Source organism: Coregonus clupeaformis, chromosome 14 (assembly GCF_020615455.1).
Source record: "Coregonus clupeaformis isolate EN_2021a chromosome 14, ASM2061545v1, whole genome shotgun sequence".
Taxonomy (NCBI): domain Eukaryota; kingdom Metazoa; phylum Chordata; class Actinopteri; order Salmoniformes; family Salmonidae; genus Coregonus; species Coregonus clupeaformis.
This window is the reverse complement of record NC_059205.1, coordinates 10,284,477-10,428,655: the sequence shown is the minus strand read 5'-3', so window position 1 is coordinate 10,428,655 and position 144,179 is coordinate 10,284,477. Positions and strand designations below refer to the sequence as shown.

At 43.4% G+C, this 144,179-nt stretch overlaps 4 protein-coding genes and 1 long non-coding RNA gene across 9 annotated transcripts in view; 3 read left to right on the top strand and 2 right to left on the bottom strand.

The window, feature by feature from the left end:
- Positions 1-8,341, top strand: part of LOC121580715 (angiomotin-like 2a) — a 9,191-nt gene extending 850 nt beyond the window's left edge. Inside the window, exons 2-10 of one of the 2 annotated variants that reach the window (XM_041895712.2) lie at positions 39-859; positions 1,346-1,514; positions 3,585-3,729; positions 3,966-4,055; positions 5,195-5,663; positions 5,828-5,929; positions 6,095-6,252; positions 6,504-6,638; positions 6,986-8,341. In XM_041895712.2, the coding sequence (XP_041751646.1) occupies positions 102-859; positions 1,346-1,514; positions 3,585-3,729; positions 3,966-4,055; positions 5,195-5,663; positions 5,828-5,929; positions 6,095-6,252; positions 6,504-6,638; positions 6,986-7,077 (2,118 nt within the window). In that variant the 5' untranslated portion in view covers positions 39-101 and the 3' untranslated portion in view covers positions 7,078-8,341. Of the gene's footprint in view, positions 1-38; positions 860-1,345; positions 1,515-3,584; positions 3,730-3,965; positions 4,056-5,194; positions 5,664-5,805; positions 5,930-6,094; positions 6,253-6,503; positions 6,639-6,985 lie in introns of those variants that run through there. The other variant, XM_041895714.2, reaches the window with a different exon arrangement.
- Positions 8,342-43,316: 34,975 nt separating this feature from the next.
- Positions 43,317-77,474, bottom strand: myo7bb (myosin VIIBb). Its single transcript, XM_041895711.1, has 48 exons — positions 77,051-77,474; positions 76,554-76,590; positions 75,823-75,924; positions 74,902-75,054; positions 74,398-74,582; positions 74,089-74,210; positions 73,532-73,674; positions 72,880-72,993; positions 70,881-71,034; positions 70,587-70,663; positions 70,333-70,452; positions 69,877-70,019; positions 69,509-69,719; positions 69,287-69,422; positions 68,992-69,161; positions 68,419-68,562; positions 68,030-68,188; positions 67,798-67,890; positions 66,063-66,157; positions 63,876-63,960; positions 63,182-63,400; positions 62,819-63,028; positions 62,104-62,445; positions 61,333-61,482; positions 61,011-61,079; positions 60,564-60,688; positions 60,228-60,354; positions 59,960-60,079; positions 57,152-57,325; positions 55,768-55,995; positions 55,092-55,259; positions 54,766-54,883; positions 54,489-54,615; positions 53,951-54,123; positions 52,813-52,994; positions 52,316-52,425; positions 51,919-52,067; positions 51,273-51,426; positions 50,010-50,165; positions 49,551-49,656; positions 48,743-48,856; positions 48,511-48,622; positions 48,101-48,207; positions 47,677-47,862; positions 44,579-44,695; positions 44,397-44,480; positions 43,993-44,112; positions 43,317-43,769 (listed from the first exon to the last, which is right to left on the bottom strand). Exons 2-48 carry the CDS (start codon positions 76,569-76,571, stop codon positions 43,671-43,673), a joined length of 6,570 nt encoding a protein of 2,189 aa, XP_041751645.1. The 5' UTR covers positions 76,572-76,590; positions 77,051-77,474; the 3' UTR covers positions 43,317-43,670.
- Positions 77,475-89,358: 11,884 nt separating this feature from the next.
- Positions 89,359-97,844, bottom strand: LOC121580713. Of its 2 annotated transcripts, XR_006003130.2 has the most exons (6): positions 97,478-97,844; positions 97,000-97,130; positions 96,120-96,880; positions 95,845-95,972; positions 90,334-90,428; positions 89,359-89,418 (listed from the first exon to the last, which is right to left on the bottom strand). It is a non-coding gene; the product is annotated as an uncharacterized LOC121580713 (long non-coding RNA). The 2 variants fall into 2 exon arrangements; XR_006003129.2 differs by lacking the exons at positions 89,359-89,418; positions 90,334-90,428 and having other exon boundaries at positions 95,779-95,972.
- A 184-nt stretch (positions 97,845-98,028) lies between these two features.
- On the top strand, positions 98,029-102,794 carry LOC121580712 (nucleolin-like). The gene is made up of 14 exons (XM_041895710.2): positions 98,029-98,137; positions 98,520-98,583; positions 98,677-98,859; positions 99,082-99,144; positions 99,268-99,351; positions 99,440-99,563; positions 99,705-99,841; positions 99,944-100,070; positions 100,182-100,324; positions 100,530-100,659; positions 100,858-100,994; positions 101,115-101,241; positions 101,326-101,552; positions 102,441-102,794. The coding sequence occupies exons 3-14, from the start codon at positions 98,793-98,795 to the stop codon at positions 102,470-102,472; spliced, it is 1,398 nt and encodes a 465-aa protein (XP_041751644.1). The 5' UTR covers positions 98,029-98,137; positions 98,520-98,583; positions 98,677-98,792; the 3' UTR covers positions 102,473-102,794.
- Positions 102,795-111,631: 8,837 nt separating this feature from the next.
- Positions 111,632-142,183, top strand: LOC121580711 (polyamine-transporting ATPase 13A3-like). Of its 3 annotated transcripts, none has more exons than XM_041895709.2 (33): positions 111,632-111,965; positions 117,455-117,530; positions 118,256-118,432; positions 119,020-119,199; positions 119,471-119,541; positions 119,708-119,791; positions 120,271-120,340; positions 120,888-121,022; positions 121,480-121,552; positions 122,072-122,203; positions 122,434-122,601; positions 123,162-123,319; positions 123,690-123,878; positions 124,207-124,268; positions 125,011-125,161; positions 127,139-127,261; positions 127,371-127,388; positions 127,554-127,707; positions 127,880-128,000; positions 128,201-128,325; positions 128,658-128,824; positions 129,095-129,235; positions 129,565-129,644; positions 129,904-129,946; positions 130,520-130,629; positions 130,979-131,075; positions 131,289-131,361; positions 131,733-131,910; positions 132,380-132,561; positions 132,959-133,047; positions 133,175-133,255; positions 133,590-133,691; positions 141,461-142,183. In XM_041895709.2, the coding sequence occupies exons 2-33, from the start codon at positions 117,480-117,482 to the stop codon at positions 141,638-141,640; spliced, it is 3,765 nt and encodes a 1,254-aa protein (XP_041751643.2). In that variant the 5' UTR covers positions 111,632-111,965; positions 117,455-117,479; the 3' UTR covers positions 141,641-142,183. The 3 variants fall into 3 exon arrangements, with proteins under 3 accessions (XP_041751643.2, XP_045080602.1, XP_045080603.1); XM_045224667.1 differs by having other exon boundaries at positions 111,633-111,961; XM_045224668.1 differs by having other exon boundaries at positions 111,633-111,961; positions 117,395-117,530.
- The last annotated feature ends 1,996 nt before the right edge of the window (positions 142,184-144,179 follow it).

Genomic DNA, 144,179 nt, shown 5'->3' with positions numbered 1-144,179 from the left:
TGTATTCTTATTGATTCTCATTGTTTTTCAAATTCCAGGTTCACGGTCATCCATAAACACCTCGTCTTTACTGATCACTAGATCCGAACAACAGAACCAACATGGCATCCACAGAAGAGCCATCTGGCACGGTCCTGCACCGCCTCATCCAGGAACAACTACGCTACGGCAACCCCACAGACGCCCGCACCCTCCTGGCCATCCAGCAGCAGGCCCTGCGCGGAGGCAGCGGAGGGTTCCCTGGCGGAGGACCTGGGAGCGGAGCAGAAGAGGGCCCCGGTCGAAGCCCCCGCTCCTCCCTGGAGAGCCTCACCCAGGAGGACTCCTCATTCCTCCAGCTGTCCGCCCGTCAGGAGCCCCAGGGCCAGGAGCACCATGGAGACTACCAGCACTCGGAGAGCAGCTACCAGCTCTACCAGCTCCACGGCGAGGAGCTGCCCACCTACGAGCAGGCCAAGGCCCACTCCCAGTACCTGGCTCAGCATTGGTCGACCACCACGGGCCCCCACAAGCAGCTCCGCGAGGGGACACTCCTGCGCGATGGGGACTACCGTGCGGCGGAGGAGGAGCTGATTGAGTTGAAGCGAGGGCACGTGCGGTCGCTCAGCGAGCGTCTCCTGCAGCTGTCTCTGGAGAGAAATTGTGCCATGGCGAAGTCAGAGGCGGTGAAGAGCTCCTCACATAGTTACCCAGAGCTGGGTTACTACGCCCCCCCACAAGGCCTCCAGGACAAACGCAGCCCACACCCAGAATACTCATCGGTTACCATCATGACCCAAGGTTATATGCCCATCCACGCTCAAGAGCCCCAGTGTGTGTACAGGGACATGCCCCAGCCACTCCAGATCCACCAGCACAGGTACTAAGGCATTACAGCAATCGTGTGTGTGTGTTGCCCATACAGTGAGATCATGCAAAGGTGTACCAACGGTTTGATTGTCATTGCCCTTAATCAACAGCCATCACACATTTCATAGTGTGTTAATTTCTGTGGGCAAAGCTGTACGCATAATGGACTTCAAGCCATGTGTCATTGGCTATGTGTCATCGGTGCCTTGCATTCCAAACCTCCTAACAAACATTGTGAATCATTACATGCGCAGGTTGGAATTCCAATTGCCTTTCTGAGAACACTTTACAAGCCAACCGACCTAGGGTGGAGTTGATGTGTTCATTCTAATATAGGGTGGTTGTAATACCTGGGATGCCTAACAAATGTAGGTTGCTCACATGACCACGGTTCTATGAGCTAAGGGGCTAGGGTAGTCATACTCATTGAAAGACCGTAGTAGTTGTACATCTTTGGATATCTAGTGAGATCAACAACACACGTCCCTCCTCACAGGTATGCGGCCCCAGCCCAGCAGCAAGCGGAGGCCTGCTACGGCGTGTTCACTAGTCTGCCCCCTGGTGGCGTGGAGGAGCCCAGGCAGACGGAACTGCTGATGCTGGACAATGAGAGGCTGAGACAGGAGCTGGAGGGCCACCGAGAGAAGGCCTGCCGCATCCACAAGGTGAGAATCATTCTCCTTTTAGTCCCTCTCGACGATGGCGACACTACATTGGAATGGTTTGTGCTGCAGGAAGGACTGATGTTAGTTTTGGAGGACCGATTCATGAGATACAGGACAGGTGCATATCAGACTTTCTTTCACATTTTCCTTGGTCACCAATGCATGATGAACTTTGAGTTGCACACAACACGTGTAACTTCTCAAGTTTGCATGCCCACACTGAATAGCAAAGTACTGAAGTCCGCAACATGTGCCACTTAATGAAGGGAATTGAGGAAACACAAGCCAAATAGCAGATAGCTTGTGTACAGCTACCCCAGACACACTGTATATGGGTAATCATTACAACAGCTGCTACCATTGGCTGTAGATAGAGACCCCATAGAGCCCAGCGGCTGTTACTGTGTCCACACTTCCTGCATTGTTCTGCAGACGGAGGTCGTGTGTGTATGTGCTTGTGTCCTTCCAGAGAAGCCATATATTTTCGGTCCTACCCAGGGCATGTCAGACAGCAGTCGATGGGGTTGTGACCCCTGGCTCAGAGTGCCGAGACTGAGACATTCTGCTAGACGTGGCAGGTGGCAGGTCTACTGTGTGTTGAATTTGAAAGGACTCTATTGTACTTTCATCCCACTGCATTTTCACTTTTCATCCATCATCCTGTTGTTTTGTTTTTTTAAACTTTTTACTTTAATCCTCTTTTTACTTTCATCCTCTTTAAACCCCTGTTTGTGTTCATCTCTTTTGTAATGTTTATTTGATTGAGGCCCAGGGCCCCTTTTATTGGCCAGCTCATAAAATGTTCCTGACAGAAATATTTACTCCCCTTGACAGAACCCCATGCAAGTATGCTATTGTCTGCTATTATACATCAAGATGGTGGCAACAACACTAACTGATAAGACGTCACCCATTTCTCTTGGTAGATGCCATAGAGCTAGATGGAGGACTCTTCTTTAGAATGGTGGAAGCCCTCGATGGCAATGTCCATGCTAAAACGGGTTATGTCCATCTTTCTATCTCTATGGTAAATGCATAGACACTGCTGCTCTCCTGTGGAGTTACGTCACCCCGTCCCTCATGCTCCCTCAGCCTTAAAGAATGCTAATTAGTGGGGTTGGAAAGTTTCCCCGGACTGTTGGGCCACAGACCTGAGTAGACATGCCCGAGGGGCTGCTGTAATGGTGGGCGTCTCTACTTCTCCACTTCTTTGCCTGTTTCTGTTTCCACAGCACAGGCACAGGCATGCACACCTTTCCCACACTGGCAACCCGCCCAGACCTCTCTCTCTGTCTCTGTCTCTCTCTGTGTGAGTGAACTACCCACACCTGGAAAACAAGCGTGGCTGTTAGCTCCCAGGAATGCAGATATAAATCAGTCACACACACACAGGGAGTGGTGTTTGCTCAAATTCCTCTGTATTATACTTGTGTAGTGTATACTGTATATACACAGTATGTAGGCTATGTGCCCACATGTACGGAATGTGCTCCCAGGTATATTTATGAATGTGTATAGACATGTCTATGTGCTGTACTGTATGTATACAGTACTATGCCTGAACCAACCCCCCCGATCTCCAAAACATAAATACACTACCAGTCAAACACTTGGACACACCTACTCATTCAAGGGTTTTTCTTTATTTTTACTATTTTCTGCTTTGTAGAATAATAGGGAAGACACCAAAACTATGAAATAACACATATGGAATCATGTAGTAACCAAAAAAGTGTTAAACAAATATATTTTATATTTGAGATTCTTCAAATAGCCACCCTTTGCCTTGATGACAGCTTTGCACACTCTTGTCATTCTCTCAACCAGCTTCACCTGGAATGCTTTTCCAACAGTCTTGAAGGAGTTCCTACATATACTTAGCACTTTTTTGGTTACTACATGATTCCATATGTGTTATTTCATAGTTTATTCTACAACGTAGAAAATAGTAAAAATAAAGAAAAACCCTTGAATGAGTAGGTGTGTCCAAACTTTTGACTGGTAGTGTATATTAAACCAACAAACAAGATGGCTGACCAAAAATGTCCTTCCTTCTCTCTGTCCATTCAGTTGGAGCAGGAGGTCCAGAGGGTTTCGGAGGCCTATGAGACTCTGCTGCAGGGCAGCTGTAAGAGGGAGAGCCTGGAGCAGACCTTGAGGAGCAGACTGGTGGACAAGATCAGCAGGCTGCAGGACTTCAACAGAGACCTCCAAGGTAAGGACTACAAATACCACAAGCTCTCTGGTTTGTTAGACATTGACTGGCCAGGCTTGTTTGTATTTCGTTTATGCCCTGAAACTGGTCCAAAACCATTTTTGAGGATTATATTGGTTTATATTAGTGTGGGACTGGTGGCATGGAAACCTTTTCCCAAATCAGTTTTAGTGTAAGTGTATAGCAGTTAAGAAATGCTTCCAGTTTTCCTAAACTTTTAAATATTTGCATTACAGAAAGCCTGGCGAATGCCAGAACACACGCCGCCAAAGATGTGGAAGCTGCCGAACACAACCAGCACATCATGACCAAACTGCTCGAGCAAAGTAAGTGTCACCCATTCCGTCTCTCTCACACCACCCCGAGTCTTAGACCTTCAGCCATGTCACAGGATTGGAGCATAGCACTGAACCCTATACCCAAGCTACATCCTCTATGCAGGAATTTCCATTGCATAACCTCCGCTTATCTGGTGAGAACGCCTCAACAGTAAACACAGGTAGTCTAGCGGTTAGAGCGTTGGGCAGTAACTGAAAAGTCGCTAGTTCGAATCCCAGAGCAGACGAGTGAATTGGTTCATGTGCCTTTGAACAAGGCACTTAACCCTAATTGCTTCAGGGTCGCCGCTGATAATGGCTGACCCTAAACTTGACTCCCCTCTCTGAGGGTGTCTCGGGAGTTTGGATATGGAAAAAACACATTTCCATTTCACACATGCGTATACTACACACTTCTACATGTGTGAACTAGGGCAAATATAAGCACCCACCTAACCATTATAATTTATTGCTATAGGAAAGGGAACTACTAATGAGAAAATACCATTGAACTAACATCAGGTTCCTGGTGGTTGTTGATTTACGTTGTCTATTTAAGCAGTGGGCCTTTCCCAAGGCTTGATGAGAGATAGGGTTGGAGGAATGTTTCTTGTTAAGTGGGTCAAAGGGATGGGGGCGTGTACCTTCCTGTTCCTCCCCCTTGACATTCCACGAGTGCTTGGGCAAATGATGGCTGAATCCTGGGACGTATTAGCGGGGTTAGAGCGATGGTGGTGTGATGGCTTAAGACAGTCTAAGCTCTCATTTTCACCTTCGAAATAGCTCCATGTGGCCTTAGACTAAGACTGGTTTTCATGTCTCGTGTCCAGCGCAGTACACAACACTAGCTTTTCACTGATGTATCTCCTAAATGTATCCTATGTGTGAATGTTGTACAGTTTGTAGCTTTTTGGTTATACCATATCTAACCTTTTCCCCCTCTTCTCTTCCCCTCCCCTCTTCTACTTTCTCCTCCCCTCTTCTCCCCTCTTCTCTTCTCCCTTCTTCTCCTCCCTCTCCTCTTCTACTTTCTCCTCCCCTCTTCTCCCCTCTTCTCTTCTCCCTTCTTCTCCTCCCTCTCCTCTTCTACTTTCTTCTCTTCCCCTCCCCTCTTCCCCTCTTCTCTTCTCATTCTTTCCTCCCATCAGACGAGGAGCAGCAGTTTGAGCGTGAGCGCGCAGAGCGAGAACTCCAGCGGCTCCGTAACTCCGCCGAGGAGCAGGGCCTGAGGGTGGAGCAGCTGGAGGAGGCCCTGGAGGCCAAGCGGTGCAAGGGCCGGCAGCTGGAGGAGGAGCTGCGGCGGAAGCGGGCCTACGTGGAGAAGGTGGAGCGGCTGCAGAGCGCCCTGGCTCAGCTGCAGACCACCTGCGAGAAGCGCGAGGGCCTGGAGATGAGGTTGAGGACACGCCTGGAGCAGGAGCTGAAGAGCCTGAGGGCGCAGCAGAGGCAGTCTCACCCACCGGGCGTGACGGTGGGCTCGCTGCACGAGCGTCTGAGGGAGAGAGAGGAGCGTATCCTAGCCCTGGAGGCGGACATGGTGCGCTGGGAGCAGAAGTACTTGGAGGAGAGCACCATGAGGCAGTTTGCCATGGACGTGGCCGCCACCGCCGCTCAGAGGTGAGGGTCAGAGGTTAAACGTTAGGGGATAGATCGCTGAAGGGTTGTGTTCTGTATGCACATACAGAAGAAAACATTTTCAAAACATGTAGTCTAAATACGTTTTTATACTTTACATATTTCCTGCATCCATTTCCTAAAGGAATGTATTTTCTCCGTTCCAGAGACACAACCATCATCAACCATTCTCCCTGCCACTCTTCCAACAACAGCTTCAATGAGGACCTGCCTGTAGCTGACTACAGAAACCAGGAGATGGAAAACCGGTATGAAGATGACGCATTTAAAAAAAATCAATTATTCTTAATTTATAATATTGCTGTTATGACACTTTCTATGCATCTAAGTCTAATGTACTTTGTTGCATCAGATGGCAATGATCAGAGAGACACCATTTGTCTAATCTGACTCCATATTTATCTTGTCTATAGGATCCGTGCTCTCTATACCCAAATCCTGGCGAAGGATGCTGTCATTAATATCCTCCATCAGCATTTGCACCAGGAACAGATCAAGAAGGATGGCTCTTGTCTGCCCACCGCCACGTACACTCCTGTCAGCACGGCCAGCTACACCAGCATAGGCAAAGGTAAGGATGAGGGTCAGAGATGAAAAACCTCATAACACCTTGTTAACTATTACTCAAGGGGTACCTCAGGGCTCTGTTCAGGGGCCACTGTTGTTCTCTACATACATGCGACATAATCAAATATGAAGTAAGGAGTTATTGTCAAAGATAATTATAATGGACATTGAAGTGGATTGAGGGTAGAATGAGAGCACCTGTTTATCAATGAAATGCGTGCCAGTGGCTGATATCTTTCATGTTCTGTGTTGTAGGTAAGAGTCTGTCAGACGACCAGACTGCTCTCTCTCCTCTCCTGTGCTCCTCCGCAGCTCACCCCAGCCAGAGCTGTGGATCAGAGGATGGAGCTAAGGTCAAAGAGCCGGCCACTGGTTGTAAGCTCAGCATTGGTGAGTAGTCTATCACACACACACACATTCACCCTAACCGTTCTCTGTAACTGCATCACATGCTGTGCCAGGGCAGTCATTCATTTACCAAACATACCCCCATAGAACAAGCCAATCGGCGATGGCTCTGTAGGTCAGAGGTCATCAGTGGGCTGCCGGAATGTGCTATGTTGTCGCACTTAGCCCCGAGGATTGACTGCACTCATTTACCTGAATGGATCATCCCAATGTAGAAACGTCAGCATGTTTCTTTGGTTTCAGATGATGTACTTTAACTGTGGATAATTTTTCCACTGCTCCCACTCCTAACACATCCCTCTAATAATTTGCCCTCTTCTGTTTTCAAGACGACGCTGCTGCACAACATCATAACGCCTCCTTGAACCCATTAAGAGGCCCGGATGACTTGGAGGCAGAGGCAGTGGAAATCTTCATTTGAGGAAGTCAGACTTTTGATCCTTGACGAGATTCACTCAAAGGGTAGTGAACTCTCGGAAGCTGTGCAGAGCAATGGTCAGAGTTCCTCTGAAAAACGGACAGAAGACAAGAATGTTGAAGAATGAGAGGGGAATGTGTGGAAAAAGGACTTGTGTTTTCACATTTAGAGGGGAGCGGTGCTCTTTCTCTCTTAGCCAGGTGGCTGCAGGCTAGCCGTCTTGGTATATGAGACTGTGAAACTTTCGAGGTACTTGGGACAGTATTTCAGTTTTGTAACGGGAAACATACCACTGTACTGTCAGTGTATGTCAAAGTATTTATATTTGCTGTGTACAACGAGTTCAGGAACTTCATATTATTTTTAAAAATCTGATCCGTTTTTTCACGTTCCCAAATATTAACTTAAAGCTTCACGCTTTTCCAGATAAATTCTACAGACAAGGTTATCTTTGTGGACTTTTGACCGGCATTCCCTCCCCACGCAAAAATGTGCCCACAATCTGGCCACATTCCTGTGCCATGGAATTCTTCAGAGTTAGGAAAACAACTCTCCCATCTCCATAATTGAATAAAAATGCCAAGCAATCTTAATGTTCATATTTTCATTGGCCGTATTCCCTAAGCCCCAGTAGTCTTCTCTGCCACAGGAGGCTGGTGACACCTTGATTGGGGACTGGGTCGTGGTAATGACTGGAATGGAATGGTAACAAATACGTCAAACACATGGTTTCCACTAGTCTCCACAGGTTTAGATGTAGTCGTGATACAGTATGCAATATATAGTCTGGTTTTTCAATTCCGATTTCTAAACACGAGGTCGGAGAGACTATTCTCAACCGGGGAGGGTGAAGAGTTTCTTGTTTTATTGCTTTTCACCAACTGTTATTTTGTATTATTATTTTCCAAATATGTTTGTATTTCCTGATGTGGTGAATCCGCTGGTCAGATTCACCATATTGATTAAGCTGCAAACTACACCATTTGGTTTTCGTTTAATGTGAGCCTTTTTCCGAACTAACAGGTTAATATATTTTATACAGACGTTTCTATAATTATTTTAGATATGTATTGCTATGAACAGGATGCCAAAGATTATTTTTGTGTGTGTTGTAATTTATGTGCAGACAATCATGGTTATGTCCAGCTGTCCAACAGACAAGGCGTTGACCTCAAGCAAAGACATTTCTGTGAACTCCTAACAATATGAAGGTTGTGAATTTGAATTCAAACATTTCATAAAGCAATAAAATATAATATAATATATAGCTCCTGTTACATTGACATTTTTTCTCCTTTTGGTTGGAGTTCAAATTTTCAATTGAAAATGCGAACTATGTTGGCGGGTCTTTTGACAAACTTTTTCCTTCCCTCACTTTACCTCTTGTCTTCGCTTGACACGTTAATTCCTTCCAGAGAGGGAGAGAAACCAAGCAAGAGAGAGAGCATGAGGGCTCTCGTTAGTTAATGAATGCCAGCGATGCATTGTTTAGGCTCAGCATTCTCCAGTGGCCAGCTCTCATGTTCTCTCTGCACTTTTAAGAGCATGCTTGACATGGATATCATTCTTTAAAGGGACATGGAATCATATAAATAACAAAAAGGTTTAGCAACTGATCCTGGTTGAAGTTTCCACGCACAACAAAATACAGACTACACCTATAGTAACTCTGAGTGCTTTACCACCCCTGTGTGTGCCTCTACAGTGTGTACAGTTTTGAGTCGGGTCTGTTTATATAAATAAGGATATATGAGCCTTCTGTCATTCGATAGGAGGTTACATTTCATTATTCTCTGTTGGATGACATTCATATTCCAGTCACCCTGCTCAATGACCACGTTTACATGAGCACAGTATTCCGGATAGTAGCTCATAAGTATCCCTGTATCCACGTATAAACAGAATGTTCCTCATTTAAGTATATAGGTTAAATGGAATAGTAACTGAAATATGGACACTGACTACATGCCTATAACCTCTCACATGTAGCTTAATTTAATTTTAACTCCTGTAGAATTATGCATTTCTTGCAGTGAAATTATACAACAAATGTTAATTTTGTCTCGTGAACAGGAATGGAGAAATACGATTTATTTCATTCAGCATCTCTTGAGAAAATGCGAATGCGCGTGTAATGTGTTATCTTTGACACTGTTATATAAGCAGACAGTATTTAAACCACATAAAATATGCACCCAAGACAAACTGAAGTCTTATCAGAAACGTGTTCCGTTGTTTTCTCAGCTTTTCATTTCCTTAAAACCGGTCAAACTGATAACATTTGGATATTTTGCACAGGACCAATCTTTCCACTGTTTTGGAGTTATTGCGTTTTCTCCCCGGTCCCTAAACGAAACAGACAACTTTACCGGTGTCAACTAGATTACTAATACATTCATTCTATCGATGTAAGACTGGCGAGCACTACTTTATTTAGTCTTCTGGGACAACAAGTTATGACAGAAGAGAAGCTACATGTATCTATAACTATAGTTGACAAACAAATGGACTAACAAATGCCGGAAATTATAATATGGCCTACCAAATGTAGGAAATAATAAGCAGAAACTGTCTAAATTAGGGTTGAAAGTGGCCAATAGTAAATTATAGTAAATAAATTATATATAGCCAGGTGGTAAAAGCACATAGCTGTATTCATTTATATCCACTAGATGGCACTGTCCCTTTAAGAGAACCATAAATAATGTGTGCAAGCGGTTATGGGATTGCCCATGTGCAGTGTGTAAGAGTGAGAGCAAGCATTTACATTTACGTCATTTAGCAGACGCTCTTATCCAGAGCAACTTACAAATTGGTGCATTCACCTTATAGCCAGTGGGATAACCACTTTACAATATGTTTTTTTTTTTCTTTCTTTGGGGTGGGGTAAGGGGGGGTAGAAGGATTACTTCATCCTATCCCAGGTATTCCTTAAAGAGGTGGGGTTTCAAGTGTCTCCGGAAGGTGGTGAGTGACTCCACTGTCTTGGCGTCGTGAGGGAGCTTGTTCCACCATTGGGGTGCCAGAGCAGCGAACAGTTTTGACTGGGCTGAGCGGGAACTGTGCTTCCGCAGAGGTAGGGGGGCCAGCAGGCCAGAGGTGGATGAACGCAATGCCCTTGTTTGGGTGTAGGGACTGATCAGAGCCTGAAGGTACGGAGGTGCCGTTCCCCTCACAGCTCCGTAGGCAAGCACCATGGTCTTGTAGCAGATGCGAGCTTCAACTGGAAGCCAGTGGAGTGTGTGAAGGAGCGGGGTGACGTGAGAGAACTTGGGAAGGTTGAACACCAGACGGGCTGCGGCATTCTGGATGAGTTGTAGGGGTTTAATGGCACAGGCAGGGAGCCCAGCCAACAGCGAGTTGCAGTAATCCAGACGGGAGATGACAAGTGCCTGGATTAGGACCTGTGCCGCGTCCTGTGTAAGGCAGGGTCGTACTCTCCGAATGTTGTAGAGCATGAACCTACAGGATTGGGTCACCGCCTTGATGTTAGCGGAGAACGACAGGGTGTTGTCCAGGGTCACGCCAAGGCTCTTCGCACTCTGGGAGGAGGACACAACGGAGTTGTCAACCGTGATGGCGAGATCATGGAACAGGCAGTCCTTCCCCGGGAGGAAGAGCAGCTCCGTCTTGCCGAGGTTCAGCTTGAGGTGGTGATCCGTCATCCACACTGATATGTCTGCCAGACATGCAGAGATGCGATTTGCCACCTGGTTATCAGAAGGGGGAAAGGAGAAGATTAGTTGTGTGTCGTCTGCGTAGCAATGATAGGAGAGGTCATGTGAGGATATGACAGAGACAAGTGACTTGGTGTATAGCGAGAATAGGAGAGGTCCTAGAACTGAGCCCTGGGGCACACCAGTGGTGAGAGCACGTGGTGCGGAGACAGATTCTCGCCATGCCACTTGGTAGGAGCGACCGGTCAGGTAGGACGCAAACCAAGAGTGAGCCGCGCCGGAGATGCCCAACTCAGAGAGGGTGGAGAGGAGGATCTGATGGTTCACAGCATCAAAGGCAGCAGACAGGTCTAGAAGGACAAGAGCAGAGGAGAGAGAGTTAGCTTTAGCAGTGCGGAGAGCCTCCGTGACACAGAGAAGAGCAGTCTCAGTTGAATGACCAGTCTTGAAACCTGACTGGTTTGGATAAAGAAGGTCATTCTGAGAGAGATAGCAAGAGAGTTGGCTAAAGACGGCACGCTCAAGAGTTTTGGAGAGAAAATAAAGAAGGGATACTGGTCTGTAGTTGTTGACATCAGAGGGATCGAGTGTTGGTTTTTTGAGAAGGAGTGCAACTCTCGCTCTCTTGAAGACGGAAGGGACATAACCAGTGGTCAAGGATGAGTTGATGAGCAAGGTGAGGTAAGGGAGAAGGTCACCGGAGATGGTCTGGAGAAGAGAGAAGGGGATAGGGTCAAGCGGGCAGGTTGTTGGTTGGCCGGCTGTCACAAGTCGCAAGATTTCATCTGGAGAGAGAGGGGAAAAAGAAGTCAAAGCATCGGGTAGGGCAGTGTGAGCAGGACCAGCAGTGTCATTTGACTTAACAAACGAGGATCGGATGTCGTCAACCTTCTTTTCAAAATGGTTGACGAAGTAATCCACAGAGAGGGGGGAGGGGGAGGAGGATTCAGCAGGGAGGAGAAGGTGGCAAAGAGCTTCCTAGGGTTAGAGGCAGATGCTTGGAATTTAGAGTGGAATACCAGTGCTCTCAGAACCACGTTGTGGAGTTGATGATAACATTATTTGAAGCTGCTGTATGGGCGAGATGAGGATCTACTTTTCCATGTGGGGTTAGGGTATCACGTGAATGGTGTGTTTAAAGCAGAGCCACTACCGTTTATGCATTTCACTTTGTACTTATTGTACTCAGATTGTTTTTATGCACTTTACTAACAGATTTATTTCACTTGATTGTGATTTAGACTGAACTTTACTTTATGGAGACTTCACCTTGCAGTGATTTCCCTTCTACATTATCCTATATTAAATTTAAGCTTCGACAGAATAAACAACCCCAAATTAATTTGTGTCCTGTGCTGGGTTTACTTTCGCCAGGCTACACATTTTGGTACCAGGAGTGGAGTTCCGATAGCTTTGTTAGGGTAGTAAAGTGCATAATTACGGTAGTGGTGAAGAGTGGTACGGGACCAGAGAGATCTGACGAGGGACGGTGCCAGGGGATCTGAGAACGGGCAGTGAGGCCTGCCTGGGGTTGCTGTGGAAATTCTGTAACCAGACTGCCGGGATCCAGAGATGCTGGGTTTACTTTACAGGCTATATATAGTAGGCTAAATTATTATGGAATTATTATGGTGGATCGAACTGCGCAGGTAGCCTACTTTTTGAAGGGATTTGTTTGACAGTCAGATGAAAACATCATCACACAACACCCATGATATGCGAAACTGAGCCTGCGCAGACCGCAAAAACAGCAGTCAACGGGATAAAATGTTTACATGCCACAGTATCCCATCTTAGATCAGCATACCCAGGCATCTTTTCTGGGTTTCTCATATCCGGAATAAAACCTTTTTTGTGTTATTGTAAACGGGATATGATGTTTATATGAGTCAACTCAAAAACAGAATAGTTGGTAGAGCATGGCGTTTGCAACGCCAGGGTTGTGGGTTCGATTCCCACGGGGGGCCAGTTATGAAAAAATAAAAAATAATAATGTATGCACTCACTAACTGTAAGTCGCTCTGGATAAGAGCGTCTGCTAAATGACTAAAATGTAAAATGTAAAATGTATAAGGGGAAAAAAAACTTTCCACGCTAAACCTTCATACCATAACCGCTAACCGCTACCCTCAGCCTACATCGTTGTCAGCATATTAGCTAACATTAGTCAACATATCTACTAGAACTAACGTGTTAGTAAACCCACTACAATCATGCAATACAGTTTACAGCAAGCAGTTTAGCAGTTACACCGGTGGGCCCTAATAGCAATACATTTATAAAACCGAACGCTTACCTTGACTTGGAAGAGTTCCAACATTGGATAGCCTTAGCCAGCTAGCTAACATAAATAGCATCCTCTCTGTTTGAGCTGGGTGTTTGAGTAGGCTAAATTAGCTAGCTGCATTAGCGAGCTAAGTAAGTGGAAGTGAAAGTTAAAGAAAATACAACAAAATCTCTCTCTCTCTCTCTCTCTCTCTCTCTGAAATTAATTTGTTCAAAACTGTTCAACTACTGTCTTTCTCTCTCTTTAAGTCAACTACTAACCACATTGTATGCACTGCAGTGCTAGCTAGCTGTAGCTTATGCTTTCAGTACTATATTCATTCTCTGATCCTTTGATTGGGTGGACAACATGTCAGTTCATGCTACAAGAGCTCTGATAGGTTGGAGGACGTCCTCCGGAAGTCGTCATAATTACTGTGTAAATCTATGGAATGGGGTGAGAACCATGAGCCTCTGAGGTTTTTGTATTGAAGTCAGTGTACCCAGAGGAGGATGGAAAATAGCTGTTCTCCAGCTACACCATTTTTTTACATTTACATTTTTAGTCATTTAGCAGACGCTCTTATCCAGAGCGACTTACATTATCTTATTTTTAATATTTTTAATTTTTTTCATACTGGCCCCCCGTGGGAATCGAACCCACAACCCTGGCGTTGCAAACGCCATGCTCTACCAACATCCCTGCCGGCCATTCCCTCCCCTACCCTGGGCCAATTGTGCGCTGCCCCATGGGTATCCCGGTCGCGGCCGGCTACGACAGAGCCTGGATCGAACCAGGATCTCTAGTGGCACAGCTAGCACTGCGATGCAGTGCCTTAGACCACTGCGCCACCCACCATGGTGCTGCCCCAGAGAGGGCTGTTGAGGCTACTGTACACCTTCATTGCAAAACAGTGAGCTTTAATCAGTTATTTGGTGACGTGAATATATTTAGTAAAGTTTTATCTAAATGTTTCACTATTTTTATGAAATTCACTGAGTAGGATGGTCCTCCACTGGTCAACAGTGAAATGACTGTATGACTGTTATGAATGGCTATGAATTTATGTTGACCTCCATGTATCCTGAGCTGTTCATACTTCTATGAGTTCCAGTTTCATCTGATTCATAGGGATGAATAAGGAACACACTTATCAGTTGCGCAACCGACCCACAGATACAGAGCTGTCGACAGTAATCAAGTCAGAAGCAATTGTCCATGATGTTGATTTTTTTCACACAGGCAATGTTACTGTCACAGATAGAACAATGAGCCAGATATTTCACCGGATGTACTGTATAATGTGAAGCATCCGGTTGGCGTTTCCACTCACTACCAAATGATGGTGATGAGAGGAAGCCCAGTGGGCCAGCAGTGGGAGAAAATGGAGCGAGATGGATTTTGGCCGACATCCTGCACATTTTCTCGTCTATGAAACATTTGATCTCTCCATACAGTTTTCTGTTTCCAAAACTATAATCTGTAACAAACAAACAGAGTGGACTGCGTTTTGTAGACTTTACCCTTTGCCAAAGTTTTAAAAATTGCGTTGTTTAGAAGGAATTAATTGAGTTATTGCACACACGCACTTCACAGAGTAGGCCTTTCCTAATGGAAATATGCAAATAAATGCAAAAATGTGCTAATAGGGTCTCACTAGCTTGTGCTTGTTCTGCCAACTATGATTAATTTGCTCCCATTGGAAATGACAGGCTCTGGTCTATCTTGGGTTAGTTATAAAAAATATTTGGTACTGTGGGTTGGTTGATAGTTATATAGAGGTTGGATGTTTAAAGCACCTCAACAAGCATGGACTTGGCAAGGCCCTCCCTTATGTAAGCCCATGCAGGAAATGAGATGGCAAGATCGGTCTGATTAGATAGGAGCGGGAAAGCTTCTATGGGAGCACAGGAACTGGTGGTATGCGCACGGCTATCAATCTTACTTACGAACTGAGTGAGCTTTTCTTCCCCATTCCACTGACAGTAGTTTGAGGAGCCGCCAACATTCCTTCTGATTCTCTGAGAGGCAGTTGGCATGTTTCAACTAAGGTTCTCTTTCCTGGCTTTTACATGATGAAGAAAGATCGGAACGATGACGGGGTCATGGGGTGAAATTCCGCAATGGGGCTAGCATGTCAGGAGACGTCAGGGAAAATGTATTTTGACGTTTTGTTTTCTTCTTCTGTTGCTCAACGACTTGAAAGCTCTGCTTCGACCTCAGCCAATTGAAAGCGCTTCTTCGACCTCAGCCAATTGAAAGCTCTTCTTCGACCTCAGCCAAATGAAAGCTCTTCTTCAACCTAAGCCAATTGAAAGCTCTTCTTCAACCTCAGCCAATTGAAAGCTCTTCTTCAACCTCAGCCAAATGAAAGCTCTGCTTCGACCTCAGCCAATTGTCATTAGAGGATCACATCGGTTGTGTTAAACACGGAGATATAATATTTGTACACTTTCTGTTTTTGTAGCATTTGTTGCTTCTCGGGCCCTTTACTGTTTTACAACACATTCCTAATAGTTCAGAAGATGTTTTGTAGTTTGAGGGCTTAGAATACTGATGGGAAACACTAATATAAGAGCAGTGGATTGAGAGGGAAGAGTTTTGGAAGTCAAACCGAGCTGAGCCAAGCTGTGCTAGGCTGGCCGGGTTACGCATCCACCATAGTTGCTGGAACCATGCTAAAAAGGACAATGTGTAAAGAAAATACCCAAGCCAGCACAGTATGGTTTGGGTCGGCCCTATGGTGTGAATCAGGCACTAGATATTAGAGATCAGTCTTTACATTGAGCCAATCACCATGTGTTTCTGTTATGGGTCATTAGATGCACTAGGCCCTAAGGCAGGGTTTCCCAACTGGCGGTGGTTTTATTTGGCCCCTCAAGCTTTCTGAGCAACATTTTTTGAACAAATATAAAACCTTCTGAACATAGAAACTTGCTAAGATGGTCAAATGTAATACATCTTTAATACTGGTAATCATAATGTAATCAGTTGTCAGCTGTCAAATCATATGGCTGCGATTTGATAAATGTTTGTAATGCAATTTTATGGGGGGGGTACGCACATGTGGGCACGCAGACTCGAGAGCAACTGCGGCCCCTCATGATGAGTTCAGATTTCTTGTGGCCCCACCCCCATCAAAGTTGCCCCATCCCTGGTCTATCTTAATACTGTATATAAGGGAGATGGAGTTGACAGGTTATAATTGTAACCATGGTGAATTCAATATTGTTTGTAAATATATCAAAAGTAGAACACTTTTCAGACCATGAGTTTTCTTCCATGAGGGGAATATTTCCCCTTATAAAATTCCCCTAAATGTAATTTGTTTTGTCAAATAATGAAACAACTATAAAAATGAAATTTCCCTGCCAGACAAGGGTTGTCCCGACTTTCAAGAATCCCTGTATGACAAGAAGTGCTGTGAAAGTACAGTATAATCCTTGAAAGGGGAACGCGATCTAAGAGAGAAAAAAAAACATACTTAATTGTTCATTTATTTATATTTCAAATTATGTATATTTCAGCCTACTGCCTTTGTCAAGGGATGGGTTGGTTGGAATGCTGTGAAGCAATATCATTTCCAGTCATCTATGTTTTATGCATGCACAAACCAGTTGGAATGTGTCATATTTACATCTTCCAAACACAGATTGTGACCAATAAAGTCCACATGCAGCGCTCTAGTGGGGCTGGGTTTATAGTAGGTTGTTGTGGTACTTTCAGTGGTGAGATTGACTCACTCTCCCAAGGGCAGACATTTCCAGTATTGATTAATGGACATCTGGAACAACTTTCAGAGCCCAGGTCTGCTCCAGCTAATAGGGATTTCTAAAACACCCAAAGGAGAAATGGATTTGACGTCACCGCGCGCCATGTTTTTCTTGTTGTCGACCCAAAACATATTTTGGACCTTGGGTAATTCAGGTGTAATGTGTGATGGTGGCTTTAGAGACGCAGGGAAGTAACTCGCCCCACCTATTAGCCTACTAATGTCACGGATTCAGCCGAGGCTGCTCCTCCTCCTTGCTCGGGCAGGCTTCGGCGTTCGTCGTCCCCGGAGTACTAGCTGCTGCCGATCGATGTTTCGGTGTTTGTCTAGTTTAGTTTGTATTGTTTACACCTGTTCCCCATTATGTTTGATTGTATGCCCTATATTTACCCCTGTCTCTCATTTGGGATTTGTGTGTGATTGTTTCTTTGTTACATGTGTCGTTGGTGAGCGGGTTAGTTCCTCCCTGTGTGGAGGTATTCTGTGTCGTGTTCTTTACTTATTTAGTAAAGTACGTTTCTTAGAGTTCTGTGTCCTGCGCCTGACTTCTTCCACCGCATTTCACTGACACTCGTGACAGAATCACACACCACGACATGGAGTCAGCAGGACTGTGCCAACGGGATCACTGGAGGAGCGCGTTTTACAACAGGCGGCTATGATCCAGGATCTTGGCACCGCCATGGAAGGGGTGATGAACACCTTGAGGCGATGGGAAAGAGGAGGTTTGCCCACACCTCCTCCAACGATACCGCCACTATCAGCCATACCCATCGTTCCACCTCTGGAGTCCAGTGGGATTCGGCTCTCGCTCCCGAGGGCTTATGATGGCACCGCGGCCGGGTGTCAGGGTTTCCTGCTCCAAGTGGAACTCTACCTGGCAACCATCCACCCGGCGCCCTCGGGATACGAGAGCGTGTCCGCCCTCATCTCCTGTCTGTCCGGCAAGGCACTGGAGTGGGCCAACGCCGAGTGGGGGGGAATAGACGCCGCTACAGTAAACTATGCAGAGTTCACCCGCCGCTTCAGGGCGGTGTTCGATCATCCCCCAGAGGGCAAGGCGGCGGGTGAGCGTCTGTTCCACCTCAGACAGGGGAAGAGGAGTGCGCAGGAGTTCCGGACTCTGGCTGCCAATGCGGGATGGAATGAGAGGGCCCTCATCGACCACTACAGGTGCAGCCTAAGGGAGGACGTTCGTCGAGAGTTGGCCTGCAGAGACACCAACCTAAGTTTCGATCAGCTGGTGGACATGTCGATTCGCCTAGATACCCTGTTGGCTACCCGCGGACGTCTGGAGTTGGGGCCGTCCATTCCATCCCCCAGCACTTCCGAGCCGAGCCCTATGGAGCTCGGGGGTGCTGGTGCTAGGGAGACTGGAAGAGAGACCAGGAGAGAGGCCGTCCCCTGCACCAACTGTGGCCGCAGAGGACACACTGCGGTTCGGTGCTGGGGAGGGTCTTCTAGGAATCGAGGCAGTAGGCAACGCACTGATGAGTCATTCCAGGTGAGTAAGCACCCAACTCACCCAGAGCTCTCTGTTGTACATATGTGTATTAAAGTTGTGTTTCCTAAGGTTTCTTCTCACTCCCAGCATAAGGCGCTAGTAGATTCAGGCGCAGCTGGGAATTTTATCGATCGCCGGTTCACATATAAGTTAGGGATCCCTATTGTACCAGTCGATGTGCCCTTCCCCATCCATGCCCTAGATAGACGTCCTTTGGGGTCGGGATTGATTAGGGAGGTCACAGCGCCACTTAAGATGAAGACGCAGAAGGGCCATGAGGAGATTATACAGTTGTATTTGATTGACTCTCCTGCGTTTCCCGTGGTGTTGGGGCTTCCCTGGTTAACATCTCATGACCCCAACATTTCATGGCAACAGAGGGCTCTCAAGGGATGGTCTGATCAGTGTGTCGGGCGGTGTGTAGGTGTTTCCGTAGGGGAAACGACGGTGGAAAGTCCGAACCAAATGCCCACAATGCACATTCCTCCTGAGTATGCCGATTTGGCACTCGCCTTCTGTAAGAAGAAGGCGACTCAATTACCACCTCATCGACAGGGGGATTGTGCGATAGACCTCCAGGTAGGCGCTGCGCTTCCTCGTAGTCATGTGTATCCTCTGTCTCAGGAGGAGATGGCAGCTATGGAGACATACGTCACCGAATCTCTGAGACAGGGACAAACATACGGCCGTCCACTTCCCCTGCGTCCTCGAGTTTCTTTTTTGTGAAGAAGAAGGATGGGGGTTTACGCCCGTGTATTGATTACCGTGGTCTCAATCAGATTACAATTAAATACAGCTATCCTCTCCCTCTGATTGCTAGTATGACGGAGTCATTACACGGGGCGCGATTCTTCACAAAATTGGATCTCAGGAGCGCTTACAACCTGGTGCGCATTAGGGAAGGAGATGAGTGGAAGACAGCATTCAGTACCACCTCGGGTCACTATGAGTACCTCGTCATGCCATACGGTTTAATGAATGCTCCTTCAGTCTTCCAATCATTTGTGGACGAGATTCTCCGGGATTTGCATGGACAGGGTGTAGTGGTGTATATTGATGACATTCTAATATACTCCGCTACACGAACCGAGCATGTGTCCCTGGTACGTCGGGTGCTGGGTAGACTGTTGGAGCATGACCTGTATGTGAAGGCGGAGAAATGTCTGTTTTTCCAGGAGTCCATCTCCTTCCTGGGACATCGGTTGTCCGCGTCAGGGGTGGTGAAGGAGGTGCAGCGGTTTTTGGGTTTTGCCAATTACTACCGGAGGTTTATCCGGGGTTTTGGACAGGTAGCAGCTCCCATCACCTCCCTGCTAAAGGGGGGCCCTGTGCGTTTTCAGTGGTCGGCTGAGGCGGACAGGGCGTTAAGACATCTGAAGGACCTGTTCACCTTGGTTCCGGTGCTGGCACATCCGGATCCCTCTTTGGCGTTCCAAGTTGAGGTGGATGCGTCCGAGGCGGGGATCGGTGCTATACTGTCTCAGCACTCGGGCACGCCTCCAAAACTCCGCCCCTGTGCTTTCTATTCTAAGAAGCTCAGTCCGGCGGAACGCAATTATGACGTGGGGGACAGGGAGCTGCTAGCGGTGGTTCAAGCCCTGAAGGTGTGGAGACATTGGCTTGAGGGGGCTAAACACCCTTTTCTCATTCTGACTGACCATCGTAACCTGGAGTACATCCGGGCAGCGAGGAGACTGAACCCTCGTCAGGCTAGGTGGGCCATGTTTCTTGCCCGGTTTGTATTTAAGCTCACTTATATACCAGGGTCACAGAACGTTAAGGCAGACGCCCTGTCCCGACGATATGACACAGAGGAGAGGTCCATTGAGCCCACTCCCATACTTCCGGAGTCTTGTCTAGTGGCACCGGTGGTGTGGGAGGTCGATGCGAAAATAGAGCGGGCGTTAAGTGCCGACCCTACTCCCCCAGAGTGTCCAGAGGGGTGGAGGTACGTGCCGCTCGAGGTCCGTGATCGACTGATATATTGGGCTCACACGTCACCCTCCTCTGGTCATCCTGGTATTGGTCGGACGGTGCACTGCCTTAGCGGGAAGTACTAGTGGCCCACCTTAGCTAGGGACGTGAGGGTTTATGTTTCTTCCTGCTCGGTGTGCACCCAGTGTAAGGCGCCTAGACACCTGCCCAGAGGGAAGTTACAACCTCTACCCGTTCCACAACGGCCGTGGTCTCACCTATCGGTGGATTTTGTCACGGACCTTCCCCCCTCCCAGGGGAATACCACGATCTTGGTCGTTGTGGTTCGGTTTTCTAAGGCCTGCCGTCTCATTCCTATGCCAGGTCTTCCTACAGCCCTACAAACGGCCGACGCCCTGTTTACTCACGTTTTCCGGCACTACGGGGTGCCTGAGGATATAGTGTCTGATCGGGGTCCCCAGTTCACCTCTAGAGTCTGGAGGGCGTTTATGGAACGTTTGGGGGTCTCGATTAGCCTTACCTCGGGTTTTCACCCTGAGAGTAATGGGCAGGTGGAGAGAGTAAACCAGGATGTGGGTAGGTTTCTGAGGTCCTATTGCCAGGACCGGCAGGAGGAGTGGTCGGGGTATATCCCCTGGGCAGAGATAGCCCAAAACTCACTCCGCCACTCCTCCACTAATCTTACGCCTTTTCAGTGTGTGTTGGGTTATCAGCCGGTCCTGGCACCCTGGCATCAGAGCCAGATCGAAGCTCCTGCGGTGGATGAGTGGTTTCGGCGCTCGGAGGAAACATGGAACGCTGCGCATGTCCATCTGCAGCGGGCTATCAGACGGCAAAAGGCGAGCGCCGATCGCCACTGCAGTGAGGGTCCGGTTTATGCACCGGGAGATCGGGTCTGGCTCTCGACCCGAAACCTGCCCCTTCGCCTGCCCTGCCGGAAGCTGGGTCGGCGGTTTGTAGGGCCATTTAAAGTCCTGAGGAGATTGAACGAGGTATGTTATAGGTTACAACTGCCCATTAATTACCGCATTAACCCCTCGTTCCATGTGTCTCTCCTCAGGCCGGTGGTAGCTGGTCCACTCCAGGAGAATGAGATACGAGAGGCTCCTTCGCCCCCACTAGACATCGAGGGGGCTCCGGCGTACTCAGTCCGTTCCATCGTGGATTCGAGGCGTCGGATGTGGGGTCTGCAGTATCTCGTGGAGTGGTAGGGGTACGGTCCGGAGGAACGGTGCTGGATCCCTAGGAGGGACATCCTAGGTCCCTCCCTGTTGAGGGATTTCCACCGGAGTCATCCGACTCGCCCTGCTCCGCGTCCTCCTGGCCATCCCTGAGGCCGGGGTCGGCGCATGGCTGGAGCCGCGCGTCAAGGGGGGGGTACTGTCATGGATTCAGCTGAGGCTGCTCCTCCACCTTGCTCGGGCAGGCTTCGGCGTTCGTCGTCCCCGGAGTACTAGCTGCTGCCGATCGATGTTTCGGTGTTTGTCTAGTTTAGTCTGTATTGTTTACACCTGTTCCCCATGATGTTTGATTGTATGCCCTATATTTACCCCTGTCTCTCATTTGGGATTTGTGTGTGATTGTTTCTTTGTCACGTGTCGTTGGTGAGCGGGTTAGTTCCTCCCTGTGTGGAGGTATTCTGTGTCGTGTTCTTTACTTATTTAGTAAAGTACGTTTCTTAGAGTTCTGTTTCCTGCGCCTGACTTCTTCCACCGCATTTCACTGACACTCATGACAACTAAAGCCAAAAGCTGTTAAAGAGCGACTGCCCCTAAAACCCAACTAATCCCTTTGAAAACGGCCTATGTGGCATCGATATGAGTCCAAAACATCTATTCTAGTGTCAAAATGTACTACAAAGTCTAAATAGGATCATTTTGGTATAAAGTCAGTTTCGTCCAGTCTCACTCAAAACAGAGTTTAGAACCTGTGAATGCATCACAATGGGTAAATGAAGGTTGGGTTTGGATTATAATTATGTCAACAATTCATGGCCCTGTTTGCCTATTAACACATAGTGGCACCGTGTTTTCTGGGAAAGGACTGGGCGAGGTTGCTTTGAATGGCCCGGTGCCCCGGGTGGGCGGAAACCTCTCCTTAGGAGGACCAATGGAATGGTCGAAAATGAGCAAACCCCGCCCACCAAGGGCACTGGTTCACGCAAAACAAACTCTTCCCCAGACAAGTCAAATGTGTTTAGTACTTGCCCTTACTGAGGAAATAGCTACTCTAGTGAAAATGGGCTTCCATAACCCTCATGAAACTACTCAAGATACACAAGTAGAGTTTTGTCATGTTCAGTAGGAAAACAATAGTGTTTCCAGTAGTAAGTAGTAGGAGTTTTTACTACTTGATGTTGATAGTAAATAAGTAGTCACAACACTACAGCCAGATTACACAGGTTTTTCGCAACCACTGAAGAAGACAAAACAGGAAGTAGTTGGTTGTTGTTAGCTAGCTTCTGTTGACAATCCCCAATGTCATCATCTTCCATCTTTCCTCATCCTGTCTTTCATAGCCCTTATTCTGGCACCATCTCTAAATTTAACTTTCCTTTATGTTTATGAATACCTTCATGTTGTTGTTTAGCCGTTAATATAACTTTTTACCACATCAAAAAGATTTCTGGCCAAATCGGTCTTGTGTTTAGCCTATCTGTTTGCTAGCCCTATTGAAATGTAGCTATGTAGCCTCTGTTTTCGCTATGCTAGCTAATAAGTATGTGTGTTTGTATGCAAATGTACAGTATGTTCATATTGGTATACTTACCCATTCTACTTACCTCTTTTGTACAGGAGGCTGCTGAAGGGAGAACGGCTCATAATAACGGCCGGAACGGCGCAAATGGAAAGGCATCATCCCTCTCCTCCTCTCTGGCGCTCGTTGTCGCCAGTTCACTCACCATTACGCACACCTGCCACCATCGTTACGTGTACCTGCGCTTCATCAGACTCACCTGGACTCCATCACCTCCCTGATTACCTTTGTAGTGTAGGTTATTCGTAGGTGTTATCGTCAATCAAGGAGTCTGCTTAGACTGGATCGTGTTCAAAGGCCTTTATTCAAACCACGAGGTTCCAGCGTAAGTACGGACACAATATCCGGAGAACCAGACCCCAAATAAATCTTGCTGTATTCTAACTCTCCGTCGTTGCTCCCCCCTTTATATAGCCTTCCAAGAGTTGAATAGCTCCCTCTACTGTTCAATCCCCGTATCTTACCACCCACTTCCTGTTTGTCATATGTGACGTCACGCTAAAACCTTCCCTCTTGATAGCAATAATCAACCTTCAATTTCTTCATGAAAAACCGTTAACAAAGACATAATTTTAATATACTACATATTCCCCCCTTCGAGACAAAACTAAAAAGTCTCAGACAACAATAGGATTATGACCAGTACCAATTTATCTTATTGAGTATCTTTAACCTTAAACCAAAAACATTCTTCTCTAGAGTGTAAATACCTTTCTATGAAATAACTGTTTATGAAGTGTAAATACATTACTATGAAATATGAACAACTGTTTGTGAAGTATGAATACATTACTATGACATATGAAGAAATCTCTATGGAGTGTAAGAGCGAAAAAACTGTCTGGCAGCCATCTTTTTCAGATATCCATCCATCAATCAAGACAGTAAAATTCTCTTACGGTCCCTCTGCCCCAGGCAACCACCTCGGTACTCCAGATAACCTCATAAACCATGTAAATACATTTGAAACTATAATACAATTAACTACACATGTAAGCCCCTGTAAACAAAATCCTATCCAGAAACATCCACTCTCAGGCTGGTCAACCCATAGGACCTGAAAGGGAATCTCTCCCTGCCTAAACGTCCTTTCCTAAACCCCATCGAAATAAACAAAAGCATCTAAGATCCTCATCTGCATTCAATAACATCAAACATCATTCTACTAAAATCAATACCTAAGAATATGACACAATTATGTATTACACATCAAATATGTCTATATTTCATTGCAGACACTGGAATGTAGTCCACTACACTTCATCTCCTCCGTAGTCTCGACTTCCAATGGACTTGTTAATGATGAAATCGGCCACACCCTCCTTGTTTCATCTCCTCCAGTCATATTGTCCCTTCATATTGTCTTTGTTTGAGTATTCCAATCTCCACATGTTCTCCCAAATGCCTCTGGAAGAAAAAGAAAAAGACCAAACAGTATCTTTTCCAAAAAAACACTTTCAAATTAAACATCACTATCCACTAAGACTATAAAACTGATATATAAATGATGCATGAATCACATAAACCCATTCCCCCCTTGATTCATAAATCATACTAAAAATCACACTAATATTGAAAAAAAAAAATTGTAAAATGATCAAATAATCAAAAAGGATATTTATCCATCAGTAGTCCATCTAGACCCCTCGTCCATCTTCGTCCAGATCAGGAACAATCAACAATGGCATCTGAGTGTTGTCTCCAGGCATCACAACACCAACCCATCTTAATATCATAGCTTTTGCAAAGGTCAGTAACAAAGTACAAAAGCAAAACATCACACACAGCGCTATCAGAGCTGCGATTAAAATCTGAACCATCACTGCTCCTATTGGGCCTAACTGATCTTGCAACCAAGACTTCGCCGACCATCCAGCTTTCTCAGATCTTCCAAATGCATCCCTGATATTCTTCAAAGCATCTATAACACTTGTGATATTATCGGAACTATCTGGGATCAAAGTATAACAATCATCCCCCCGTCAGATTCATAGCCAAACATAAGCCACCTTGTCTTGCCAAAATATAATCAAGAGCCATGTCATGTTTCAACAACGTCAGTCTGTGACTTCTTTGAGCATTTGACAGAAGGTGAAACCCTCTTATTGTTTCATTTGCAAAGCCCTGCAACGTATATGTAATATTATCAATATGATCTGCTAAGAATGTTACACCATACCATGGAAAAAGACCAAGTCCCCACTTCTCTCCCAGACTTATTCTCCAATGGTAGGCTTCAAGATTAGTAAATTTAGCCATGTCTCGTTTAACCCTATTTTCAACAGTAGTTTCAGATTGATCTGGGGTCGGTGCTACTCCTCTTCTTATTGTAAAAACCTCATATGGAAGCTTCAACGTGGACATGTAACAACACCCTTTCCATTCATAGGGTAAAAATATATATGCTTTATCACCACAAACCCACCAAATATCTCTAAAATTCCCAATAGTTGCATTGATAGGGAAAAATTGATCCATCACCATCAAAGTCCTGCCCTTCTTACTACCTGGTGCATAAAAAGTTACATTATATTTGTCACCTTTACCCTTTCGTCCGTGTTTACCGAACGTCAACATATACCCATCACAATCTGATATTCCCATGAACATACCATTTACCTCATCTGTATTATTAGAACAAATACAAGTTTTAGCTCTCACTGCTCTCACCTCAAATGCTTCAGGGATCACTGTCACCTGACTTTCTTTACCACCCACCATATTCACATAGGGAAATTCATTTAACCAAGAACACTTATAACTAGGCTTATACAAATGGTGTGACAACGACATGTCTTTATCTGTCAATACTCGTTGATGATACAACAGCCATCTCAACGCATAGGCCTGACACCCACCCGCCAATGGTTGAGCGATCGTCTGTAAAATTGAACCCCACGTCTCTGGTGCTGGAATTCTCAACAGACATGGACCCTCAAGATTCCTCACTGATCTTACAGCATGAGTTAATTGCTGAAACCAAAGATTTCTCCCTGCCCATTGATCTTTAATTTTCAAAACCGCCGAATCAAATCCATATGCTTTCCATTTAGCGTCTCTTTTCCCTACCGAGCGGGATTGATCAGATGTATCTTCTGATGTTAAGTTGAACCCAAAAAACCCATCCTGTTCTTCCATGATATTATCCTGTACTATTTCAGATGAACCTATATTGTTTTCAATGACTACTTGCTGAGTCATTTCAGTTACATCGTTTACTTTTAGAAAAGTTGTTGTTGGTGTCGGTATCATACCTCCTACATTTGTTATTGCCGTCGTACCCCCAAATCCTTCCAAAGTCACCATTAAAGTAGTTGATTTAGTTAATGTCTTTTGTTCTAACATTGGTGCTGACACTATTGGATCCCTTGTAATCGAATGCGCTATATTTATGGCTTTACCAACTGTCAATGTTGAAAGAGTTAAATTGCTTCCCACTGTTGTTCTAACAGACTGACGTGTTGGTGTTATTGTTGTTACTTCATTCCTAGTTTTCGTAACGTTTTGGTCTGACTTTTCTCCTAACTGGTCTAGGCCTATTTTGTCCAACCGAATCACTAGCTTCTCCTTTAACAGAGTTGCCCTTGGTGGCCTCTGCTGCTTCACATCCCACTGAAATATTCCCTGTTGCTTCTGGGACGTATTGGAAATCAATTTCTCCAAATCCTCCTTCCTTTCCATCCCCTGCATAGTCATCTCTGGCATAATCAGAAGTGTCATCATTATCAACGTTAATCCCAACATTGACAATCTCTCCCTCTTCCTGTTCTCCCCTATCTCCATCTTCTCTCTCTACGCGTGGCACCTCTTCTGTAGGCGCTTTAACACAATGTGACAAATGATACCACGTAGGAGACCCCTTAACCTGGACAGCTGTTCCAGTACTACGAACCACTTCAAATGGTCCGTCACGACGTTCGTTATACCACTTCCTTCTGAATACCTTTACGAATACTTTGTCTCCCGGTTGTACTGTATTCCTTTTATCCTCCTCAGGCGCCTTCTGCACCTCTTCTTGTCTTTGCCTGTCAGAAACATATGTGGACAACTTTTTATGAAAATTGGCCATATATGTAACGTACGCTCTCATTTCATCTTCCAACAGGGCCAAGCTTGGACCCTTTCCGCTTGTTCGCAAACAAGGCGTTGGCATCCTTCTTCCTGTTACCAACTCATGGGGTGTCATACGTAGATCACGTAACTCACTTGAGCGACACACCATTAGTGCTAAAGGAAGCGCCGCTATCCAGTTTAGACCTGTATGTTGACAAATCTTCACAATGCGGTTCTTCAAGACACCGTTCATTCTTTCACACATCCCCTGACTTTGTGGGTGATAAACTGCTCCAAGACGTTGCTTAATTCCCAATTTTTGCAACATCAATTTTACTGATTTATCCACAAATTCTCTTCCATTGTCTGAGGATATTCGATCGGGTAATCCCCACCTGCTTATGACCTCTTTACATAAGAACTTGGCAACCGACTGAGCATCCTTACGCTTGGTTGGACAAGCTTCCGTCCATCGTGAAAATCTATCTACAACCACCAACATGTATCTTTTCCCATCAACTGGTTGTATCATATCAACAAAGTCAATGACCAACTCACGCATAGGACCCCTGGGTGTAGGAATGTAACCTGGATGAACAGGTATCCCTCTTCGAACATTATTTTTAAGACAGATAGTGCATCTTCCTATCAAATAATCAATTTGTTCAAACAAATATGGAGCCCAAAAACCATATTCCTTTGTGATCTTTCTGTGAACCTCCCCCTCGCAACATGAGCTAAGCCATGTGCTTCTTGAATCATCAGACCTAGAAGGTCTAGAGGCGCTACTATCAACCCCTCATGGTTTCTCCACAGACCAGTAGCATCTTTGACCGCTCCTCGGTCTAGCCATAACTGTTGGTCGATCATAGAAGCGGCTTCTTGCATCAAAATTACATCTCGAAGCGTAATTTTGTCTTCCAAGTCCACTACATGAGTGACCAGAAAAACTTTCCCCAATTTATCCGCTCCTGCGACGGCTTTTGCAGCTTCATCAGCAGCTTTGTTCCCTTGTGTCACTCTTGACATATCTGTCTTGTGAGCTGCACACTTAGCTATCGCTATCTCTGTAGGCTTCATCATAGCATGCAACAATTTCATTATTTGTGCATGATGTTGTATCGGAGAACCATCCGATTTCTTGAACCCTCGACCTTTCCATACCGCCCCAAACAAATGACATACACTATGTGCATATGCTGAATCAGTGTATATGGTTACTCGCTTACCTTCCGCTAACAAACATGCTTCTGTTAGCCCCACAAGTTCAGCAAGTTGTGCAGACGCAGGCTGTGGTATTACTTCAGCCTTTTCAACAACAAATCCCGTCCCTCTGCCTCTAACTACTGCATAACCAGCACATAACTTATCTCCTACCCGATAGCAAGACCCATCAGTCCAATACTCCAGGTCTGCCTCACGTAATGGAAAGGCTTGTAAATCTGATCGAAGCCTCGAATATCTCTCTGCTTCTTGGACACAATCATGTGGCTCACCATCCTCGGAAGTTGGTAAACTCTCGGCTGGATTTACTGTATCACATCTCACAAGGGTGACATCCTCCTGCTCTAAGAGTCTATGATAGTCTCTGAGCCTAGGCATAGTCAATGTATACTTCCCATAGTTCAGAAGATTCCTGAGACTATGATGGGTAAGAATTGTCACGGGGTAGCCCATCGTGACCGATGATGCTTTGTCATACATGGAATACACCCCCACCATTGCTCTGTAGCACAGTGGTAACCCTAGTTCTACCTCTGAATAAGCAGTAGAGTAGTAGGAAATAGGCTGAGGATTCGTCCCCATGCCTGTCGGTTGACAAAGAACCGCGCATGCATATCTACCTCCAGTAGAAGTAGACACATATAGCAAAAAGTTCTTTGAATAATCTGGTAGTGCAAGTGCAGGTGCCTCCTGCAACCTCTGTTTGATAGTTTCAAATGCCACATGGCCTTCCTGTGTCCAGGAAAGATTGCTATGGAGTTGACCACTCTCAGTACCCCTCACCATAGCCCTCAATGGGGCCATCAAACTAGTATAATCCTCTACCCAAGCGGAGGAATAACCAGCAATACCCAGAAATGTCATCATTTCTCTGACTGTTCTAGGTTTTGGAGCCTTACGAATAGTTTCCACCTGCTTGTCCGAAATGTTTCTGTGGCCATGAGTTATGTTTTGACCTAAATATACCACTTTCTCCTGACAATATTGCAACTTTTTTCTGTGACACCTTGTGTCCCTTTTCTGCCAATACCTGTAGTAATTTAATTGAGTCCCTATGACATGTTTCCTTATTTTGTGAGCAAACCATTATATCATCCACGTACTGAATGACAGTGCTTTGCAATATCTGATCTATCCCTACCAAATCTTCCTTCAATACTTTATTGAAGATATGCGGTGAATGCCGGTACCCCTGGGGCATTCTATTGTACTCATAGAACTGTCCCTTATAGGTGAACCCAAATAAATCCTGACTCTCTACACTAAGTGGAACACTGAAAAATGCTCCACATAAGTCCAGTACTGTAAAATGTGTCGCATCTGGAGGAACTTGAGCTAACAAGGTATGAGGATCTGGCACGTCTGCTGGAAAGTCAATCACTATCTCATTTACTGCTCTCAAGTCATGAGCTACACGATAACTTCCATCTGGGTTTTTTACCGGCCACAAAGGCGTGTTACTCCGAGGGTGTTTTGTTGTCCTTAAAACCCCTACTGTCGAAAGTCCATCAATTTGTGGTTCAATCCCTTTGATTGCTTCCTCTGTCAATGGATATTGATTTTTCCATGGAGGTTTGGCTCCTGGTCGAAGTTCAACCTTCACAGGTTGAGCTGATTTTACAAGTCCAATATCAGTACTATGTTGAGACCACAACCCTTCTGGAACTTGTTGCAACATCTCCTCTTTCATAGGATCTGAATCAATCTTCATATTGCAAATAGATTCATGTGTCATTCCTACAGCCTGTGGCTCTCCTTGTCCTTGAGCCGAAATCATTATTTTAAGAAATCGTTGATCTTCACTTCTCCAGATCGCCAAATTTTCTTTCGTTGGTCTGAAAGTAAGTTTCTCTGCTTCTGTCATCATTTCTCCTATTTGCTTTTGCTCAGCCTTCTGAAACCAACAAGGTAACATGTGGCACACTCTTCTCAATCTCAAATTCTCTATTCAGATAATCATCGGTGTTTATCTTCATAGCTGCTCCTTGTGGTCCTAAAATAATGCAACTTGAGCTAAGTTGAACATTCTTCGGTTGATGACTCAACCATTCCTCTGATTGTGGTTGAGCAGCCTTCTTGGAAATACTTAAGCGTACAATGGAATGGATATTCCGGAAGCTTCGCATCCGGCATATTTGCAACAATAAATCTTTCCCATATCTTAGCCTGCTTCATAAAATCTTCACTGAGATTTCCAATCCAGAATACTGAAGACGAATCCATCTCCGTCATCATCGACAATTGGTAAACCCTTTCCTTTGGCATTTCTATCAGACAGCCGTCTGGTGTACATCTGATTGTACAGTTCAACTTACACAAGGCATCTCTTCCCAATAATGCAACAGGTGTATGTTCTGATACCAGTATGGGTATTTTAATTTTGTGATCTTTATAGCAGAGCTCAATTGGTTCCGTAAGAGGAATCAGCTGTTTTACTCCCTCAAATCCGATTGTCCTAACGAGTTGATTGGACATAGGGGAGATGTGTAGCATCTTCAGGTCGAACACAGGTGAACGCAGCTCCGCTTATCCGCCATTACTTCCAATGGTCGGTTGTTTATTTTCACCTCAATTGTTGGATCTCTTTCCGATCCTGACGCTACCAGCTGACACCCCCCTTCTCGGATCATCTAGGCACCTCTAGAATCCTGGCTCTGGACCCCTGTAGGGGTTCACCGGTCCTCCCGATGCTTTTGACTGGCCCCTGTATCTTCCTCTAAAATTCCCTCTGATGTTTCCTCCTGACCAATTGCACTCACGGGAAAAGTGACCAACCTGTCCACAACTATAACACACCTCTGGAGACGGCGGGAGGTATGGAAATCTTCCTCCCCTTTCTACTCCTTCTCTTCCTCTTCCTCTCCAATTCTGTGTTTGTCCAGAAATTGGCTGTGGGTATGAATTAACTGGTGCCGCCATTGGTGGCTGGGTACAATTGCGGTTGGAACTGTTCTGGTGGAAGCTGTGGCAGCGCTTGTTGGTTCGGTGCACACGGACTCTGCATAACCAAAGCTTGTTTCTTATCCTTTTTATTCTCTCCCAGTTGTATTAGATTAAGTTTCCGGAGAGTTTCTTCGTCCTGCTCTTTCTGGTTGAGTTCCTTCTTCCTGTACAGATCCACTTGATGAGCTATGTGATCTGTATAGACCCCTTTTGTCATGCTTCCAAGTCCAACCACTTCTGCCAGTTTGCTTCTTACTGGGGAGGGCAGTCCCATTTGCAGTTTAGCTCTCAAAATTGACTGCTCAATTTGACTCACATCTGGATCATTTCCAGTAATATTTCTCCACACTTGATGAACTCTTGACACATAAGCCTCGGATTTTCTTGGTGTCCTAGTGGATCAATCAGAATATTATCAGGATGCACATTCGTTGGAAATGTATCTTTCAATGCTCTCCACAGACGATTCCTACTTGCAGCCAACAATTCAGGATCGTTCACTGCCGTCCCAACATATCTCATGAGTCCAGCCCTCTGGAAGACTTCTTCCATATCTGGAATCCCAATGAGATTAGCCAACAGTCTCTTAACGTCTCCTATGGCAGACTGTGTTCCCACCGTAATTTCCTCCAATTTCGAAATCCAAGGATAGGCCCCATTCTGAAGAATAGGCAGCTTCTCAAGTATGTTCGACATATCGGTATTTTGCAACGGCTTATATTCAAAGTTTTGACCTCGAATGATAACTGGTACCATTTTGCTCGGGGTATCTTTCCTTGACCTTAATGCATATTTTGTCTCATCTTTTCAGATTCTCTTCTCAGCTGTCTCTCCTTCCGTATGGTCAGCGTCTGAGTTCTTCCTGTAACTCTCTTACTTCTCCTGCAGTCCTTGCACTCTTCAGTTCTGATAAGCATTGGTCTATATCTCCGTCTATTTCTTCTGCAACAGTCTTTGCCGGAGAAACTCCTTTCGAATACGCAGCACCTTCAGTCTTCTCTTTATCGCTGTCTTCATCTTTGCTTCCCTCAGCACTTCGAATATATTGTATCCTTCTTCTTCGAATCTTCCTCAGCACTGTAATATCTTGTATCCTTCTTCTTCAAACCTTCCTCAGCACTGTAATATCTTGTATCCTTCTTCTTCAAACCTTCCTTACCCCTTCTCTCCGTTCTGGCCAACCTCCGTTTGATGACCGGATCATATCCACCCATGATCCCTTCTAAATCACTCTGATCATCATCGTCCCTTCTCCAATTCCATCCTACTTAACCTCATACCACCCTTAGTTTTCAGACTTCTCGTTTTCTTTCCACCTTTGGTGCTTGGATGCATTTTTACGGTCGTTTCTGCTTGTCCTCTCTCTATAATTTGTTCATCTTCATCTCTGAGTGTAATAATCCCCCTGTTGGAGGATTACTGGAAGCTGAGGATAAGCATCCCTAAGCTCAACTTCCTTCTCATACGGTGGGGGTCTTCTCGCTGAATCCGTATGTGAGAAAGGTATACCGACCTCTACCCTCAGTTTCTCTGTCGACGTCTCTTCCTTTAGCTTTTTCTCCATACCTTTGCTTCCCTTGTCTTTGGTATCTTTCATCAGTTTTTGTCCTTCCTCTTCAAACAATTTAAGAACACCCAGCTCCCTCTGTCCTCTTCTCTTTACGTCGTTCCTTTTGTTTTCCCTTCTTCTGATCTGCCTTGTAAATTGACAGAAGTACTTTCATGATGTTGATAACATCCGGATTAAGAGTCCCTTCCTCTGGCCAGGGTTGTTCAATGTCAGGCCAACGTTTGTTCCATTTGCCGGATAATCTCGCAATACCCTTGACTAAAGGATTACTATGTTCGACTATATTAACCGGTGTAATAACTTTCATAGCCTTGCTATCCTTTCTCCCCATTGTAAGTCCTCTTTTATCTTTCTTTATTGTGAACTATTTATTTTAGCCTATATAGCCTATGGCTTCCCCCCCTTTAATTATTAATATAACCTAAACAACCCGAGAGAAAATAAATAAATATGAATAGTAAAAAAATTAAAATATGAATAATAAAAAATTAAAAAATCTGAATATTAAAAATTAAAAAATATGAATATTAAAAAAAAATATGAATATTTTTTTTTTTTGAAAAATATGAATAATTAAACAAATTAAAATATGAATATTAAAATTTTAATTAAAAATAAACCCCCCTAAAAAAATCCATTAAATTATTCAATTAAAATTTTAATTAACAACTATGAATAATTATGAATAATTAAGACCAATTTTTATTTCTACACCTATTTTACCAATTTAGGACCCACTTACCTTAACCCCTCCGGAAAGTGAATACCAGTAGTCAACTTCCACAGCAATCCAAACAACATGGAATTCTAATCTACAACACCATCACCCCAATAAATTCCATTGTTTAATATGCACCCAAGTATTTTACTATCACAGAATAAAACAATATGCACCCAAGTATTTTAATATCACAGAATAAAAAGACTTCCAATCTACAACAATACCACACCAATATAAACCATTTTTTAATATGAAGCCAAATATTTCAATATCACAGAATAATGTCAGTACCTGCTTTCCAACCGAATCCCCCAGTCAGGCCCAGTAATGCACAGAGACCCAAAACTGCAACTTTTATTCACTGATCAGTCCGTTGCCAAGCGTGTAAGAGAGTATCATTGCATCCAACATCCTAGGGAAAGATTTTGTAGACAAAAAAGTACTAGCCTGATTTTGAATGATCCTCTGCCTGCGTCACACCTTGTCACGTCACGCACACGTTAGCCCCCCTCTCTCTCCTTCGCTCCGTTCTATAGCCTCATATAACAAGGGAAGAAAACGGTACAGACCAGCATTTAAAGTTTATACACTTAACCAAGTTATTACATTCAATATTCCCCACTCATATTTGCTACAAAACTGAACCCAAGCATAAACAGATCGCCCAAAACATGTCAATTTCATTTTAATCCGTCATTCAATTCAATGCATTATACTTCGTCAACATATATTTAAATTATAAATGTACTACATCTCAACAAATAGTTTAACGTTCAAATAACAGTTACTTTAACGATTTTTAAAAGATTCGGTCCACCTGTCCTTCTCGGTAGCTATTAAACCCCTAAAAGGAAACCCCAAACAATCATATGACCTTACGCCACCATTTTGTTCCGTCGACTCAGCACGACCGCATGTCGTAGCCTCGCCCTGTAAAATCACACGCATGCGCACATCCAATCAAAACCACATTTTCACCTCCACGAAACGGATACCAGTCCAGCTGTACCTTTCGTTCCCCTCCTAGTCAAACAACATTTAACAGCGCTCACAAAACATACAACCTGACTTACAGACAGTGACAAGTTTAAGAGACTTTAATCCATCGCAATGGAATCTCTAAGGATATCCGTTAGCATGTAGCATGCAACACAATTAGCATTAGCAGTTAGCATTAGCTTGAGGTACACTGTGACACAAAACCCAGTTAGCCTTTAGCCTTAAGCATTAGCATTAGCATTTAGCATTAGCATTTAGCATTTAGCCACGATGTACCACGTGGCCCGAACCATACAATCAAGCCTTAGCCACGAGGCACCACGTGGCCTGAAACAATCCAGCATTAACACCAACCTCCAGCTAACTGCAGCCTACTAGCTATACAAATGAACACCCCGCACCGTGGCCAAATCATCATCATCGCCATTATCTCCGTCTAACTTTTTGTTGCCTTGAAAGATGAATCTCATATCAAGCGGTTATCCCCAACATATCTCCCGTCGGCTATAGAAGAAGTATAACATAAATACAACCATTCACTTCATAATTCCCGCTTAAGGAATCAACCTGACCCAGTCTAACTAAGTTCGGATTTGTAGCCCATTCCTAAAGAATCGCCTCGATCAAGAGGTCTTGTCCGTATTCACGGTGCCCTAACTATGCAGACGCCTTCCAACCTTTATTCTCTATCAATCCATTGTCCTAAACATGCTATTATTCCCCGTTACCCATAAACCAAATTTAGAATATTTATTATCAGACTCCTAATCGACAACAACACCCCACATCAACCATGACCCAAGTACTTTTAACTGTACACCGTCAAAGCCCTCTCATGAATCAGCGGGATAACCAATGGCCAAATTTCTTTGTGAGTAATCTCTCACCTTTAGAGCCGGCTTGGCCAGTAGTCAACTCGCGAATCCAGGAAAGGGACCAACAACGATGCAATCAATATCTCAGCGGAGCCTCCATTTGTAGTGTAGGTTATTCGTAGGTGTTATCGTCAATCAAGGAGTCTGCTTAGACTGGATCGTGTTCAAAGGCCTTTATTCAAACCACGAGGTTCCAGCGTAAGTACGGACACAATATCCGGAGAACCAGACCCCAAATAAATCTTGCTGTATTCTAACTCTCCGTCGTTGCTCCCCCCTTTATATAGCCTTCCAAGAGTTGAATAGCTCCCTCTACTGTTCAATCCCCGTATCTTCCCACCCACTTCCTGTTTGTCATATGTGACGTCACGCTAAAACCTTCCCTCTTGATAGCAATAATCAACCTTCCATTTCTTCATGAAAAACCGTTAACAAAGACATAATTTTAATATACTACACCTTCCCTATATCTGTCACTCCCTTTGGTTCCTTCCCCTAGGCATTATTGATTCTGTTCCTGTGTTTCATGTCTGTACGCTGCTCGTGTTCCATGTTTTATTTATTATTAAATTCACTCCCTGTACTTGCTTCCCGACTCCCAGCGTACACATTACAGGAAACCATGTGTTTGATGTATTTGATACCATTCTCCTCCAGTCAGTACCACAAGCCCGTTCTCCCCAATTAAGGTGCCACCAACCTCCTGTGCATTTTGACCGTTTGCCAAGGAGGCCCTCGACATAAGACTGGAAGCCATTGTTTATCAAATGTTTTTCTGTGTTGTCTTTTTCTGTTAGCCTGATGATGGTTTATAATTAGTCTCTTGTGCTTGTTTTTATATTCTAAAAGGTTAGGCGGTGGAGAAATGTGTCTGCAACAAAAAAGAGGATCTAAAGATAGTTAAATCAAAGCTGAATGAAGACAAGGTCTCAAAGGGATTAACAAAAAAGTGTAAATATGTAAAAACCAAATGTGCAATTACATTTGTATAAGCCTATTATTTCTTGTTTGACGATATAACTACAGTTAGAAACTTGAGGAAATAACACGTGAACAGGCAAACAGTAAATATGTCAGTTTTCAATAGTAATTCAAAAAGGGTTTATGTAGGAAATGAAAAAGGATCAGGAGCGATTCAGTAGTGACAACACTACACACAAACAAATTGCAGTAGTAATTCAATAACGGATTGATTCGGCACACAGCTGTAATGTGTAGACATGACATAGTAATTCAATAAGGGTTGATTAGGCACACAGCTGTAATGTGTAGACATGACATAGTAATTCAATAAGGGTTGATTAGGCACACAGCTGTAATGTGTAGACATGACGTAGTAATTCAATAAGGGTTGATTAGGCATACAGCTGTAATGTGTAGACATGACGTAGTAATTCAATAAGGGTTGATTAGGCATACAGCTGTAATGTGTAGACATGACGTAGTAATTCAATAAGGGTTGATTAGGCATACAGCTGTAATGTGTAGACATGACGTAGTAATTCAATAAGGGTTGATTAGGCATACAGCTGTAATGTGTAGACATGACGTAGTAATTCAATAAGGGTTGATTAGGCATACAGCTGTAATGTGTAGACATGACGTAGTAATTCAATAAGGGTTGATTAGGCATACAGCTGTAATGTGTAGACATGACGTAGTAATTCAATAAGGGTTGATTAGGCATACAGCTGTAATGTGTAGACATGACGTAGTAATTCAATAAGGGTTGATTAGGCATACAGCTGTAATGTGTAGACCTGACGTAGTAATTCAAAAAGGGTTGATTAGGCATACAGCTGTAATGTGTAGACATGACGTAGTAATTCAATAAGGGTTGATTAGGCATACAGCTGTAATGTGTAGACCTGACGTAGTAATTCAATAAGGGTTGATTAGGCATACAGCTGTAATGTGTAGACATGACGTAGTAATTCAATAAGGGTTGATTAGGCATACAGCTGTAATGTGTAGACATGACGTAGTAATTCAATAAGGTTTGATTAAGCACACAGCTGTAATGTGTAGACATGACGTAGTAATTCAATAAGGGTTGATTAAGCACACAGCTGTAATGTGTAGACATGACGTAGTAATTCAATAAGGGTTGATTAGGCACACAGCTGTAATGTGTAGACATGACGTAGTAATTCAATAAGGGTTGATTAGGCACACAGCTGTAATGTGTAGACATGACGTAGTAATTCAATAAGGGTTGATTAGGCACACAGCTGTAATGTGTAGACATGACGTAGTAATTCAATAAGGATTGATTAAGCACACAGCTGTAATGTGTAGGCATGACGTAGTAATTCAATAAGGGTTGATTAAGCACACAGCTGTAATGTGTAGGCATGACGTAGTAATTCAATAAGGGTTGATTAAGCACACAGCTGTAATGTGTAGACATGACGTAGTAATTAAATAAGGGTTGATTAGGCACACAGCTGTAATGTGTAGACATGACGTAGTAATTCAATAAGGGTTGATTAGGCATACAGCTAAGTACAGGGAGTGAATTTAATAAGTCGGGAAGCAAGTACAGGGAGTGAATTTAATAATAAATAAGACATGACGTAGTAATTCAATAAGGGTTGATTAAGCACACAGCTGTAATGTGTAGGCATGACGTAGTAATTCAATAGTGAACATGTAGGAATTGTCTATGTATGTGTAGGTTTTAAGTAGTAGATACTAAAAAGCTCAGTAGTTACACAGTAGTCATTAGGGTAGAATGATGTAGTGATTTGAGTAGGAAATATCTAATGTTCACCAGTAGTGAAACGTCCCAATTTATCCCTCATTACTACTGAAATTACTACATAAATCACCCCCGAGCAGTAAAACCAGTAGGTTTTGTGTAGATGTTGTGTAATAGTGATGAGTGAATCAAGACCGGGCATTCAACTCACAGTTGATACCGTTTCCGCGGTAACATGTATTTACATGACTAGATGAAATGTGAAACTAAGTTACAAGCTACTTTCATAGCAAGGTGTTGTAGAAGAGTGTCTTATAAAACACATTCCAGACACTGGCTCTTGCTATCTTGCCATAACTGATTTGACAGCGAGATAGCTGCAGCTGGCTATCCTAACACCAGCTAGCTAGCTTCTGTCAGCTTGGCTAAACACAAGGTCAGCGCAGGCTTTAGCCTACATATAGAACTGAATTAGCTGAACATCTTGACATGGCAAGTCAGGAGGTGAGAAGTCCTCAACTTCAAAACGTTGTTCTCTCCGTAGCGAAGCTAGCTTAGCTTAACTCGCTGTACTCACTACTGCCCTTGTTTGTTGTGATTGAATGGCAAAGACACACCCAAGAAACACCCACATGAAACCACATCCCCTAGTTAACTCGTTTGCTTTCAGTCATGGCCCTAAATAATGAGCCAACGTGTATTTTCCCTGGACTTATTTTTTCCACTACACACCCACAATGTAAACACAAGCAAAGTGTTATTTTACTTTGGGCCCAAATTCTGGTGTTTACCGCCCTTCCTTCACACACACTCTTCTGGGACCCACCTCTCACTGACATAATTTCCCCTCTCCACACAGCGAAACGTCCAAACGTCCCTCAGTCAAGAGCGACTGAAGCTTAGCTTATGGCAAAGTATGTGTAATGTCTCTCAGCAGTGTGGGGTATGCGGTCCAAAATGACCACTGGTCTCTACAATTTAACCTTTTCAGGGAGCATAACAAATTTAAAAAAGGGAGAAATCTATACCTCTATTTGTGTGAATGCTCCTCCATAATGCATCACTGTTTGTGCCCTTGACATGTAGTTCTACTGAAGGTAAATACTGCCACCTAGTGGCTCTGATCAGCTTGGTTCATAATATATATTTTATAAAGCCCTTTTTACATCAGCAGTTGTCACAGTGCTTTACAGATACCCAGCCTAAAACTCCAAAGAGAAAGCAATACAGATGCAGAAGCACAGTGGCTGGAAAGAACTCCATATGTAATCCAATACAGTAGTCAATAATAAACTCTTTCTTGCATTTCAATACACATTTCATGTGCAGGTCTGGCTGTGGACCAGAATGACAACCCTACATCTGAGGAAGATGGGCAGGGCCGTGTCCCAAATGGTTAAATAGGGAATAGGGTGTCATTTGGAACGCAGCCCAGGTCACGTATACTTCCGACAGTCAAGAAACAACTGCCATTTTGTCCACCCTTTAGTTTTCACATTGAAAACAAACCAAATAGTCCTTTGACACATTTATTTCTTGATGGCACTGAATACATTTTTGGTAAACAATTTCAGCATAAAAGACAGCTGCAATGCGTGTAAGTAAACGTTGATGGAGTTGTGGTCCTACTCTCTCTCCTAGCGAGCCTCCCTCCATATTTCCTCCTAAGAGTGTTGCCCACATCTAGCCTTCTTCTTCCCATCTTAGATAGAAGATATTTTTGTCCTCATCTTCTTTTAGTTTTCATCCCGTTGTCTCTTTCTTTGTGGATGTTATTCACATGCTTCAGTAGGTCACCTTTCTGGGTGAATCTTCTACAACATAAATGTTTTGGTCAGGTTCTCCTTGTCCTTGAAACTTTTCCCACAGTCACCACAGCTAAATGGGATTCTCCCCTGTGTGAGTCCGTATATGCGCGATTAAGGTTATCTTCTGACTGAAACTTTTTTCCACAGTCTCCGCAGCTAAATGGTTTCTCCCCTGTGTGGATCCGTTTAGGTGCTTTCAGGATTTCCTTGCGATTTAAGCTTTTTCCACATTCATCACAGCTAAATGAGTTCTACCCTGTGTGAATCATCATGTGCTTGGACAGATTTTCTTTGGGTTTGAAGGTCTTGCCACAAATGAGGCAGGGGTACGATTTCCCAAGAGTAATGTGCCTCAGCAGATCAACTTTGAGAGCAAATGTTTTGCCACAGCCACAGCAGAGATAGATTCCCTCCCATGTGTGCATCTTCAGCTGGCCAATCCGAGAGAAGCATTTGCCACAGTCGACGCAGCTGTGAGTCTTTATAGACGTGGTGCTGGGTCTGGAATGGTGTTTTTCCAATGATGGGTTTTGATCCAATAGTGGGTTGGGATCCAATGGTGGGCTGCTGTCAAGTCCTACTAGGTCCTTGCTTACAGCTGAGCTGTGGCTGGAGGCATTGTTTTGGTTATCTGGAGGCTCACAGCGAATGTTGTGAGGTGGGATTCAAAAGGTTTGAGATCAGCTGGTTTAGAGTCACTCTCTTGGTTTTCCTCAGGCTGGGTTTGGGGAGGAGTAAAGGACTGAAGTGGGTCCTCCTGATCACATTTACGTTTCACTCGGGGAGGCCAATGAATATTAACTTTATGATTTTAGCCTCCAGCCCTTAAACCCGCTCTTCCTCCTGACTGGTCCTGAGTTGCTCCTGTTCCTCTTTAATCTGTGTGGGCTCTGAGTCCTCCTGGTCCACACTCGGCCTCCACTCCTGCTCACAGTGCTGCTGCTGCCCAGGGGAAACAACCTCTTCAGAGACAGGGAGAGAGAGCTGCAGAGTTCCTGAAGGGAAGTAGAGAGGAACAGAGGTCTATCCAGTATGTTACATCTTTAGACATTCCCTGGCCTAGTGCTTAGTGACAGGACATACCATTTCAAAACACTGACGCAGACAATTTTGAACACAGATCAAAAACTATTTCCTAAACAGTTTTCAAATCAAATCAAATTTTATTTGTCACATGCGCTGATTAGAACAGGTGTAAACCTTACTGTGAAATGCTTACTTACAAGCCCTTAACCAACAATGCAATTCAATAAATAGAGTTAAGAAAATATTTACTAAATAAACTAAAGTAAAATATAAAATAAAAAGTAACACAATAAAATAACAATAACGAGGCTATATACAAGGGGTACCGGTATCGAGTCAATGTGCGGGGGTATTGAATATTGATTGCATTTAAATAGTGCCTTTCCAGATGCTCAAAGTGCTGCAAGTGGGGGAAACTCACATTTACATTTACATTTACGTTTACGTCATTTAGCAGACGCTCTTATCCAGAGCGACTTACAAATAGGTGCATTCACCTTATAGCCAGTGGGATCACCACTTTACAATGTTTTTTTTTTCTTTTTTTCTTTTTTCTTTTTGGGGGTTGGGGTTTGGGTTGGGGTAAGGGGGGGTAGAAGGATTACTTTATCCTATCCCAGGTATTCCTTAAAGAGGTGGGGTTTCAAATTTCTCTGGAAGGTGGTGAGTGACTCCGCTGTGCTGGCGTCGTGAGGGAGCTTGTTCCACCATTGGGGTGCCAGAGCAGCGAACAGTTTTGACTGGGCTGAGCTCATCCACCACCAATGGGTAGCACCCACTTGGGTGATGCACGGTAACTATTTGTGCCAGAACGCTAACCACACATCAGCTATTAGGTGGAGAGGTGAGGAGTGACATATTCAGGACACCAGGGTTAACATTCCTACTCTTACGATAAGTGTCATGGGATTTTTAGTGACCACAGAGTCAGGACACGTGCCATCCGAAAGAAAGAGTAGAACTGTAGCTACACTCTCAGGAAAAAAAATTGCTATCTAGAACCTAAAATGGTTCTTAGGCTGTCCCCATAGGAGAACCCTTTGAAGAACCCTTTTGGGTTCCTGGTAGAACCCTTTTGGGTTCCATGTAGAAGAGAGTTCTGGCGGATTCTACATGGATCTTCACTCTCCCATAGACCTTCACTCTCCCATAGACACTATCTCACACGGACATATTTATTTTAAAAATCCTCTCACTTCGCCTCTTCCTCTCTGGTTTCAGGCTTGCTGGGATTTGCTTTGTCCGCAAAGAATGTTCAATTCTACTTTCTTCTTCTTCTGATTTTATTGACAGTTGGAAAACAAATTCAATGGTGCATTATTAATTGGACTGGAGTATGGACCAGTGGCAGGGAATATCTAAACTTTGCTGATATGCTTCTAGAACTCTGTGTATCTTCCTAAGAAGATCCTCTGTAGCTCAATTGGTAGAGCATGGCGCTTGTAACGCCAGGGTAGTGGGTTTGATCCCCGGGACCACCCATACGTAAAAATGTATGCACACATGACTGTAAGTCGCTTTGGATAAAAGTGTCTGCTAAATGGCATATTATTATTAGAACAAATATATAAATCACATCTCCGGTGGTTTACTAAGCATCTCTTTCATATCTGCTACCTGAATGCTGTTAAGCTTACCCGTAAACGCTCCCTTTCCCTCCCATATTGCTGACATGTTCCACTGTCTCAACCTCCTGCCAATAATCACACCTCCCAGTTGAGTGCTGCCTATACTATTCAATGTAGTATTCATTCAACCTTGTATGCCCCAGTCTTAGCCTAGAAACTATAGTCTCCCTTCTGTCTACCTGAGGACCTCCCTGGCCCCGCCTTTCGCTGGATCTTAAAAATATGTAGGCCCTTTCCCTCTATTTCACACAGGGGCGGACTGGGACCAGAAATCGGCCCAAGCATTTCTAACGCACTGGCACATTCCTTCCCTTGAGGCCCCCACACCGGCCCATTCTTTTTTGCCTACCCCATTATAAGCCAAATAATGATTTTGCGCAAAACCCCCAATTTAGACCGGCCCACTGGGCCAAAAGTGGATCAGCCCATATTTCTATTGCCTGAACTGCCCAATGGCCAGTCTGCCCCTGATTCCACATCTCCTGCCACTTCTTAACAACAATCACCTCCCTAAATCGAGCCACTTAATATGTCAACATTAATATGTCTAAGACTCACTGGACACACAATTGTTGAATCAACGTTGTTTCCACGTTATTTCAATTAAATTACGCTGAACCAACGTGGAATAGACTTTGAATTGACATCTGTGCCCAGTGGGGAGCTTCATTATTGGCCAAAAAATATCCACCTCTTCATTCCCCTCTACCCCAACGTGAGCTGGGACCAAGAAAACCAGCAATAACTAACCCTTTCAATTCACGCACAACATGAGCTGCCATCTTATATTTCAGAAATGCTTTATTAGTTTTAATTCAGTCATCCTTGTTGTTTGTATATAGGCCTACACATGTCATTTTTGGGGGGTTCCACACTGTGGATACCGGTATTCGAAATTGCTATGAGAAATCTTTTACACACAATACACTACAAGGCACAGTGCCAATTGAATACAGCATATTCATTACAAAGCTAGGCAAAAGGTTTTAGACCAACTGAAAAGCAATATAACAATTCAATTCCTCCATCAAATTACTAGTTCTATCCATTGGGTTCTCTTTTCTTGATTCTCCCTTAATGCTTGGTTTACTGTTTTATAAATGAATCTTCCTTGTCCTCCATATTTCCCAGCAGGCATTAGGTAGGGAACATGGAGTTATTTCTGGGTCGCACAGCCTGCCTCTGCATCTCGTACATGTTCACATAAGATGATAAGAGGTCATCCATTTTGTAACCCTGAAGAGGAGAGACAAATAGAGTCATTGGGGCATGAACATAGAGGCAAAGTCACATCACATTCTGGCTCTAGTGAATAAGTCACTACAATGCAAGTGTTTGTGAAGGTCATTTAGTATGCCCTCAACAAACACTATATCAGCACTTTCGATTTACACAAAATGTATTGGTTTAAAGGAGGTAACATCTTTCATTTTGCCTCAAAGACATAATGGCCACTCACCAATGAGGTCTCACAAAGGAAAGTGTTCCCTTTGACCAGGTTGCCAATGGTGATGTGGAAGTAAGTGCTCCCGCTGGACCAGTTAGTGATGCGGTTGAACGGGTGCATGACCAGCAACTCCTGAGGTATAGGTAAAGGTCAAAAGGTAATGTTTGGTTAAACAGAGACGGTCAATACTTTATAGTGCTGATGGTAGCAGAAGTGGGATCCTAGCTTGATGTTGCCTTAATGTTGTGGTGCAGCATATGGAGAACATATGTAAGCGTTTTCAGATTTTAGGTAACTGCACTTGAGGTCAGCATAATTATATGAACATCTGGCAGTAAATGTCCTATAGATTAAAGTACAATGCTCTGATAATGTTGATCAAATCAAAATAATCATAAAAACAATGGTACGTTTACCTTTGTTTTGGGGTTGATGAAGTTGACTCCTTGTTTGCTGATTGCAATCTGGACGATACTCGGGTAACTCGGTTCAGAGGTTTGCTGTGAAGCAAGAGCATACAGAAAGGCACCAATGGGATACGAAGGTTGGTGTCAGTATGTATCGTTTTCGTATTGACTTGAGCTGTCTCCTAACGTACCTTTACTTCGAAGAAAGCACAGCCGAACGTCGGCCAGTGGCAGATGCCTTTTAGAAAGGCCACTTTAGCCTCGTCCAAGGTGATACCAGCCTGTTTGTTATAGGAGGAGATGATGTGCTATAAGGGAAGAAGAAAACAACAGAAAGATTCAGAAATACAAGTTTCGGTATTTCTTTATTACTGTATGTTGTATGCTTTCAAATATTGACATACGTATGATATACATCTGGCCAAAATATTTGTTATAATGGTGCACTTGTCACGACTTCCTCCGAAGCTGCCTCCTGTCCTTGTTCGGGCAGGTTTCGGCGTTTGTCGTCACCGGCCTTCTAGCCACTGCCGCACCTCATCTCATCATTCCATTTGTTTTGTCTTGTTTATTACATACACCTGGTTCATATCCCCTCATTAGTACCTGTATAAGTATTCCCTCTGCCCCCCCTGTCTTTGTGTGTGATTGTTTATTGTGGAGGTTACCATAGCTCAGTGGAGCTATATTGTTTTGTATCGCCGGGATATTCACACGTGCAGCGTGTGCACTGCGGCAGGCAGGGCACTCTCGCGTCACCCCAGGTAGCGCAAACCCACACTCGTTCAGAGCCCTCTGCTGCGCACTGCACCATACACGTCAACTTCCCTGATTACCTGGTAGTTCCCCAGTGTAAGGCGCTGGTCGATTCAGGCGCAGCTGGGAACTTTATGGACAGATCTTTAGCTAAAAGTCTTTGCATTACATTGGTTCCCCTACCCATTCCATTGCCCATCAAAGCACTCGACAGTCGACCATTAGGGTCAGGTTTTGTTAGGGAGGTTACAGCACCAGTCACGATGATTATGCAGGAGACCCATAGGGAGCAAGTCACCTTCTATATTATTGAGTCCCCTGATTTCTCTGTTGTGTTGGGTCTTCCCTGGCTCGCACTACACGACCCCACCTTTTCATGGCCACAGAGGGTTCTCACGGGGTGTATGCGAGAGTGTCAGGGTAGGTGTCTAGCTGTTTCCATTGGTGCAACCACGGTGGAAAGTCCAGACTTACCTCCACCGTGTGCATTCCCCCCGAGTACCTCGATTTGGCGCACGCGTTCTCCAAAACGCAGGCGACCAAATTACCACCCCATCTGGCGCGATAAACCTCCGGGTAGATGCTGTGCCTCCCAGGAGTCATGTATATCCCCTGTCGCAGGCTGGTGATGCCGTACGGGTTGATGAATGCTCCATCAGTCTTCCAGTCCTTTGTAAACTAGGTGTTTCGGGACATGCTGGGTTGCAGTGTGGTGGTCTACATCGATGACATTCTGGTGTATTCCTCTACGCGCATCCAACAGTACGTCTTCTTCCTCGGATACCACATCACCACCTCAGGTGTGGAGATGGAGGGAGACCGCATTTCAGCCGTGCGTAATTGGCCGACTCCAACCACGGTAAAGGAGGTGCAGCACTTTATTAGCTTTGCCAACTACTATCGGAGGTTTATCCGGGGCTTTGGCAAGGTCGCAGCTCCCATCACCTCTCTTTTGAAGGGTGGGCTGTCCCGGCTCCGCTGGTCTGCTGAGGCTGACAGGGCGTTCAGTAACCTGAGGGCTCTGTTCTCCTCAGCCCCGGTACTGGCCCATCCCGATCCATCACTACCGTTCGTAGTGGAGGTGGATGCGTCCGAGGTAGGGATAGGCGCTGTCCTTTCCCAACACTTGGGCACGCCACCCAAGCTCCGCCCCGTGCCTTCTTCTCGAAGAAGCTCAGCCCGGCGGAGCAGAACTCTTGTCCGTAATCGTCTTATCTATTGGGCACACACGTCCCCCTCCTCTGGTCACCCAGGTATTGGCCGTACAGTGTGCTGCCTGACCAGGAAGTACTGGTGGCCTACCTTGGCTGAGGACGTGAGGGTGTATGTCTCCTCCTGCTCGGTGTGCGCCAAGAGTAAGGCACCTAGGCACCTCCCAGAAGGTAAGTTAAATCCCTTGCCAGTTCTCAGGGTAACACCACCATCCTGGTCGTTGTGGACCGCTTTTCTAAAGCCTGCCGCCTCCTTCCTCTGCCCGGTCTCCCCACGGCCCTGCAAACTGCGGAAGTCCTGTTTTCTCACGTCTTCCGGCACTACGGGGTGCCAGAGGACATAGTGTCTACTCCCTCCTGATTACCGTATTAACCCCTCGTTTCATGTGTCTCTCCTCAGGCCGGTGGTGGCTGGTCCGCTCCAGGAGTCTGAGGTGTGGGAGGTCCCTCCGTCCCCTCTGGACATCGAGGGGGCCCCGGCGTACTCCGTCCATTCCATCCTGGATTCGAGGCGTTGGGTGGGGGGCCTTCAGTACCTCGTGGAGTGGGAGGGGTATGTCCGGAGGAGCGGTGCTGGGTCCCGGTGAGGGATGTCCTCGATCCCTCCCTGTTGCGGGATTTCCACCATCGCCATCTGGCTCGCCCTGCTCCGCGTCCCCGAGGCCGGAGGGGGTTACTATCACGATTTCCTCCGAAGCTGCCTCCTCTCCTTGTTCGGGCAGGCTTCGGCGTTCATCGTCACCGACCTTCTAGACAATGCCGCTCCTCATCTCATCATTCCATTTGTTTTGTCTTGTTTATTACACACACCTGGTTCATATCCCCTCATTAGTACCTGTATAAGTATTCCCTCTGCCCCCCCTGTCTTTGTGTGTGATTGTTTATTGTGGAGGTTACCATAGGTCAGTGGAGCTATATTGTTTTGTATCGCCGGGATATTCACCCGTGTGCCTTGTTGTTCTCCAGTGCGCCGTATTTCCACACTGGAGTGTTTTACGCATTGCTGCGTACCGCTGTTCTTACGGAATAAACCATTTATTCTGTATTTTACCCTCCTGCGCCTGACTCCTTCTAAATCACCCGACGCCACAGCACTACTAATATACTAAGAACACTGTTAGGGTAGTGGTTGAATAACTAGTCTTCAGGTCACAATGGCAGTTCTAATTGCAGAAATGATCCTTTATTGGAATGAGCCATCTGCTTAGTAATGGAGAGAGTAAGAGATGTATGCCAAATATCATATAAAGAAAAATAAAATGAGAAGGACTGCCAGTGGAGCAGTGTACTATGGGTATCTGTTATCTCATCCTCATCCCCACCTTCTTCCAGTCCTCTGGGGACATGGTTTTCATCTCGTCAGCCGGCACCAGATCCTTCAGCATCCTGGGAATCATGACAAACTGGGACCTGTCCGTGTCCACCTTGACCCGGAACAGCAGGCCAGCCAGGCTGATCATCTCCTCCTTGGTACACTTGTGGTAGCCACGCAGGTACTTGGGCAACTCCTGAGGGGAGAGGTTTGTGTATGAGCGATGAGCAACGGGGTTCTGGGTTAACCCCGCTTACTCACTATTTACAGTGGTTTGAATACAGGTTGAGATGCGGACAGGTAACTCAAGTCTTTAGTGTAAAGCATTACCCAATGGGAGATTTGAATGATGAATAAAAACTCATTCTACTACTAGAAATGTACAGTAGTCTGTGTGAGTGCCTGTCTGTCTGTCTGTGTCTTTCATGCCCGACCTGTGGGAAGTGGAAAGTGAGGTCAGCGGTCAGGTCTCTTCCTGGTGTCACGTTGAACCACAGCTTCCTCATGAATAGGACCAGGTAGGGCATGGTGGCTGGAACACCTGAAACACAAATGTTCATCACTGCAGAGTTTAGTTTAGCATAGCATAGGATAGCATAGTTTAGTATAGCATAGCATAGCATAGCATAGCATAGCATATGTTAGCATAGTATAGCATAGCATAGTGTAGTGTAGCATACCAGTTTCAATCCACTGAAAACTTGGTGGGAGTAAGAGTTAACTTTGATCTTTTGCATACATTATATTATGTTTTTGACTGTTTTAGGGCTACTATGTACATGCACGGACAATTTGGTGGATGCAAGAGTTCATTGTATCTGTTAAATTCAGTACTGTGCCTTACCCTCTGTTTTACTTCCTTTTTTCACCTCTCTGACTCTCTTTGTTTTCTTAGGTTGGTCTGTGGTCTCCCTCAAACTGTCAAAGAAGTAGTTTTGGTCCTCTAAGCTCACCACCTGAAAGCAACAAGGAGAGAGAAAATGAACATACATTCACTTGCACTACCAGGACTAACTAAACCAGTTAATTTATCTTATTTTATTTTCAAAATGTTGTGATATGAGCTTGAATTTAACCTTGTTTGGCGTTTTCATGAATAGACTGTAACCATCAGCTGAGGCTAGAATGAGCTTGTAGGCAATGTTACGAACAAGGTCACGAATCCTAGTCGTTGATGTCACCTCGAAGAGCTACAAATAAGAATTGACCCATTTAATTCATTACATTTATTTCACATGGACAATGAACATAATTAATCAACATTTCTGTATTATTATGTTTCTGTAGATTTAGCCAGCCAGATAGTTTCCACTGTGACAAAAGTTCAGATACCGTATGTAAGTTGATGTGAGATAATCATAGTAATCATAGTGGTCATAGTGATCATAGTAATCATAGTGATCATAGTAATCACAGTGATCATAGTAATCATAGTAATCATAGTGATCATAGTGATCATAGTGATCATAGTGGTCATAGCGATCATAGTAATCATAGTGATCATAGTAATCATAGTGATCATAGTAATCATAGTAATCATAGTAATCATAGTGATCATAGTAATCATAGTGATCATAGTGATCATAGTGATCATAGTAATCATAGTGATCATAGTAATCATAGTAATCATAGTAATCATAGTGATCATAGTAATCAAAATGATTATAGTGATCATAGTTATAATAATAATAATAATAATAATATGCCATTTAGCAGACACTTTTATCCAAAGAGACTTACAGTCATGCGTGCATACATTTTTGTGTATGGGTGGTCCCGGGGATCGAACCCACTACCTTGGCGTTACAAGCGCCGTGCTCTACCAGCTGAGCTACAGAGGACCACATCATAGTAATCATATTACGCAAATAAGAAGCTCTCTACCTCAGCTGTGTCGTTAGGGAAGTGGACTTTATGGAAGATCTGGTTGCTGTCCTGTTGAATGGCGTCCACCTCCACCTGATGGGGAGGCAGCTTCCTGGGCTCCATACTAAAACAAGAGGATGGTATAGCGTTAATTTTCCCCCCACTCATTTGAGTACTTAACACCTCAATACCATATTTTGTAGCGTCCTCAGCACAACTCCAGCAACCTCATCCAAGATATTCGCCGACTACGTGAAAAATCTGTCGATGTGCCCTTGAGCAAGGCACTTAACCCTAATTGCTCCTGTAAGTCGCTCTGGATAAGAGCGTCTGCTAAATGACAAAAAATAAAAAAATAAATAAAATAATATTCAGATTGAGACCTCTTGGCTTAGGTGTTGGATTTGTAGGGATATTTAGTTTGAGTCCTATTCGCACTGCCTCCCAAATTCACTACAGTGTGCTTTGGAGCCCTACCTGAGCAGCATTTGTAGCCGTTGCAGGCAGTCTGCAGCCAGGGGCTCTCTGGGCCGTGACTCTAGGAAACGCTGGGTGTACTTCAGCAGGATCTGACTGGGGGGGAAGAGGCCGGAACACAGCCAAAGGAGCTGCCAACCATAGTCTACACTCATTCTGAGAGAGGGAGAGAGGGAGGGAGAGAGAGAGGGAGAGAGGGAGAGAGAGAGAGAGAGAGAGAGAGAGAGAGAGAGAGAGAGAGAGAGAGAGAGAGAGAGAGAGAGAGAGAGAGAGAGAGAGAGAGAAAGAGAGAGAGAGAGACAGAGAGAGAGACAGAGAGAGAGACACAGAGAGAGAGAGACACAGAGAGAGACACACAGAGAGAGAGAGAGAGAGAGAGAGAGAGAGAGAGAGAGAGAGAGAGAGAGAGAGAGAGAGACAGAGAGAGAGACACAGAGAGAGAGAGACACAGAGAGAGAGAGACACAGAGAGAGAGACACAGAGAGAGACGAGAGAGAGAGAGAGAGAGAGAGAGAGAGAGAGAGAGAGAGAGAGAGAGAGAGAGAGAGAGAGAGAGAGACACAGAGAGAGAGAGACACAGAGAGAGAGACACAGAGAGAGACAGAGAGAGAGAGAGAGCGAGAGCGAGAGAGCGAGAGCGAGAGCGAGAGCAAGAGAGAGAGAGAGAGAGAGAGAGAGAGAGAGAGAGAGAGTGGGTGAGAGAGAGGGGCAAGAGTAGAGAGAGAGTAGTGAGAGAGGGGGCGAGAGTAGAGAGAGAGTAGTGAGAGAGTAGAGAGTAGGGAGAGAGAGAAGAGAGTGAGGGGGAGAGAGTAGAGAGGGAGAGAGTTTAGAGAGAGGGGAGAGAGTAGAGAGAGAGGGGGAGAGAGTGTAGAGAGAGGGGGGGAGTAGAGACAGAGGGGGAGAGAGTAGAGAGAGAGGGGGAGAGAGTAGAGAGAGAGGGGGATAGAGTACAGAGAGAGGGGGAGAGAGTAGAGAGAGAGGGGGATAGAGTACAGAGAGAGGGGGAGAGAGTAGAGAGAGAGGGGGTGAGAGAGAGGGGGGGAGAGAGTGGAGAGAGGGGGGGAGAGAGTAGAGAGAGAAGGTGAGAGAGTAGAGAGAGAGGGAGAGAGAGTCGACGAGAGGGGGAGAGAGAACGGAAAGATAGCAATAGAGGGAGAGAGACAGCATTATCATAGAATTAAAAATACTGCATATGTATATTTCCTAGTAATACATGAGAAATAGCTGACATGGCAGTATATTGTTGCCCATTACCACACATACCTGCTGTTGTTACTGGTCATCTGCCTCATGATCTGGCAGTAGACCTCGTCCTGTAAAGGCACATGCTGAGTGGCCGGGCCAAAGATCTGGTCTGTCAGCTCTATGGGCTGGCGTACCTGTTTGATAGGGTAATCTCCCATGTACTTTAGGATAGGTGAGGGAAAGGTTAAGGACAACAGGAAAAGTTCAGAAAACTCCACTTGGAGAGACATTTTTACTAGGGTAATTCGGAAAATTGTACGCCATTGTAAAAAATAATAAAAAAGTAATTTTATTGAACGTTTAAAGGTCTCCAGTAGCAATAAACCCAGGTGTAATCCCTCCCTAGTGTCTTCTTCAACACCTATTAAAACACTTCCTGGTTGTTATCCAGTGTTTGCCTCAATTTCAATATGAACATCAACCGTACATTAAAATGGATGTTCAGGAATTTACAACTTGATGTTAGATGGTTTCTCAACATGAAAGTAGCTGAAGTTGACTAAAGTTAACTGAAGTTTGTAGTGGCTGTTTAAAGAAAACCCGAACCATGGATTCCAGTTTGTCGTGGCCCATAGACAACTTTCAGGGCGAGGAACCATCTAACATCAAGTTGTAAAATCCTGAACTTCCCCTTTAACAAATAAAGTATTTGAGTAAAGGATATCAATGAAGGAGATGCAGGCCAGATGGCTGAGGTCGGTGTTGCCCACCAGACTCTTCAGTAGGGGCTGTTTGATGGGTTCTTTGGAAGCAGCCCACAGTTTCTCCCTGCCTCTGGCCTGCGCCCCGCGGCCCCCTTCTTTACCAGGCTGCCTAAGGTAAACAAAGGAAACAGAGAAGGTTCACTTGCTGTCTTGAGAATAGTGTGACCAGAAAATATACTGTTAACCATGCAGACTGTAGTAGTGAGATAATTGGTCAGATTACTGTCACATTGGAATACGCCTTTGTTAAACCAATGATTCATTTACAATTGTTCATGGTAATTATTAAAGTTAAAATGGTTATTGAAGTCGTTTAAATAGTAGTGAGAGTGGATATACTGATAGAGTTTTCTCTACCTGAAGTACTCATAGGCAAACTCTTTCAGTGAGACAGGGGACACTGCTTCTTCCCTGGCGGGTGCATTCTGAGCCACTGTCCTCTGGTCTGGGCTCAGATTCAGCAGATTCTTGTGGTTCAACCAAAGAAAAACACAACGTTAATATGACCACAAGATTGTAGTCTTCCCCTGCCACAATCCCCCTAAGAGCAGGGACTTGATGTGGACTTGCCCCACCATAAGTCTTACAATGCTCACAAGTCCGCCCAACATATGGGCAGCATTCCAACTGGTTAAGTGCAGGTGTGTAAGCAATAACTCACTGTTTAATTAGCCTGGTCCCAGATCTGTTTGTGCTGTCTTGCCAAGTTGGCAAGACAGCACAAACAGATCTGGGACCAGACTACTGTTCTTTGACCTATTCTTCTAACCATATGAATTGAAACATAATTCAAGTGAAGTTTCGATAAGTATTTTAAGTCTAGAACCTTCTGTTAGAGTCTAGAACCTTCTTACCAGTGTGGTATCGCTGGGCTTGTCAAGGGTTGGCAGAACCAGGACGGTATCCGTGGAGACGGCGCCAGTGTTCCCGGTGCGCTCGTTAGTGCCTTTGATCCATCCCCGGTCAGGGGAGTACTCTCCATCCTTCAGGATGACCAGCATGTCCCCTCGCTTGTAGCTCAGGAATGTGGGGTCGTCTGCAGACAGAGGGAAACGAGAGAGAAGCAGAGAGAGAACTATTTGCACATTGTTACAATACTGTATGTATACGTAATATGACATTTGAAATGTCTTTATTCTTTTGGAACTTCTGAGTGTAATGTTTACTGTTAATATTTATTGTTTATTTCACTTTTGTTTACTATCTACTTCACTTGCTTTGGCAATGCTAACATATGTTTCCCATGCCAATAAAGCCCTTAAATTGAAATGTAATTGAATTTAATTGAGAGAGAGAGAGAGAGAGAGACAGAGAGAGAGAGACACAGAGCGAGAGAGTGAGAGAGAGCGAGAGACAGAGAGAGAGAGAGAGAGAGCGAGAGAGAGAGAGACAGAGACACAGAGAGAGAGAGACACAGAGAGAGAGAGACACAGAGAGAGACACACAGAGAGAGACACACAGAGAGAGAGAGAGAGAGAGAGAGAGAGAGAGAGAGAGAGAGAGAGAGAGAGAGAGAGAGAGAGAGAGAGAGAGAGAGAGAGAGAGAGAGAGAGAGAGAGAGAGAGAGAGAGAGAGAGAGAGACAGAGAGAAGTAAGTCACCCAGGTACATAAGATAAACCATATTAGGTCATGCATGTTTTCTGTTAAACACTGACTACCTACTACCTGTTTTATCTGATGGGGACAAATACATTGTTTTACACTACAATTTACAGCATTAGGATTATATGGAACACATCCAGATACCCACCCCTCTTAAGCAGTGCTACCCAGCATGGCCTTCACCCATCTCATCCATATGGATGAACCTCAGTTATGAAGTGTCTGTTGATAGACTAGTCAGTATTATGATTCTGCCAAATACATCAATATACTGTAACTAACCCTCTGTAGCTCAGAGATACACAGCTTAACCCTAGACAATCCTATCCAAAATCAGTGAACCTCAGCTGTGAGGTGAGGGATCAACTGATTCATCTTCATATTCGTACCCTGTCTGTTGATGTCCTGCAGGGCCACTGCGTAGACGGAGCGCTCCCTCAGGCCCTCCAGGTACCACTGGATCAGGTCAGCCATCTCCCCTGCCTCCACAGACTGCAGTAGGAACTGCCCTCTCAGTGTGGCCAGGCTCACAGACTGACTGCTGTCGATCCTGCCGTCATCACTGAGGAACATATGAAAAGTATGTGAAATGTATGTAATAACTTCATGGTGGATTGGATGTCGGTATGAGGGAGTATGTGAACCATGATGACCACCACTACTTGACAACTGAACAATAAACTGCCACTGTATAAAACCAGGTTGGGCTATGTATTCTGGGCCCTGTTGGAATACTTAAGACATGCATCCTTCCTTGTTTCCTTGAGGTAAACATACCTATAAGTGGTTGGATAGCTGCAAGTAAGGTTATCACTCTATTACCTAAAATTCAACCAATTCAGATCAGTGATCACTTGGAAGGGAGGAAGGAAGGAAGGATGTATTTCAGAAATATTTGAACAGGGCCTTGGTATTGCCTGTCCATACCTGGACTTGTTGACCCCAGTCACCTCTGGGAAGGGCAGCTCAAGGAGCTTCTTCTCTTTCTCGTCCTGAAAGGAGATCCCATTCCAGTTGATGGCCACAATAAAATTGCTTTTGGATAGAGGAGGTCCTGTGGGTTTATAGATACCTTACTAATAAAATCGTCTTCGACAAAGAAAATAAATGTTTTGCCTGACGTAAAACAACTAAAAGCTTCATCATGTGAAATGAAACTAACTTCACCTGGTACATTATGCAGATATATTCCTGTTAGACTTACCTGACATTTGCGTAACCTCGTAGAACTTGGAGAAGAAGATGGGCCATTTCTGACGAGCGTAGTCAACCACATCCCCCTTCACGCTGTCTGTGCTCCTTCTGCCGTTTATGTAAGGACCCTGTGAGAATGATTAGGATCATTATTAGTTGAATTATTTTGTCTGGTATTAACGTTCCTTTACTCAACTTAACTTTTTTATTTAATTATTTATTTTACTTTGCTTTACTTTACTTGATAGGGATAGCACACTGAATAGCAGGAATTTTAGAACAGAATATTACAGGTTGTCTGGCCATTACTTATTGCAGCAGTGAGTAGTAGTTTACCTGTGTGTGTGCTGCGGTAACCAGCTGAATCCATTTTCCTTGTGACTTGGTCTCAATAAGTTCAGTAGGGATGCATTCCTCCACCACCTTCTTGGCATTTTCTCCACTGTTGGCAGACCCAAACGTCACATAGTAGTACATCGCTGCCAGCTGGACAAAGTCATCCTCCTGGATGACAAAACAAATAAATACAAAGTCTGTTTAGGTCCAATTATAAAGAAAGACAGTTTAGTTGTTTAGTTAATAGAATTTCCACTTCAAACATATGCAGTCTTTATATCTTTCTTTTTTTCAACAATAGTGGTAATTGATTGTTATCCTTTTATGATTTCTCACAGAGTTCAGTGAGACATTGTGACTCCTAAGATTCATGCTTAGTTCATGGTCAACCTACCTCGAGAGTAGTGGAGGCTACTTTCACAATTACACCATCAATGATATGATATCCACACTGTCTGGGTGGGTGGAGTCTTAGGCGGTGTACTGTTTTTTACTATTGTGTTTTGCTTTTCATGTATTGTTGTGTATAATAACGTGTATTTTAATGTGTATATGGGTGTGTAGTTTAATGTGTGTATTGTATTTGGATGTGTATTGTTGTGCCATATAGGGCTCATATAGGGCTCACTCCCTGTCAAAATAAAGGTTAAATAAAATAAATAAAACAACGACGCACCTTCTCAGAATGGTACTCCCCAGACTTGAGGCCTCTGATGACCTGTCTGTAGATGAGATCCGTGCTGACGGCATCTATCGAGGAATCGTGCCATGGCGTAAACAGCTCCTTGCGGATGTAGAGTCTCCAGGAGGCGTGCTGCTCCTCCTCGCCCTTCCGCCTCACTTCCTGCTCGCACTGCGAGATGGCGTCCATCACGTGCTTCCTGCCACTGCCCAGGGACCACATCTTGAAACAGCACAGTGACAAAACATGTCACAGGGCTAGTCAAAACATGTCACAGGGCTAGTCAAAACATGTCAGAGGGCTAGTCAAAACATGTCACAGGGCTAGTCAAAACATGTCACAGGGCTAGTCAAAACATGCAACAGGGCTAGTCAAAACATGTCAGGGCTAGTCAAAACATGTCACAGGGCTAGTCAAAATATGTCAGAGCTAGTCAAAACATGTCACAGGGCTAGTCAAAACATGTCACAGGGCTAGTCAAAACACACCAGAGCTAGTCAAAACATGCAACAGGGCTAGTCAAAACATGTCAGGGCTAGTCAAAACATGTCAGAGGGCTAGTCAAAACATGTCACAGGGCTAGTCAAAACATGTCACAGGGCTAGTCAAAACATGCAACAGGGTAGTCAAAACATGTCAGGGCTAGTCAAAACATGTCACAGGGCTAGTCAAAATATGTCAGAGCTAGTCAAAACATGTCACAGGTCTAGTCAAAATATGTCAGCGCTAGTCAAAACATGTCACAGGGCTAATCAAAATATGTCAGGGCTAGTCAAAACATGTCACAGGGCTAGTCAATGCAAGTCAATGTTAGTCAACTTCTGAAAGCTAGCAAAGATGCTAATAAATGGTAGTCAAATGCTATCAAGTCCAATAAAAATATTTTTTCAACGTTGTCCCTTTTCAATCTCAATATTGAACTGACATTGAATGAGCAACTTCAATTTCTCAATCCACAAGGCATGATGCCCACCCAGTACCAGGATACCACAGTTAGGTATCCTCTTGCCATGCGACTAAGAAGAGTACCTGTTGACACAGCTGTATTTATTATGTATCTTCTTTGTCAATACAGATGTAGGACCTTAATTTGATCAACCTGTTGCAGAATAACTTTCCTGCAATGCAGGATATTTCAAATGTGTAGTGTATTCGAGGTTTAAAACAGATTCTGAAGTTTGTAATTTCCACTCTCACACTTGTTTTTCCCTTACAAAAATATCCATGAATTATAATCCATATAATAATTCACATTTCCTGTTGCTGCAGGATTATTTTCCTGCTGTAGCAAACTGGCTCAAATTAAGATCATACATCTGTACGTACTCCTTTTAGTTGCATGGCTAGGTATCCCCAAAACCCTTTGGGTTTCCTTCACCTTCTCATAGAAGCCGATGTAAAGAGAGAATCCGTAGGTATCCTTGATGTTGACTTTCTTGGCCAGTGCCTGGCACACCTCAGCAGAGGTACAGGCTGAGTCAATAGGCAGGCTGACACTAAGGCCGTCCATCAGGGCCACAGATACTTGTGTGGGCTTCTTGGTCTTCACAGCCTACATGTGGGAAGACGGAGACACAGGAATAAGTAGTCCTTGTAGAATAATGTACTACTTACTACAGTAACCATATTGCTCTGTACACATCCAGTTTTGGTGTCCTGTCTCCTTACAGTCACTGTCACAAGATTAATATTAAGATCACTTCAACGGCATCTAGAATTTGATACCAGCAACCCTCTGGTTGCCAGCTCACTTCTTCCAGATTTTTCCTGTCAGACCCAGGATTCGAACAGGCAACACTCCGGTTGCTAGCTCGCCTCTTTAACCGCTAGGCTACCTGCCGCCATAAAGGTACAGTTGAAGTCGGAAGTTTACATACACTTAGGTTGGAGTCATTACAACTTGTTTTTCAACCACTCCACAAATGTCTTGTTAACAAACTATAGTTCTGGCAAGTCGGTTAGGACATCTACTTTGTGCATGACACAAGTAATTTTTCAAACAATTGTTTACAGACAGATTATTTCACTTATAATTCACTGTATCACAATTCCAGTGGGTCAGAAGTTTAACTACACTAAGTTGACTGTGCCTTTAAACAGCTTGGAAAATTCCAGAAAATGATGTCATGGCTTTAGAAGATTCTGATAGGCTAATTGACATCATTTGAGTCAATTGGAGGTGTACCTGTGGATGTATTTCAAGGCCTACCTTCAAACTCAGTGCCTCTTTGCTTGACATCATGGGAAAATCAAAAGAAATCAGCCAAGACCTCAGAAAACAAATTGTAGACCTCAACAAGTCTGGTTCATCCTTGGGAGCAATTTCCAAACGCCTGAAGGTACCACGTTCATCTGTACAAACAATAGTACGCAAGTATAAACACCATGGGACCACGCAGCCGTCATACCGCTCAGGAAGGAGACGTGTTCTGTCTCCTAGAGATGAACGTACTTTGGTGCGAAAAGTGCAAATCAATCCCAGAACAACAGCAAAGGACCTTGTGAAGATGCTGGAGGAAACAGGTACAAAATTATCTATATCCACAGTAAAACGAGTCCTATATCGACATAACTTGAAAGGCCGCTCAGCAAGGAAGAAGCCACTGCTCCAAAACCGCCATAAAAAAGCCAGACTACGGTTTGCAACTGCACATGGGGACAAGGATCGTACTTTTTGGAGAAATGTCCTCTGGTCTGATAAAACAAAAATAGAACTGTTTGGCCATAATGACCATCGTTATGTTTGGAGGAAAAAGGGGGTGCCTTGCAAGCAGAAGAACACCATCCCAACCGTGAAGAACGGGGGTGGCAGCATCATGCTGTGGGGGTGCTTTGCTGCAGGAGGGACTGGTGCACTTCACAAAATAGATGGCATCATGAGTAAGGAAAATTATGTGGATATATTGAAGCAACATCTCAAGACATCAGTCAGGAAGTTAAAGCTTGGTCGCAAATGGGTCTTCCAAATGGACAATGACCCCAAGCATACTTCCAAAGTTGTGGCAAAATGGCTTAAGGACAACAAAGTCAAGGTATTGGAGTGGCCATCACAAAGCCCTGATCTCAATCCTATAGACAATTTGTGGGCAGAACTGAAAAAGCGTTTGCGAGCAAGGAGGCCTACAAACCTGACTCAGTTACACCAGCTCTGTCAGGAGGACTGGGCCAAAATTCACCCAACTTATTGTGGGAAGCTTGTGGAAGGCTATCCGAAACGTTTGACCCAAGTTAAACAATTTAAACGCAATGCTACCAAATACTAATGGAGTGTATGTAAACTTCTGACCCACTGGGAATGTGATGAAAGAAATAAAAGCTGAAATAAATCATTCTCTCTACTATTATTCTGACATTTCACATTCTTAAAATAAAGTGGTGATCCTAACTGACCTAAGACAGGGCATTTTTACTAGGATTAAATGTTAGGAATTGTGAAAAACTGAGTTTAAAATGTATTTGGCTAAGGTGTATGTAAACTTCCGACTTCAACTGTATGTCGGCAGAGCAAAAACAGAGAATCGATTTCATATGTTGGAGTAGGTGGGATATTAGCAGTGGTTAGCTCATGTAGCTGTAGTTTAGCAGCTGTCTCTCACATAACTCTGATGCCACCTCTCATCATTTAGCGTGAGTGCCAGTCTGTTTCTGCTTCAGTCAATGTCCTGTTGTCTGACCAAACCTGCTCTGATGCTGATCTCAAGACAACTGGGAACTGGGAAAAATACGAGGTCAAATCATGACGTCAGTGATCTTCAGGTCAGTAATTCGGAGCTCTAGAAAGAGGCCCAAGTTCCCGAGTTGGAATTCCGAGTTGGATGACCGTTCAAACCGATTTTTCCCAGTCGGAGCTAGTTTTTTTCAGAGTTCCCAGTTGTCTTGAACGCACTGAAGTCGGAAGTCAGAGATTTCCAAGTTCCTAGTTCTGAGTTCCCAGTTGTTTTGAACGCGGCATTTGTCATGAATACCGTCCATGACCTGTAGTGTTGATACTGCTTAACAGCAGCAGTAGTCGACACCTAGCGACATCATCAAGAGATTTGAGATTCTTTGGCTAGGGTGTTGGACCCGGGTTTGTTGGACCCGGGTTTGAGACCTGACAGGCCTACCCCCCCAATTCTGTTGCATCGTGTCAGAAGAGAGATGGCAACCAGATGAGTATGTCTCTGTCACGGATGCTGTATTTTACCTGGAGCTCTATCCAACAGGGCAGTTCACCTCGCTCCCCATTGGCCACGATGCGACGCAGGCGCTCAGCACAGTATGGACCATAGCTACTTGGCCCTCTGCGCAGGAAGCACTCCAGGTACTGTGGAATAGAATAGGGAGGGATAGAATTACAGTGTATGTAATTGATTGAGTTCGGCCTGGGTTATAAATTCAGTGTGAGTATGCGTAAAAACACAACGCCTTAAGACATATTGCCAAAGGTGAAAAAATGTCAACTTTAGACTGACCTGCATAAGGAGTTCTGTTGGGGGGAAGATACCCAGACAGATGGACAGGAGGACCCAGCCTCTGAGGGAACTCTTCTGGTTCTTATTGTTCACCAGCTGTTTAATGATCTGACAGTAGATCTCATCTCTACACGGACAAACAAGGACAGACAGGGCTCAAGTAGCTATCTATCAGTTTTGATTGGATCCAATTCATATGCACTGCGACTGTAGCTGTAATCCTTCATTAGTTCTGAATGAAACAGTTTTTGGATTCAAACCAATTACTTTTGTAGACATCGATAACTGGGAAATATCTGGGTAACATTGTTTACATGTTGTAATTTGGTTTGTTACCTTATATCTCGTCTGGATAGGGCGTATCCAACAATAATGTGCAGTTTTTCCAGGTCGGATATTGGCCGATCCAAAGTGCGCCCCTCTCCAATCAGAATGTCTTTCTCCTCCGTCATAGTCTCTGACTGGAGGAGGTGAGGAGCACAATGAGACAATTAGCCGGTTTCGTCTGGAATATAGTTTATGTCATAATTTACTTTTCGTAGTTTATGTCATAACTGACTTTTTGTAGTTTATGTCATAATTGACTTTTCTTAGCAGGTTAAGAGAACTTAGGCAGCACGTTAGGAGACTTTACGTAGCAGGTTAGGATAATAAGATTAAGGTTAGGAAAAGGTTTAGGGTTAGCTAAACTTGACATAAACTGTATCCCATCTAGATATGACCCAATTAGCCTGTGTTGTTACATCATGGATATTCAGCCTAATTTTAGCTTATGTCACATACCTCATCTATAATGGTTGAAGCTTTTCTGTTCCCCATTCCTTCTTTCTTTCTGTTTTTCCTTAGTATTTTCTGATGGAAAAATGGATATGACAAATTAGACATCTGTCAAATTGTTAGTGGGTGAATTCAGTCAGCAAAAACTCAGAACAACAGTAACCTAATGGAAACACGCAAAATGACACAACTGTCAATTGCCATTACATTAAGGGAATCAGCGAGTAACAATGTTTTTCTTATTGCCCCTCAGGGATGAATAAAGTCCTATTGAACTGAATTGAAATGAATTGAAGGTTAAGTCCTAGTAAGGCCTTATATTCAGTACCTGATCCAGGCCCACCAGATTGCTGAGCCTCCTGTTCTGCCTCTGGCCAAGGTTATTCTGGATGATGGTGGAGGGCTCCTGGTTTATCTGTTTAGGCTCAGCTATGTCCCCCATGAACCTCAATATTATCCACCACACTGTCAGACAGGCCTGGAGAGGAGAGGAGAGGAGAGGAGAGGAGAGGAGAGGAGAGGAGAGGAGAGGAGAGGAGAGGAGAGGAGAGGAGAGGAGAGGAGAGGAGAGGAGAGGAGAGGAGAGGAGAGGAGAGGAGAAAGTGGGGAATGGACGGGAAAGAAAGAAGTGACGTGAGGGGGAAAAAACAGGAGGAAAGTAGGAGGAAAGCAGGAGGAAAGCAGAGGAAAGCGAAGAAGGAGGAGAGGAGAAAGTACGGTATAAAAAGAGAAAAGAGGAGAGAAGAATTAAGCAATAAGGCACGAGGAGGTGTGGTATATGGCCAATATATTACGGCTAAGGGCTGTCCTTACGCACGACGCAACGTGGAGTACCTGGATACAGCTCTTAGCCGTGGTATATTGACCATATACCACAAGCCCCTGAGGTGCGTTATTGCTATTATAAACTGGTTACCAACGTAATTAGAACAGTGTTTTGTCATACCCGGTGGTCTGATATACCACGGCTTTCAGCCAATCAGCACTCAGGGCTCAAACCACCCAGTTTATAATGTGGAATATGTTATAGAGGAAGAAAAATTCCATCCTTGCTTTGAATCCCTCTGAGAGACACTGAAGCCTGATGTTGACTTCTCACCAGTGCGTCCCCCTCGTCCTCGTGGTAGAGCAGGGGCTGCCGCAGCCTCTGGGTGATGTGACCGTGGGTAGCAGAGCCCTGGAAGTGCAGAGCACTGAACTTGATGAAGGATAACTCCTCATCCTCATCATCGTACTCCTCCACCACTGGTAGCTCCACTGGTACTGGTGCTGGTGCAGGAGTTGGTTCAGTCTGAGCTGGTACTGGTACTACTACCGGAGCTGGGGTTTCTACTGGGCTCTTCTCTCGGCTCTCCTCTCGGCTCTCCTCTCGGCTCTCCTCTCGGCTCTCCTCTCGGCTCTCCTCAGTCACCTCTGGGATTGCCCACGTTCTCTCCAAGTCCTGAGGACGGATAGGGAGAGTGCAGTTGGATACTCAGTTAGATACTTTTTTTTGTAAAATATGTGTTGTTATGTGTTAATAACATTAAGACTACGTTACCCAGCAGGCTACACAAGGAGATTGCTAGCTGAAGTATCAGTTTATTAAAAGTAGTTCAACCTACGCCCCGGTTTGTCATTATACAAGGAACAAACATAACAAAAGGGAAGTCTTTGAGTTGGAGAGAATAGTCGAATATTATAATGTTTCTTCGAGGAGAAGAGACGATTAGGTGGATGTGGTCATTCTGTTAGCAGTGTTAATCATATAAGGCTATGGCAAATGGAATCCTACGTTGATATGACAGAGATCCACCAGTGGTTGTGAGCCTCACCTCAAAGCCCTCTGGCGCCGGGCCCTCCCGCCCTCCTACTGTCACTTTGTGGGGCAGGAAGTCAAACATGGTTTCCACCATTTCCTGCTCACTGATTGGCTCTGGCTCGGCAGCAGCCTGTTGTGATTGGCTGAGGACCTCCTCTAGCCTCCGCTGGAGCTCTGCAGCTGTCTGCTCCCTCACCTCCCGCTCCTGGGCTGATAGGAAGGCCTAACACAGACACACACACACACACACACACAAACACAAACACACACACAGATATATTGAACTCACTCACAATGGCACACACAGGTGTAAAAACAGGCTTGCATGCACACACACACACACACACACACACTTTTCTCAAATGTCAGAACTCACGTCTGTCCTCATCTTGTTGGTGGTCTTTCTAGCCAGCATGCCTCTGGTGTGGGCCTGGAGGACAGTCACAGCTTCTCTCTTGCTCCTATAACTCTTCCTGGCCAGGTACCCGCGCACCTGGGACTGCATGGTGACGGCTGCCGCCAGCTTCTTCAGGTAGTGCAGCCGGGCCAGACGACCACGGATCTTAGACTGCAGACGCTCAAAGCCGCGCTGGAGCTGGTCGAACGAGACAGAGAGAAGGATAAATTATGCTTGAAGAAGGTAAATTTGAGCAGAAGAGAGAAAACCGAAAGATGTGTTAAAAGCTGATCCAGCCTATAAAAAAAAGAAAATTAGCAAATCTCTATCAGCACAATAATGTGCACTCCTTAGCTAGGGCATTGAATCAATATCACCTCAGTTTGTCTACAAAAGTGTATCTGAGTTGACTCCTTACCAGTGTTGGGGAGTAGTGAATTACATGTAGTTCAACTAGTAATTTCATAGCATTTTGCTGTAGCTTAGTGGTAGTTGAACTCAATTCAAATATTGGTAGTGTTTTCAGTAGTTAATTACTTTTTGGCCATGTAGTGGTGTAGCTAAATACTGGAACTTCACACTACTTATTTGGCAAAAAGAAGAGCAAATATTGTATTTCTTTTTCGGCATCAGACCTCCCTAACTGCCACTTCAAACTTAGCCATTGACTTACCTTTCTATATTGTTTCTTGTCTCTGTAACCTCTCCAATGCTTCTGTATCACCACAGCGGCTCTCCTTTTCTTTACAAAGCTCTTCCTACAACAAGAATACATTTCAACAAAACTTAAATAGCGCCGACTGTAAGAACTACTGTATTAAAACAATAGTAACAACTGTATGTAACTATGTGGTAAACCTTTAGATTGGGGTATCAGAGAGAATAACAGATGCAGCCATGTCAGTGACCACAACATCCCAAACATTGAGGTTCCTGTGTCAGGTATGACATGTCGTATGCCATTTTCTATCCTGTGTTCCCTCCAAGCTAGACAATCTGGACCCTTTCTTTCTAAAATTAGCCGCCGAAATTGTAGCAACCCCTATTACTAGCCTGTTCAACCTCTCTTTCGTATCATCTGAGATCCCCAGAGATTGGAAAGCTGCCGCGGTCATCCCCCTCTTCAAAGTGGGTGACACTCTAGATCCAAACTGTTACAGACCTATATCCCTCCTGCCCTGCCTTTCGAAAGTATTTGAAAGCCAAGTTAACAAACAGATCACCGACCATTTCGAATCCCACCGTACCTTCTCCGCTATGCAATCTGGTTTCCGAGCTGGTCATGGGTGCACCTCAGCCACGCTAAAGGTCCTAAACGATATTATAACCGCGATCGATAAAAGACAGTACTGTGCAGCCGTCTTCATCGACCTGGCCAAGGCTTTCGACTCTGTCAATCACCGCATTCTAATTGGCAGACTAAATAGCCTTGGTTTCTCAAAATGACTGCATCGCTTGGTTCACCAACTACTTCTCAGATAGAGTTCAATGTGTCAAATCGGAGGGCCTGTTGTCTGGACCTCTGGCAGTCTCTATGGGGGTGCCACAGGGTTCAATTCTCGGGCCGACTCTATTCTCTGTGTATATCAATGATGTCGCTCTTGCTGTTGGTGACTCTCAGATCCACCTCTACGCAGACGACACCATTTTGTATACATCTGGCCCTTCATTGGACACTGTGTTAACAAACCTCCAAACAAGCTTCAATGCCATACAACACTCCTTCCGTAGCCTCCAACTGCTCTTAAACGCTAGTAAAACTAAATGCATGCTCTTCAATCGAACGCTGCTTGCACCCGCCTGCCCGACTAGAATCACTACTCTCGGCGGGTCTGACTTAGAATATGTGGACAACTACAAATACCTAGGTGTCTCGTTAGACCGTAAACTCTCCTTCCAGACTCACATTAAGCATCTCCAATCCAAAGTTAAATCTAGAATCAGCTTCCTATTTCGCAACAAAGCCTCCTTCACTCATGCTGCCAAACATGCCCTTGTAAAACTGACTATCCTACCGATCCTTGACTTCGGCAATGTCATTTACAAAATAGCCTCCAACACTCAACTCAGCAAATTGGATGTAGTCTATCACAGTGTCATCCGTTTTGTCACCAAAGCCCCATATACTACCCACCATTGTGACCTGTACGCTCTCCTTGGCTGGCCCTCACTACATATTCGTCGCCAAACCCACTGGCTCCAGGTCATCTATAAATCACTGCTAGGCAAATCCCTGCCTTATCTTAGCTCATTGGTCACCATAGCAACACCCACCCGTAGTATGCGCTCCAGCAGGTATATCTCACTGGTCATCCCCAAAGCCAACAACTCCTTTGGCCGCCATTCCTTCTAGTTCTCTGTTGCTAATGACTGGAACGAACTGCAAAAATCTCTGAAGCTGGAGACACTTATCTCCCTCACTAACTTTAAGCATCAGTTGTCAGAGCAGCTTACCGATCACTGCACCTGTACACAGCCCATCTGTAATTAGCCCACCCAACTACCTCATCCTCATATTGTTATTTATTTTGCTAATTTGCACCCCAGTATCTCTATTTGCACATCATCTTCTGCACATCTATCATTCCAGTGTTAATACTAAATTGTAATTATTTTGCACTATGGCCTATTTATTGCCTTACCTCCATAACTTACTACATTTGAACACACTGTATATAGATTTTCTATTGTGTTATTGACTGTATGTTTTGTTTTACCCCATATGTAACTCTGTTTTTATCGCACTGCTTTGCTTTATCTTGGCCAGGTCGCAGTTGTAAATGAGAACTTGTTCTCAACTGGCTTACCTGGTTAAATAAATAAAATAAAAAAGCTGTGTGTCTCAGTGTTCCTCCCCTACCTGTCTCTGTGGCCAAGAATGACCCTCTGGATGATGAGGGCTTTCCTGTTGAGCTCTCGCTCTCTCTCCCGCTCCAGTAGGGAGTCATGGGCATCCTGAATGGGAAGAGGGTGGAGACAGGTTATAGAGGATTAATGTGAACCTTTTCAAAAAGGGAGACCAACATCATTGTAACATATTCAAATTGCTTTAAGTGACATTTGGGATTACATCATTGCTGTTACAACATTACCAATGTTTGTGGTTGTCTAGTGTGGTGGGGTATATCTTAGCTAAAACCTGCTAAGCCATAATGTGGACACCACTGAGCCGGCGAGGGATATGGCTTGAAAACGTGCCTCAATTCAGGGACTGACATATGGAGAAGATTGAAATACTGCTAGTCTCTGCTAGCCTTTGGTTTAGTCTCTGCTAGCCTTTGGTTTAGTCTCTGCTAGCCTTTGGTTTAGTCTCTGCTAGCCTTTGGTTTAGTCTCGCTAGCCTTTGGTTTAGTCTCTGCTAGCCTTTGGTTTAGTCTCGCTAGCCTTTGGTTTAGTCTCGCTAGCCTTTGGTTTAGTCTCGCTAGCCTTTGGTTTAGTCTCTGCTAGCCTTTGGTTTAGTCTCTGCTAGCCTTTGGTTTAGTCTCGCTAGCCTTTGGTTTAGTCTCTGCTAGCCTTTGGTTTAGTCTCTGCTAGCCTTTGGTTTAGTCTCGCTAGCCTTTGGTTTAGTCTCGCTAGCCTTTGGTTTAGTCTCTGCTAGCCTTTGGTTTAGTCTCTGCTAGCCTTTGGTTTAGTCTCTGCTAGCCTTTGGTTTAGTCTCTGCTAGCCTTTGGTTTAGTCTCGCTAGCCTTTGGTTTCTGCTAGCCTTTGGTTTAGTCTCTGCTAGCCTTTGGTTTAGTCTCTGCTAGCCTTTGGTTTAGTCTCGCTAGCCTTTGGTTTAGTCTCTGCTAGCCTTTGGTTTAGTCTCGCTAGCCTTTGGTTTCGTTTCTGCTAGCCTTTGGTTTAGTCTCTGCTAGCCTTTGGTTTAGTCTCTGCTAGCCTTTGGTTTAGTCTCTGCTAGCCTTTGGTTTAGTCTCTGCTAGCCTTTGGTTTAGTCTCGCTAGCCTTTGGTTTAGTCTCTGCTAGCCTTTGGATTAGTCTCGCTAGCCTTTGGTTTAGTCTCTGCTAGCCTTTGGTTTAGTCTCTGCTAGCCTTTGGTTTAGTCTCGCTAGCCTTTGGTTTAGTCTCGCTTTAGTCTCGCTAGCCTTTGGTTTAGTCTCGCTAGCCTTTGGTTTAGTCTCTGCTAGCCTTTGGTTTAGTCTCGCTAGCCTTTGGTTTAGTCTCGCTAGCCTTTGGTTTAGTCTCGCTAGCCTTTGGTTTAGTCTCTGCTAGCCTTTGGTTTAGTCTCGCTAGCCTTTGGTTTAGTCTCGCTAGCCTTTGGTTTAGTCTCTGCTAGCCTTTGGTTTAGTCTCGCTAGCCTTTGGTTTAGTCTCGCTAGCCTTTGGTTTAGTCTCGCTAGCCTTTGGTTTAGTCTCTGCTAGCCTTTGGTTTAGTCTCGCTAGCCTAGCATAAAGACGAAAAAGGGCAATTTAATTAAAAACGAGCAGTATTTCAATCTTCTCCATTTGTCAGTTTGGATAATGGGATAACTAGGAGTACAGCATCATCTTCCATCCCTGCATTGAAGTACATTTTCACGCCATATCCCTCGCCGGCTCAGTGGCGTCCACATTATGGCTTAGAATCGTTTAGACTAGAAAATCTAGGTTTAACTGCACCTTTAGGAAGATCTTAGTCGTGCCGATCTTCCAGTCGTCCTGTCCTGTGATCACGGCCTTGCAGATGGCATTACAGCAGGCTGATGCTGACTCCTGGGTTAGGAGAGGGAGGAGGATATTGGGAACCATAACCACAAAACTAAAAGCAATGACAACTTTGGAGCTTTGAATGCTAACAAATATCATCGTCATTATCATCATCTTCATCATATTCTAAATAATAATGTCTTACAGTTTTGGGGTCACAGACGGTTGTCTTCAGGAGCACTCTGTACCGCTGCAGAAACTGCTTGAACGTGTGACGGATTGGATATCCCAGTTTCCGGATTCTGATGGTATCAATCATTCCAGAATACCGCAGCTGACGTATGCACAGGTCTCTGTCAAAAACCTGAGGAAGACATAGACATTCATAAGCTTGTTCTAGTAGAGTCGAGTGCACTGTAGTATGGAAAATGGGGACTTTAAAAATTTTATGGTGTGAAACTGCCATTCTACCTAATCACATTGTTTCTGTTTTGTGTGAGTTTGATCTCCACCGATTGTGACATTGCACCATAAAAACAATGAATCATGTCTCGCTGTATCTGGCCCAGTACTACAAATGGCTGCCTTATTCACCATGGACTTCTTGTTGTCGTTGGGCTTGAAGCAACGGATGAAGTGGGGCTGGCAGATGGACAGGGCCTTCATGAGGGAGTCCAGGGACTGGCGGAACTGACCGCTCAGCGTAGACACCTGTTTCCTGCCGTCCGTCTGGGCCGCCTTTGCGGAGAAATATCACAATGTGAACTGTGTGGAATTTTGGACCGTTGGCAGTGACTATATCTGTGGGAAAGCCATGTGGAGAAACTGGAATTCCCACAGTGCAATACTTTTTAGATGACCCCAAATCTAACCATTGGGTGTTACCAAAGAACAGATTACTTGATGAAAAATGGATAGATAATGTATGAATAATTCATAATGCTGCTAATCTACATGAAATAAGGAAACCCATAGCTTTTGTTTTTGGTGAATATATACTGAACAAAAATATAAATGCAACACGTTAAGTGTTGGTCCAATGTTTCATGAGCTGAAATAAAAGATCCCAGCAATTGAAATAGTTGCATGTTGCATTTTATATTTTTGTTCAGTGTAGCTAATGGGAGTTAGATGTTCAGAATCCTAATAGCAACAGCAGCTACAAACCCGTAGAGAGCTCTTGGGTGTCATAACGATCCTGTTGTTGCTGGCAGGGTTCTTCACTACATTAGCACTGAACTCCGTCTCAAAGATCTGTCTCAGCAGCTTGTTGGTGGTTGTGTCAATCAACTTGATAATGTCAGAGCTGAGAGTATCTCTGTTCTTCTCCAGGAATCCTGAATGAAAAACATACAGGATCAAATGGTGACTAAAATACACTGTGATGATATATCTGATTGGTCGTATTCGTGTTTCAGCAAATCAACTAATATTTTATGTGATCCCTTTGTCTTCTGGTTACCTCTTGAGTCATAGCGAACAACCCCAGCAAAATGGCGGATCCCAAACTCCATGTCGTGGGTGTTCTTAGATGGAATGTAAATGTTGTCCTTGGCATGAACCTGGTTCATCTTGTTCAACATGGTGACATCTGTGCCCTGGAAGAAACATTCAAGGTCACAAACCTCACCAATTCAGACTGCCTCCACAGCATGGTTTATTAGAGGAATTTGAGATTGTTTACCTTGGGAAAGTGGCTCTCCTCATCAATCAGGGCCAACACATTGAGGGGCTTCCCAGCCAGGAGATCAAGGGTATGTGTGTTGTCGTTGAAGGTGATGTTCTTCCAGACGATGTCCTCCTTAGTGTACTCCTCCTGCTCCAGCTTGAACACATGACGCACAAAGAACTGCTGCAGCTGCTCATTGGCAAAGTTGATGCACAGCTGTTCAAAGCTGTGAAAAAGCATGGGGAAAAGGGTTGTGTTATTGACCGGTTGGTTACATAGCATCAGGGAGAGAGCATGAAGGGCATACAAGGTTGTATTAAACTATCTGCATGTTGACTGTCACAAACAAAAGGGAAATTAGTATTTGATATTGACTGGAATACCTGTTTGAGGCAAAGTTCTCAAACCCAAAGATGTCCAGCAAGCCAATGGAGTTACGGACGTATTTGGGACCGTTGGTGGGAGTTTTATGGATGGCACTGTTGATTCTCCCAACGATCCAGATAAATAGTTTGCCATATATTGCCTGATGAAATCATGACACAAACAACACACATACCCTATAGAATATGGAATACAGAATATAGAATACAGAATATGGAATATAGAATATGGAATATAGAATATGGACCAAATCCTAGAGCGCTTAACTCAACAATCAAGTAAATCATGCACTGATGTCAATGGAAGACTTGAGTTACGTCCATTCGCCCACGGATCTTAAGGAAGGATTCAGGCCTATGTGCCTTGGTGAATGACTGTTGTCTTCCCTCTTGTTTCAGGAGGTAGCCTACTTTATATCGTGCCTTGGCACCTTCAAACAGGTGTGGCATCATTACCTTAACGAAGGCGTCCCTGCAGTCGGCTGCCTGTTCAGAGCTGAGGGGTTTGGACACTCGCTCTCTGTTGGTCATGAAGGAGCGGTAGGTCAGGCTCACACCCAGAGATACAGGCTGCACCTGTAAGGAACATACAGATATATATATATATATATATATATATATGTATAACATATAAATTGTACTGTATATTCATAATATGTTATCACAAAACATACCAGCAAAACATGTAATTGCCAAACAAACATGCCTACCTCCAGCAATTTGGCTGCAATTGTAAAGTGATCCGATGAACTGACATCAGAGCTCTCCATGTTATCCAAGATGGAGGCTGTAAGGCAAATAAACAAAAGAAAACTTGGTCAATCAGAGCTTTCACATTAAAAATAAACTAACAACAACAAAAACACCTCAACATTCAAGTATTTCAGGATCTCAAGAAATGTGGCCATTTGGGTTGGAGGGGATTGGGTGATGACAATGCCCAGGTCATATTCCCCAAGAACATACACTCAGACATCAGGTCATAGACCCAGAGAGGACCCCACCTTCAAAGCTGACATTGCCCAAGTGGAGTAGTGCAGAAAGCAGCTTGAGGATCTCCCAGCAGTGGGTCTCGGTAAAGGTGAGGATCTTCAGGGCCGTGCGGATACGGGTGTAGTCCTTAGCATCGTCACGTCCATCGCAGACAATACAGTCACCCTATAGAACACAGGGTCTAAGGTTATACAGTTGCCTTCAAAAAGTATTCAATTCCCTTGACTTATTCCACATTTTGTTGTGTTACAGCCTGAATTTAAAATGGATTAAGTTGAGATTGGTCCTCTGTAGCTCAACTGGTAGAGCACGGCGCTTGTAACGCCAAGGTAGTGGGTTCGATCCCCGGGACCACCCATACACAAAAATGTATGCACGCATGACTGTAAGTCGCTTTGGATAAAAGCGTCTGCTAAATGGCATATTATATTATTATTATTATTGTGTGTCACTGGCATACACACAATACCCCACAATGTCAAAGTAGAATTATGTTTTTATAATTTTTTACAAATTAATTAAAAATAAAAGCTGACATTTCTTGAGTCAATAACTATTCAACCCCTTTGTTATGGCAAGCCTAAATAAGTTCAGGAGTAAAAATATGCTTAACAAGTCACATAATAGGTTGCACGGACTCACTCTGTGGGCAATAATAGTGTTTAACATGATGTTTGAATGACTACCTCATCTCTGTACCCCACACATACAATTATCTGTAAGGTCCCTCAGTCGAGAAGGGAATTTCAAACACAGATTCAACCACAAAAACCAGGGAGGTTTTCCAATGCCTCGCAAAGAAGGTCACCTATTGGTAGATGGGTATAAAGTTATTAATTACATTTTGGATGGTGTATCAATACACACAGTCACTACAAAGATACAGGCGTCTATCCTAACTCAGTTGCTGGAGAGGAAGGAATCCGCTCAGGAATTCCACCATGAGGCCACTGGTGACTTTAAAACAGTTACAGAGTTTAATGGATGTCAACAACATTGTAGTTACTCCACAATACTAAGCTAAATGACAGAGCGAAAAGAAGGAAGCCTGTACAGAAGAAAAGTATTCCAAAACATGCATCCTGTTTGCAATAAAGCAATGCAAAAAATGTGGCTAAGAAATTAACTTTATGTCTTGAACACAAAGAGTTATGTTAGGGGCAAATCCAACAAACCACATCACTACCACTCTTCATAATTTCAAGCATGGTGGTGGCTGCATCATGTTATGGGTATGCTTGTCATCGGCAAGGTCTAGGGAGTTTTTTTAAATAAAAAGAAACGGAATAGAGCTAAGCACAGGCAAAATCCTAGAGGAAAACCTGGTTCAGTCTGCTTTCCAACAGACACTGGGAGACAAATTCACCTTTCAGCAGGACAACAACCTAAAACACAAGGCCAAATATAAACTGGAGTTGCTTACCAAGACGACATTAAAAGTTCCTGAGTGGCCTAGTTACAGTTTTGACTTAAATCAGCTTGAAAATCTATGGCAAGACTTGAAGATGGCTGTCTTGTAATGATCAACAAAGTTTGAAGAATGTTTAAAATAATAATATGCAAATATTGTACAATCCAGGTGTGCAAAGCTCTTAGAGACTTACCCAGAAAGACTCAAAGCTGTAATCGCTGCCAGAGGTGATTCTAACATGTATTGACTCAGAGGTGTGAATATTTATGTTATTGAGATATTTCTGTATTTCATTTTCAATACACATTTCTAAAAACATATTTTCACTTTGTCAATATGGAGTATTGTGTGTAGATGGGTAAGAAAAACAACAACAATTTAATCCATTTTGAATTCAGGCTGTAACACAACAAAATGTGGAATAAGTCAAGGGGTATGAATACTTTCTGAAGGTACTGTAAATTAAAACTAGACGTTGAACTGACGTCTGTGCCCAGTGGACAATTACTTAGTTGTACCCAGTAAAAATGTAATGTATTAATGAGGTAGATGTATAAATGGGAGTAAGTGGTAATGTTTTAGCAGTCTAGTGCTATTACCCTCTTGAGGTAGCTGAATTCAGAGGCATCTCCCAAACACAGATTTGTTTTCTGTTCTGTTGTCACCCCCGCTAACATGCAGTAGAATATGTGGTAGTTCCGCTCCTCCATGGCCTAGGGTTCATTAGTAAAAATTAACAGTAGTGTTACATATATCAATATATCAAAATCTCATTAATTAAACCTTTTTGCCTACAATGGATTTTGTCCTCTTCCAAGTACGAACACACGTAAATTAGACTTAAATTAGACAAACCTGTTGTTTACCAGAGATAGTTGAGATGGTTTTGGAATCAATTCACTTTATGAAGCAATTAGCTATGACATTTCGTCATGTTCTGCATGTTATTATAAACTGGGTGGTTCGAGCCCTGAATGCTGATTCGCTGACAGCCGTGGTATATCAGACCGTATACCACGGGTATGACAAAACACTTATTTTTACTGCTCGATTTACGTTGGTAAACAGTTTATAATAGCAATAAGGCACCTCAGGAGTTTGTGAGATATGGCCAATATACCACAGCTAAGGGCTGTGTCCAGGCACTCCGCGTTGCGTCGTGCTTTAGAACAGCCCTTAGCCGTGGTATATTGGCCATATACCCCCCGGGCCTTATTGCTTAATTAAAAGATACTGCCTTTGCTGCCCCACCTGATGGCAGACACGAGACTTCTCCAGTAAGTACTGTTCCAGGCGAGCCCCTTCGATGACGCCATCTTTGTTGAAGAAGATTTCCACGTATTTCCCAAAGCGACTGGAGTTGTCATTGCGAATTGTTTTGGCATTCCCAAATGCTGGGGGGATGCAGGAATAGGAAGGTTGTCATGAGTAACAACAATTACGATAGTGTGTGTGCATGTGTAGAAACACAGATCCCTCTTACTCTCATAGACATGTATGTGTGTACGTGTGTCCGTGTGAGAGAGAGAGAGAGAGAGAGACAAAGAGAGAGAGAGAGAGAGAGACACACAGAGAGAGAGAGAGACAAAGAGAGACACAGAGAGAGAGACAGAGAGAGAGAGAGAGAGAGAGAGAGAGAGAGAGAGAGAGAGAGAGAGAGAGAGAGAGAGAGAGAGAGGGAGAGAGAGAGAGAGAGAAAGAGAGAGAGAGAGAGAGAGAGAGGAGAGAGAGAGAGAGGAGAGAGAGACAAAGAGAGAGGAAGATAGACGTACCGTAGAGAAAAATATCTTAATCAGTAAAGAGCCTACCTTCTAGTATAGGGTTCGCCTCCAATATCTGCTGCTCTATCCAGGAATGCTGTCCACTTACTGCAGCCAGGAACTGAAGGACCAGCTTGGTATTCTCAGTCTTCCCTGCACCAGACTCCCCACTGACAGAAAAAAGAGAGAGACAGTCCATCAGTTCTTGGATTTCAGGTGTAAATCCAGTGTAAATGTCAATGTAAAAAGTAGGACTGAACCCCTCCAAACAGCATCTTCAAACATATTCTGCTTTGGTTTCCTAATGCTCAACGGAATGACTTGGGTGTCTGACAAGTGGAATGCTGCCAGTCTAACCTGATGATACAGCACTGGTTTCGGTTGTGGCGGCGCATGTTGAAGTAGCAGGTATCTGCGATGGCAAAGACGTGCGGGGGCAGCTCGCCCAGCCTACGCCCGTGGTACAGCCTCACCTGGTCGGCTGTGTAGATAGGAAGCTCCTGGTAAGGGTTGACTGCCACCAGCACAGAACCTATGTAGGTCTGGGCACAAGACATTAACAGAGGTTTAGGCTTGTGCAGCCCACTTTTTTGGGGGGCACCACATCAATAATTCTGTGAACGTCTTTCATACATTTTTCATATTTCTTCTGCTTGTTTTCAACATAAACAAAATAGTCCAACATCCATAGCATAGAAAGGGTCTGAATGTACAGCAAGCATGTGTAGGAGCGGTGATGGGTGTGTTGGTACGGAGATGGGTTACACCAATATGTTAGCTTCAAAAGATTCAGAACATCAAGACCAAACCTTTTATCTTACACCAAGCATTATGGGTAGTGTAGTACAATAGGGGACTCACATAGATGACGCCTTGCCTGTGTCGGACCAGCAGGTTCCTGAGGAGCCCGGCCTCGTTGAGGTCCCCCAGGCGGATCATGTCATCCACCCCCTCCACCGAGGTGGGGTGCATCACCCTGATGGAGTCCTCCTCCTTCTGGGAGAGCTTGTATTCCTGGGAATGTTCCAGGGAAAATACACAGAACTTTAGGTACAGATTGACCCATTGACATCAATATTGGATTTGTTAGACATCTTCAGTTACATGACGTCACTTTGTGTGGTCTGAAGGTCTGAAAACGTTGTTTTTGTTTTTAATTGTCCATGGAAGTATGATAAACAACATTCTAGAGTAGCAGTGCAGAATGAAAGATCATTGTCCATGGAAGTATGACAAACAACGTTCTAGATTAGCAGTGCAGAATGCAAGATCATTGTCCATGGAAGTATGATAAACAACGTTCTAGATTAGCAGTGCAGAATGCAAGATCATTGTCCATGGAAGTATGATAAACAACGTTCTAGAGTAGCAGTGCAGAATGCAAGATCATTGTCCATGGAAGTATGATAAACAACGTTCTAGAGTAGCAGTGCAGAATGCAAGATCATTGTCCATGGAAGTATGACAAACAACGTTCTAGAGTAGCAGTGCAGAATGCAAGATCATTGTCCATGGAAGTATGATAAACAACGTTCTAGAGTAGCAGTGCAGAATGGAAAGGTACAGTAAAAAGACAATGATAAACAAATGTTGTTAACGTTCTAGACCCCCCAGTTGACAATCACTGTTCTAGAGTATGTAACTTGTAAATTAGATAGTAGTTCCATAGATTATTCCCTAAAGTGATTGACTTAGATCTTGAGCTAATTTGAGACCAACAGTACATAAAAAAACAGACACACAATTCAATACAATACAAGTATAATGAAGTGCCACGGTCACCTTTCCTTCATCGTCCACCAGCAGATGGTGTCCAGTGTCGGTCACTTTGACCCGGGCGCCGATGGGCACCCCGATACCAGAGTCCACCCACACCCACTCACCCTGGGAGCAAGAAGCTCAGTGGGTCAGGGCCATACATTTGAAAGGACGCAGCTTTCACCCTTACATTCAAAAGCTTGTTATTCAATTAAAGAAAGGATAGCGTGCACACACCTATTGCAAGAAACTCCATCACACTGGTGACCTTAGGTTCATTGTGTAAGATCCAATAAATTGTTTGTGGAGCATCTAAGATTGCCAGTGTGCTAAAGCTTACAATTCAACATAGGTATTTTATGGCCCAGATCTGTTTATGCTGTCTTGCCAACTCCTTCAGGCATGACAATGACCATAGCAGATGACTATACAGTGCAAACAGATTTGATACCGGACTAGGGATTTTTCCATTTCAAGACATTTCCTGAATTGAATGGCAATGGCATTGTCCCCAAACCCTAGATCGATCACATTCAGACATAATGTCAGAGACAATTCCTATTCTGGTATCAAATTTGTTTGCGCTGTATAGCCATCTCCTATGGTCATAGTCATGCCCAAAGGAGTTGGAATGACTAGGCAATGGAAGTGCTGATCACGTAACAGTATTCTATTTCAAAAACCTTTATAACCAAAGCACGGCATTCGGGATACATTGATCAAATAGTCAACATAGATCATATTGAGGAGCTTACCTTTCTTAACATCACCATGATAGAACCCTCCTATTTCCTAAATTCAAGAAACAAGAGAGACACAAGTCATGCATTTTCTAAATAAATATCTGTGGATTATAACATCACCAGGAGATACTGTGATCTCAATGCCTGTGATCTCAATTTTGTAAGAAAAGATTCCAATGGTGATTATATGGTGACAATGGTGCTCAATATCTACAATCATCCATTCAAACAACATACTATACATGACCAACAATACAGAACTGAAGGCCTTCTATCGCCTTCTAGAAGGACGACTGAAATGACTGCACATCGTTACTCTAAACCGTTCAGTTTACCCACTGGGCACACACTGGTTGAAGCAACATTGTTTTCACGTCATTTCAATTAAATGACATTGAACCAATGTGGAATAGATGTTGAATTGACATCTGTGCCCAGTGGGTAATGACTATTGCCACATTTCATAACCCCACAAAAAATACCACAAAAACACATATCGGCCAACTTACTCGTAGCAACTCAGGTGATGGTCCTCATTGATATCCCAGTTCTTTAGTCCTGTACAGTAGTTGTGGGGCTCATATGTTTGTTAGATGATGTTAACATAATCCTACCAGGATAGCACAAGGAACAAGGAAACGGCTGACACTCCTGGCCCTGACACATCTCCTTTATGGCACTTTGACTTTGATCTGTCATGCTGCAGACTGACTGCTCAAGAAGACCGGAGCAAAGTCGGCTCCTACCCACTCACTCTCCTAGTGCGTTTGGACCAATACGCCCTTCAATTCTGGGCCTGCTTCCAGAAGCTAACCAGTAATTGTGAAAACACCTAAATAATGAATTTCAAAATCTACAAATTGAATTACAGAACATGTTAGATAAGGTTTATGAGCTAGGAGCTCTTATGACGCTATAGTAGTGCTCTTTGGACCTGTGTGTTAATGGCAGTAGACACTGGTCTGGTTTCTGTATTGATACTAAATCAAATCAAATGTTATTGGTTGCATACACATATTTAGTGGATGTTGCTGTCGTTAGATGGCGCCGATGGCTCCATGAACATGGCGACCATGTCTATCGGCGCCATCTTACGACAGTAATAAAGTACTAAATCACTGAGATAGTCATCTTATACAGTACTTGGAGATTGACCCCACCGGACCCCACACCTGCATCACACTGATAATGGTTAGTCAAGGAATTCCCTCTAGTTCAATAAGACCAGTGGTGGAAAAAGTACTAAATTGTCATACTTGAGTAAAAGTAGAGATACCTTAATAGAAAATGACTCAAGTAAAAGTGAAAGTTACCCAGTAAAATACTACTTGAGTAAAAGTCTAAAAGTATTTGGTTTTAAATATACGTAAGTCTCAAAAGTAAATGGAATTGCTAAAATGTACTTAAGTATCAAAAGTAAAAGTATAAACAATTTCAAATTCCTTATAATAAGCAAACCAGACGGCACCATTTTCTTTGTTTTATTTATTGGCGGATAGCCAGGGGAACACTCCAACACTCAGACATAATTTACAAATGAAGCATTTGTGTTTAGTGAGCGCCAGATCAGAGGCAGTAGGGATGACCAGGGATGTTCTCTTGATAAGTGTGTGAATTGGACCATTTTCATGTCAAAATGTAATGAGTACTTTTGGGTGTCAGGGAAAATGTATGGAGTAAAAAGTACATTATTTTCTTTAGGAATGTGGTGAAGTAAATGTAAAAGTAGTCAAAAATATAAAGAGTAAAGTACAGATACCCCAAAAAACTACTTAAGTAGTACTTTAAAGTTTTTTTACTTAAGTACTTTACACCACTGAATAAGATGTGTGCATCACCTCACACACACCGACAGTCATTAGCTGAAAAATAATAAGACATTTGTTTCCTACAATCAGTTCTATTCAAAAAGCACTTTGTATTTTCTCACCGAGCTACAACAAACTACACCGGACTGACAATTGAACCCTGTGGTGCCCCGGAACAAGTATTGTTTGCCGATGATTGTAAAATAGTAATTATTTATTCACTAAACAGAAATTATATGAAACAAATGGGGTCCTGATTAAGGGACAATTTCCTTGTTGAATTAGAAGAAGAAGAAAAAAATCAGTTCTAAACAGCTGATGGCGCACCATATTACATTCAAAATTTATATAACCAATTCAGATAAGGAAATCATAAAGGCATATCAATTTCTTGGATTGCTTATTGGAAACCATGCCAATCCAAAGAGGGAGTGACGCAAACAACTCCCTGTGCCTCTAGTCACTGCCATTACCTTATTTGGTTTGCTGTAACATGGGTTTATGTAAGGTAAAGTAAGCTATGGTATTTACTGTATGTTAGCAATGATATCAGCTGGGTAAAGGACCTGGGCCCAGATTCACAAAACCTTCTTAAGAAGAAATTTCTTCTTAACTGCCATTTTTTCCTTAACTATAGATTTAAGAAGAAAGTTAAGCAAGTTGCTATTCCTCAAAAAGGTTATTGGAAATTTTATTGCGCTATTTCTTATGTTTCTCCTTAAGCAAAAAGTTAAGATGAAATTAGATTCTTGAAAATAAAGTACTTGGAAATGTTCTTAATTCCAAGATAGCTAAACCTTTGTCTTAAACTCAGGGCAGTGAGAGAAAAAGCTCATAAAAGCAATTGAACATGTTTAATTCACTCACAAACTTCATCTGAAAGTTTCAGTATTGATTATTTTAAACCCAAGAACATGTTTTAGAACAGTAATCTCAGTAAGAAATATGCTAACATGATTGCCATTGCTAGATAGATAGATAGCTAAAACGGTTGCTTAGCAACAAACATCTTAAGAATCTGGGCCCTGGGCAAAACAAAAACACTTCTTACACAAAAACGTAAGAAGCTTCTTAAGGAAAAAAATAAGAAGTTCATAAGATAGTTTGTAAGTGCAATTCCTCAACAATATATTCAGATTTAATGATTTTCTTTCGAACTTCTCAAATAGCTTCTTACTAATCTTCTTAAGATATTTGATGCTAGGCAACCGATTTAGCTACAATTGAAGTCGGAAGTTTACATACACCTTAGTAAAATACATTTAAACTCAGTTTTTCACAATTCCTGACATTTAATCCTAGTACAAATTCCCTGTCTTAGGTCAGCTAGGATCACCACTTTATTTTAAGAATGTGAAATGTCAGAATAATAGTAGAGAGAATGATTTATTTCAGCTTTTATTTCTTTCATCACATTCCCAGTGGGTCAGATGTTTACATACACTCAATTAGTATTTGGTAGCATTGCCTTTAAATTGTTTAACTTGGGTCAAACATTTCGGATAGCCTTCCACAAGCTTCCCACAATAAATTGGGTGAATTTTGGCCCATTCCTCCTGACAGAGCTGGTGTAACTGAGTCAGGTTTGTAGGCCTCCTTGCTCGCACACGCTTTTCAGTTCTGCCCACACATTTTCTGTAGGATTGAGGTCAAGGCTTTGTGATGGCCACTCCAATACCTTGACTTTGTTGTCCTTAAGCCATTTTGCCACAACTTTGGAAGTATGCTTGGGGTCATTGTCCATTTGGAAGACCCATTTGCGACCAAGGTTTAACTTCCTGACTGGTGTCTTGAGATGTTGCTTCAATATATCCACATAATTTTCCTTCCTTATGATGCCATCTATTTTGTGAAGTGCACCAGTCCCTCCTGCAGCAAAGCAACCCCACAGCATGATGCTGCCACCCCTGTGCGTCACGGTTGGGATGGTGTTCTTCGGCTTGCAAGCAACCCACTTTTTCCTCCAAACATAACGATGGTCATTATGGCCAAACAGTTGTGCAGTTACAAACCGTAGTCTGGCTTTTTTATGGCGGTTTTGGAGCAGTGGCTTCTTCCTTGCTGAGCGGCCCTTCAGGTTATGTCAATATAGGACTCGTTTTACTGTGGATTTAGATACTTTTGTACCTGTTTCCTCCAGCATCTTCACAAGGTCCTTTGCTGTTGTTCTGGGATTGATTTGCACTTTTCGCACCAAAGTACGTTAATCTCTAGGAGACAGAACACGTCTCCTTCCTGAGCGGTATGACGGCTGCGTGGTCCCATGGTGTTTATACTTGCGTACTATTGTTTGTACAGATGAACGTGGTACCTTCAGGCGTTTGGAAATTGCTCCCAAGGATGAACCAGACTTGTTGAGGTCTACAATTTTGTTTCTGAGGTCTTGGCTGATTTCTTTTGATTTTCCCATGATGTCAAGCAAAGGGGCACTACGTTTGAAGGTAGGTCTTGAAATACATCCACAGGTACACCTCCAATTGACCCCAATGATGTCAATTAGCCTATCAGAAGCTTCTAAAGCCATGAGATCATTTTCTGGAATTTTCCAAGCTGTTTAAAGGCACCGTCAACTTAGTGTATGTAAACCTCTGACCCACTGGAATTGTGATACAGTGAATTATAAGTGAAATAATCTGTCTGTAAACAATTGTTGGAAAAATTACTTGTGTCATGCACAAAGTAGATGTCCTAACCGACTTGTCAAAACTATAGTTTGTTAACAAGAAATTTGTGGAGTGGTTGAAAAACAAGTTTTAATAACTCCAACCTAAGTGTATGTAAACTTCCGATTTCAACTGCAGCTATCTAGCTAGCAATGGCAATCATGTTAGCGTATTTCATACTGAGATTACTGTTCTAAAACATGTTCTTGGGTTTAAAATAATCAATACTGAAACTTTCAGATGAAGGGTGTTGGTAAACATAGGAAGAACCCACTGCTGAAGGAGTCAAGAAAGCCTGATTGAACTTCTCAAAACCCACCTAATAAACCAAAATCCTGGGGGAAATGTTCTGTGGACCAATTCAACAAAATTAGAGCACTTTGGGAATACAGATCAGCACTGTTTAACTGATGGCCAAATGAAGCACTCAATGAACATAACCTCCCTACAATCAAACATGGAGGTTTGATAATGCTGTTGGGTTTCTTTTGCTGCACCTTGAATGTGCGCAAGGCATCATGAAATCATCAGATTATCAGGTGTTTTGTAGTGCAATGTTCAACCCAATGTCCAAAAAACAGGTCTCCATTGAATGTTGTGGGTCTTCCAGCAGGACAACGACCCAGGAATGGTTAAGAGATGCTGGGCTGATATACAGTACCAGTCAAAAGTTTGGACACACCTACTCATTCAAGGGTTTTTCTTTATTTGTTACTATTTTCTACATTGTAGAATAATAGTGAAGATATCAAAACTATGAAATAACACATATGGAATCATGTAGTGACCAACAAAGTGTTAAACAAATTAAAATATATTCTATATTTGAGATTCTTCAAAGTAGCCACCCTTTGCCTTGATGACAGCTTTGCACACGCTTGGCATTCTCTCAACCAGCTTCATGAAGTAGTCACCTGGAATTCATTTCAATTAACAGGTGTGCCTTCTTAAAAGTTAATTTGTGGAATATTTTTCCTTCTTAATGCGTTTGAGCCAATCAGTTGTGTTGTGACAAGGTAGGGGTGGTATACAGAAGATATTCCTATTTTGTAAAAGACAAAGTCCATATTATGGCAAGAACAGCTCAAATAAGCAAAGAGAAATGACAGTCCATCATTACTTTAAGACATGAAGGTCAGTAAATCCGGAAAAACGTTGAAAGTTTCTTCAAGTGCAGTCGCAAAACCATCAAGCGGTATGATGAAACTGGCTCTCATGAGGACCGGCACAGGAAAGGAAGACCCAGAGTTACCCTCTGCTGCAGAGGATAAGTTCATTGCACCTCAGATTGCAGCCCAAATAAATGCTTCACAGAGTTCAAGTAACAGACACATCTCAATATCAACTGTTCAGAGGAGACTGCGTGAATCAGGCCTTCATGGTCGAATTGCTGCAAAGAAACCACTACTAAAGGACACCAATAAGAAGAAGAGACTTGCTTGGGCCAAGAAACACGAGCAATGAACATTAGACCGGTGGAAATCTGTCCTTTGGTCTGATGAGTACAAATTTGAGATTTATGGTTCCAACCGCTGTTACTTTGTGAGACGCAGAGTAGGTGAACGGATGATCTCTGCATGTGTGGTTTCCACCGTGAAGCATGGAGGAGGAGGTGTGATGGTGTGTGGGTGCTTTGCTGGTGACACTGTCAGTGATTTATTTAGAATTCAAGGCACACTTAACCAGCATGGCCCCCACAGCATTCTGCAGCAATACGCCATCCAATCTGGTTTGCGCTTAGTGGGACTATCATTTGTTTTCAACAGGACAATGACCCAAAACACACCTCTAGGCTGTGTAAGGGCTATGTGACCAAGAAGGAGAGTGATGGAGTGCTGCATCAGATGACCTGGCCTCCACAATCACCCAACCTCAACCCAACTGAGATGGTTTGGGATGAGTCGGACCGCAGAGTGAAGGAAAAGCAGCCAACAAGTGCTCAGCATATGTGGGAACTCCTTCAAGACTGTTGGAAAAGCATTCCAGGTAAAGCTGGTTGAGAGAATGCCAAGAGTGTGCAAAGCTGTCGTCAAAGCAAAGAGTGGCTACTTTGAAGAATCTCAAATATAAAATATATATTGATTTGTTTAACACTGTTTTGGTTCCTACATGTGTTATTTCATCATTTTGATGTCTTCACCTTTATTCTACAATGTAGAAAATAGTAAAAATAAAGAAAAACCCTTGAATGAGTAGGTGTGTCCAAACTTTTGACTGGTACTGTACATTGGCATCACCATGAGCAGGCATTGCAAGTACATTAACATTACTGAAGTCACACAAATGGAGCAGGCAGCTTCTCGCATCTATAAAAAAGTTGTCACTATCAATACAAGTCCAAAATATTTCCCTTACATCTGAAACAGAAAAAGGCATTTCTCTCTTAAAGCTTGAATTCTTTGCATGTGAGGCGTAGAAGATATATTATGTTGAACAAGTACAAAGGAAAGAGGTTCTTTATTGTGCGGAATGACCCAATCCTCAATTCCTGTTTTGTCTGTGGCCAGATTATGAAATACAATCACAATCTTTTACAACAGAAATAGCCCTCAAAATAAAATGCTCTGAACATGGTGTTTTTGTTATCATTTCATTGACTACAAATTGTAATTACTTAGTAAAAGGCGAAAGGTTTATTACTTTTTGAAGAGAAACCAGCATTGAAGACAGTGGTGGAAAAAGTACCCAATTGTCATACTTGAGTAAAAGTAAAGATACCTTAATAGCAAATGAATTAAGTAAAAGTCACCCAGTAAAATATTACTTGAGTAAAAGTCTAAAAGTATTTGGTTTTAAATACTGTATACTTAAGTATCAAAAGTAAAAATATAAATAATTTCAAATTCCTTACATTAAGAAAACCAAACAGCACAATTTTCTTGTTTTTATTTTATTCACGGATAGCCAGGGGCAAACTCCAACACTCAGACATGATTTGTCCTGCTAAGCATTCAAAATGTAATGAGTACTTTTGGATGTCAGGGAAAATGTATGGAGTAAAAATAACATTTTCTTTAGGAATGTAGTGAAATATTCAAAAATATAATAGTAAAGTACAGATACCCAAAAAAAAACTACTTAAGTAGTACTTTCAAGTATTTTTACTTAAGTACTGGTTGAAGGTAAATCCAGATGTAATTCCTAATCTGGGCACAGAGACCAAACAGGAGTTGAGAAGTGGGAGTTATACTAGAAATATTACTACTCTATCAACATATTCGATTTGTGAGTTTGAATATGGTATCAAGAGTTAAGGAGTTCCTTGCTACTAGCACCTTAAACATTTGCGGGACATTTATGGTCCTAACACAAATGGCAAAGAATTTGGCTGAGCTTCATGTTATACCTGTAACATGAATTTGCTTTAAAATAGTTATTATAAAGGGTTTATGAAGGCTTCGTTAAACCTTTAAAGTAGTTTATTTAAAGTGGGACCGAGTGTCATACTATGAATTGATGGGAAAAGCACACAAGCTCTTGCAAGGAAGTGACCGCTACCACTAATCAATCAAAGACACTTGCATTGCGACTGAAATGACAAGTTACTGTAAGCTTGACATTCATAGAACAGCTTAATTTAAACTTGTGTTAAACTAAATATAGTTTAAGCCATCTTCACACATTGACTGTGTATATACTTAATAATATTTATCTAAATATGACATAGGGTCAAATCTGCAAAATAAAACGTAATTCATTGCACAGTCTTGGCACTTTTACAGTTAATTTCAAAGCGGTCCAGGCCCTATTTAAATAAAACTGCTTCAGTGCTACTTCACAGCCTTGGCTCCTCGATGGTAATTGAACCATGAACTTAATTCAAATAAAAAAATTGCTTTTCTAATACATACATTATCGGTGTGTGTGTTATCGTAGTATTCACAACGACGTCTCATTGGGCCTCTTGATGACAGGGCTTTATTTCATAGGAGCTCCGTCTGCCCTCAGCTGCACGTCACCCAGACTGAAGATGGAGGACAGACAGGAACAGGACAACCCTTTGTTAGCGACAGAGGACATAAAACAATTACATTCAGTTTGCTTTCAGCTCCTATTTTTGCATGGGTTTGGGCTTCAACACTCTACTGTTTAAGAGAACCTGCTTCAATGTACTAGTGGTCCAGCACCCACAAACAGCATGCATCAGTGCTTCTGTTGTGCGTGCGTATGTATGTCTGTCTGTGTTCTTAACTGCCGTACTTCCCTGGCTCCTGTCTGTGTTCTTAACTGCCGTACTTCCCTGGCTCCTGTCTGTGTTCTTAACTGCCGTACTTCCCTGGCTCCTGTCTGTGTTCTTAACTGCCGTACTTCCCTGGCTCCTGTCTGTGTTCTTAACTGCCGTACTTCCCTGGCTCCTGTCTGTGTTCTTAACTACCATACTTCCCTGGCTCCTGTCTGTGTTCTTAACTGCCGTACTTCCCTGGCTCCTGTCTGTGTTCTTAACTGCTGTACATCCCTGGCTCCTGTCTGTGTTCTTAACTGCTGTACATCCCTGGCTCCTGTCTGTGTTCTTAACTGCTGTACATCCCTGGCTCCTGTCTGTGTTCTTAACTGCCGTACTCCCTGGCTCCTGTCTGTGTTCTTAACTGCCGTACTTCCCTGGCTCCTGTCTGTGTTCTTAACTGCTGTACTTCCCTGGCTCCTGTCTGTGTTCTTAACTGCCGTACTTCCCTGGCTCCTGTCTGTGTTCTTAACTGCCGTACTTCCCTGGCTCCTCCGCAGCCCACACCAGAGTCAACTTCCACCCCCCCACCACCACATTCATTCTGTTCATCCCAAACATTAGAACCACTTCCTGATAATTTACCTGGGTTGTGTTTTATTAGGGCAGGGAACACAAAACGTTTTTAAATGTTTCGCCATGGAAAACGTAAATGAGTGTTTGTTATCCGGGTAGTCCCTCCCTGTTTCAGTCCATATTAAATTTTTTGGTGAAGATTGAATATGAACCTGATTTAATTCAACCTAGTATTCACAAATGGAGAGGGGAGTCACTCATGGATGGTAACCTGGGTTGTGTATGCTAGGCACTGTCGTAGAATTACAACATTATGTTAATCACATTACTTTTATATTAGAATGTATTCCTATATTAGTACATTCTGTTCTTCTGAGAGGTAACATAATAGGTTTCAGTTTTGTGTGAACTGAGATGAACCTCTGAGATTGAACTCTGTGACAGTCGATTTACGATGGCTTGGTGATAAGACAACATTCCATTCCATGATTAGTGTCTGTGTGCCGGTCTGTCGGTGCCAGGGAGACCCAATCTCCAGTTTATTTATCCCATATGGCAGATGAATACTGGACTCCATCATTCTGAGAAAAGAGCTAAGTATCCTATGTTGCATTAGTATTTTTGTATAAACAAGCAGTAAATGAACTAGAGACAGATATTTGGCACCATGTAAATCTTGATGTCTGTTGCATGAGAGCACAATGTACCTTTGTATAATTTCACGTATCTGTTCTTCGTCACAAGGACTCAGGAAGACTATAAAGAGTTGTAACCGAATCCTGTTTATTTGGGCTTTAACTCTACACCATTGGGTGACCGTTAACGCTCCATTGCTGCAGTAATTAATAAAGTTCAATTGTTTTGAGGAAATCTAAAAGTCTCTCCTTTGATTAGAATAATTACCACGACAGCACAATATGGAAGAAAAATGTCAGAAATTGAGTGAAACGGAGAGGTTCTATCTGAACTTGTCGAATAAAGTTTTGCCACGGTCTGCCCTAATGAAGTGCACACCCTAGCCAGCCATAGCAAAACGTTTTGCAACTTAAATAAACTAGTGTTTCTTATTGGTTCAGGTAAGTCCTGCCCCGCTTTGGCCCGTTTGCTTCTGCATGGTTCCTAGGGAATATACCCAAGGTGCTCCAAAGAACACCGGTTGTGTTTGTCACTAACCCAAGCAGCGCATAGCAACCATAACAAATCAGGTAACGATTTGGCAAAATTAATACTGTAATTGGTTTGAGTGACACGCACTTTGCAGTAGATAGTATATCCCCTTTTTCTCCCCAATTTCGCGAGCCGTGCGTCCTCCGAAACACGACCCTGCCAAGCCGCACTGCTTCTTGACACACTGCCCGCTTAACCCGGAAGCCAGCCGCACCAATGTGTCGGAGGAAACACCGTACAACTGGCGACCGTGTCAGCGTGCCTGCGCCCGGCCCGCCACAGGAATCACTAGAGCGCGATGGGACAAGGACATCACGGCCGGCCAACGACGCTGGGCCAATTGTGCGTCGCCTCATGGGTCTCCCGGTCGCGGCCGGCTGAGACACAGCCCGGGATCGAACCCGGATCTGTAGTGACGCCTCAAGCACTGCAGTGCCTTAGGCCGCTGCGCCACTCGGGAGGCCCAGTAGATATGTTTCTGCACCCCGTAGTGCAGCACAAGGAAGTCGAAGGCCTGGTCCAGAATTCCCATCACCATGGCCTCAGAGTCCAAGGGACCGCTCTCCTGCAGTGGGGCAAATAACAGTTAGCACAGTGCAACGCTGGGACTGTCCTGAATGCAACTCCAGGGGCTGAATCCTAACTGGAGAGCTTTGTGTAACAGCCCTGGGTTCAAATAGTATTTGTTTTATTTCAAATAGTTTAGATGTGCTTGATTAAGGTTGCCATGGAACCAATAGACCGGTTCCAAAAGTACACCACCCATCTAACACTGTAAGCAGGCTCAATCAAATGCCCAAGGTATTTGAAAGAAACAAACACTATTTCAAACCAGGTCTGGTATACTTTAGCGCCCTCAAACTCAACTCTGGACCTGGAAGCCAGTTCCACTGCTTTTTCCTGCCCATTGTTCCTCTCTAACCAGGGACTGATTTAGACCTGGGATACCAGGTGAGTGAAATTCATTACCAGGTAAAACAGAACCAGCAGGCTACGGACCTCGTAGGGTAAGAGTTGAGTACCCCTGCTCTAGTGGGAACATCATGCAGTGTCTTGGGTGTACCTTGACGAAGACGCTGAAGAACAGCTCAGACCTGAGCTCCTGACTCTCTTGGAGGCCGTCAGGTCGTCATTAATGTTTACATTTACATTTTAGTCATTTAGCAGATGCTATTATCCAGAGCGACTTACAGTTAGTGAGTGCATACATTTTCCATACTGGCCCCCCGTGGGAATCGAACCCACAACCCTGGCATTGCAAGCGCCATGCTCTACCAACTGAGTTTCAGTGGGACGCCTGCTTCTGCACCTCCGCTCCCTTCAGCTCCAGATGGGGACAACAGCCTACACACCACACAAACACACCAATGTCACAAAGAGGCAGAGAATCTATTGTAAAGACAAGACGCGCACATACGAGTCAACTTGAACTACTTTTTTCTTACAGAGAGGGCAGCACAACACCATCAAAGGCAGTGAATCTCTCTGCAGAAGACCAGGAGAAACAAAGCCTCAGCTTAGATTCAGGGTTTTTTGGAATCTAAGGGAAGCTTTGTCTTTCAACACATTACTATTCCAACACAGACCCAATCTTCTCTGGTCTTTTAACACATTACTATTCCACCACAGACCCAATCTTATCTGGTCTTTTAACACAATACTATTCCACCACAGACCCAATCTTCTTTGGTCTTTTAACACATTACTATTCCACCACAGACCCAATATTCTCTGGTCTTTTAACACATTACTATTCCACCACAGACCCAATCTTCTCTGGTCTTTTAACACATTACTATTCCACCACAGACCCAATCTTCTCTGGGTGCTACAACACAGCTGAGACACTGCCTGCTTGCCCTCGTAACACAACAAAGCCATTGTCCTCGATGGGATAAACACACACAGCCCAGTGTGTCCTCTTCTCTGGCCACCCACCCAGGGAGGATGCCAGCAGCCTGTGGACAATGACATCAACGTAGGGGCGTATGGGCGAGGTGAAGTGTGTGTAGAAGGGCACATGTTGGCCAGCAACATCAACTCCTCCACCAACCTGAGAGGAAGGACAGGAAGAGCAAAACAAAGAAATTAGAAAAAACATTTACTGGCAAGACATTCTATACAATCAGATCTCTAGTTGACGTTAAGCTCACTTTGAATCCAGTTCGCTTGCTTTCTTGAGGTATACACACTCACACACAGTGCGTTCATAAAGTATTCAGACCCCTTCCCTTTTTCCACATTTTGTTACGTTACAGCCTTATTCTAAAATTGATTAAATCAAAAAATTGTCCTCAATCTACACACAATACCCCATAATGACAAAGCAAAAACTGATTTAGACATTTTTGCAAATGTATTAAAAATAAAAAGACAGAAATACCTTATTTACATAAGTATTCAGATTCTTTGCTATGAGACTCGAAATTGAGCTCAGGTGCATCCTGTTTCCATTGATCATCCTTGAGATGTTTCTACAACTTTGCATTTGCTCTCACTACCTGCACAGGAAAAGACAACCAATTAGCCAATTAATTAATTACACTGATGACGATGATAGTAGAGCTTGGCAATATGGACAAAACAAAATCCATCTCACAATTTAATCCAATTTTATTGGTCACATATTTAGCTGATGTTATTGCGGGTGTAGCGAAATGCTTGTGTTCCTAGCTCCAACTGTGCAGTAGTATCTAACGATTCACAACAATACACAAATCTAAAAGTAAAATAATGGAATTGAGAAATATATAAATATTAGTACGAGCAATGTCGGAGTGGCATTGACTAAAATACAGTAGAATAGAATACAGTATATACATATGAGATGAGTAAAGCAGTATGTAAAAATTTTTAAAGTGACTAGTGTTCCATTATTAAAGTGGCCAGTGATTCCATGTCTATGTATATAGGGCAGCAGCCTCTAAGGTGATGGCTATTTAACAGTCTGATGGCCTTGAGATAGAAGCTGTTGAATGAATGATTGACTGAATGATAACAATAAAATTAACGATAAGTTTATAACAATGTGCACCACAGTTATTTTGTTATATTACCATTTAAAAACGACTACTGCTACTTTGAATGTTGTAGCAATCAATTGTCCAGTAACAATCAACCATATTAGCAAACTTATTTCATTTCAAACTTCACATCTCTAGTAGGGCCCTAACGATTATTTAAAGTGTGATAAGTGTGTGCATTATGAGAAAAGCGCCAAGTCGTTTGCGTCGGTGCCATACCCATCGTTGGCCATGATAGCTATCGACAGTGGCGAGTAACACACACAAAGCTACTTGAACGTAGCTGCTATAAATGCGGAAGACACATTTCGGTTGAATGCATTCATTTATGTAACTGACTAAGTATCCCCTTTCCCTATATGCCGAGGCTGTATCTGCCTCCAGAGAGCTCACCTTCCACTGTTCCTGAGGGAGAACCTGAACCACATCCCTGTTAGGGCCCTGTTTTGGCCTACAATTCCATCCAGGAAGATATCCCGAATGCCATCCTGCAGATATATACAGTTCCATTAGACAATTTTTACTGCCGACACATATAAGTTACTATATATACAGTGGGGAGAACAAGTATTTGATACACTGCCGATTTTGCAGGTTTTCCTACTTACAAAGCATGTAGAGGTCTGTAATTTGTATCATAGGTACACTTCAACTGTGAGAGACGGAATCTAAAAGAAAAATCCAGAAAATCACATTGTATGATTTTTAAGTCATTAATTTGCATTTATTGCATGACATAAGTATTTGATACATCAGAAAAGCAGAACTTAATATTTGGTACAGAAACCTTTGTTTGCAATTACAGAGATCATACGTTTCCTGTAGGTCTTGACCAGGTTTGCACACACTGCAGCAGGGATTTTGGCCCACTCCTCCATACAGACCTTCTCCAGATCCTTCAGGTTTCGGGGCTGTCGCTGGGCAATACGGACTTTCAGCTCCCTCCAAAGATTTTATATTGGGTTCAGGTCTGGAGACTGGCTAGGCCACTCCAGGACCTTGAGATGCTTCTTACGGAGCCACTCCTTAGTTGCCCTGGCTGTGTGTTTCGGGTCGTTGTCATGCTGGAAGACCCAGCCACGACCCATCTTCAATGCTCTTACTGAGGGAAGGAGGTTGTTGGCCAAGATCTCGCGATACATGGCCCATCCATCCTCCCCTCAATACGGTGCAGTCGTCCTGTCCCCTTTGCAGAAAAGCATCCCCAAAGAATGATGTTTCCACCTCCATGCTTCACGGTTGGGATGGTGTTCTTGGGGTTGTACTCATCCTTCTTCCTCCAAACACGGCGAGTGGAGTTTAGACCAAAAAGCTCTATTTTTGTCTCATCCGACCACATGACCTTCTCCCATTCCTCCTCTGGATCATCCAGATGGTCATTGGCAAACTTCAGACGGGCCTGGACATGCGCTGGCTTGAGCAGGGGGACCTTGCGTGCGCTGCAGGATTTTAATCCATGACGGCGTAGTGTGTTACTAATGGTTTTCTTTGAGACTGTGGTCCCAGCTCTCTTCAGGTCATTGACCAGGTCCTGCCGTGTATTTCTGGGCTGATCCCTCACCTTCCTCATGATCATTGATGCCCCACGAGATGAGATCTTGCATGGAGCCCCAGACCAAGGGTGATTGACCGTCATCTTGAACTTCTTCCATTTTCTAATAATTGCGCCAAAAGTTGTTGCCTTCTCACCAAGCTGCTTGCCTATTGTCCTGTAGCCCATCCCAGCCTTGTGCAGGTCTAAAATGTTATCCCTGATGTCCTTACACAGCTCTCTGGTCTTGGCCATTGTGGAGAGGTTGGAGTCTGTTTGATTGAGTGTGTGGACAGGTGTCTTTTATACAGGTAACGAGTTCAAACAGGTGCAGTTAATACAGATAATGAGTGGAGAACAGGAGGGCTTCTTTAAGAAAAACTAACAGGTCTGTGAGAGCCGGAATTATTACTGGTTGGTAGGTGATCAAATACTTATGTCATGCAATAAAATGCAAATTAATTACTTAAAAATCATACAATGTGATTTTCTGGATTCTTGTTTCAGACTCCGTCTCTCACAGTTGAAGTGTACCTATGATAAAAATTACAGACCTCTACATGCTTTGTAAGTAGGAAAACCTGCAAAATCGGCAGTGTATCAAATATTTGTTCTCCCCACTGTATATATACACACACACTACCGTTTAAAAGTTTGGGGTCACTTAGAAATGTCCTTGTTTTCGAAAGAAAAGCAATTTTTTTGTCCATTAAAATAACATCAAATTGATCAGAAATACAGTGTAGACATTGTATTTGTTCTAAATGGCTATTGTAGCTGGAAACGGCTGGTTTTTAATGGAATATGTACATAGGCGTACAGAGGCCCATTATCAGCAACCATCAGTCCTGTGTTCCAATGCCAGGTTGTGTTTGCTAATCCAAGTTTATCATTTTAAAAGGCTAATTGATCATTAGAAAACCCTTTTGCAATTATGTCAGCACTGCTGAAAACTGTTGTGCTGATTAAAGAAGCAATAAAACTGGCCCTCTTGAGACTAGTTGAGTATCTGGAGCATCAGCAATTGTGGGTTCGATTACAGGCTCAAAATGGCCAGAAACAAATAACTTTCTTCTGAAACTCGTCAGTCTATTCTTGTTCTGAGAAATGAAGGCTATTCCATGCGAGAAATTGCCAAGAAACTGAAGATCTCGTACAACGCTGTGTACTACTCCCTTCACAGAACAGCTCAAACTAGCTCTAACCAGAATAGAACGAGGAGTGAGAGGCCCCAGTGCACAACTGAGCAAGAAGACAAATACATTTGAGTGTCTAGTTTGAGAAACAGACGCCTCACAGGTCCTCAACTGGCAGCTTTATTAAATAGTACCCGCAAAACACCAGTCTCAACGTCAAAAGTGAAGAGGCGACTCCGGGATGCTGACCTTCTAGGCAGAGTTGCAAAGAAAAACCCATATCTCAGACTTGCCAATAAAAATAAAAGATTAAGATGGGCAAAAGAACACAGACACTGGACAGAGGAAGATTGGAAAAAAGTGTTATGGAGCCAATTTCCTCCTACAACAGGACAATGACCTAAAGCACAGCTCCAAACTATGCAATAACTATTTAGGGAAGAAGCAGTCAGCTGGTATTCTGTCTATAATGGAGTGGCCAGCACAGTCACCGGATCTCAACCCTATTGAGCTGTTGTGGGAGCAGCTTGACCGTATGGTAAGTAAGAAGTGCCCATCAAGCCAATCCAACTTGTGGGAGGTGCTTCAGGATTACCTCAACAAATTGACAACTAGAATGCCAAAGGTCTGCAAGGCTGTAATTGCTGCAAATGGAGGATTCTTTGACGAAAGCAAAGTTTGAAGGACACAATTATTATTTCAATTAAAAATCATTATTTCTAACCTTGTCAATAACTACATTTCCTATTCATTTTGCTATATTTCCTATTCAAACTCATTTCATGTATGTTTTCATGGAAAACAAGGACATTTCTAAGTGACCCCAAACTTTTGAACAGTAGTGTGTGTATATATATATATATATATATATATATATATAGTAGATATCCATCAGGCGGGATATCTTCCTGGATGGATATAGATATATACAGTCAGGTCCATAAATATTTGGACATTGACGAAGTTATAATTATTTTAGCTGTCTACCACAGCATATTGGAGTTGAAATTAAATAATTAATATGATCTGAAAGTGCAGACTTTCAGCTTTAGTTTGAGGGTATTTACATCCAAATCGGGTGAACAGTGTAGGAATTACAGCACTTTTTATATGTGGTCCCCCCCTTTTTAAGGGACCAAAAGTAATTGGACAATTGGCTGCTCAGCTGTTCCATGGCCAGGTGTGTGTTATTCCCTCATTAGTTCATTTACAAGTAAGCAGATAAAAGGTCTAGAGTTGATTTCAAGTGTGGCATTTGCATTTGGAATATGTTGCTGTTAACCGTCAATATGAAGTCCAAAGAGCTGCCAGTGAAGCAAGCCATCATTATGTTTTGTTTTACCCCATATGTAACTCTGTTGTTTTTATCGCACTGCTTTGCTTTATCTTGGCCAGGTCGCAGTTGTAAATGAGAACTTGTTCTCAACTGGCTTACCTGGTTATATAAAGGTGAAATAAATAAAAATATATATAGCCTGAAAAATCAAAACAAACCCATCAGAGATAGCAAAAACATTAGGTGTGGCCAAATCAACTATTTGGTACATTCTTAAAAATAAAGAACGCACTTGTGAGCTCAGGAACACCAAAAAGCCCGGAAGACCACGGAAAACAACTGTGGTGGATGACAGAATACTTATTTGGTGAAGAAAAACCCCTTCACAACAGTTGGCCAGATCAAGAACACCCTCCAGGAGATAGGCGTATCTGTGTCAAAGTCAACAATCAAGAGAAGACTTCACCAGAGTAAATACAGAGGGTTTACCACAAGATGTAAACCATTGGTAAGCCTCAAAAACAGGAAGACCAGATTAGAGTTTGCCAAAAAACATCTAAAAAAGCCTGTACAGTTCTGGAACAACATCCTATGGACAGATGAGACAAAGATCAACTTGTACCAGAATGATGGGAAGAGAAGAGTATGGAGAAGGGAAGGAACTGCTCATGATCCGAAGCATACCGCCTCATCTGTGAAGCACGGTGGAGGTAGTGTTATGGCGTGGGCCTGTATGGCTGCCAATGGAACTGGTTCCTTTGTATTTATTGATGATGTGACTGCTGATAAAAGCAGCAGGATGAATTCTGAAGTGTTTAGGGCTGTATTATCTGCTCAGATTCAGCCAAATGCTTCAAAACTCATTGGACAGCGCTTCACAGTGCAGATGGACAATGACCCGAAGCATACTGCGAAAGCAACCCAATACTTTTTTAAGGCAAAGAAGTAGAATGTTCTGCAATGGCCAAGTCAATCACCTGACCTGAATATAATTGAGCATGCATTTCACTTGCTGAAGGCAAAACTGAAGGCAAAACGGCCCAAGAACAAGCAGGAACTAAAGACAGCTGCAGTAAATCCCTGGCAGAGCATCACCAGAGAAGAAACCCAACATCTGGGGATGTCTATGGGTTCCAGACTTCAGGCAGTCATTGACATTGAAGTATTAAAACTCACAATTTAATTTATGATTATGTTAGTTTGTCCAATTACTTTTGAGCCCCTAAAATTGGGGGGCTATGTATAAAAATTGTTGTAATTTCTACACGGTTCATACAATAATTTTGACAAAACCCTTAAATTAAAGATGAAAGTCTACACTTAAAGCACATCTTGATTGTTTCCTTTCAAATCCATTGTAGTGGCATACAGAGACAAAATGATACAAATTGTGTCACTGTCCAAATACTTATGGACCTGACTGTATATGTCTACACAAACCTCTCTCTCTCGCTGTTTGTGTCCGTGTGTGTATACATACACACACACACACACACACACACACACACACACACACACACGGGTGCTGCAATGAAATCATCATGGTACTTTTTGGGGTTGATTGTTACTGATTCCTGCAAAGAAGAAGATGGAAATGTTTCTATTAGTATGCTACAGCTGTGCTTAACTTGTCATGCCATCGTGTTAGATGTTCTTTGACAGATAAAGCCTTTGGTCAGCATTTTCTGAAAGCCAGAGTTCTTTGGTAAACAAGTAACCATATGATTACCGTGGTTACTTTTTTTTGTTGTTGGTCATTTTAGCAGACGCTCTTATCCAGAGCGACTTACAGTTAGTGAGTGCATACATTTTCATACTGGCCCCCCGTGGGAAACGAAACCACAACCCTGGCGTTGCAAGCGCCATGCTCTACCAACTGAGCTACAGGGGACTACTTGGTTTGATATAAGTATTCATCATACTAATCTTTATTTTGGGGGGGGAATGTCTTGTCTTTTCACCTAAATGAGCTCTCCTCTCTTTAGGACGTGGGAAATGTCCTCTGTGGTCATGTACGCTTCAAACACTGTCTTTGATCGTCCTCAGCGTCCTCTAGTCTTCTTACACTTGTCAGAAGGCGTAGTGGGACCTGGAGATGAAAACAGATTTCAGATATCAATTCAACACCCATCTACAACAGAAAATAAAACTTTGTAAAAGCTTGATCGCATATAACAACTTTATCAGGTCAAAGTAATTCAATAAGTACGTTCACTTAGTCAAGACTATTTCTTACCTTGGGGTTGCACGTTTTTGGTTTTGTTAAAGGGGGACTTTGACGTGACTGCATTGAAGTCAGGATACAATGGCCCATCTCTCTTGTTATCCTCGTTGTTCTTTGGCACATTCTTCTTCTTGGAATTCTTCTCTTGCTCTTGAGCTGGGTCAGTTAAACCAGCTTTTGGGGGAGACGTCCCATGACTCATGTCCTTGTTTCTTTGGTTACTGTGGGCACGTTGGAAGCATGGTCTTTGTAGTCTTTGTTTTGTCGTCTGGTGTTGCTGCTGGGAGTCCCTCTGATTGAGAGAGCCCAACTACTCACCGGACTCCACATCTCCGTCCTGACTGGTTTCGGTGTCCCTCCTCTCCCCGCGTCGCTGCTTGTTGGAAGCCCCTGCTTCCTCTCCGGGTCCTGTGGCGCCCGCTTGTCCATGTACAAGGACAGACAGCTCTCTTCTCCTCCCTTACCTTTCATAGGCGAAGGCGAGAAGTCACTTGAGTCAGAGCACTCGATAAATGCCTGGTCCCTTTTTCTCTGCAGTCTTGTTTGTCGCTGTGGGCTAGACCCTGCCTCTGTGCGTTTGGCCCATTCTCTTCCCCCTGCTGTTGGGCATACTGGTCCAGGTAGGATCTGAACTTTCTACTGTGATGCTGGCCGAGGAGTCCGGCATAGGCATCTTTCTGATGAGGGGTGCTGGACTGGCTGGGTCCACGTTTGCCATTCCGAGACCTGTTGCCTTCCTTGAATTCACGAGGGTCCATTTGGCTATGACATGACTGAAAAGACAAGAGCTCAGATTTAGTATTTAGCTATACAATTAACCTGAGAAAACATACAGAAACGTACAGATATGTTAATAGCGAACGTTATGCAGACTAGCTAAGTTAGTGGTCACCTTGATCAATCTCTGTTAGACTGGGAGGATGGTTAGCTGCCTAGCGCCATCAAGGTTATTTGGCTCCATGCCGCCATCCACTGATGTGTGGTTAGCTCGCTACATCATCAGGGCCACCAAGTCAGAGACAGCTGCAAACATTAATTGACATGGCATCAAGTTATAGTGCTAAAGACAACTTAGCTAGCCAACTCTACATTCCCTAGCAACCTCACACACCACAAGTTTTAATGTTCACTTCACCAGCTATAGCTAGGTTTCGATTTTCCTCAGTCATGAGAGGCTGAGCTAAATATCCAGATAGCGACTAGCTAGCTAGCTAACTCGCCAATGCAATGTTGCATCTGTTTCGCGCTAGCTAACGTTAGCTAGTCGATTGAATCAAACTTGGACTTTTAATAACAAGTCAGCTGTGAATGATATCTAGTTGTTGGGCAGAGGAAAAGTAGCTAGCTATAAACAAGACGGCATTAGCTACCTGAATCATGTATTACTGCTGTCTGTTGTTCGTTTCGTGAAATGGATTAGCTACTGTTAGCTTTAGCTAGCTAGTTAGTTAAATGACGGTCGTCACTAGTTACCACAGCCACAGAGTCATATTTCTACAATGTCTCTTCTTAAAATGTCATTTAAAACCCAACCTTAACCACACTGCTAACCTTATGCCTAACCTTACATTAAGACCAAAAAGTTCATTTTAGTTTTCATCAATTTCTTTGATATAGCTTTGTGGCTGTGCTATGTAGTGGAGATCTTAAATAACCACTGTGTAAATGACTGGTCATTGCAATCTGGGATCCTTGGGACGTCCCTACCCCAAACCTTAACCTTAACCTTAACCTTAACTCCTATACTTACCCTAACCCAGTGTTTCCCAAACTCACACTGCCCTAATCCTTACTTAACCCTAACCTTAACCCTTACGTTAACCGTAGGGACGTCCCAAGGATTCCAGATAGCGAGGCCCATTAATGACCGGTGAAAATATCAAACCATTTCCGGGGGCGTTAGGTCAACGTGCATGCCGGGAAAGAAAGTATTTAATCGCTGCTCCCCACATGTGAGCAGTCGTGATCGCTGTACAGCAAGGTTAGCTGGAAGAAAATAATACACAGAAAACATGGCAAAGTCAGGCAAAGTAAGAATTACATCTAAAAATCTAATTATTATTAAAGGCGAACTGGCTCATTGCAGTTAGTCTCACACAGCCACACGTGAAATGGCAACATTGTTGAACGCGCTAGGTAGTGTTAGCGAATTAGCTAAGTTAACGTTAGGTTGCTATCGCTGAACTCTACTTTTGCTCTGCCTGAATGTGTGTGCATGGAATGTTTAACTAGCTACTTTGTACCACGTGTTTGTACCACGTGTTGAACGTAATGTGTTATAATGTATCTATTTCGAATCGTTAGTATCGGCCTGTTCTCTGTTTAATTGATTGGTGATGGGTTACTAATCTTCGAAGTCCACACCATAACTTGCAATGTTCAGAAATGCTCATTCCAAATATTATTTTATAGGCAACCCAATTAAGGACATAATCTAAAAAGAAAGCTGGAAAGATTAGCAAGGACAATAACTCTGGTAAGTGGGCCAGTGTAACTTTGACATTGACAATAAATAAATAAAACGAAAATTACATTAAATCAGCCTTTGATACACCATGATGCCTTGCAGAGGGCCAGACTGATTCTCCAGCATCAACAGAGGACACTGCCACTACTCCACAGGTCATTGTGGTAGCTGCCCCTACTTCACAGGTCGTCGTTTCCACAGAACCTGAAGAGGCAGTGATGGAGAAGGATGGAGACAAAGTAACTCCTGTTGAAGATTATGTTTCGGAGGTCAAAGATGCCCCAGGTAGTCAATGCTTTGAGGGGTGGTAAGAAGCATAGACGGTATATCTAATGTGTATGACATCAAGTCCAAACATGTAGCCTAATTGGAATAGTGATAATGTTCATAGGAAATTTCTTAAATGCAAAACGCTGTCCAATTTTAGAAAGGCTCCCTAAAAAAAAACATAAATTTTTCCTTAAATTCAGTAGGTATTTCCAATGCTAATTCATATTGTTTGTGTAGCTTCAGAAGCGGAACAGATGGACTCAACTCCTGCTGCTGGGGCGGAAACGGTTAAGGTCCAGGGTGAGGTCAAAGAACAGAACAGAATTGGAACCAATATTTGCCAGATGTCACTCATTAGTTTTTTCCATCAGGGTATCTATGGAATGGTGTTTAATACATGTGTCTATGCATTTCTCTCTCCAGCTGTTGCAGCAGCCCCAGTAAAAAGGAAAGTGGAAACAGAGGAGGATACTTCACCAGCGAAGAAAACAAAGTGCATTAATGATGGTACGATTGTGAACAAGAGTAAATATCACTCCCTCTGAGTGATTGATGGTTTGTGTGCTAACGTGCATCTTGGTTTTTTATTTTTAAGGTTTTTGTCTATTTGTTGGAAGCTTGAACACAACCAAGAAAGTGGAGGAAATTAATGATGCATTGGCAAACCTCTTCACATTGCATAGTCTGTTGTTTCAGGATATTCGAGTGGACATTACAAAGTGAGTACTTCGCATTTTTATGCACTGCATCAATTTAACCTCTACAAATGTTTGTAGATTTCCTCATGATAAATATTCTTCCCCATTCCATGGCAATGGATTTGTAAGTATATTAACTTAATGTTTTTGTGCATTCTATAGGAAATTTGCGTATGTAGACTTTTACACAGAAGAAGACTTGACGAAAGCCCTTGAGCTGAATGGGGAGAAGATCCTGGACCAAAAGATGAGGCTAGGCAAGGCCAAGGTCAAAGACCCCACAGTAGATGACAAAAAAGGTGCTAGTCTCATCTTGAGTGAATTTTCCTTGCTACTGTTATATTAGTCATTTCTAGAATTGATTGATTTTCATGTAGTGACAGGAGTATTTTTCCCCACAGCGAAAGATGCCAGGACCTTGTTTGTCAAGAATATCCCATTTGCAGCAACAAAGGAGGACTTGAAGAAAATCTTTGACACGGCTGTCGAAATCAGGTTTCCTGGAGGCATTGGCACCCCAAGCAAAGGGTGAGATGCAATGTGTCCATTTGATATCAACGCTTGATTTGAAATTGCTAGTTATGTCTATCCCAGGATTCTGTTCTAAACACGTCTATTGCATCTATTTTATTGTGACAGAATTGCCTACATAGAGTTCAAAACGGAGGCCACTGCTGAGAAGGTGCTGGAGGAGAAACAGGGGACTGATGTCCAAGGCCGTGTAATCGTTATTGACTTTTTGGGAGAAAAGAGCCAACAACCAAAAATCATCAAAGCTCCAGGTAAGGATGGATAGAAATTAAGTCACTGGGAATTAAATTACTGTAGAAGCACAAGGTACTTGATTAGCTAGCTATATGGCTAGTCATGTTGCTCATTAGCATCTTCACGATTTAAAGTATGTAGTAATTCACTGATTTAGTTGAGACATTTTGTTTATCATAGTTCTCTCAAAAGTGGATGAAGTTAACATGTTCTGTTCCATAGCTGAGGCCACACATAATAACGAATTACTGGTGACCAACCTGGCTTACGCTGCAAAAGAGGACGCCCTGAAGAAAATCTTTCTCAAAGCAGTCAGTGTCAAGATACCGCAGAGCAATGGTACACCAAGAGGGTGAGTGACGGTGCACATTGATGATGCATCTGCTTTGTTGAGCTCTAGTGAAAATGTTGAATGCCATCAAATTGATAATTATTTAAAAAATCATTATGATTCATGCGATTTAATTTCATGTTCTGAATGGAGATGATACCTTAAGACAATTACGTTAATTAATTGTGACAATTAGGCCCTTTTTTTTTTTTTCAAAAGTCTTGCCTTCATTCAGTTTGAAAGTGTGGAGGATGCCAAAGAAGCCCTGGAATCATCGTTAAACAAAGAGATTTGTGGAAGAGCCATCAGAGTAGAGTTCAGCCAGAAGAGGCCAGAAGGTGACAAAGGGAACTCTGGTGAATATTACTATTAGACTTGCCCAATGAACATCTCATAGCAGAGAATTGGCTGGTGAATGATTGAAGTTGTTTGGTTGTGTGATCGTTCATACTTCTGTATTGTATGTTCTCTTGTAGTTCCTTCGAAGACGTTGATGATCAGGAACCTCGCCAAGGAGACTAGTGAGGAGACTTTGAAAAGTGCCTTTGAAGGCGCCATTGAAGCTCGAGTCACCAAAGACAAGGAGACTGGCGTATCTAGAGGGTATGGTGGTGAAACATTACCCTTTTCAAATCACATTTTTACATTCAGATGTCCTTTGAAAACTCACTGTTGGCCACTTCTTAGGTTTGGCTTTGTGGACTTTGAGAGCCCAGAGGTCTGCAAGGCTGTCAAGGATGCCATGGAAGACCTTCAGATTGACGGGAGCAATGTGACCCTGGTCTATGCCAAACCCCAGGGTGAAAGAGGACCTCGTGGAGAAGGAGCGGGCTTCAACAGGCGTTTAGGAGGGAAACCCGGGGCTAGAGGTGGTGCTGGGGGCAGAGGTGGCGGCTTCAGGGGTGGACGAGGAGGTGAGATATAATAATAATATATAATATGCCATTTAGCAGACGCTTTTATCCAAAGCGACTTACAGTCATGCGTGCATACATTTTTGTGTATGGGTGGTCCCGGGGATCGAACCCACTACCTTGGCGTTACAAGCGCCGTGCTCTACCAGCTGAGCTACAGAGGACCACAGATAATCTAGTTCAGGGATGGTTAACTGGCGGGCCCACCTTTTTGTAGGCCCGTGGATCAATTTCCACCAGGGGGAACTCAGCCGGGGTCTCAACTTACTGTTGAGAGTTAGAATAATAGAATACACAAGGTGAAATTTGGTTGTGCGTCGGACATTTTTCTATTGTCAGTCACTCCATATCAACTATTTTTTTTTTAGATTGGTACATTTACTCTAGAGCCAGCTATCTAAACCTGTGTTAAGCATTACCGTCCGGAGGCATTGATCATCAGAAATCGTATGGGGGGAAAAACTGCGAACATTTCTCTCCGGCCCATGGCAAAATGTGGAGAATTGCAGGAAATTAAAGATGCACTATGCAGAAATCGCTCCACCATTTCCTGGTTTGTGACAAAACTAGCAAGTATAGCGTAGAGAATCATTGTACCATCTAAACCGCTGTGAAATATATATTTTCCATGAACAAAAATTTGCTTGGGGCCACCAAAAGCCTAGGGCCGACTCTGGCTGCATGTATGGATGTGGGTAAGCAGATCCAAGAGCCCTCAGGATATTTTTTTTGTGGCTTCCATCCCTGATCTAGTTTGAATTGAAGTTGCAAAACTGATGAGGACATGTCAATTGATACTTCACATATATTCCCTTTACTCCACTTGTATCTGGACAACAATTCTACCAGCGTTGTCAGATGCTTTCATTTGTGATTGTTGTTTTTCAGGCAGAGGTAGTGGCGGCGGAAAGAGGACTTAAAACAGAAAAGAAGTAAAGGAAGATGAAGATTTTTTTTGATTTTTTTGACAATGGACTGCTGCAACTGCTCTAATTCAACATCTACATTTCCTGACAAGTTTGTGATGGGCTCCTAACCCTAATAATTATAAGAAACAAACCACATTTATGTGAAAAGATTCTACCACGTTGTTCATACATAACGATGAAATGTCTTACATTACGTGTAACATTTTTGGGGGGGTTTTCTGTTTTACTTTAGTTTACCTTTTAATTGTTATTTTCTTGATTATGTAAAGACTTTATTGAAGACTGGGCAATTAAAAGGTCCCCAAAATTTAAATGGATTTTCTGGTTTTTCTATTATTATTTAGTCAGTCTTTTAGGGGGAGCTTGCGTATTGTTTGAGACAATTTCTTGCTAAAAAATAAGAATATATACAAAACATTAGGAACACCTGCTCTTTCCATGACAGACTGACCAGGTGAAAGCTATGATCACTTATTGTCACTTGTTAAATCCTCCAATCAGTGTAAATGAAGGGGAGGAGACAGGTTAAAGAAGGATTTTAAAGCCTTGAGACAATTGAAACATGGATTGTGTATGTGTGCCATTCAGAGGGTGAATGGGCAAGACCAGATTTAAGTGCCTTTGAACGGGGTATGGTAGTAGGAGCCAGGCGCACCGGTTTGTGTGTCAAGAGCTGCAACTCTGCTGGGTTTTTCACTCAACAGTTAACTGTGTGTCTCAAGAATGGTCCACCACGCAAAGGACATCCAGCCAACTTGACACAACTGGGAATCATTGGAGTCAACATGGGCCGGCATCCCTGTAGAACGCTTTCGGCACCTTGTAAAGTCCATGCCCTGACAAATTGAGGCTATTCTGAGGACAAAAGGGGGTGCAACTCAATATTAGGAAGGTGTGCCTGCTGTTTTCTACACAAATTTACTTTACCAGTTGAATGTAGACACAAATATATTTTTTTGTATACAAGAAAACTGAAATATGTTCTTGAAGTTTTCCTTATTGACTGACCTTCATGTCTTAAAGTAATGGACTGTCGTTTGTCAAATCAAATTTTGTCACATGCGCCGAATCCATCAGGTTTAAAGTGAAATGCTTACTTACAAGCTTTTAACCAACCATGCAATTTTAAGAAAAAAATGATAAAACATTAAATAAATAATATGAAATAAAAGTAACATATAATTAAAGAGCATCAGTAAAATAACAATAGCGAGGCTATATACAGGGGATACCAGTTAAGGTAATAGGTACACTACCATTCAAAAGTTTGGGGTCACTTAGAAATGTCCTTGTTTTCGAAAGAAAAGCAATTGTTTTGTCCATTAAAATAACATCAAATTGATCAGAAAGACAGTGTAGACATTGTTAATGTTGTAAATGGCCATTGTAACGGAAACCTCCGTTACAATGGCAAAGGCTCTGATCAGTCCCTACACCCAAACGAGGGCATTGTGTTCATCCACCTCTGGCCTGCTGGCTCCCCTACCTCTGCGGAAGCACAGTTCCCGCTCAGCCCAGTCAAAACTGTTCGCTGCTCTGGCACCCCAATGGTGGAACAAGCTCCCTCACGACGCCAGGACAGCGGAGTCACTCACCACCTTCCGGAGACATTTGAAACCCCACCTCTTTAAGGAATACCTGGGATAGGATAAAGTAATCCTTCTACCCCCCCCCTTACCCCACCCCACCCCCCAAAAAACATTGTAAAGTGGTTATCCCACTGGCTATAAGGTGAATGCACCAATTTGTAAGTCGCTCTGGATAAGAGCGTCTGCTAAATGACGTAAATGTAAATAAAAAATTATGTAATATCTACATAGGCGTTCTGAGGCCCGTTATCAGCAACCATCAGTCCTGTGTTCCAATGGCACCAGTCTCAACAGTGAAGAGGCGACTCCGGGATGCTGACCTTCTAGACAGAGTTGCAAAGAAAAAGCCATATCTCAGACTGCCCATCTTTTATTTTTATTGGCCAGTCTGAGATATGGCTTTTTCTTTGCAACTCTTCCTAGAAGGTCAGCATCCCAGAGTCGCCTCTTCACTGTTGATGTTGAGACTGGTGTTTTGCGGGTACTATTTAATGAAGCTGCCAGTTGAGGACCTGTGAGGCGTCTGTTTCTCAAACTAGACACTAATGTATTTGTCCTCTTGCTCAGTTGTGCACTGGGTCCTCCCACTCCTCTTTCTATTCTGGTTAGAGACAGTTTGCGCTGTTCTGTGAAGGGAGTAGTACACAGCGTTGTACGAGATCGATTGACGAGTTTCAGAAGAAAATTATTTGTTTCTGGCCATTTTGAGCCTGTAATCGAACCCACAATTGCTGATGCTCCAGATACTCAACTAGTCTCAAGAAGGCCAGTTTTATTGCTTCTTTAATCAGCACAACAGTTTTCAGCTGTGCTAACATAATTGCAAAAGGGTTTTCTAATGATCAATTAGCCTTTTAAAATAATAAACTTGAATTAGCAAACACAACTTGCCATTGGAACACAGGACTGATGGTTGTTGATAATGGGCCTCTGTACGCCTATGTAGATATTCCATTAAAAACCAACAGTTTCTAGCTACAATAGCCATTTACAACATGAACAATGTCTACACTATTTCTGATCAATTTGAAGTTATTTTAATGGACAAAAAATTTGCTTTTCTTTCGAAAACAAGGACATTTCTAAGTGACCCCAAACTTTTGAATGGTAGTGTACATGTAGGTAGAGTGACTATGTATAGATAATAAACATAGTAGCAGCAGTGTAAAAGAGGAGGAGGAGGGGGCAATGCAAATAGTCTGGGTAGCCATTTGATTAGATGTTCAGGAGTCTTATGGCTTGGGGGTAGAAGCTGTTTAGAAGCCTCTTGGACCTAGACGTGGTGCTCTGGTACCGATTGCCATGCGGTAGCAGAGAGAATAGTCTATGACTATGGTGGCTGAAGTCTGACAATTTTTAGGGCTTTCCTCTGACACCGCCTGGTATAGAGGTCCTGGATGGCAGGAAGCTTGGCCCCAGTGATGTACTGGGCCTACACACTACCCTCTGTAGTGCCTTGCAGTCGGAGGCCGAGCAGGTGCCATACCAGGCAGTGATGCAACCAGTCAGGATGCTCTCGATGGTGCAGCTGTAGAACCTTTTGAGGATCTGAGGACCCATGCCAAATCTTTTCAGTCTCCTTAAGGGGAATAGGTTTTGTCGTGTCCTCTTCACGACTGTCTTGGTGTGCTTGGACCATGTTAGTTTGTTGGTGATGTGGACACCAAGGAACTTGAAACTCTCGACCTCCTCCCTATAGGCTGTCTTGTCGTTGTTGGTGATCAGGCCTACCACTGTTGTCATCGGCAAACTTAATGATGGTGTTGGAGTCGGGCCTGGCCATGCAGTCATGAGTGAACAAGGAGTACAGGAGGGGACTGAGCACGCACCCCTGAGGGGCCCCCGTGTTGAGGATCAGCGTGGCGGATGTGTTACCTACCCTTACCACCTGGCGGCCCGTCAGGAAGTCCAGGATCCAGTTGCAGGGGGACGTGTTTAGTCCCAGGGTCCTTAGCTTAGTGATGAGCTTTGAGGGCACTATGGTGTTGAATGCTGAGCTGTAGCCAATGAATAGCATTCTCACATAGGTTTTCCTTTTGTCCAGGTGTGAAAGGGCAGTGTGGAGCGCAATAGAGATTGCATCATCTGTGGATCTGTTGGGGCGGTATGCAAATTGAAGTGGGTCTAGGGTTTCTGGGATAATGGTGTTGTGAGCCATGACCAGCCTTTCAAAGGACTTCATGGCTACAGACGTGAATGCTACGGGTCAGTAGTCATTTACACAGGTTACCTTGGTGTTCTTGGGCACAGGGACTATGGTGGTCTGCTTGAAACATGTTGGTATTACAGACGGAGAGGTATTGACGCTTTGCCTGTTTGATGGTTCGTCGGAGGGCATAGCGGGATTTCTTATAAGCTTCCGGGTTAGAGTCCCGCTCCTTGAAAGCGGCAGCTCTACCCTTTAGCTCAGTGCGGATGTTGCCTGTAATCCATGGCTTCTGGTTGGGGTATGTATGTACAGTCACTGTAGAGACGACGTCATCGATGCACTTATTGATGAAGCCAGTGACTGATGTGGTGTACTCCTCAATGCCATCGGAAGAATCCCGGAACATATACCAGTCTGTGCTAGCAAAACAGTCCTGCATCTGCTTCATCTGACCACTTTTCTATTGACCGAGTCACTGGGGCTTTAGTTTTTGCTTGTAAGCAGGAATCAGGAGGATTGAATTATGGTCAGATTTGCCAAATGGAGGGCGAGGGAGAGCTTTGTACGCGTCTCTGTGTGAGGAGTAAATATGGTCTAGAGTTTTTTTTTCCTCTGGTTGCACATTTAACATGCTGGTAGAAATGCGGTAAAACTGATGTAAGTTTCCCTGCATTAAAGTCCCCGGCCACTAGGAGTGCCACCTCTGGATGAGCGTTTTCCTTTTTGCTTATGGCCGTATACAGTTCATTGAGAGCAGTCTTAGTGCCAGCATCGGTTTGTGGTGGTAAATAGACAGCTACGAAGAATATAGATGAAAACTCTTGGAAGATAGTGTGGTCTACAGCTTATCATGAGATACTCTACCTCAGGCGAGCAAATCCTCGAGACTTCCTTAGATATCATGCACCAGCTGTTGTTTACAAATATACATAGACCGCCACCCCTTGTCTTACCAGAGGCTGCTGTTCTATCCTGCCGATACAGTGTATAACCCGCCAGCTGTATGTTATTCATGTCGTTGTTCAGCCACGACTCGGTGAAACATAAGATGTTACAGTTTTTAATGTCCCGTTGGTAGAATATATACGTGCTTCTAGTTCGTCCACTTTATTATCAAGCGATTGTACGTTGGCCAATAGTATCGATGGCAAAAGCAGATTAGCTACTCGTCGCCGGCTCCTTACCAGGCACCCCGATCTCTGCTTATTTGAGCTGTTCTTATGGACTTGGTATTTTACCAAATAGGGCTATCTTCTGTATAACCCCCCTACCTTGTCACAACACAACGGATTGGCTCAAATGAATTAAGAAGGAAAGAAATTCCACAAATTAACTTTTAAAAAGACACACCTGTTAATTTAAATGCATTCCAGGTGACTACCTCATGAAGCTGGTTGAGAGAATGCAAAGAGTGCAAAGCTGTCATCAAGGCAAATGGTGGCTATTTGAAGAATCTCAAATATATTTAGATTTTTTAAACACTTTTTGGGTTACTACATGATTCCATATGTGTTATTTCATAGTTTGGATGTCTTCAATATTACTCTACAATGTAAAAAATAGTAAAAATAAAGAAAAACCCTTGAATCAGTAGGAGTTCTAAAACTTTTGACTGGTAGTGTATATACATACTGAACAAAAATATAAGCGCAACATGTAAAGTGTCGGTCCCATGTTTCATATTTTCTATATGCACAAAAAGCTTATTTCTTGTTGCATCCCTGTTAGTGAGCATTTCTCATTTGCCAAGTTAATCCATCCACCTGACAGATGTGGCATATCAAGAAGCTGATTAAACAGCATGATCATTACACAGGTGCACCTTGTGCTGGGGACAATAATAGGCCACTCTAAAATGTGCAGTTTTGTCACACAACACAATGCCATAGATGTCTCAAGTTTTGATGGAGTGTGCAATTGGCATGCTGACTGCAGGAATGTCCAACAGAGCTGTTGCCAGATAATTGAATGTTAATTTCTCGAGCATAAGCCACCTCCAACGTCGTTTTAGAGAATTTGACAGTACATCCAACCGGCCTCACAACCGCAGATCACGTGTAACCATCAAATCAAATCAAATTTTATTGGCCACATGCGCCGAATACAACAGGTGTAGACATTACAGTGAAATGCTTACTTACAGCCCTTAACCAACAATGCATTTATTTTTTAATTAAAAAAGTAAAATAAAACAACAACAAAAAAGTGTTGAGAAAAAAAGAGCAGAAGTAAAATAAAATAACAGTAGGGAGGCTATATATACAGGGGGGTACCGGTGCAGAGTCAATGTGCGGGGGCACCAGCTAGTTGAGGTAGTTGAGGTAATATGTACATGTGGGTAGAGTTAAAGTGACTATGCATAAATAATTAACAGAGTAGCAGCAGCGTAAAAAGATGGGGTGGGGGTGGGGGTGGGGGGCAGTGCAAATAGTTTGGGTAGCCATGATTAGCTATTCAGGAGTCTTATGGCTTGGGGGTAGAAGCTGTTGAGAAGTCTTTTGGACCTAGACTTGGCACTCCATGCCATCCCAGGACCTCCACATCCAGCTTCTTCACATGCGGGATCATCTGAGACCGGCCACCCGGACAACTGATGAAACTGAGGGGTATTTCTGTCTGTAATAAAGCCCTTTTTTGTGGGGAAAAATGTATTCTGATTGTCTCGGCCTGGCTCCCCAGTGGATGGGCCTGGCTCCTAAGTGGGTGGGCCTATGCCCTTCCAGGCCCACCCATGGCGGCGCCCCTGCCCAGTCATATGAAATCCATAGATTAGGGCCTAATGGGGCCTGATTTACTTATATGAACTGTAACTCAGTAAAATCGTTGACATTGTTGCATGTAGCATTTATATTTTTGTTCAGTATAAATACTGTAGTTGTACACAGATTTGTCAGAAGGTGCCCATTTTGCTCATGTTTTCTTAGTCATAATAACAACTTATTGTTTTCTATGTCAAAAATGTCCAACCTGGTGTAAAATGTACGATGTGACCGTCGTAATGTTTGGAATATTACACCTGTTGTAATAATGTTTCCACACGTTGTCATTTGATGTCAATCGATTTTATGTAATGGTTAAATGTTGTAGAATACTGCCATCTCTTGGATAAGCATGAAAGGGTCGTGTAAACCGATGGAAGAAAGATTCAGAATGAATTGGAACATGTTCTTATAACCCCACAAGAAAACAGAGAAGTATTGCATGCAAGTAGATGTAATACATTGAGATGGATGACGGAAGCCCAGTCTTTGAAGTCTGTTTTAACCAAAGATGGTAGATCACTCAGGTCGTTTACCAATAAAAACATTTGCTATAATTCCAGTCTACATAGTCCCTTTCCTGCAGTCAATGACCAAAAGCGCCCTCTTAGGCCTCATGGGTGGAATGTTAATAATATTTTTCATAATTTCATAATTAATAAAGTTTTTTTTTTTTAAACAGACGAACATCCTGTGTTTCTATGTCAAACAGTTTTGTTATATTTCAGTCTTCTGTGATGTATATAACGTGTAATGTTGGGATGCAAACTCAAAATTGAATACATTTAAACTCTATATCTGACATGGTACAGGTGTCTTCTTTTTTTAAAGCCCATAACCATGTGTTTGAGGTGTATACTTTTGTTTCAAAGTAGATTTGTTTAAGACTACCAAGAATCACTCTGTGTGACCCTGATTTAGCCCACTACAGTAAAATGTTATTAAGGGGTGACTCTCACATAGACACCAATGCATAGCAGCTGTGTCTGGTCAACCTACTTCATTGACCACGTTTACATGCACACAGTATTCCGGATAATAGCTCATATCCCGGTTAAAGCTGCAATATTTAACTTTTTGGGTGACCCGACCAAATTCACATATGTGAGTTATAGATGTATCATTCTCATTGAAAGCAAGTCTAAGAAGCGGTAGATCTGTTCTATGTGTGCTATTTCTATGCTTCCCGTTCTTTAGGTTTTGTACACCAGTTTCAAACAGCTAAAAATACAATATTTTTGGTTATGGAAAATATATTTCACAGCGGTTTAGATGGTACAATGATTCTCCACACTATACTTGCTTGTTTTGTCACATAAACTGAAATTAGGGGAACTATTAGAATTTTAGCAAACAGGAAATGGCGGAGCGATTTCTGCATAGTGCACCTTTAAGGTCTTATTCAGGATAAGATGTTTACATGCCCTTTTGATATCCCGCTCACCAATATCCCTGTAGTACACATTAATAAACAGAATATTCATAATTTGCCCAGGGATGGTGGATTTTTTTTTGTTACAGGGTGTGGGGATCAGTCATTTAGTTATTTTTCTGCTTATAATTTCCAACATTAGGTAGGCTATTTGTTAGTCAACTTGTCTATAATTAGATACATGCAGCATATCTTCTGTCATTACTTGATGCTCTAGACTACTAAATAAAGCCTTGCTTACCAGAATAATGTAATAAATCCATAGAATGAATGCATCATCAACAATCTAGTTGACATTGGTAAAGTTTTCTCTTTCATTTCTGCTTCTCTCCTGGAGTGGAGACGCTTAGGGACCAGGAAGATTTTCTGTGCAAAATCAGTTGGTTGTCCGGTTTTAAGGAAATGAAAAGCTGTAAAAAAAAAAAAAAAAAAAGATCCAACATATTTCTGATAGTATTTCAGTTCGTCTTGGATGCATATTTTGGTTTGCATAAAAAGGTTCAGGCTACATAACAAGGTCCCTAAGCACACATTCACATTTTCTAAAGCTAAATCATATTTCTCCGCTCCTGTTCCCGAGACAAAGTTTACATTTTACTGCAGGAAACATTTAATTCTACAGGAGATAATATTATTATAGGCTACATGTAAGGCCTAGAGTCAATGTCCAGACTTCAGTTCCTATTCCAACTATTACTGTTTCCATCTGAACTTCAAAGGTGATAGCCTGCTATATGCGAAACAGCCTGTGCAGACCGCGAAAAACAACAGTAAACTGGATAAGATGTTTACATGCCACAGTATCCTATCTAAGCTAAGCATATCCCAGTCAATTTATTCAGGTTTCTCAAAACCGGCATATATGAGTTTATTCTGGTTATTGTAAACAGGATATTATGTTTATTTGCGTCAACTCAAAAACAGAATACTTGAGTATCCCGAATTATAACAGGATATTGGTGTGCACGTAAACATTGTGCTTTCAAGACAACTGGGAACTCGGGGAAAAAAACAAGGTAAAATCATATGATGTCAGTAATCTTCAGGTCGGAAAGTCTGAGGTCTAGAAAGGCCCGAGTTTTCGATTTGGAATTCCGAGTTGGATGACCGTTCAAAACGATTTTTACCAATCGGAGCACGTTTTTTCCCCCGAGTTCCCAGTTGTCTTGAACGCGGCAACTGACTATATGAAGCAGAAATGTATTGGGGTAGGGGATGTCTCGCTTCCTCTTCCGTCTGGTTTTAACTTTCCTTGAGGGGTTTGACTGCGATAGGAAATAATAAGAAAATGGGAGAAAATAGGCCTACGCAAAATGTGTCCTCACATCCTGTTTTACACTTCCTCCTCAATGGTCGTGAATGAAGCAGTTTCGGACGGTCTGTCCCCGCATGGAATATACCCCAGCACATTGTCAATATTGCACACGCGCCCTTTCTGTGGACACTTTCCAGGCCACCAAATACATTTGTGAGTGCGCGGTGAAATTCTGAAGCCGTCTTTTTTTCCCGCAATATGAGTGATTTCTGACAGCAAGAGGCCAGAGGGTTCTGGTAAGTGAGTATTTTAAATGTTTATTTAAAAAAGATATATCGAACATATAACAAGAGCCAGCGAGATAAAATAAATATATATATATTTATATCTTACGTCATACAGCCCTGTTACAAAGTTACAACGGTAGCATGTACTATGGAGGAATGTTTGAACAGATACACTGCAACTGTCGTGCAAGGAATCCTGCAAGCTCTAACTTTTCTTGTGTGGGATATTACAGTAATGAAGTAACCTAATGGTAAATATTTCTCTAAACTCAGTATTTACCATGTGTGGACTTTCAAATACTTTATTGAATGGGGTTTAAAATAGTACTTTTTAGACAATTTCTAATCTATGATAGATAATGTTTTTATTTTACTTGAAACAAAAATTTACTTTTGCCCCTAACAGTGACTGGTGTGTACAATAACTAGTGAAAGTTACAGCAAGATTCAAGTGGTTAGTATTATCGCCTACTGTAATGTAGTAGACCACCATTACTGCTGGGTCGTTCCACGAAAATAGGTCCTTTTGCATGCCTTTGATATTTTAAGTAGAAATTAAGTGCCCATTATTATAGACCTCATGGAGAATTCAAGAAATCCGATTTTTTATATGAATAAAGGCTCGCTAAAGTACCAAAATTCAGCATTTTGTCATGTCCCTCCAACCCCGTGTCACTTCTAGGAAGATTTTAATCCCCAAATGTCTCCAAGTTCCCCATTGTAAAGGCCAGGCTATTTTGTTGCTCTGATGAAGTCATTTCTGAAGATTATTATTCATTTCATGTGATTAGTCATTTATTTACGTTTGTTCCTCATGTTAAGGTCAACCCAGTTACGTGAACTGAACTCTTTAATATGGTGAAACTATTCCTTTTTAAATACCGTTTTCAAAAGAAACATTGAACATCTAATAGTCATGTCATAGAGTAAATGCTGGTTCTACTCTTTTTGGCCATTTTCTGGTGTTTTGTGGTGGAAAACTGAGCGGGTCGAGCATAAAATGTCAACCATGTTACCCATAGATTGACAGGCTAGAAATGTTTTAACTATTTCATTTTTTTGTGAAGTCTGCATTAAATTGCCACTCCCTGTTGCACACAACAAGCTTCCATTCCCCCTGTCACAAAGGGATTTATGGCTGATTTAAGAAGACATCATCAACCCCATTCCCCCGACATCCCCAACCTTAAGAGTCGTAAAAGGTTTGCACCCTCTATAGCCATTATGGTTATTATCTGGCCCTGCTGGTCATCTATGAACGTTTGAACATCTTGAAAAGCAATCTGGCCTTAATGGCCACATGTCCTCTTAAATCTCTACCCGGAAAAGCCCGAAGAGGGCTGACCACCCCTCGGAGCCTGGTTCCTCTTTAGGTTTCTTCCAACTGTATGTTCCTGCCAACTAGGGAGTTTTTCCTGGCCACTGTGCTTCTGCTTCTATATTGCTTGCTCTATGATGTTTTAAGCTGGGTATCTGTAAAGCACTTTGTAACTGACAACGGCTGATGTAAAGGGGCTTTATAACATTTATTTGATAATGGTCTGGCTGTGAATCATAAATCAAACAAAAATGTAGTCAGAATTCACACTGATCACCATTAAGTGACATTTTGAGTAATATTCCCATTTGCTCTGCCTTGACAGGCTGTCACTGTAGTTACTGTTTTGTAATGTGTTACAGTTTGAAATAGGCCGACATTGAGCACATCTAGCCTTATGGATAGCCAAGGTACACAAACAGCTTTAAAATATAGTAAAACTGCTTCTGAAGCAGAATGGTCCACTAATTCTGTAGAAATGCTTAATGTTGACTAAATGAAATGACCGAACAGAAGAGTCAGGTCTTGAACAAGAGAGAAAAAATGATATCACTTTTAGGCGAAGGACACCAGCTTTTAATAAGGAAGAAGGTGACAAGGACTTAAGTATTGCGTTTAACATTCTTTTTCAAGCTTCTTCCACTGCCAAAAGCCTGCCTTTGTTGTTGGCAGTTGACATCGGCAGCTGTAGAGAAGAGCTGACTAATCATCAACTAAATGTAAAAAATCTATGAAAAACACCTTTTTCACTGTTAGACTGTTTACAACAAAAGTGCTCTCATTTTACATGTCCTATTTACACCAACTGTATTCTTTTGTTGTTGCTATCGTGATTGGTTAAGACAGTGTTACCCCTCTCCAGCCTACTTGAACCATGTTCCCTCTGGTCTGAGGAAGTAGGGCGTCAACTTAACCTCTTCTTGATGGAATGCAAAATGTACAAGTTGCAACATCTTTATGAAAATCAAAGTTTATTGGTCGCGTACAGAGTTTTGCAGATGTTATCGCAGGTGCAGCAAAATGCTTATGTTTCTAGCTCCAACAACGCAGCAATACAATAACAATACACACATAATCCAAAAGAAAGAACAAGACATGAAGACAAGTCAGAACGAGCAATGTCAGAGTCCAGAATATAAATACATGTGAATGGTGAGTATGGACAGTATATTCATTGAAAAGGTGTGTACAGCAGTAGTTATATAGGATGAGCTTTGACTAAAATACAGTATATACATATAAAGTGGGTAAAACAGTATGTCAACATTATTAAAGTGACCAGTGTTCAATGACTATGTACATAGGGCAGCAGTCTCTAAGGTGCAGGGTAGAGTACCGGGTGGTAGCTGGCTAGTAACAGTGACTAAGGTTCAAACCAGGGTACTGTGCGTAGGCCGGCTAGTGGTGACTGTTTAACAGTCTGATGACCTGGAAATCGACTAATAAACAGGTTCTATCCGTCCCAGATTTGATGCACCTGTACTGTCTCGGGTGGCTGAGGTCCTTGATGATCTGATTAGCCTTCCTGTGACACCGGGTCCTGTAGATGTCCTGGAGGGCAGGCAGTGTGCCCCAGACGATGCGTTGGGCTGACTGCACCACCCTCTGGCGAGCCCTGCGGTTGCGGGTGGTGCAGTTGCCGTACCAGGCGGTGATACAGCCCGACAGAATCGTCTCAATGGTGCGACTGTAGACGTTCGTGAGGGTCTTGGGAGGGCAAGCTGAATTTATTCAGCCTTCTGAGGTTGAAGAGGCGCTGTTGTGCTTTCACCACGCTGTCTGTGTGAAGGGACCATTTCAGGTCCTCAGTGAAATGCACGCCGATGAACTTAAAGTTTTTAACTCTCTCTGCTGTCTCCTGTAGTCCACAATCAGCTCCTTCGTTTGGTATTTAGTATTTTATTAGCATCCCCATTGGCTGTTGTGAAAGCAGCAGCTACTCTTCCTGAGATCCACACAAAACATGAAACATTACATAATACAGAACATTAATAGACAAGAACAGCTCAAGGACAGAACTACATGAATGAAAAAATGGCACACACAGCCTACAAATCAATACATACACACAAAATATCCAGGTCAAATAGGGGAGAGGCGTTGTGCCGTGAGGTGTTGCTTCATCTGTTTTTTGAAACCAGGTTTGCTGTTCATTTGAGCAATATGGGATGGAAGGGAGTTCCATGCAATAATGGCTCTATATAAAACTGTACGCTTAGTTGACGTTGAGGGAGAGGTTACTTTCGTGGCACCACTCCGCCAGGCCTCTCACCTCCTCCCTGTAGGATGTCTCGTCGTTGTTGTTAATCAGGCCTACCACTGTTGTGTCATCAGTAAACTTGATGATTGAGTTGGAGACGTGCATGGCCACGCAGTCATGGGTGAACAGAGAGTACAGGAGTGGGCTGAGCACGCACTCCTGTGGGGCCCCCATGTTGAGGACCAGTGTGGCGGAGGTGTTGTTGTCTACCTTCAGCACCTGCGGTCGGCCCGTCGGGAAGTCTAGAATCCAGTTGCACAGGGAGGAGTTCAGAGCCCTGAGCTTAGTGATGAGCTTGGAGGGCACTATGGTGTTGAAAGCTGAGCTGTAGTTGATGAACAGCATTCTTACATAGGTATTCCTCTTTTCAAGGTGGGAAAGGGCAGTGTGCAGTGGAATGGTGATTGCGTCGTCCATTGATCTGTTGGGGCGGTATGCAAATTGTAGTGGGTCTAGGGTGTCGGGTTAGGTGGCGGTGATATTGTCCTTAACTAGCCTCTGGAAGCACTTCATGATGACAGAAGTGAGTGCAATGGGGCGATAGTCATTTAGTTACCTTTTGCATTCTTGGGTACAGGAACAATGGTGGACATCTTGAAGCAAGTGGGGACAACATGCTCTGATGAGGCGGCTTGGGATGCCGTCTTTTTTAAATTGGCCCATCCACCACCCCCCTCGTCGGAGGACAAAAATACACTTTGTTTTTACAGCTTTTTCTTTTTCTTGAATGTCTTACTCAAGTCTGCCACAGGGATTTTATTTATTTAACCTTTATTTTATCATGGTCATACTTAGACCAAGGTCTCTCTTCCACATGAGCCCTGAATTACAGAAATTACTGAAAATACACGCATCAAAATATATATATAAATACAAAATGCAAGCGGAAAGAAACAGTCATAAAAAAACGAACACATTCATCAGTAATAAGGTCCTCCATCAGCTTTCTGAATTGCCCTAGAGGCATCAAAACATCAAATGTAAGAATATTTTGAAGATTGTTCCACAAATAAGAACTATTGAGAGTAAGGTCAGGAGCACACAGTCCTCGTCGGTGGCTCTGTGTTTTCCTCGAAACGGGCGAAGAAGGTGTTTAGCTTGTCCGGGAGCGAGGCGACAATTTCCTGCGACTGGCTTTCCCTTTATAATCTGTGATTGTCTGGAGTCCCTGACACATACGTCTTCTGTCTGAGCCGTTGGATTGTGACTCCACTTTGCCCTTTCACCTCTTTGAATGCCTTACAGAGGTCATAGCTGGTCTGTTTGTACACGTCCATATTCCCAGTCACCTTGCACTTTCAGTTTTGTGCAAATGCTGCCATCTAGCCACGGTTTTTGGTTTGGATAAGTTCTAATCGTCACAGTGAAAACAACATCCTCTATGCACATCCTGATGAACCCATTCATCTTTATTGACACAGACAGGGTTGAAGAGCTGACAGCCTTTCTTAGTGGAGGTCTGAGATTAGTGTCAGTCAATAATGTTAGTTACATTTACATTTTAGTCATTTAACAGATGCTCTTATCCAGAGCGACTTACAGGAGCAATTAGGGTTAAGTGCCTTGCTCAAGGGCACATCGACAGATGTTTCACCTAGTCGGCTCGGGGATTAGCACCAGCGACCTTTCGGTTACTGGCACAATGCTCTTAACCACTAAGCTACCTGCCGCCAGTTATTTGTATAGCACATTAAACCCATGCATTTGTCAGAAAGGGCTTGACAGCATTTCCGGGCCTAAACTGCCACAAGCGAAGGTGCTAGTGCCAAGGTAGAACAGGTTTTTGGATACTTGGGTTTCAAGTCAAATACCACAGCCTCAATTCAAACATAATGAGACTAAATCTGACATGCTGCCCAAACAGGAATGTTTACAACGCCAATCAGTTCCAAGACGCTGAATAAGATGTTCCCTGTTGTTCCAGTGGGCCTTTAAACACTTCTGACAGGATGGAGAAGAAAGACATGAAGATCGTCAACCAGGGCCTGGAGGACGAGATGGTGAGTGACTGAAGAAACACCATACATGCCTCTCCAAAGACCATAACTCCATCAAGAACCAATATCCTACCCCCTAGGCCCCAGCTGGAGTCTTTATGTAGATCGGAGATGACTGGATACTAGGTGGAAGCAGATATAGTGAAAGGCCATCTAGCCTTAGCCTTGTATATACCATACTGATTATCGCTAGTAATCCTTCTACCCCCCCTTTACTACCACTGTCTTTTGTCTAAACTAACACCTGACTTATTTCACCTGCTAGCACTGACTTGTTTAAAGAAATGAACTTATTGTGATCGAGATGTAGTCGTCCCTGATTGCACTGAATTTGCTCACAGCTGCTTGTTTGAAGAAGTGTACTTACTGTGATCAAGATGTGGTTGTCCCACTGGCTATCTATCCTAAGTTGAATGCACCAATTTGTAAGTCGCTCTGGATAAGAGCGTCTGCTAAATGACTTAAATGTAAATGTTATCAGGTGGCGTGAGATAGCTAGCTAATATTGATCTAATACTTCCTTAAGAAGCGCCTGGGGCAGGGGCTAGAGTAGCTGAGCTTCTGTCTGAGAGGTGTATGAAAATGTATGCACTAACTAACTGTAAGTCGCTCTGGATAAGAGCGTCTGCTAAATGACTAAAATGTAAAAAATAAAAAAAATAAAAAATGTGTTACAGCCAATATTCCTCTCTGACCCAACGTGTGCCACCATCACATTGTGTCTATAGGAGGTGTGGGGTTACCGGCCGTGCCCCTGGAAGATAGTTCTGGTGGGCGTTGGGGCGGTGTGCACCGGGGGGCTGCTGTTCCTGGTGCTCTACTGGCTGCCTGAGTGGGGAGTGAGAGGGACCTGCACACGGACCCCCTTCATCAGGGAGGCCCAGACACTGCTGCTCAGATCCACCGTACACTCATCTAATCTTACTCACTAAAGATAACCTTTTCAATGATAAATCTATTCTATGCTGTGATGTTCTATTAAACCTTCTACGACCTAAGTAACAGTAAAGATAACATTGACTTGAGACTACATTACAAATTGTAATTAAGCAATAAGGCCCGAGGGGGTGTGGTATATGGCCAATATACCACGGCTAAGGACTGTTCTTAGTCATGACTTAACGCAGAGTGCCTGGATACAGCCCTTAGCTGTGGTATATCGGCCATATACCACAAACCCCCGAGATGCCTTATTGATGTTATAAACTGGTTACCAATGTAATTAGAGCAGTAAAAATAAATGTTTTGCCATACCCTGTCTGCCAATCAGCAATCAGGGCTCGAACCACCCAGTTTATAATTTACAATAACCAATTCTCTACTGAAGAGTCAGTCTGCTTAATCACTAATGTCACTAGTGTCTGACATAATCAAATGGATAGTAGTCACCTCCTCCCCAAGCTCGGAAGTCTATGTGCTGTGCGCAATTAACCTGTGGACAATGTTAAGTGGAGGTTAACTGGATGACTTGACATTGGTTCAATTCTCACAGGACGAGTTTAGGAGGTGGTTCCGGGCCAAGGTACATGTGATGCTAGTCCCTGGAAAGAGACCCTTTGACAGTGTCGATCTCCAGGGCCCTCTGCACATACCTAATGGGGACAGTATACACGCCTTCAGTGCCCTCCAAGATGAACATCAGGGAAAATACGTCCATATCCAGCCAGTTCAGGTAAGGCAATGGCCTCTGTTCTTCATCTTCTGATCTTCATTAACAAGCAGTGTCCCAATCGTCTTGAATGGTTCCCTCCCTTCATGTCCTTTCCTTCAAGACAACTGATGGGGCGAAAGTTACAGGTCAGTGTTCCTGGAGGAAAGGACATGAGGGAAGGAAGGTATCCAAGATTATTGAGACTCACGAAGAGATGGACACAGATCCAAAGCCCTCTCAGTTGATTTCGGAACATTGCTTGCTGTTCTGACCACATCTCTCTTTCTATCAGATTCTCTACTTCACCCACCACAGCACAAAATACTACTGGAATGATCTGCTACAGAATTTTGAAGTGTTTAAGTAAGAGCCTTATTGCAAAATCACATTTTGGAAGACTTCAGTAACCCCTATAAATGCGTAATTGTCCAGCTACTTTTAAAACATGGACATTCTCTATCGTCCTTATATGAAAGGTGGTAAGTAGACAGTATTACCATGGAGGTGACTGTGTGTGCTGCTATTCTAGAGGTTTGGAGGATGTCAGGGTGACTTGTTCCGGCATCCACACTGACCACAGCTCTGGTCTCAGCAAACTACTCCAGGACTACAGGTAGCCTACGTTACCCACAACCCTCTACTCCCATACACAGTACATCAGAGGAGGCCGGTGGGAGGAGCTATAGGGAGGACGGGCTCATTGTAATGGCTGGAATGGTCATGAATGGAACGGAGTCCAACGTGGTTTCCATATGTTTGATGTTTGATACCTTTCCATTTATTCCATTCCAGCCATTACAATGAGCCCCTTCCTCCTATAGCTCCTCCCACCTGCCTCTTCTGCAGTACCTCTACCTTACACATAGGCATAATCATACCTGTTCCTACAAGCACTAGTACACACACACCACCTGTTATTGAATCTCATTTGGCCCAACTGCTCTTTTGAATGATGGAATTTATATCTGAAAGTACAGCTAAGACTGGCTAGTCCGCACAAGCATACAGTGCATATGGTATTTGAACACTTTGCCCCTTGGCGTGTGAGAAAGCTGGCAAAAATGCTAATGGATTCTAATCCGCTTTCAACAGGAGACTGTTCTTTGAGGTGAATGAGATAGCGGTGAGGGTGCCATCTGTGTTCAAGCTACTAATAAAAGAGGTAGGTTACTGGATACATCTTCTCTCTCACAACAACAAAAAAAAGTATGACCTGGAGTTTTTCTTGATCACCTGACCTGGAAAAACCCTGGAGCCCATTTATAGTCTTCAACTAGGCCCCAGAGTTTTTACGGGTCAGGTCACATGGCTAGAAATAACTACTGTCCCTTAGTGCAGTGGTTCCCAACTCCAGTTCTTGAGGACACCCAACAGCACACATTTTTGTTGTAGCCCCGGACAAACACACCTGATTCAACTCATTGAGGGCTTGATGGTTAGTTGACAAGTTGAATTAGGTGTGCTTGTCCGGGGCTACAATAAAAATATGTACTGTTGGGGGTACCCGAGGACCGGAGTTGGGAACCACTGCCTTAGAGTAAACGCTGCTTATTGTCCAATGACTCATCTGATAACAACAATCCCATTATCTAAAATGAAAATGAATAAATTGACAATAAAACAATCAGCAATTTTAACAATTAAAGCTGCATAGGATGAAACTAGCTCAATCATTTCCCCCCCCCCCATATTCATTATTTCGTCCTCAGGTCCTGAATCCGTTCTACATCTTCCAGCTCTTCAGCGTGATCCTGTGGAGCGCTGAACAGTATTACTACTACGCTGCAGCCATAGTCTTAATGTCTGTCATATCCATAGCAACCTCACTGTACACCGTCAAGAAGGTGGGTGATCGTCCCAGACCAAGCACTTCCTCATGATGTAGTGGTAGTGGCAGCCATGTTGCCTTTCAATCTGAGTTATCGGAGTTAAATGTTACTCGTTCCTTGGCATTGGCAGAATGTTTATTATTGTGGGGGGGCGATAACATTAAATTAAAATCTCCCTACCATCATATAAGAGACGGTTTGAATCCTAAGCAACCTGCCTACACATAGTTTGAAGTACAATACCAACATAGCTACTGTAGTAGGTCAAAGCTGTGTGCTGGAAAACCTTGGTGGAGCATGGGTGGAATAGGCATTGTGGTGCTTATGAATTTCCTATATTTTTTCGGCTTCAGACCGATGCCTATTCAAACATAAAACGGAGTTTTTTGTTTTTAATATATTAAGACGTGTGTACATCTGTGTTGTTTAGCTTATGTTTCTTTTAATGGATTCCCGCTTTCTCTGCTTACAGCAATACATCATGCTGCATGATATGGTGGCGACCCACAGTATTGTACGTGTCTCAGTGTGCAGAGGAAATCTAGGTACATAACAGGCCTGATAAGACTGCCTCTAAAGAGCTGAATGTAGTGTATTCATTATTACTTATCTACTATTGCATTTTATTAGTGACTTCCTCTGTTCCATTGTTTCGGTTACACTTTTGAAGTATGATCATGTGTATTTGATAATGGTTGACAATGTGTACTTGATAATGATTGATAATGGGTATAATTTCATCCTAGATCTGTTATTACATAGTATTATTATTATTATTATTATTATCATATATATTTTTTAAACTTGATTGTGAAGAAAAAACTAGTTATCTTATGGACTATGCTGCTGTGTATGTTATGGGCTCGTCATCTGAGAGGGGTATACTACAAAGCAGGATCAAGGAGTTAGCCAGCTAACTTGCCAAATATTATGAAATAACTTTTCTATTTATTTAGTTTAGCTTTCTTAATGAACCAGAAAATCAGTAGTTATTTCTGGTTGTTTATCACAGTTTGCTGGCTCCTGCTTTGTAGTATACCCCTCTGGTGTTGTGTTGAACACAGATGTCGAGGAAGCCATGTCCACAGAATTGGTCCCTGGTGATGTCATCGTCATCCCGTCCAATGGAATGATCATGCCCTGTGACGCCGTGCTGGTTCATGGAAACTGCATCGTCAACGAGAGTATGCTAACAGGTGACTATAAACGGTTCTTCCTTTAATTTGTACACTATGGGCCAGTTTCCCGGACCCAGATTAATCCTAGACCTGGACTAAAAAGCATGCTCAATGGGAAAACTAATTTGCAAGTGCTTTTCGGTTCAGGGCTAGCTTTAACCTGGGTCCAGGAACTCAGGCCCCATATGCCAAAATAAACGCTGCTGTGCTTCCATTGTAGTGTAATCAGGTTATGTGGTCCTCTCCAGGTGAGAGTGTGCCTGTCACCAAGACCAGCCTACCCAGCTCAGGAAAAGATGGGGCTGGCCTCTATAGCATAGAGGAACACAAGAGACACACACTGTTCTGTGGCACTCACATCATTCAGACCCGCTTCTACACTGGGGAACTGGTGAAGGCTGTGGTGGTCAGGACTGGTGAGACCACTTATTGTTTCCAGTCTTCTGTTATGGAGCTGACCTTAATACACCTAATACACCCGTATTACCTATTATAAACTGGGTGGTTCGAGCCCTGAATGCTGATTGGCTGACAGCAGTGGGATATCAGACCGTATACCGCTGGTATGACAAAACATTTGTTTACTGCTCTAATTACGTTGGTAACCAGTTTATAATAGCAATAAGGCACTTTTGGGGTTTGTGGTATATTGGCCATATACCACATCCCCTCGGGCCTTATTGCTTAAGTATAGCATATGTGTATTAGTGCATGGGTCTGAGACTAGGTTAACTGACATTAACAGGGCTATAAAGGTGTTATAGGCCTAGCTCAAAGTGATTGTGTGCATTCCGTTTTAAACTAACCTTCCCTGAATACAATGGTGGAGGGAGACATGGCGAGGATGGGCTCCCAGCTTCCACTGGGATGTGAGATAAATATACTTAATTATAGGGTTAATATGGCACTCTGCAGCTCCTCAATTCAATTCAAATGCTATTTAGGTTATTTCCTTGCAATATTTGTTGTCTGTCAGGTTTCAGCACAGAGAAGGGCCAGCTGGTGCGCTCCATCCTGTACCCCAAGCCCACTGACTTCAAGCTGTACAGAGACGCGTATCTCTTCCTGCTTTGTCTGGTGGGAGTGGCTGGCATCGGCTTCGTCTACACCATCGTCCTCAGCATCATAAACCAGGTACTGCAGTTTGTCTGTTCAGGCATTGAAAAAACGGATTGCATTTGTGTAGTGCTTTTCCCGCTAGTACTCAGTGGGTTAAACTTACCCACTCCACCATTAATGTGTAGCATCCATCCTGTGTCTTTTGTTTAGTATTAAATGGGTGAAAATAGTCCTCTGGCAATGTGTGAATTTACCATTATTTAAACATGCATGGCCCATTCCCAACCACCTCTCTCATTTGGAAGAATAATACTGTCTCACAGTTTAGTCTAGCAATAGTGTTGACGTTTCCCTATGTCTGCAGTCTGTCAATTTCATTTAGTATTTTCCCCTTCCATGTCCAGGTTCCAGCCAAACTTCTTAGAAGGCTCTTCTCTTTGAACAGGTTCCAGCCAAAACCATAGTGGTTGAATCTCTGGACATTATCACCATCACGGTGCCCCCAGCGCTGCCTGCAGCCATGACAGCGGGCATCGTCTATGCCCAGCGCCGGCTGAAACGTGTGGGCATCTTCTGCATCAGCCCCCAGAGGATCAACATCTGTGGCCAGCTCAACCTCGTCTGCTTCGATAAGGTACCCACTATGCCTCGTCTGCTTCGATAAGGTACCCACTATGCCTCGTCTGCTTCGATAAGGTACCCATTATGCCTCGTCTGCTTCGACAAGGTACCCACTATGCCACGTAAACACAAACTATCAAACTTCATTCCAAGTATCAGGCTGTTATAATCACTAGCAAAACATTTTGCTCTATCTAGTAGAATGTTTTTGTAAAACTATGAATCTGTGATATTAAAATAAAGTGTTTGGAATCTCTAGCTAGCACACAGGTACTAAATGCAGACAGTTGTAGAATGAAGCTACATTATATTTCTGTGTAACCGTCCTGCTCCCCACACAGACTGGTACTCTTACTGAAGATGGTTTGGACCTTTGGGGGATCCAGAGAGCTGAAAATGGCAGGTGAGAATGAGAGGGATATGCGGTGTCCATGTTTCTCATCATGGCCTCCATGGCTAAGGAGAGATGTGCTCTTCTACCATGTATCAGTTATCTACTGTCTCTGAACCCTCCGTTGTTATGGGGAAGTCAGTGGATGAATACCACAGCTCCTTTGTTTCCCCAGTCCTTTCTCTGTGACCCCTCTCGTCCCCTCGTAAAACCCCACTACATTAAAGGGGCAATCAGCAGTTGAAACATTAACAAAGCCCACCACTGTTTTGGTAAAAAGCTGAGGGATGGGGCTGGAGAAATGTAACCACTCTCAAATTCATAGACAGAGTTATGGATGTAAGGACTGACCATCCATGATATCAACATTATAGTTCTAACCATGTTTTGAGGCTTTACAATGTTTGTTTACATTTACTTTGTTTTATAAACACTGGAGTAAAACAAGCTTATATTTTGGGTTCTGATGAGGTACGACAGTTGAACTAAAGCTCATGAGTATTTATACGTTATATTCTTCAAGAATCAATGGGTACATATTATTAATTTGTAGGGCCAAAAATGGATGTAGCAACTACAGATGTTCCTTTTTAAAGGGATAGTTACACATTTACTTAATGTTGTAGTTACTTTTTTAAAGCTATTCAGTCATAAACCCACAATTTACACGTGTTTACTTAGCTGCAGCCCCCTATGGGTGAAAAACACTAAACTGATCTTAGATCAGCTTTTCAATCTATTTATTTCTCCTCAGTTTCTCTCCCCCAGAGGATGACCCAGCCAATGAGACTCTAGTCAGGTCCTCGTTTGTGTCCTGCATGGCCACCTGCCACTCTCTGACCAAGCTAGAGGGAGAACTCTCCGGAGACCCACTGGACCTCAAGATGTTCAACGCCACAGGCTGGGTCAGTCTGTCGCAATGCTGTCTCGAAGTTGTCGCAATGTTTTTGTTCCTGTGTGGATATTGTAACCTACAGTAGTTTATGTTATATACTGAACAAAATTATAAACACAACATGTAATGTGTTGGTCCCATGTTTCATGAGCTGAAATAAAAGATCCCAGAAATTGTACATATGCACAAAAAGCTTATTTCCTCTCAAATGTTGTGCACAAATTTGTTTACATCCCTGTTAGTGAGCATTTCTCCTTTTCCAAGATAATGCATCCACCTGACAGATGTGGCATATCAAGATGCTGATTAAACAGCATGATCATTATACAGGTGCTCCTTGTGCTGGGGACAATAAAAGGCCATTCTAAAATGTGCAGGTTTGTCACACAACACAATGCCACAGATGTCTCATGTTTTGAGGGAGCGTGCAATTGGCATGCTGACTGCAGGAATGTCCACCAGAGCTCTTGACAGATAATTAAATGTTCATTGCTCTACCATAAGCCGCCTCCAACGTCGTTTTAGAGAATTTGGCAGTACGTCCAACCTTTTCTCTCAACCGCAGACCACGTGTAACCACGCCAGCCCAGGACCTCCACATCCGGCTTCTTCACCTGCAAGATAGTCTGAGACCAGCCACCCGGACTGCTGATGAAACTGTGGGTTGGCACAACTGAAGAATTTCTGCACAATCTGTCAGAAACCATCTCAGGGAAGCTCGTATGCGTGCTCGTCGTCCTCACCAGGGTCTTGACCTGACTGCAGTTCGGCGTCGTAACCGACTTCAGTGGGCAAATGCTCACCTTCAATTGCCACTGGCACGCTGGAGAAGTGTGCTCTTCATGGATGAATCCCAGTTTCAACTGTACCGGGCAGATGGCAGACGTATGGTGTATGGTGTCGTGTGGGCGAGCGGTTTGCTGATGTCAACGTTGTGGACTGAGTGCCCCATGGTGGCGGTGGGGTTATGGTATGGGCAGGTATAAGCTACGGACAACAAACACTATTGCATTTTATCAATGGCGAGATCCTCGGGGCCCATTTGTCGTGCCATTCATCTGCGGCCATTACCTCATGTTTCAGCATGATAATGCATGGCCCCATGTCGCAAGGATCTGTACACAATTCCTGGAAGTGAAAATGTCCCAGTTCTTCCATGGCCTGCATACTCATATGTAACCCATTGAGCACGTGTGGGATGCTCTGGATCGACGTGTACGACAGCGTGTTCCAGTTCCCGCCAATATCCAGCAACTTCGCACAGCCATTGAAGAGGAGTGGGACAACATTCCACAGGCCACAATCAACAGCCTGATCAACTCTATGCGAAGGAGATGTGTCGAGCTGCATGATGCTAATTGTGGTCACACCAGATACTGACTGTTTTTATGATGCAAGCCCCTACCTTTTGACCTGTGACCAACAGATGCATATCTTTATTCCCAATCATGTGAAATCCATAGATTAGGGCCTATTGAATTTATTTCAATTGATGACCGATTTCCTTATATGAACTGTAACTCAGTAAAATCTTCGACATTGTTGCATGTTGCGTTTTATATTTTTGTTCAGAGTAGTTATGCTAACAATGCTACATGCTAACTCAGTTTCTGTATGAATACTGTAACAATATGTTACACATACTGGTATTATACACAGGAAATGGAAATGTTCCAACTTGTATATGTACTGTTGCTGACTGAAACATGCTCTGAAACCTTCTTTGTGTCGTCATGACTACAACACAAAGCATATTGGCAGCAGTGGGATCCTTTCTGTTAGAGCTACGCTAACAGAATAGCTGGAAGATGCTACATGCTAACACAAGCACAAAATCCCTGCCATTGGTGCCAGACTGTTTCTGCGTTCAGCATCGTTGCCTTGGCAAGATAGCAACAAGTTGGCTAAAGAAGACTGGCCCCAGGGTTACCCGTCTAAATCAAACGGGTCACTAATGTTGTTTAAAACCAATGTTTGTGATGTTCAGATTCTAGAGGAGCCCACAGAGGAAGAAACCGCCCTCCACAATCCCATAATGCCCACCGTGGTGCGGCCACCCAAACAGGTGCACCCCGAGGTCAACCAGGAAGTCAATCTTGCACAGAACATGGTACAGTATCCATAGTATGCTCTCTACTACATCTCTACATCTCAATATCTGGTAGATAAACCTTAACTATAGTTATCTTCAAACCTTATTTTCTTCTTTGCGTTTTTAGGAGCTGTCTGAGCTGACGGTAAGTAGTGTGAGGGCTTTTTCAAATGCATCATTCTTTCCTTCCTTGAATATTCATTTGTTTGTGAATGGATTTGTTTGTGATTGGATTTGTTTGTGAATGGAAAAGTTGAATGGATGAACGGTTTAATGGATATTGTTTGACCATGTGTTGTCGGTCTCTCAGTTGTCCTATGAGATTGGGATCGTCCGTCAGTTCCCTTTCTCGTCGGCTCTACAGAGGATGAGTGTGGTGGTCCGGAAGCTGGGGGAGAAGCGCATGGACGCCTACGTCAAGGGGGCACCAGAGGTTATGGCCAGCCTCTGTAGAGAGGACACAAGTCAGTTAGACATTTATTCAATCTTACCAGGGAGCAGTTTTACCAGAACGTGTACTTCTATTCCAGTACCCCACCTGTATGTGCACTGTCAAGACAGGCTTAGGCAATTACATGAACATGTCTGCAGGTTAATAGACTGCAACCCAATGAATTCTTCTTCTTTTCTCTCTAGTACCAGAGAGCTTCACAGAGACCCTGGAGTCTTACACCAGGCAGGGGTTCAGAGTCATAGCCTTGGCCCATCGCCAGCTGGAGGCCAAACTCTCCTGGCATAAGGTCCAGAACCTCAACAGGTAGTAGAATGTGCTGAATAGAATCACAGTAGTGAGAACTGTGGCTTATTTCCTGTTAGAAGATTCTAGACATTTGAATGTGTGAATTTGTGAACTTCCCCCTTTCACAAATAGTGTAACCTTTTAATTAGCGGCATTATTTTTACGTGGGCTAAATTCATATTTTTTAAATGAATGAATCTGTTTTCTATCCCTGTCAGAGACCTCATAGAGACCAATATGGAGTTCCTTGGGCTCCTAATCATGCAAAACAAGCTGAAGGAAGAGACTGCTGGGGTTTTAAAAGACCTACGACGTGCAAACATTCGCACCGTGATGGTTACAGGTGAATAAGACAATCCAATACACAGTTTTCATCAACAATACAAAATGTTGTCAGTATTCTGGGAGATTGTTTAGGTTTGCTAGTGCCTTTTGTACTGTAGCATGTATCAATCTTACCAATATTCAATACCATTCTCCCACCAGCACTTTACACTGAAGTAACCATCAGTACTGCAAAGCCATATAAACTGATATTATGTCATTTGGTATGACTAAGCTAACTACAACTAGCTGCCACACCTACACTGATAACAATGGAAATGTATAGCGTCTTACATTTGACATTTTAGTCATTTAACTGGTTATGCATCTTGTTTTCCTCCCTCTCTGTAGGTGATAATATGCTAACAGCTATATCAGTAGCCAGAGACTGTGGGATGATAACCCCTCATGAGAGGGTCATCGTAGCAGACGCCACACCTCCCAAAGACATCCAGCCTGCTACGATCAATTGGCACTACACAGAGAACCACGCCACCAGTAAAGACAACCGTGTTGAGGTGAGGGGAAAAACGGAATTAGAAGACATGTAGATTGATATTAAACTATTCTTTAAAGACAGGATATGAGTTTATTAAGCAAGTCTAACTTGGAAACAATATCTTTATATTTAAAAAGGACTTCCTGGATGAATAGCGCAGTATGTGTATATTCAGTATATTGCTCGTCCTGTAGCCTAAGTACACAGTTTCTCTTTTCCTCATTGATGTTGTTGCAACTAATGATCCATCATGGCCGTTCATTAACCCCTTTTCTCTATTGTTCCCCAGTCAGTGGAAATGAGCCTTGAGGATGTGGGCCATGTTACTTATGGTGAGCAGCCCATGCAGCAGGAGCAGCGCTACCACTTTGCCATGAGTGGCAGGTCCTTCGCTGTCATCACCGAACACTTCCCTGACCTGGTCCAAAAGGTCAGTGCCAAATTCCATCCCTCTGTTTGGACAATATAAATAAAATGACTGTAGGATGACGGACGTACTAAATTGCTACATTCTAGTGTTCAGTGCCTCCATTAACTGAGCTGGGTTTGTAAGACCCATGGCTGTGTTTACACAGGCAGCCGAATTCAGATATTTTTCCACTCATGGGTCTTTTGACTAATCAGATCAGCTCTTTTGCCAATAATTGGGCAAAAGATCAGAATTGAGCTGCATGTGTAAACACAGCCTTAGTCACACTGTAATACAGCATTATTTGATGCTAGTGTAATGCTCTGTCTGTCCACTGGGTGATGCTGTAGCTGGCACTGCGTGCCACAATATTCGCCCGCATGGCTCCTGACCAGAAGACTCAGCTGGTAGAGGTCCTACAGAGTGTGGAGTGAGTCTCCTCTTCAGCACTAACCCTACGAGCACAAGACGTTGAAAATAAGTATTTTTGAATGAAAATACATATTTTTGGGATGAAAATACGTCCTTTTGGATGAAAATACATATTTTTGGAAAGACGTTGAAAAGACGTATTTTCAACGTCTTGTGCTTACTGGGAAACTACATTATGCAACATTTCTGTTATCCAGTGAAGTAATATGTTGACCACTTGGCGTTAATTACCTCCTATTTTTTTGCTTTCTTTGAAGCTATACTGTAGGGATGTGTGGTGATGGTGCCAATGACTGTGGCGTAAGTATGGGGTTGTCATTTTTCGTTTTGTTGTAATTTTTAGGTGTACTACTGTCCTGAAGAGATGTACTGAGTGTGTTTCATCTCATGCTATAACATCATGTTTTACTGCTATTCATGTGGTCCTTTGTAGCTCAGTTGATATAGCATGGCGCTTGCAACACCAGGATAGTTGGTTCGATTCCCGGGACCATCCTTATGTAAAATGTATGCACACATGTCTGTAAGTCGCTTTGGGAAAAAGCAGCTGGCATATATTATTGTAAAGAATGCTTGAATGGGGCCACTGTCTGGACCATAGGATCAGCTGTTTACTAACTGTACACAGCTCAAGCAGTATGACATCGGTCAGTAGATTCCATAAGGGGACAGTATTCTCATGACGGCACTATTAGGAACAGACGTCTCTTTCCTGTAATGCCGCCCTCTTATAACTCTGCTATAAAAAGTATTTTTCCAGACAGACTATTACCCTTCACCTGGCCCCCACAGTAATTGAATCCACAACCAATGTTCCTAGCATTTATATGGAGCACGTTGAGTGACCTCCCCTCCTCCCTCTGCTATCTCCAGGCCCTAAAGAGAGCTCACAGTGGGATTTCTCTGTCAGAGCTGGAGGCCTCGGTCGCCTCCCCCTTCACCTCCTCCACCGCCAACATCTCCTGTGTGCCCAACCTCATTAGGTACTGTAGCATCAATCAGATGTATTTTCTAAAGCCCTATTTACATCAGCAGTTGTCACAAAGTGCTTTACAGTTACCCAGCCTAAAACCCCAAAGAGCAAGCAATGCAAAGGCAGAAGCACAGTGGCCAGGAAAAACTAGAGAGGAACCAGCATCCCTTTCATCAACAATGTCAACTGTCTATTTATTTGACAGTCCTTATACAGTTGGTATAAATTACATGGCATAAGTACCAGTCAAATATATGTCTGTAGAATAAAATGTATCTGTTGAGGTATTTGAAGAGCTGTATCAAAGTAGTCTCATCCAGAGTTGCCAGGCTGAATGATGGCCTGTTGTTTCTCCACAGAGAGGGGCGAGCTGCTCTCATCACCTCCTTCTGTGTGTTCAAGTTCATGGCCCTGTACAGCATCATCCAGTACCTCAGTGTCACGCTCCTCTACTCTGTGAGTGCTGGTCCCAGATCAGTTTAGCTGCTATGATTAACCGACAAAACATGATAACGGCTGGTTTGAGATCAGTTTAGCTGCTATGATCAACTGTCAAACATGATAACGGCTGGTTTGAGATCAGTTTAGCTGCTATGATCAACTGACAAATATGGTAAAGGCTGGTTTGAGATCAGTTTTTAAGGGGTTGTGTGTCTCTCTCTGTTCTAGATCCTCAGCAACCTGGGAGACTTCCAGTTCCTCTTCATTGACGTTGCTATCATTCTGATCATTGCCTTCACAAGTGAGTAATAGAAACCTATCTCCAGAATGTTTCAACCAGCATTACTTGAGTTGAGTATCTCAAATCAAATCAAATTGTATTTGCCACATGCGCCGTATACAACAGGTGTAGACCTTACAGTGAAATGCTTACTTACAAGCCCTTAACTAACAATGCAGTTTTAAGAAAATAAAAAAGTGTTAAGTAAAAAAATAGATAAGTAATAAAATAAAGTAAATACAATAATTAGACATTGATCATTTATATATGGGGGACTCAGATATTCACATCCTAATTACTGTATCAGTGCTGTATCACTGAAATGAATGACAAAAAATGTATCAACTTTACTGCCAGTTATTGATTTCCTATTGTTGATTATTTATTGTCAGTGAGTCTGAACCCGGCATGGAAGGATCTGGTGGCGCGGCGGCCCCCGTCCAGTCTGATTTCAGGCCCTCTGCTGTTCTCCGTGCTGACCCAGATCCTCACCTGTCTGGCCTTCCAGGTCCTGGCCTTCCTCTGGGTCCGGGGCCAGAACTGGTACGAGAAATGGACGCCCCTCTCGGAGTGAGTACTGCACTGCCTGGGCTGGGGGAAGGAAACTGGGACACCTATTTGGCTATTTATGACCCAGAAAGTTATCTGATGGTCCAAAGGGTAATCTGAACCATATATATGATCCAAAATATTATCTGATTGTCCAACAAAATAATCAGGGAGACCCCTATTGATGGTCTGAAAGAGTTATCTGATTGTCCAAAAAGTGATCTGAGAGACTTACTGTATATGGAAGGTCCAAAAACCCAATCCAGAAGTCCAAGAAAGTTATCTGGGGGTCCAAGAGATTGATCAGGGCTACTCCACCATGCCACCTAGTGGTGTGTCTACACCAAGGAAGTCCATCCCTTAGACGTTTGCTCTGGATGACAGTTAAGATCTTGGCATATCCTGGAAACAATCTGAGGTATAACATCTGGCCCATGTAATTAGGTCCAAGAAAGTTATCTTCATGCTAACCCAAGTTTTTCTTCAACAGTGCCTGTAATATTTCCAGTGCCAATCTCACCCATGGTCCCAACATGACGTCACATGTCGACCACAAGAACATCAGGAACTATGAGAACACTACACTCTTCTACGTCTCCTCCTTCCAGTACCTGGCAGTGGCCATCATCTTCTCCAAGGGAAAACCTTTCAGACAGCCAAGCTATAAAAACTGTAAGCTCCACCTGTGTATTGTCAACTGTGTTTGAATCCACAGCAACAGCAGATTTAAGATGCTAATGTTATTGTTTTACATAGAGCTAACATTTACTATGAAGCTATGGCTTACAGTATACCTCGTCTGATATGTCAATCTGGGCCTGGGGTCAATTCCCTTTTAATTCCAGTTAATTCAGAAAGTAAACCAAATTCCATTTTAATTTCCAAATGTTCCTCATTGAAAATCATTGAAGAGAATTGGAATTGGAATTTCAGTGTACTTCCGGAATTGACTGGAATTGAAATGGAATTGACCCCAACCCCGATGTCAATTAAATTGTCCATAATTTGTATGAGCAGTAAAATGACGTAGTTACTGGTAACCTCATTTTGTTCGAACCGATCTCAATAGGGCCGTTCATGCTGTCCTGTGTGGCTCTGTACATCTTCCTCTTCATGATCATGCTGTATCCTGTTCCTGCCATCGACAACTTCCTGGAGGTGAGTGAGACAAAATGGCCGACCCAAAATGGCTGCCGTTGCCTGGCATGATGTGGTGTAGTGTATGCCTTGCTAGTGATGCTTTTGTTTTGAGACTAGCTAACCCCATCATGCTCTTTCCCTGTAGATTGTGTGTGTTCCCCATGAATGGCGCATAACAGTGGTCGTCATTGTCCTAGTGAATGCCGCCGTGTCTTTCCTATTGGAGGTACAGTATGTTATAGGGAATTGCATGTGTATTCGCCCTACAATCTATCTATATAGCCAATTTATTGAAAAATTCCTACAGGATTCAGCTTGTTGAGAATCTTGCATGTAGAAATCTGTGAGTATAAAATGACACTAATCCAATCAATTGACTCAATAATCAAATATAACAATCACATTGAATCAATATTTCTTAATGAATGTCTGTTTTTTATATTTTTTACTGTTGTTCTGAGTGACATCCTTGTTTTTGCTCATAACCTGATCATCACCCCCTACTATGGACGATCAGTAGCAATTTTGTTTTCACTCCTGCCCAATGAAATCTTCCTTAGACTTTGGTCCTTGACATCATCTTATGGAAGCTGGTGTTCAGTCGAGACAAGCAGGGGGGCAGCGATGGCATGGCCGTCACCTCCGCTACTCACACACCTCAGGTTGGGAATGTTTAGGCTTTGCATCTTTAATTTGTTCTCTTTCACTCTGTAGATCTAGTAGTTATCCCCCCCCACTATGACCCATAGTAGTTATCCCCCCCACTATGACCCATAGTAGTTATCCCCCCCACTATGACCCATAGTAGTTATCCCCCCCACTATGACCCATAGTAGTTATCCCCCCCACTATGACCCATAGTAGTTATCCCCCCACTATGACCCATAGTAGTTATCCCCCCCACTATGACCCATAGTAGTTATCCCCCCCCACTATGACCCATAGTAGTTATCCCCCCCACTATGACCCATAGTAGTTATCCCCCCCACTATGACCCATAGTAGTTATCCCCCCACTATGACCCATAGTAGTTATCCCCCCCCACTATGACCCATAGTAGTTATCCCCCCCACTATGACCCATAGTAGTTATCCCCCCCACTATGACCCATAGTAGTTATCCCCCCCACTATGACCCATAGTAGTTATCCCCCCCCACTATGACCCATAGTAGTTATCCCCCCACTATGACCCATAGTAGTTATCCCCCCACTATGACCCATAGTAGTTATCCCCCCCACTATGACCCATAGTAGTTATCCCCCCCACTATGACCCATAGTAGTTATCCCCCCCACTATGACCCATAGTAGTTATCCCCCCCACTATGACCCATAGTAGTTATCCCCCCACTATGACCCATAGTAGTTATCCCCCCACTATGACCCATAGTAGTTATCCCCCCACTATGACCCATAGTAGTTATCCCCCCACTATGACCCATAGTAGTTATCTCCCCCCACTATGACCCATAGTAGTTATCCCCCCCACTATGACCCATAGTAGTTATCCCCCCCACTATGACCCATAGTAGTTATCCCCCACTATGACCCATAGTAGTTATCCCCCCCCCACTATGACCCATAGTAGTTATCCCCCCACTATGACCCATAGTAGTTATCCCCCCCACTATGACCCATAGTAATTATCCCCCCCACTATGACCCATAGTAGTTATCCCCCCACTATGACCCATAGTAGTTATCCCCCCCACTATGACCCATAGTAGTTATCCCCCCACTATGACCCATAGTAGTTATCCCCCCCCACTATGACCCATAGTAGTTATCCCCCCCCACTATGACCCATAGTAGTTATCCCCCCACTATGACCCATAGTAGTTATCCCCCCACTATGACCCATAGTAGTTATCCCCCCCCACTATGACCCATAGTAGTTATCCCCCCACTATGACCCATAGTAGTTATCCCCCCCACTATGACCCATAGTAGTTATCCCCCCCACTATGACCCATAGTAGTTATCCCCCCCACTATGACCCATAGTAGTTATCCCCCCACTATGACCCATAGTAGTTATCCCCCCCACTATGACCCATAGTAGTTATCTCCCCCACTATGACCCATAGTAGTTATCCCTCCCTTTCCCCCCTCACTATGCATACACAACGTTGATACATTGATCCTGGCTCTTGCTTTTGAGGGGCTTGATATACAGTGCATTTGTTTTGTGCTGAATTTATTTTGTCTTTTTTATGATTGAAGAAGCTGAGAAGTAAGTGAGATTTAAATGACTAAGAACTATAGATGCACCGATATAGAAAGATTCAGTCCTAGAACCATTATTTTCTGGGCTGTGATAGACGATACTGATATTTTTAAAACTGCTTTGCAGAAATGTCTGCAAACCTTCTCTCAGAAACAAGAACTTCATGCAAGCACACCTGGCGTTTAAGTGGCAGATTATTTTAGAAATAAAATATCATCTGAATATCAGCTATGAAAGAGCCGATATTAAATAATATTGTGTGATACCGATATTTATACCGATATCATGTTTTAAGCAATTATTGTCCAATACAGATATTTAGTCTGATATATCATGCATTATTACTAGGAATAAAAATACTTTCTGCAGCATTTGAAAAGCAACCACTGGCATACCACACACCCGCAAGGTCGCCGCCCTTCCCCTCTCCCCAGAACCCTGGAGGTTGCCCCCCAGAAAGCATATGAATGGGTCATTAGCCATAGCAAAAATGTTGAAAATTACAGAACATTTACTGTAAACAAGCAAAATTCTCTCAGCCTCATTGCAACATGTGTAGAATAGCATGAGATTAGCAACATGTGTAGAATAGCATGAGATTAGCAACATGTGTAGAATAGCATGAGATTAGCAACATGCGTAGAATAGCATGAGATTAGCAACATGTGTAGAATAGCATGAGATTAGCAACATGTGTAGAATAGCATGAGATTAGCAACATGCGTAGAATAGCATGAGATTAGCAACATGTGTAGAATAGCATGAGATTAGCAACATGTGTAGAATAGCATGAGATTAGCAACATGTGTAGAATAGCATGAGATTAGCAACATGTGTAGAATAGCATGAGATTAGCAACATGTGTAGAATAGCATGAGATTAGCAACATGTGTAGAATAGCATGAGATTAGCAACATGTGTAGAATAGCATGAGATTAGCAACATGTGTAGAATAGCATGAGATTAGCAACATGTGTAGAATAGCATGAGATTAGCAACATGTGTAGAATTGTACGCCACTAAAGGCAACTGTGGTCTATGCTGATACTGGGTGATTCTTCACGAAACTAGAACAAAAAAATACCATGATTTGGGGGATTTTCACTAAATGTAATCCATAGAAGGCTCCTTTTGGAGGAAGGATTGTTGACATATATTTGACATTTGTATTTTAAAGCATAATTGAGTAATAATTAGGGGCTACAAAGCCAAAAATTGTGTCATATGAAGCTTTACCATGTAATATGAGTAGTATTTTGATTTCCATAACAATTTATGACTATTAAAAAAATATAAACATCAATATTGAAAATAGAAAATATATGGCTAATTGTTCAATATATTGTTGAACATAATATACTCTACGGGCATATCAAAGTTCCAGTGTGGGCTCTGCTAGTGTTAAAGTTATGGCCCATTTTATACAGAGAAATTGGCATAGTAGGCAATGTAACCAATCACAGCCCTCCTTTTACTTGTATCATTGCACATCCTACAAATCACCAGCAGAAGGTGACCATTTTGAATCCATTTTCACATTCACTCTGTTGGAAATGCTAACAAATTGGATCATAACTCTAAAAGTAGCATAGATCGCACTCTGGAACTTTGATATGCCTTAGAGTTACAGTGGGGGAAAAAGTATTTAGTCAGCCACCAATTGTGCAAGTTCTCCCACTTAAAAAGATGAGAGAGGCCTGTAATTTTCATCATAGGTACACGTCAACTATGACAGACAAAATGAGAAAAAAAAATCCAGAAAATCACATTGTAGGATTTTTTATGAATTTATTTGCAAATTATGGTGGAAAATAAGTATTTGGTCACCTACAAACAAGCAAGATTTCTGGCTCTCACAGACCTGTAACTTCTTCTTTAAGAGGCTCCTCTGTCCTCCACTCGTTACCTGTATTAATGTCACCTGTTTGAACTTGTTATCGGTATAAAAGACACCTGTCCACAACCTCAAATAGTCACACTCCAAACTCCACTATGGCCAAGACCAAAGAGCTGTCAAAGGACACCAGAAACAAAATTGTAGACCTGCACCAGGCTGGGAAGACTGAATCTGCAATAGGTAAGCAGCTTGGTTTGAAGAAATCAACTGTGGGAGCAATTATTAGGAAATGGAAGACAAGACCACTGATAATCTCCCTCGATCTGGGGCTCCACGCAAGATCTCACACCGTGGGGTCAAAATGATCACAAGAACGGTGAGCAAAAATCCCAGAACCACACGGGGGGACCTAGTGAATGACCTGCAGAGAGCTGGGACCAAAGTAACAAAGCCTACCATCAGTAACACACTACGCCGCCAGGGACTCAAATCATGCAGTGCCAGATGTGTCCCCCTGCTTAAGCCAGTACATGTCCAGGCCCGTCTGAAGTTTGCTAGAGTGCATTTGGATGATCCAGAAGAGGATTGGGAGAATGTCATATGGTCAGATGAAACCAAAATATAATGTTTTGGTAAAAACTCAACTCGTCGTGTTTGGAGGACAAAGAATGCTGAGTTGCATCCAAAGAACACCATACCTACTGTGAAGCAGGGGGTGGAAACATCATGCTTTGGGGCTGTTTTTCTGCAAAGGGACCAGGACGACTGATCCGTGTAAAGGAAAGAATGAATGGGGCCATGTATCGTGAGATTTTGAGTGAAAACCTCCTTCCATCAGCAAGGGCATTGAAGATGAAACGTGGCTGGGTCTTTCAGCATGACAATGATCCCAAACACAGCGCCCGGGCAACGAAGGAGTGGCTTCGTAAGAAGCATTTCAAGGTCCTGGAGTGGCCTAGCCAGTCTCCAGATCTCAACCCCATAGAAAATCTTTGGAGGGGAGTTGAAAGTCTGTGTTGCCCAGCGACAGCCCCAAAACATCACTGCTCTAGAGGAGATCTGCATGGAGGAATGGGCCAAAATACCAGCAACAGTGTGTGAAAACCTTGTGAAGACTTACAGAAAACATTTGACCTGTGTCATTGCCAACAAAGGGTATATAACAAAGTATTGAGAAACTTTAGTTATTGACCAAATACTTATTTTCCACCATAATTTGCAAATAAATTCATAAAAAATCCTACAATGTGATTTTCTGGAGAAAAAAATTCTCATTTTGTCTGTCATAGTTGACGTGTACCTATGATGAAAATTACAGGCCTCTCTCATCTTTTTAAGTGGGAGAACTTGCACAATTGGTGGCTGACTAAATACTTTTTTGTCATGCCCTGGCTCTGGGGACACTGTTATGTCGAGCCAGGGTGTGTCGATTTCTGTGTTGTAGTTCTAGGTGTTTCATTTCTATGTGTGCCAGTGTGGTTCTCAATCAGAGGCAACGAGTGTCAGCTGTGGCTGGTTGTCTCTGATTGGGAACCACATTTAAACAGGCTGTTTTCCCACAGTAGTTGTGGGATCTTGTTTCTAGTTGGTTTGTGTTAGACCGTGAACTGTCACGTTATCGTTTTGCTGTTTTGATCGTGTATCACCTATAATAAATATGTTCGCATTCAACGTTGCGCCTTGGTCCTCCTCTCTTACCGACGATCTTGACAGAAGATCCCACCAGAACTGGACCAAGCAGCGGGTCCAGGAGCCATCGCCAGGGAAATCCCTAGCGGATATCCAGCGCCTCCTCGACTGGGTCAAGCCGGGTGAGGAAGAGAGGGGCTTGACGTGGAAGCAGAAGGGCGAAAGGCTGGCGAGAAGTATGGAGACCTGGTCCACGGGTAGGAGTGAAGCCCATAAATTTTTTAGGGGGGGGCTAACGCCGTGGACGACGGGCCAGCAGGAGACCGCGACAGAGCGGCCCAGCGGGTTGGCAGAGGAGGCCGCCAGGTTACGGGGGCCACTGGTCGAAGAGGGGATGGAAGGTGTAGAGGCACGGCGAGAGGTACTGGGGTGTGTTACCAGTCCGGTCCGGCCCGTTCCAGATCCCTGCGTAGGGCCAGTGGTGTGTGTCCCCAGTACGGTCCGGCCTGTTCCTGCTCCCCGCACCAGGCCAATGGTGCGAGTCTCCAGCCCGGTTCGGCCCGCTCCTGCTCCCCGCACCAAGCCTATGGTGCGCGTCGCCAGCCCGGCCCGGCCTGCTCCTGCACCCTGCACCAAGCCAATGGTGCGCGTCGCCAGCCCGGTCCGTCCTGTTCCTGCTCCCCGCACCAGGCCAATGGTGCGCGTCGCCAGCCCGGCCCGTCCTGTTCCTGTTCCCCGCACCAAGCCAATGGTGCACGTTGCCACCCGGTCTGGCCCGTTCCTGCTCCCCGCACCAAGCCAATGGTGCGCACGCCAGCCCGCTCCGGCCCGCTCCTGCTCCCCCACACCAAGCCAGTGGTGTGCGTCGTCAGCCCGGCACGGCCCGTGCCTGTTCCCCCACACCAAGCCAGTGGTGTGCGTCGTCAGCCCGGTCTGGCCCGTTCCTGCTCCCCGCACCAAGCAAATGGTGCGCATCGCCACCCGGTCCGGCCCGCTCCTGCTCCCCACACCAAGCCAGTGGTGTGCGTCGTCAGCCGGCACGGTCCCGTGCCTGTTCCCCACACCAAGCCAGTGGTGTGCGTCGTCAGTCCGGCACGTCCCGTGCCTGTTCCACCGGTGCCTGGTCCGGCACCGGTCAGATGCTTCACGCCGGAGCTAGAGCAATCCGCTCCACCAGTGTGCAGTCCAGCTCCGGTCAGCGGGGCCAGACCGGACCAGGGATACTTTGGGGGGTTGGAGAGGGAGCGGGGAACAGGCCCGGAGCCGGATCCGCCGCCTAGGCGGAGTGCCCACCCGGTCCCTCCCCTGTGGTATTTGGTTGGCGCGGTCGGAGTCCGCGCCTTTAGGGGGGGGTACTGTCACGCCCTGGCTCTGGGGACACTGTTATGTTGAGCCAGGGTGTGTCGATTTCTGTGTTGTAGTTCTAGGTGTTTCATTTCTATGTGTGCCAGTGTGGTTCTCAATCAGAGGCAACGAGTGTCAGCTGTGGCTGGTTGTCTCTGATTGGGAACCACATTTAAACAGGCTGTTTTCCCACAGTAGTTGTGGGATCTTGTTTCTAGTTGGTTTGTGTTAGACCGTGAACTGTCACGTTATCGTTTTGTTGTTTTGATCGTGTATCACCTATAATAAATATGTTCGCATTCAACGCTGCGCCTTGGTCCTCCTCTCTTACCGACGATCGTGAAATGTTTTCCCCCACTGTATTATGTTCAACAATATATAAAAAAGTTGGTCAAATCAAAAAGGTTATATTTTTTAATATTCATGAATGTAATAAATTGTTATTAAAAACAAAATACTACTAATATTACGGAGCAAGTGGTAACTTCATATGACACCAATTTTTTGCTTTGTAGCCCCTACAGATGAAACATTATGGAGTCTTAAAGGAGGCCTGGGTAATGCCAAAATGTCACAAATATTCCTTCAATGAATGATTTCTCAATTATGCTTTAAGATACAAATGCCAAATAGACAGTGGGGTCTGAAAATATTGACACCATTGATAAGATGAGCAATAATCACTGTATAAAATAAATAATTAAAACCTCTCACCATTACCAATAACAGGGGAGGTTAGCATGTCTTGGGAGTATGATCTTTGACCCGCTTTAACTTTCTCACTGATAATTATTCATTATTTATTCCGATTTATCTGTAATCATGGTAGCATCCACATTAATGTAGAGGTGTTTAGAAACATATTCTTGTATTGTGTCATTTTGACTCCAAAATGACGCCATACATTTCTATTGGCCACAAAATAATCTGAAACACAACCAAAACAAACTGCAAATGCATCCAACAAGTTTGTAGAATCACAAGCTTGATGTAGTCATTGCGTGCTAGGAATATGGGACCAAATACTTAACTTTTGACTACTTTATTTATAAGAATCTTTAGGGGTGTCAATAATTTTGACCCCTGCCTTTTTGAAAAAAGAATATTACTAGTTAAAAATATATATATATTAGTATAAAATAATATAATTTCCCAATGTTTTGGAACATACAGTATAGCTCAGTATTCGAATTATTTATACAGTCATTATTGCTAATCTTTATCAAGGGGGTCAATAATTTCGGACCCCCCTGTGTCAAATCCTTCCTCCAAAGGACCTTTCTATGTAGTCAATTTCGTGAAAATCCCCCTATTTTTTTGTTCTAGTTTCGAGAGGAATCACCCTACAGTTGTCTATGCTGTTTTCTTGTTTGATTTGTGTATGTACTATTTCTAGTCTGCCAATGAGCGTTGGTGCGCGACGTTCCTCTCCTGGCTGTTCTGTCGGAAGGGGAAGACCTCCAGAGTGCGCTACATGCAAGTCGCCCAGGAGCTGCAGGAGGACCCCGACTGGCCCCCCAAACCCGCTACCGTCACCTATACCACCAGCACCCCCCACCACACTGTCAGCATGTGACACATGGCCATGCCCACATATAGTCAATAGCTGCACATACAGTACCCAGTCTAGACCCTTCCATTCCCTGGACCACTGACTGGTTTACAACCAACATCAAGTCTAGAACCCTCCGTTCCCCAGACAACTGACTGGTTTATAACCAATATAAAGTCTAGAACCTTCCATTCCCCAGACAACTGACTGGTTTATAACCAGTATCAAGTCTAGAACCTTCCGTTGCCTGGACAACTGACTGGTTTATAATAGGGCTATGACGATACCAGTATCGCAATATTTTTCCATGGCAAAAATGAAACACGAAGCAGACCAAACTCTTTGGTCCTTTAACAACCTGCTGTATGTAAAATAGTGTGTGCAATAGGTGGGTTGGTTGTTTAGCAACACAACCGACGCGTGTGCAACAATGGGGAAAAACCAACGGGGTTGGCTTAGATTGTTGAAAACATGTCAACTATATTTATTTTCCAAATGTTTATTGAAAACATAAATACATTTGCACAATGAGCACTTGTTGTCTCAAATACATCGTAACAGTTGTTGGTTAGCTAGCTAGCAAATGTTTTGCCATATTAGTATTGACATGAAATCAGTCAAAACACCTCAAAACAAGACATGATATCAAGAAGAAGATGAAACTAGCTGAATCGAGTCACTTACGATTCCCCACATGGCAGTTTCTTGTCATTGTTGGTAGTTATCTGGCCATCCAGAATCACAACAACTCACAGACTTCTGCCCTATTTGAAGAGTTCACATCGTTTTCGTGACATTGACAGCTAACCCATCTATAGCTTGGAAAATAAATAAATGTGACTCCAACATAAGGGCTGTTTTCCTAAAGAAGTTAAATCCGCTTCGTGTTTTGTTTCCTTTCCAAGATAATAACAAGTATCGCAATACTGGTATCGTCCCGGCCCTAGTTTATAAACAATATAAAGTCTAGAACCTTCCATTGCCTGGATAACTAGCCCCACATCCAGGACTAAACAAAAATAGTAATGTGATGCCTTTTTTGAGTACTACGTATGAACCAAGGCCAGAGCTCGCAATCAGCCTGTGATCCTATCAACTTCTTGACCGTAACTATACCATAACTGTCCTTACCCATACACACCAAAGCACACAAAGAACCCCAGCAATGTGACTACTGACAAGTGCCCAGTATGTGGCAGCCGATCACCCTCTTTCTGCTATTAGTTGAGCCATGGTGAAGAGGCCCAGAGATTATGCCTTTCCAGTTGAGGGCTTGCCTTGCACTCACCACCAGTTGATTTCTTCAGCTTCACAAAGACTAAGAACTATGGAATCGTCCACTAACACTTTCTCACCTGCCTTGATTGCTGCTCCAACGACATGTCAAGAGTGAAAGAGAATGTGTGTGAACAGGACCTTACTGAGGGAAATTGAGGGATTTTTTTTTATTTCTAAATCAACACACTCAGATTATGCATTTGAAAGCACTGTGTGTGTTTTAAGCGTGAGTGGTACTACTGTATTTGCCAAGATTGAATAACATTCCAATGCATCAATAATATATTGCTGTGTTTCTCTGAGAATTTGCTACGCTTTATGAATGTAATTCTTCCTGTGGAAGTATGTGAGTGTCCGTGACCCTTGAAAAAACCTGAACACTTGAGTTCATCTGGTGCCTGTGTGTTTGTGCGTGTGCAGGGTTTTTTCTGCATAGAAAAGGCTTGGGCGGGACTTAATAAAAAATCATTAATTTGGGAAAACATTTTCAGTGTAAACTTAAATGACTTAAACCAGATATTTAAAAAAAATATGATCATCTTTGAGAACAATCACCCAAATAAAATCTAGCCCGTTAGGACCCCCATTGATTGTCATGGCATGGGGCCCCCATTGATTGTCATGGCATGGGGCCCCCATTGATTGTCATGGCATGGGGCCCCCATTGATTTTATTATGTTTGAGTCACTCTGATAGCATAAGAACACTGCATAAGCCATGGCAAAATGTGTAGATTTGCTGAAAATTAGCCTTGAAAATTATTTATCTCTCGCCTCATGGTAAATGTGTAGAATTGCAGGACAAGAGGGCCTCTAAAATGTTCAGTCGGCAACCGCGCCATTGATCACGCCCCCGTCACGCCCACCACCTAACCCCAATTTTGATCCAGAAAAAAAACCTGGTGCGTCTGTGCACGTACACTCCCCTACATATTTATTTGGACGCTGAAGCTAAAACGTTTAATTCAGCTCTATACTCTAGCATTTTGGATTTGAGATCAAATGTTTCATAAGAGGCGACAGTACAGAATGTCACCTTTTATTTGAGGGTATTGTCATACATATGTTTTACCATATAGAATTTAAAGCACTATGAATCTAGTCCCCCCATTTTGAAGGCATCAAACACTTGAAACCTTAAAATAGGTGGACTAAATACATGTAGTGCTTTCATCTCTAAACGATAAAACGGATATGTATGAGAATACCCTCAAATAAAAGGTGACATTCTGTACCGTCTCCTCATATGAAACATTTGATCTCTGTAGGATAGCGGACCTAGAGTA

Coding starts and splice junctions, on each gene's coding strand:
- myo7bb (XM_041895711.1), bottom strand. Junction 72,994..73,531: donor AGTCTCGTGTCTGCCATCAG/GTGGGGCAGCAA, acceptor AATGAACCCTAG/GCCATGGAGGAGCGGAACTA. Junction 51,427..51,918: donor GGCCTGCATCTCCTTCATTG/ATATCCTTTACT, acceptor CCTTTCCCTCAC/CTATCCTAAAGTACATGGGA.
- LOC121580712 (XM_041895710.2), top strand. CDS start 98,793: ATGGAGAAGGATGGAGACAAAGTAACTCCTGTTGAAGATTATGTTTCG. Junction 98,860..99,081: donor GGAGGTCAAAGATGCCCCAG/GTAGTCAATGCT, acceptor TTGTTTGTGTAG/CTTCAGAAGCGGAACAGATG. Junction 100,071..100,181: donor ATTGGCACCCCAAGCAAAGG/GTGAGATGCAAT, acceptor TTATTGTGACAG/AATTGCCTACATAGAGTTCA.
- LOC121580711 (XM_041895709.2), top strand. CDS start 117,480: ATGGAGAAGAAAGACATGAAGATCGTCAACCAGGGCCTGGAGGACGAG. Junction 127,708..127,879: donor CCTCTGTAGAGAGGACACAA/GTCAGTTAGACA, acceptor TTTTCTCTCTAG/TACCAGAGAGCTTCACAGAG. Junction 129,645..129,903: donor GAGGTCCTACAGAGTGTGGA/GTGAGTCTCCTC, acceptor CTTTCTTTGAAG/CTATACTGTAGGGATGTGTG.